The 135604-nt window shown below is 43.7% G+C and overlaps 1 protein-coding gene and 1 long non-coding RNA gene across 3 annotated transcripts; both read right to left on the bottom strand.

The window, feature by feature from the left end:
* Positions 1-30977: 30977 nt before the first annotated feature.
* LOC134738940 (uncharacterized) lies at positions 30978-100756 on the bottom strand. Its single transcript, XR_010125229.1, has 3 exons — positions 100615-100756; positions 31340-31454; positions 30978-30998 (listed from the first exon to the last, which is right to left on the bottom strand). It is a non-coding gene; the product is annotated as an uncharacterized LOC134738940 (long non-coding RNA).
* Positions 83965-134780, bottom strand: B3GALT5 (beta-1,3-galactosyltransferase 5). 2 transcript variants are annotated; one of them, XM_054468685.2, is made up of 3 exons: positions 134669-134780; positions 86982-87139; positions 83965-86334 (listed from the first exon to the last, which is right to left on the bottom strand). In XM_054468685.2, exon 3 carries the CDS (start codon positions 86332-86334, stop codon positions 85399-85401), a length of 936 nt encoding a protein of 311 aa, XP_054324660.2. In that variant the 5' UTR covers positions 86982-87139; positions 134669-134780; the 3' UTR covers positions 83965-85398. The 2 variants fall into 2 exon arrangements, 1 of the variants encoding a protein (XP_054324660.2); XR_010125228.1 differs by lacking the exons at positions 83965-86334; positions 86982-87139 and adding exons at positions 108289-108593; positions 109434-109615 and having other exon boundaries at positions 134669-134779.
* Between the last annotated feature and the right edge of the window lie 824 nt (positions 134781-135604).

The following is a 135604-nucleotide window of genomic DNA, read 5'->3' as shown; positions in this document are numbered from 1 at the left end:
TGCTAAAAGTAGAAAAGTAAATTTTAGAGGAAACCTCGTTGTTAGCACACCTCACCAGTTCAGAATTAGTCTAAGTCAAAAAAGCAAAAAGGTAGCTTACTAACTCAAAAATCTTAAAGTATGGGGCCATTATGTTAGAAAAAGGTAATGTAACTCCAACCACTGATAATTCCCTTAACCCAGCAGATTTTCTAACAGGGGATTTAAATCTTAATTACCATACAAAGGTCCGACCAGACCTAGGAGGAACTTCCTTCAGGGCAAGAGGATAGATGGTTCCTCCCAGGTGATTGAGGAAAAAAACACAATGGATATTCAGTAATTGATACGGAGACTCTTGTGGAAGCAGAGTTAGAAAAATTGCCTAATAATTGGTCTCCTCAAACATGCGAGCTGTTTGCACTCAGCCAAGCCTTAAAGTACTTACAGAATCAAAAGACTATCTCAATCCTGACTCAAAAGGTTTGCTACACCCTCTCTGAAATAAATTTGCATAAGAACTGTTGTTTATGGGAATGCATCTTGATGGGGCAGCTGGGTTGTTATGAAACACTCAGGAACCCAGCCCAGCTCTAGGACTCACCCCTGAGCACAAAGGCAATGTTGGGCATACTGGTAAAGGACCACTAGAATCCAGCAGCCCGGACCCCTTTCTTTGTGGTCAAGAAAGGCAGGAAAACAGGTGCAGGACTGCTACATCAGTGAGCGTAACTAATCCGATAAGCAGAGGCCCATGGGTGGTTATGTACCCTGGAAAGGAATAAGCATTAGGACCATAGAGGATGCTCTAGGACTAATGCTCATCAGAAAATGACTAGGGGTGCTGGCATCCCTATGTTCCTTTTTCAGATGGGAAACACTCTCCCCAAGGCAAAAACGCCCCTAAGATGTATTCTGGAGAATGAGGACCAATTTGACCCTCAGACGCTAAGAAAGAAATGACTTATATTCTTCTGCAGTACCACCTGGCCGTGATATCCTCTTCAAGGGGGGAGAAAGCTGACCTCCTGAGGGAAGTATAAATTATAACACCATCTTACAGCTAGACCTCTTTTGTAGAAAAGAAGGCAAATGGAGTGAAGTGCCATATGCACAAACTTTCTTTTCATTAAGAGACAACTTGCAATTATGTAAAAAGTGTGATTTATGCCCTACAGGAAACCCTCAGAATCTACCTCTCTACCCCAGCATCCCCCAACTCCTTCCCCAACTGATAAGGACCCCCCCCCCCCACTTCAGCCCAAACAGTCCAAAAGGAGATAGACAAAGGGGTAAACAATGAACAAAAGAGTGCCAATATTCCCCGATTACACCCCCTCCAAGCAGTGGGAGGAGGAGAATTCAGCCCAGCCAGAGTGCATGTAACTTTTTCTCTCTCAGACTTCAAGCAAATTAAGAGACCTAGGTAAATTCTCAGATAACCCTGATGGCTATATTGATGTTTTACAAGGGTTAGGACAATCCTTTGATCTGACATGGAGAGATATAATGTTACTGCTAAATCAGACACTAACCCCAAATGAAAAAAGTGCCACCATAACTGCAGCCTGAGAGTTTGGCGATCTCTGGCATCTCAGTCAGGTCAATGACAGGATGACAACAGAAGAAAGAGAATGATTCCCCACAGGCCAGCAGGCAGTTCCCAGTGTAGACCCTCACTGGGACACAGAATCAGAACATGGAGATTGGTGCCGCAGACATTTGCTAACTTGTGTGCTAGAAGGACTAAGGAAAACTAGGAAGAAGCCTATGAATTATTCAATGATGTACACTATAGTACAGGGAAAGGAAAAAAATCCTACTGCCTTTCTGGAGAGACTAAGGGAGGCATTGAGGAGGCATACCTCCCTGTCACCTGACTCTAGTGAAGGCCAACTAATCTTAAAGGATAAGTTTATCACTCCGTCAGCTGCAGACATTAGGAAAAAACTTCAAAAGTCTGCCTTAGGCCTGGAGCAAAACTTAGAAACCCTATTGAACTTGGCAACCTCAGTTTTTTATAATAAAGATCAGGAGAAGCAGGCAGAACAGGACAAACAGGATTAAAAAAAAAAAGGCCACCACTTTATTTATGGCCCTCAGGCAAGTGGACTTTGGAGGCTCTGGAAAAGGGAAAAGCTGGGCAAATCGAATGCCTAATAGGGCTTACTTCCAGTGTGGTCTACAAGGACACTTTAAAAAAGATTGTCCGAGTAGAAGTAAGCCGCCCTCTTGTCCATGCCCCTTATGTCAAGGGAATCACTGGAAGGCCCACTGCCCCAGGGGATGAAGGTCCTCTGAGTCAGAAGCCACTAACCAGATGATCCAGCAGCAGGGCTGAGGGTGCCCAGGGCAAGCGCCAGCCCATGCCATCACCCTCACAGAGCCCCAGGTATGCTTGACCATTGAGGGCCAGGAGGTTAACTGTCTCCTGGACACTGGTGTGGCCTTCTCAGTCTTACTCTCCTGTCCTGGACAACTGTCCTCCAGATGTGTCACTATCCGAGGGGTCCTAGGACAGCCAGTCACTAGATACTTCTCCCAGCCACTGAGTTGTGACTGGGGAGCTTTACCATTTTCACATGCTTTTCTAATTACGCCTGAAAGCCCCACTCCCTTGTTAGAGAGAGACATTCTAGCAAAAGCAGGGGCCATTATACACCTGAACATAGGAGAAGGAACACCCATTTATTGTCTCCTACTTGAGGAAGGAATTAATCCTGAAGTCTGGGCAACAGAAGGACAATAAGGATAAGCAAAGAATGCCCATCCTGTCCAAGTTAAACTAAAGGATTCTATCTCCTTTCCCTATCAAAGGCAGTACCCCCTCAGACCCGAGGCCCAACAAAGACTCCAAAAGATTGTTAAGGGCCTAAAAGCCCAAGGCCTAGTAAAACCATGCAGTAGCCCTGGCAATACTCCAATTTTAGGAGTACAGAAACCCAACAGACAGTGGAGGTTAGTGCAAGATCTCAGGATTGTCAATGAGGCTGTTGTTCCTCTATACCCAGCTATACCTAGCCCTTATACTCTGCTTTCCCAAATACCAGAGGAAGCAGAGTGGTTTACAGTCCTGGACCTTAAGGATGCCTTTTTCTGCATCCCTGTACATCCTGACTCTCAATTCTTGTTTGCATTTGAAGATCCTTCAAAGCCAACTTCTCAACTCACTTGGACTGTTTTACCCCAAGGGTTCAGGGATAGTCCCCATCTATGTGGCCAGGCATTAGCCCAAGACTTGAGCCAGTTCTCATACCTGGACACTCCTGTCCTTCGGTACATGGATGATTTACTTTTAGCTGCCTGTTCAGAAACCTTGTGCCATCAAGCCACCCAAGCGCTCTTAAATTTCCTCACTACCTGTGGCTACAAGGTTTCCAAACCAAAGGCTCAGCTCTGCTCACAGCAGGTTAAATACTTAGGGCTAAAATTATCCAAAGGCACCAGGGCCCTTAGTGAGGAATGTATCCAGCCTATACTGGTTTATCCTCATCCCAAAACCCTAAAGCAACTAAGAGGGTTCCTTGGCATAACAGGTTTCTGCCGAATATGGATTCCCAGGTACAGCGAAATAGCCAGACCATTATATACACTAATTAAGGAAACTCAGAAAGCCAATACCCATTTAGTAAGATGGACACCTGAAGCAGAATCAGCTTTCCAGGCCCTAAAGAAGGCCCTAACACAAGCCCCAGTGTTAAGCTTGCTAACGGGGCAAGACTTTTCTGTATATGTCACAAAAAAAAAAAAAAAAAAAAAAACAGGAATAGTTCTAAGAGTCCTTACACAGGTCCAAGGGATGAGTTTGCAACCTGTGGCATACCTGAGTAAGGAAATTGATGTAGTGGCAAAGGGTTGGCCTCGTTGTTTACGGGTAGTGGCGGCAGTAGCAGTCTTAGTACCTGAGGCAGTTAAAATAATACAGGGAAGAGATCTTACTGTGTGGACATCTCATTATGTAAATGGCATACTCACTGCTAAAGGAGACTTTTGGCTGTCAGACAACCATTTACTTAAATATCAGCCTCTATTACTTGAAGGGCCAGTGCTGCAACTGTGCATTTGTACAACTCTTAACCCAGCCACATTTCTTCCACACAATTAAGAAAAGATAGAACACAACTGTCAACAAGTAATTGCTCAAACCTACGCCACTCAAGGGGACCTTTTAGAGGTTCCCTTGACTGATCCTGACCTCAACTTGTATACTGATGGAAGATCCTTTGTAGAAAAAGGACTTCAAAAAGCAGGGTATGCAGTAGTCAGTGATAATGGAATACTTGAAAGTAATCCCCTCACTCCAGGAACTACTGCTCAGCTGGCAAAACTCACTCGGGCACTAGAATTAGGAGAAGGAAAAAGAGTAAATATATATACAGACTCTAAGTATGCTTACCTAGTCCTCCATCCCCATGCAGTAATATGGAGAGAAAGGGAATTCCTAACTTCCGAGAGAACACCTATCAAACATCAGGAAGCCATTAGGGAATTATTATTGGCTGTACAGAAACCTAAAGAGGTGGCAGTCTTACACTGCCAGGGTCATCAGAAAGGAAAGGAAAGGGAAATAGAAAGGAACAGCCAAGTGGATATTGAAGCCAAAAGAGCTGCAAGGCAGGACCCTCCATTAGAAATGCTTATAGAAGGACCCCTAGTATGGGGTAATCCCCTCCGGGAAACGAAGCCCCAGTGCTCAGAAGAAGAAATAGAATGGGGAACCTCACGAGGACATAGTTTTCTCCCCTCAGGATGGCAAGCCACCGAAGAAGGAAAAATACTTTTGCCTGCAGCCAACCAATGGAAATTACTTAAAACCCTTCACCAAAACTTTCACTTAGGCATTGATAGGACCCATCAGATGGCCAAATTGTTATTTACTGGACCAGGCCTTTTCAAAACTCTCAAGCAGATAGTTGGGGCCTGTAAAGTGTGCCAAAGAAGTAATCCCCTGCACTGCAGGCCATACATTTCAATCCCTGTATCTTGAACCTCCTTGTTAAGTTTGTCTCTTCCAGAATTGAAGCTGTAAAACTACAAATCATTCTTCAAATGGATCCCCAGATGCAGTCCATGACTAAGATCTACCGCGGACCCCTGGACTGGCCTGCCAGCCCATGCTCCAATGTTAATGACATTGAAGCCACCCCTCCTGAGGAAATCTCAACTGCATGACCTCTACTACACCCCAATTCAGCAGGAAGCAGTTAGAGCAGTTGTCGGCCAACCTCCCCAACAGCACTTGGGTTTTCCTGTTGAGGTGGGTACTGAGAGATAGGACTAGCTGGATTTCCTAGGCCAACAAAGAATCCCTAAGCCTAGTTGGGAAGGTGACCACGTCCACCTTTAAACACGGGGCTTGCAACTTAGCTCACGCCCGACCAATCAGATAGTAAGGAGATCTCACTTAAATACTAATTAGGCAAAAACAGGAGGTAAAGAAATAGCCAATCATCTGTTGCCTGAGAGCACAGCAGGAGGGACAATGATTGGGCTATAAACCCAGGCATTCAAGCCAGCAATGGCAACCCCCTTTGGGTCCCCTCCCTTTGTATGGGAGCTCTATTTTCACTCTATTTCACTCTATTAAATCTTGTAACTGCAAAAAAAAAAGAAAAGAAAAAGAAAAAGAGGGCCGGACTCGATGGCTCATGACTGTAATCCCAGCACTTTGGGAGGCCGAAGTGGGTGGATCACTTGAGGTCAGGAGTTCAAGATCAGCCTGGCCAATATGGCAAAACCCCGTCTCTATCAAAAATACAAAAATTAGCCAGGCGTGGTGGTGGTCTCCACCAAAAATACAAAAAATTAGCTGGGTGTGGTGGCGGGCTCCTGTAATCCCAGCTACTCAGGAGGCTGAGGCAGGAGAATTGCTTGAACCCAGGAGGTAGAGGTTGCAGTGAGCCAACATTGCACTCCAGCCTAGGTGACAAGAGTGAGACTCCGTCTCAAAAAAAAAAAAAAAAAAAAAAAAAGGTTCTGCCCTCCTCCTATCTGCTAGAGAGGAGGGCATAAATTTCCCTTGTGAAGATGTACCCTCATCCCTCCTATGAGGGAGATAAGAATGACCTCTATCACCAGAGAGGGAGACAGCACCGAGATGAGTCTGCATGGATTAAACCTTGCTAAATGACCCAGTCTTTCACAACTTTCACCTGTGTGTTTACTTGCCCACAGTGACTACCCCTAGAAGCCCAAACCCCTTTTCCTTTGTCACCTCTCCACAATGTATTGCCCTTTGCTAAAATGGTATCTAAGCTCCCAAATCTAACCACTCGTCTGGGTCTCCACTTTCTTTGAAGGCCTCCATGCACATAAAAATTAAAATATTATTATCAAGTAAAATGTATATGCCTTTTCTCCTGTGACTCTATGTTTTGTCACTTTAATTCACAGTTGCCAGCTGATATGGTTTGGCTCTGTGTCCCCACCTAAATCTCATATTGAATTGTAGCTCCGTTAATTCCTGCGTATTGTGGGAGGGACCCAGAGGGAGATAATTGAATCAAGCGGCAGTTGGGGGGGTTCCCCCATACTGTTATCATGGTAGTGAATAAGTCTCATGAGATCTGATGGTTTTAAAAAGGGTTTCCGCTTTCACTTCTCTCATTCTTTCTTGCTACTGCCATGAAAGAGGTGCCTTTTGCCTTCCGTCATGATTATGAGGCCTCCCTAGCCACCTGGAACTGTGAGTCCATTAAACCTCTTTTTCTTCCCAGCCTTGGGTATGTCCTTATCAGCAGCATGAAAACAGACTAATGCATCAGCTGCTGAATGTAAGAGAGTAGAAGTGTGATATATAGATAGAAATAGATATAGATGATATAGATATATACACACAATAGGTTTCCACCCACGGTTCCTGGCTCATAACTCCCATCACCCTTCTGTGTACTCTCTTGAGTAAACAGAATCTCTCTCTCTGACCTACTCCCACTCTCCTTTCACCTTTCCATAGCCGAACTCTAGCCTGTTTGTGGGTCATAAGACCCTCATTCCAGAAAGGGTCCTGCTGCATCCCTTGGAGGAAGGAATGCTGCAGAGAGAGGCCAAAAGAATCTGAACAGACAGGCCCTGCTGGGTTGAGACCAAACGCTTTTTGCCCAATCTCATTTCAACACACCCGTCCATGCTGCAACGATACATATCCAATGACGTCTCCAGAACACATGGAGGTTCCTGGAGGGCCACGCACCCAGGGAGGGCATGGAAGCTCCGCCCCGCTTCCCACATCCCTCACCCTGCGCATCTTCATCTGTATGATTTGCAATATCCTTTATAATAAGCCGGTAAACGTAAACAAGTGTTTTCCTGAGTTCTGTGAGTCATTCTAGCAAATGGATCAAACCGAAAGAAGGGATTGTGGGAACTCCAGCTTGAAGCCGGTCGGTCAGAAGTTCTGGAGGCCCGGACACGCAGATTGGTGGGAAAGTACGGGGGGTCTGTCTTGTGTAACAGAGCCCTCGCCCTGTGGGATCTGAGCTGTCTCCAAGTAGAAAATGTCAGAATGGAATTGCAGGACACCCACCCAGCGTCCAGTGCAGAGCTGAGTGCTTGCTTGGTGGTGGGGAGAACCCCACCCCTGCCAATTTGTGTTGGAGAACCCCAACCCCAGCCAGAAGTCTGTGCTGGTTGTTACAGTGTTGAATGAGAGAACAGGAAAAAGCACATTGAGTGGTGAGGGGGTTTTTTTTCACACGAACAAGAGGAAATATTTTTTTCCCTTCTACTAGCAGCTGGTAAGAAAAATGGTGAACAAAGCAGACAGATCAGGGAGACAACATATTAGTTGAATCATCTCACAAATATACACAGGGTTGTAGCATCTTATCCATGGGCCACGTCTCTGCAGGCCTAGTATAAGTCATAATTCAAATAACTCCAGAACAATGTGCCACAGGGATAGAAATCTGAGGTCAGGATAGTGCATTTTTGCCCTGTGTGCTTTGTATTCTCTTAGCCTCTGTCGTCATGCGTCAGTCGGCACCAGGAGTTGTGAGGGCTGGCCAGCAAAGTACTGATCCCATCTCACTCCCCTCACCAAGATGCCCGGCCTCAGCCTCGGCCTCAGCCTCAGCCTCAGCACCACCACTGGAGAATATTGTTAGAGCTTCTGGAAGATTTTAAGTTATCATAACAATGAGTGCTACAACAACAATGCACATGCCTTAGTAATAGCCACTCTCGGAAGTTCCATAGCAAGTACAGGGTCCCCCACCTGGTGACCCCGGGCCCGGACTGTTTCTGTTGACCAGTTACAGAGAGGCCACACTGGGGCAAGAGTGGAAGCCCTATTTACCACTCTTTGGAAATGCAGCTTTTTTTTTTCAATTATACTTTAAGTTCTAGGGTACATGTGCACAACGTGCAGGTTTTGAAATGCAGCTTTAAAAATGTACAGTTCTGGGAGAGACTTTTGCTTTGAGGTGTGGTTTTTTTGTGTTTTTTTTTTTTTTGGTAATTTGGGAGATTTGCATTATTTCAAAGTTTAAGCATAAAGAGAGACTTTACTAATATTTTTAGCCTATCCTATTTTAAAATCACAAAGTTCAGATTTGCATAAAACATATTCATGTTTTAATTCAAATTGCAGTCAAGGCCCTGAAGGAACTGTTGATGGAGGGAGAGAGGCCCTGGGAATCCCTGAGGAAAGGGGGTGGTTTGTACTCAGGTGAGGGGCAGATGTTAGGCATTAAGAGAGTAGGATTATGGGGCGTGGGGAGGACCACCTCTTGGGGCAGAGAGAATGATGGGTATTGAGGCAGCAGGGTGGGTGCCAGGGGGCCTGGGACACCTTAGGAAGTTAAAGAGGCTGGTACGTACTGAATGCAAAGAAGTGGGAGTGAGAGGTGGCCTTAGATGAGCCCACAGAGGGGCCAGGCCCAAGCACACAGTCAAGAGTTTGCCTTTTATCTTCAGGTGTAAAAAGGAACATCAGGAAAATTGTGAAAAAGAAGTTGAAATGGGCAAAGATTGTGGAGTGGATCTGATTTAATGGGGCCTGAGCTGCTCTTAAGGGATTTACCACTCTAAGCTGTAGGAAGATGAGAGCAATGCAGATAGTTTTTATACCTGGAAATGCAAGTGAACTTTGGGGGAGAAGTCATCGATTTTTGCCCTGCAGATATCGACCAATTTTGCTTCTATTTGTAAATCAGTGTCCATGATGCCATATATATGCGTGTTCTTTGAGTTCTCCATCGAATCTCTTGTAACATCTTGCCCATTCCTTCATTCATGACTTAAATCCTTGGAAGGAATTTATTTAGATTTGTATGAGAACCATGATGTTATCTTTTTAAAAATCCTTTAACAAAAGGCTTTTGAGGAATTTCAAAAATTTAGGTATATGAGGAATTTAGGCATATGATTTCTGTAGAATATTTAGAAAATATTTTTAAAAGTAGGTTAAATTAAAGGGCCAATATTTAACTTTTTGTAATCTATAGAAATAGCAGTTTTCTGTTAGACTCAACATAAAGAAGAAAATAACAACCATTTGTAATTTCAGTAGCACCCATAGTTAAGTGTTATGAATTTTTAATGACTAACTTTTATGATTTCTTTATTACAAAAGTGATACATAGTCATTATAGAAAAATTAGGAAAAGAAAGCAAAAAGGAGGAAAATTTTAAGACAGATTACTCATAAGACCATCATACAGACACAAGCACTGTTACCAGCATGGCATATACTTGTTTTTTAAAAATGATTATCCTTTGGCCAGGTACAGTGGCTCATATCTGTAATCTCAGCACTTTGGGAGGCCAAGGTAAGTGGATCACTGCTTGAGGCCAGGAGTTCAAGACCAGCCTGGCCAACATAGTGAAACCCCATCTCTATTAAAAATACAAAAATTATCCAGGTGTGGTGGCACACACCTGGAATCTCAGCTACTAGGGAGGCTGAAGCAGGAGAATCGCTTGAACCCAGGAGGCAGAGGTTACAGTGAGTTAAGATCATGCCGCTGCACTCCAGCCTGGGTGACAGAGCAAGACTATGTCTCAAAAAAAAAAAAAAAAGATTATATTTTACCTGCTGTTTGACAACCAGATGTTATTGACTTAATGTATTAGAAACCTTTGCTTCTTATCAGTAAATACATTATGTTTAGTGAATAAGTGTAATCCCATCAATTTGATAACATCACTTATAAGTAGCTTCCCACAGACGAAATTCAGTTGCTTTCAATTTCTACCATTACAATTGGTGGCGAACACCAGCATCACTGAATCAAAAAGGATACACCTAATGAATCCCTTAGAATTAGTTCTGAAAAATGCAATTGCTACCATGCAGTCAGTTAAAAAAAAAATCAGTGGTTATCAGGAGCTAGAGGAGAGAGAGATAAATAGGTGAAGTGCAGAGGATTTTTTAGGGCAGCAAAACTATTCTATATGATATTATAATGAGTAATGAGTGTGTGTGGGGGGGGGGGGTGGGTGGTTTTTTTTTTTGTTTTTTTTTTGAGACAGAGTCTTGCTCTGTCACCCAGGCTGGAGTGCAGTGGCATGATCTCGGCTCACTGCAACCTCCGCCTCCCAGGTTCAAGCGATTCTCCTGCCTCAGCCTCCCGAGCAGCTGGGACTACAGGTATGTGCCACCATGCCTAGCTAATTTTTGTATTTTCAGTAGAGATGGGGTTTCACCATATTGGCCAGGCTGGTCTCGAACTCCTGACCTCGTGATCTACCTGCCTCGGCCTCCCACAGTGCTGGGATTACAGGCGTGAGCCACTGCACCAAGTCATCATTTTTAACTTTGTATTGAAGTAGTATAAGTAATTTTACATATTGAAAATCTGTTTTTTCACTTCATCCACTAGGTTGAATAGTATTCACCCAAAATTCTTGTCTACCCAGAACCTCAGCATGTGACTTGATTTGGAAACAGGGTCATTGCAGATGTAATTCATTAAAGGAAGGTGAGATCACACTGGAGGATGGTGGGTCCGAATTTGATATGACTGGTATCCTTATAAGAAGAGAGAAATTTGGTCATAGAGACACTCACGGAAGGCAGACATTGTGAAGACACACAGAGAGAAGGCTGTGTAACAAAAGAGGCAGAGATTAGAACGATGGCCAGGGAAGGCCGGGAATTGCCAGCCACCACCAAAAACCAGGAAGAGGCAAGGAAGATTCATCCCTAGAGCCGTCAAAGGGAACATGGCTCTGCCAATACTTAGATATCAGACTTCTGAAATCAAGACTTCTGACCCCCAGAACTGTGGCAGAGTGCATTTCTGTTGTTTTAAGTTTTCTAATTGTGGAGCTCTTCGCAGGCAGCCTTGGGAAGCTAATATGCCCACTTAACCAAGTAGCCTAAATGTTTTTCCATAAGTTTCTGTATTATTATGAAATAATTTTAAGTCACTAAACAATATTATGTTTTATGGATGTACCGCCAGTTATTTAAAGAACTATTATTAAACACTAAGTTGCACCACTTTCGCTATTAGAAGCATTTTACTTGGACACCCATATATACTTTCATGTATTATATAGTAGAATATAATTTGTATATACAATTTTATATCCTTTTTAATTTAACACTACATTATAAACATTGTTACATATCCATTAAAAACCATTCATGAACATTGCTTTAATGGCTTCATAATAATATGCTACATTTATGATACAAAACATAATATTTTAAATATATCATAAGAATACCCATGTGGTTAAGCATTATGGCGTTTGCCACTTTTCAATATTGCAAATAATACTGAGATGAATTTATTTATGCATCAAGGGTTATTGTTTTCTTTTATTTTGTCTTTGGTATTATATCTTTTTTTCTTTTTTCAAATACTGCATTTTAATTTTTTTATTTTTTTAATTTTATTATTATTATTTTGAGACAGGGTCTCACTCTGTCACCTAGGCTAGAGTGCAGTGGTGTGATCATGGTTTACTGCAGCCTTGACCTCCCAGGCTCAAGTGATCCTCCCACCTCACCCTCCCAAGTAGCTGGGACTACAGGCACGTGCCACCACACCCAGTTAATTTTTGTATTTTTAGTAGAGACAGGGTTTCACCATGTCACCCAGGCTGGTCTTACACTCCTGAGCTCAAGCAATCCACCTGCCTCAGCCTCCCAAAATGCTGGGATTACAGGTATGAGCCACCACTCCCAGCTTGGAATTATATCTTAACTATATTCTTTAACTCTTTTACTTAGAATTATATGTCAAAACATTGCTCACTTTAAAATTATTGATAGAGTTAAATTAGTTTCCAGAACTATGCCAATTTACAATCCGACGTTTTGTGTCAGAGATGGCTTATTTCATCACACCTTCAACAGCAGTGCTTATTGTCATTTTCATGTGGGTGGTATATTTGGGTACAAAGTTGATAAATCTCCCTATATCTAAGAATTTGCAAAACATTCTCTGTCCATTGTAGTCCTTGATTCACAAAATCCTATGAAGAAAGCAGGTTAGAACAATGTGTACTTACGGTTGCAAGAGCTGTTTTTCCCCTTGGGTAGGAATATCACATTGTCACTTAATGGTCTCATTTAAGTTATCCTGGACATCAACCATATTACTAGAAACATAATTAGCAATTTTGGTATGAGGACTAGCCGCAGAAAATTTGCCCTCTATTTAAACCACCCCGAAAATTAGTGATTTCAAATAAGAACAACCATTTATTTTGTAATCTGGGCAGGGCTCAGTGGTAATGGCCTGCCCTGATTTACATGGGTCAGCTGGAAAAGATCAGCTGGGGCTATAGGATTCACTTTCAGAGTGGCTCTTTCACAAAGCTGGAAAGTCAGTCCTGGCCATTGACTAGGAGCTTGGTTCTGGCTGGGCTGAGGGTCTTACTGTCTTTGACATGGACCTCTCTGTGGGGCTGCTTGGGCTTCCTCACAGCATGGCTGCTGGATTCCAGGAGCAAATGCCCCAAGAAAGAAATAAAAGCTACAAGTCTTTTGCAGCCTGAACATAGAATTGGGCACAGTGTCACTCTATTAGTTTTCCATTGGCAAATAACAAACTATTACAAATTCCATGCCTTAAAACTGTACCTATTTATTATCTCTCAGTTCCATAAAAGCCTGGGAAGGTTTGACTGGGTTCTCTTCTTAGGTAGGGTCTCATATAGGCCAACATCAAGGTGTTAGCCAGATGAGTCCTTTTCTGGAAGCTCTGAGAACGATTCCACTTCCAAGGTCATTCAGTTTGTGAGCTGAATTCACTTAGGGGCTGTTCTCAGCTTCTAAAAGCTACTTGCACTGGTTGGCATGTGGCCCCTCCATTTTCAAAGGCAGCAACAATGCACCCTATTCTCCTCCTGCTTCAAATCTCAGACTTCCTTGTTTGCTGCTAGCCAGAGAAAAACTCTGCTTTTAAAAAGTCCATGTGATTAGACTAGGCTCTCTCAAATCATATCCCTTTTGCTCTAAATCACAAGAGTAATAGTGCAGCATTCCCAGACTCTCCCACACTCAAAGAGAAGGGGATATGGACGGACATGCATCCTCAGGACTTATACCACAGCCACACCCAAGGTACTCTACCAGCCACGCAGTCATAGAGTTCAGATTCAGGGAGAGGGGACTTAGACCTCTTAATAGACCTAAAAACAAACTGATAAACCGACCTCTCAACAGAGAAGTGTGCAAGAATTGGGGGATTATCCTAGATTATCTTATAACACCACCACATCTTCAAATTACTTTGGCTGTGAGGGGAGGCTATGGGGGAGTGGGAGAGGATAGCCCATGCATCCAAAGACATTCCAGATAAGCAAGCTCCCAGCCTGATGGGCCTCGGGTGTCAGCTGTCTGCCAGGGGACAGGAGACCTTGTCAGGACACTCTGGTTTGTCCATGGAGAAACAGTGGTATTTGCTGATGGGCGAGAGGGCTTTAAAACATGCACAGTCTTTTAAAGCATTCATTTTGGGGGCTTCTGTTGGTTTCTTGGCTCTAAGCCAGGAGTTCCCATTAGTGACTATCGCATGCCTGAATAGCTGGACAAAAAGCAAACTCAAAGGGGCCTTGAACGTGAACTTGGATTTTCAAAGACAAATGAAACATGTTTTGAAAATGAATCCCAAAGCACAGAAAAAGTATAAATTGCCTTCGGAACATTATTATCTAATTTACTCTATTTTATTTTTACTGGAGAATTCTCATTTTTGGCACGTCAACATGGCTTGCCACATCACAGGTGTGCATGGCCGAGAAATGACCATGCTGGCCTTTTTTGGCAATTTGTGCTGTGCAAAGAGCTGGTCGTTGCTCAAGAAACGAACTCCCTGGATGTTATTGTTGGCCTTAGTTGTGGAATCTTTCTTGCTTCTGAGGATGAGAATTAAATTTACTTTGACGTCAGCTATGAATATCCATCAAGCAAGCTGGTATGGGTTGAGTTGTGACCCCCAAAAAAGACATGTTGAAGTCCGAACCCACAGTTCCTCAGAATGTGGCCTTATTTGGAGATTCTCAGGGTCTTGATAGAGGAATCAAGTTAAAACAAGGTCTGTATAGTGGGCCCTAATCCAATGTGACTGATGTCCTTATAAAAAGGGGCAATTTGGACTCAGAGGTAGAGGCACAGAGAGAAAAGGCACTATGAAGAGACACAGGAAAAAACACCATGTTAAGACAGAGGCAGAGGCCAGAATTATGCTGCCACTAATCCAGGAACATCAGGGGATAGCAGAAGCAGGAAGAAGCAGGGAAGCATCCTTCCCTCCTAGGTTTCAGAGGGGCCATGACCCTGCCACACTTAGTTTCTAACCTACAGCTTCTGGAACCATGAGCAAACGCCTTTCCGTTGTTCTAAGCCACCAGGTTGTGGTGCTTTGTTACGGCAGCCTAGGAAACTGATCCACACTGCTGGCTGAACTCGCACCTCCTCCAGTTGCTCTGCCCAAGTCGTTGAAAGGCTGGGGTCCCATTCACCTTTGCCGCCCTCCTTTCTCTCATGTCACACTGCTTTATTCACCTGGTGTGTCTCCTCCAAAAATTGAAACCAGGCTCAGTGGTTGTTGGGATCTTTCTGTAATATCCCAAGACTTCAAAGGACTGCTTTTTAGGAGAGCTGTACTCCAAGTCTTGGACAGTCCTAATATTACTTTCCCTTCCCCTCTTTATTTATTCATTTGTTTATTCTGTGTATGCTCCTGGCCAAGACCCACTGACCGATCACACTTGGATATCTGTGCTACTCCTTTCACAGTATTCTCACCATTCCATAGACCAATTGGCAATTTCCACCTGGAAGGAAACTTCACCTTTGCTATCTGCTTCTTCTGAATTCAGAGACTACAATGTGCTCCTCTTCGTGCTCTGCATAATGCCCGATCCACTGTCAAAGGCAAAGGGTGCCCCGTGAGCACCAGCTGCCATGCCCCCATATCCACTTTCCCCAATTCTATGGCAACCGCATCCCTACATTTTAGCTGGGCAAAGAATGCAGACTGCATTACCCAGCCCCTCCCCTCACCTCACCCCTTGAATCTAGGCATGGTCATGGCGGAAATTCTGATCAATGGGATGTAAGGAGATCCTGCAGTGAAGAGAATTCTGTTCTTCTTTTTCGCTTTTCTCACCTTTCTACTGGCTAGAGAGTGGAAGTGGCATTAAGCCACCAAAAACAACACCTGGCAGAGCAGGTAGACAAGAGGAATCTGAGCTTCCATGGGCCCTGAGGAGCAGGACTGCCTCATATGTAGCTTTCTGTAAAGAGAAATAAACTTCCATCTTGTTTAAGTCTCTCCTATTTTGGTCTTTGTCACAGCATCCAAACCTACACATCAACTAATCCAGGTGGATACATAGAGAAAAGTTGGAACTTATAGAGAAAGTAAATTATTGGGCAAAAATTGGGTCCTAGGTATTTAGAAAGAATGTAGATTTGGGGTCACAAATAGTGCAAGTCTCCCAACCTCCATCAGACTCAGTTTCCCTTCTATAAAATAGGATAATAGCAGCTACCACATGGGATGATACTGGATTAGACTTTATATGTTTGTAAAGTGCCAGGCACATAATAGGCAGTCAGAAAATGGTAAATGGAATTATGATTAACTGTATCACCAAAAAAAGAGTTCATTCAAAAACTAAAGTCTCATTTAGGCAGCAGTGTCTCCCTCTTTGCACAGCGTAGAGGTTATCCTAGTTTGGGTTCCTAATAAAGAAAACTCTGGAAAAATGGATTGTGACCAGGCAGTTTATTGGAGTGGTCACCCCGGGAGCACGAGAGAGGAAGCAGAAAGAGTGAGTGCATCATCTCCTGAGGCTGCCATGACCACCACTGGGCAGCTCAAACAACAGAAACTTGTTCTCTCACATTTCTGGAAGCTGGGAGTCCAAGATCAAGATGTGGGAAGGCCAGGCTCCCTCTGAAAAACGTAGAAGGGAATCCTTCCTGGCCTCTTACTGGCTCAGGTATTTGTTGTCAACCTTGGCGCTCCTTGGCTTGAAGCTGCATCACTCCAATCTCTGTCTCTGTCTGACCATCACACAGTCTTTTCCCAACATATCTTCACATTGTCTTTTTATAAGGACACCAGTCATACTGGATTAAGGGCCCACCCTAATCTAGCCTAACCTCAGCTTAAGTTGATTACATCTGCAGAGACCCTATTTGCAAATAAGGTCATATTCCCAGATACCAAGGGTTGGGACTTGAACGTATCTTTTCGGGGACACAGTTCAACCTGTAACAGTGAGACTGGGGAGGAAAAAGCAACAATATTGCCAAGGAAACTGCTGTGAATAACGGGTGCTCCATTCTGCTTAGACATACTGAGAAGGGCACAGAAGGCTCTAGAACAGTCCCCCCAAAAAAACAGGAGGTATGAGCCTTTACTCACCAGCATTTTTCTCTAGGAATATCAACTCCTACAATTGTGAACTTCCCGCATTCATGGCATGAGAGGAATCCTGATGAAGAAAGTAAAACCTTGCAGCCCGTGCTTGAAGTAAGCCGCTGTGAGCATGCAGCGACTTAGCCATGGAACAGAAACACACCCCAATCTCTGCTGAAATTAGAGGTTAGGCTGAGAGGGCATGAGTCAGAGCACCACATGGGTCTGCAGCAGCCCACCCCTTGTTCTTCTCAGATTGTTCTGTCACTAAGCCTGCAAGATCGTGGCCAGCCACCATCTCCAAACGACTCCATAGAGAAGGCGTGGTGGACACGCCGCCTGCAGCTAACCAGGGACCATGGTTGGGACGTGTCATCTCCCTCCTCCACCGCACGTCCTAGATTTCTATCAGCGCTTATGATGGTCTGGGTGACCTGCCTGAGCACTGGCTGGCCTTTCACCACTCAGGGTCTGAGTTCTTGGTTGCCTTGTGTTTATCAGGCCCTGATGGCTGCAATTGCCCAGTCATCATTATCCCCAGACTTGGAAGCACCAGAAGAAGCCACCGACAATCTCCTCAGTCTCAGCCATGTTTCAGTCCCCTGGTAGCAACCATAGCCCCATTGAGAGCTGGAATTATCTGTCCCTTGATGGTGGAGTAACTTCTTTCTTTGCCTGCTCATCCACTAGTGGGCCCAAAGGGACCCAGTGATAGTCATATTCGGGTTCAACAGAACCTTTACTGTGAACCTCAGCACAAGCTGCCCTGCTTCGTCCCAGGAACCAGGATCTCTAGTCCTGTGGAATATAAGTTATCAGGGATAGGAAGCAAAATTCTACTAGTGGGTCACTAGGAGTTACACGGAAAGCAACCAATCCTACTTCCAAGATTTGGTTTCCAGACCCGTGTGTCCTGACAATTGGTGTCAAAGCACCATAGGTAGGCTGTAGGTTCAGCACCATATTGGCTATTGTTACAGCACTGTGGCCACCCTTGAGGCCAACGCTGGGGAGCGTTGGCCCTGAGCTGGCAACTGTGCTGAGCCATCAATGGCCTTTTCATTGTTCATGTAGGCTGGCAGCTTCCAAGTCATCCATATGTGGTCAAAGCAGTGGATCCCAGAGTCATGCATTCATGGCACACCTTTTTGATGATAAAATGGGTCCTTGGTTTGGGCTGATGTTATGCAGGTTTCTGTTTGAGACGTCATTGCTCCTGGAGGCCCTCAGGTAGGAGTGCTGGCAGGAGAACAGGCAGAAAAGGCAAATCTATATTAGGAACAGGTGTCAATTCCAGTAAGAGAAAATTACCTCCAGCTGCAACTGAAGGGGCCAGATGTAATCAACCTGCTATCAAGTGTTTGCTGGTCCCCCAGGGCTGGAAGCATAGGACAGACACAGTGGAGGCAGCAGCTACATCAGCCTTGGTGAGGGGCATGCACTGCCTCCACCCTGTCCTGCCATCTTGGCTCCTCCATCCACAGCCACTGCCTGAGCACTGGTGACTGAGGAGAGAGGCCAGTTACCACCACCAGATGCGGCACCCAGAGGCCCTGGTGGACCCCGACATGAGACAGAGGCCTGCGTGTCTTCTGCGCACTCCAAGCAGCCCATCCACTTGCCACTATCCCAGTCTTTGTAGACTCCAATCTCCCAATCTTTCTTCTCCCAGGCCTCCACTAGAGGTCTCCATCTAATTTCTGAATTTCTGGTTAATTTTTCAAAATGCTGAAATCCACAGGCTAAATCATGGAGAAAACTCTCTCAAAGTCCACACTTAGGAATCAAGGTCTGACTTCGTGGTCTCTCCTTCTATCCTAGCGAGTTCTGCCACCCCGCCCATGAGAGTTGAACACACATAGATACACGCACAGTTAAAACTGACAGTAATGAGGGGGGTTAGGAACCAGACAACATACAGTGGAGGAAAATCACAAGCCCCACTTCTTGTTATTCAGATGGACAGACAGAGACTTCACACATCAACCACTCCCTGAGACGCTCCTTGACTTCGCCTCCATTGGGACCCGCAGGTTGCCGGAGCTCAGGTTCCTGAGGCCATGCTGTGTAACATCTTGCCCCAGTTTCATCTTCCAGTCCAGCCTCTGAAACTTCCATCAGTCACCTGCAGCCATGATTTACCAAGGATTATTCTTTAACTTGATCTCTAAAACACAATTAACAGCTGTTAGTTGCACACATTAATTAGGCCTCCTCCTAAACAGTAAGATCCGTATAATTATGAGCATGATGTGCTAGTTTTTTTTCCAGATCCACATTAAAATAAAATCCTAATAAATAAGATCAAAATTAGGTGTTTGTGTTTCCTAGAAGTACTTGTGCACCAGCTGTGGGAAAAGTTGTCATCTGCGTCAAAGTCAGGTTTTATAGACTGAGCCCTGTTTTGTCTCTGAAGGAGGAAACTTGTCTTCATTCGGATTTGCTGAGGTGTTTAAAAACATGGGGTTTTGGTTCACATTTCAAGACGGTCCATAGCCCTTTTGTTTTAACCAAATCCAAGAAGAAGAAAGAGGCCCTGCTGCTTTCAAATGCTGATAACCTCTCTGGGGTGTCTATAATGTTAGAGGAAAAAATGGGCTTGACTTCACACAGAAAAAAGAAAAATATCTCGGTTTCATTTACATAAGTCTAGTGACATCCGAAGTGATGAACAATAAGTAGTGTTTATGAACTGCTACCATTTCCTACATTAGCCACGTTTTACAACTTTCCAAAAAATATCTAAAATATGTTTAAACATCTTGGCACTCCTACAAACAGCAGAGTTTTACATTTCAGGGTTTTACATGCCAGATGGCGGACTCTGTAGCAGAGCCATGGGGCAAGGGAATCCTGATCTCTTTATCTGGAATGGCAGGACATCACAATGGATAAATCGGACACATTTAGCAGAGAACAGAATAGCATCTGCTTGAGTTTTACTGAACGTTGTGTGTTATTTGCCAGCATGATGAGATGGCAAATAGATTCTTTAGCACAGCTCTCTAGGGTGAAAATACTTCCTATTGTATCAGGATTCGTTTCAGCCACAGACAATCCAAATGCATATAAAAGAAACCACCAATAACAGATTCATGCATGTAAGGCATTACTCTCCTGCAGAAGGAAGTCGGGAGGTACAGGCCTAGACTCCTTTCGTCTTTCTCCTCTGCCATCCTCAGCATGAAAATTTGTTCTCAATATCCTCTCCCTGCCCAGCTGGTGGCTGCAGCAAGAAGAAGGAAATCTACAAAGAATGTGATGACCAACTGATCACCCAGTGTATTAGTCCATGTTCATGCTGCTGATAAAAGACATACCTGAGACTGGGCAATTTACAAAAGCAAGAGGTTTGTTAGACTTACAGTTTCACGTGGCTGGGGAAGCCTCACAATCATGGCGGAAGGCAAGGAGAAGCAAGTCACATCTTACACGGATGGCAGCAGGCAAAAACAGAGAGCTTGTGCAGGGGAACTCCTCATTTAAAAACCATCAGATCTCATAAGACTTATTCACTATCACAAGAACAGCACAGGAAAGACCTCCCCCATGATTCAGTTACCTCCCACAGGGTCCCTCCCACAACACATAGGAATTCAAGATGAGATTTGTGTGGGGACACAGCCAAACCATATCACCCAGCTATAAGGAGTCTTCCAAGAAGCCCACATAACACAGTAGCTAGAATTTAGTCAAATGTCTACACCTCCTGCAAAAGAAGATGAGAAATGTATTCTTTCAGCTGAGTACATTGTTGCACCAAATAAAAGTACCCATATAAAGAAGAATAAGTGAAAATATTTCCACTTAATTCTATTATTAATACAGAGATAAGAATTTTATTGTATTACTTGAAGAAACAAAAGGCATTTTATTTTATTTTATTTTATTTTATTTTATTTTATTTTATTTTATTTTATTTTATTTTATTTTTTGAGACAGGGTCTCACTCTGTCGCCCAGACTGGAGTGCAGTGGCGCAATCCTGGCTCACCGCAACCTTTGCCTCCCAGGCTCAAGTGAGATGTGGCTTCACCATGTTAGCCAGGCTTGTCTTGAACTCCTGACCTCAAATGATCCACTTGCCTCAGCCTCTCAAAGTCCTGGGATTACAGGCATGAGCCACCATGCCAGGCCCAAAGGTTTTTTAGATCCAAGCAATTTGTTTAATAGTTTCATGTAATCAACAGCAATTTCTTAAAGATTCATTTCTGATTTCATATTTTTTTACAAAGAAGATGTGTGTCACTCACGATCCTGATTCTGGCCCTAATTGAAACAAAATTAATACTTGTGCCTTGCTTTAGGGAATACATTCTACCTTTTGACCCATAACCTTTATAGTTCTGTCAGGTCTCAGTGAGGTCAGGGTGACACGATCTTTACCATGACCCACTCTGTGGGCTGTCTGAATTCCAAGTTCCTTGTTGAAGGCAAACTCTCAGATGGCCTCAGTAATCCCTGCCTCCAGTAACCACACTCTGTGTAATTTCCTCCCTTTGAGTGGGGCTGGGACTTCTCACTTGCTTCTCTAACTCACAGATTGCAGCAAAAGTCACTTCTATGATTCCATGGGATTGCAGCTTCCATCTTGCTAGCAGAATCTCTCTATTCCCTTCTGAGCAGGTGCACTTGGATGGTGCAGGTAGTCATGTTGGAGAGGCCCACATGGCAAGGAATCAAGACTGAGGGCAGACTCTCCTGAACAGCCAGCTAGAAACTTCAGCCCTCAGTCCAACAGCCTGCAAGAAATAAAGGCTTGCCGATAGCCATGTGAGTTTCAAAGTCCTATCCTTCCCCAGTGGAGCCTTCAGATGAGGCCCTAGCCCTCACCAGTGCCTTGATTGAAGTCTCTCAAGAAACCCTGAACAAAGGACCAACAAGTTGTGCCCAGACACCTGACTCACACATAATAAATGTGTGATGTTTTAAGCTGCTTTTGTGGCAATTTGTTACATAGCAATAGATAACTAATGCATTTTTATAAGTAAAATGAGAATAAGTCACCTATAAGGAAAAACAAGGTTAATAATACTATCTACCTCACATAGCTTTGTGAAGACTACACACACGCTTACTTGTGTTGTTGATGCTTTTGGTGATGTTGATTATGTCACAGAGTAAATACATTCCAAGCTTTAAGAGCAATAATCAGAAGTCCCTGCTTTGGGGAAGCTTGTATTCTAGCAGAGAAAACAGACAAGTAAATGAACAGATAAATATATGTAAGGTGGTAGAAAGTGTTATGAAGACAAATAAGGTAGCACACAAAAGATAGAGGGTAACAAGGGATGCAATTTTAGTTAAATATTGTTGGTGTCGTTAGGTATATCAGACAGGATAGGCCAGGTTCTGTTTGGTAACAATCCCAAAATACTGGGGGCTTAACACAACCAAAGTTTATGTCTTACTCACATAGCATTGGTGGGTGAGGGAATTCTGCTCATCTTACTCAGACACTCAGGTTGGTAGAAGCTTCATCCTAAAACTGCTGCCATAGGGACAGAAATGTGACAAACATGGGCTGCTCTTAAAGTTTCCCCCATAATATTTCTGCTCATGTTTCACTGTCCAAATCAAATCACACGGCAACACCTTACTTCAACGGGGCAGAGAAGGTCATGTGCCTGGAAGGAGGAAAACCCGACAATTGGTGACAGTATGACTGAGGCTGCATTGAGTATAGCGCTTGTCATGGTCTCACACTCCTGCCTTGCTCTGAGCCCTAATAAAGTGCTCTTCCCTTTGTCTCTTTTTTGTAGACCTACCATAGGCAAGCTTCTTTCACTAGCTTCCCTTTCCACTCAGTCAGTGCTTTCTAAAAACGTCCCTTTACAACTGGTCTATATCAGAAGTCAGCTAGCCACAGCCCATGGGCAAAGTCCCACCTGGCATCCGTTTTGTGTAAAGTTTCATCAGACAGAGCCATGCCCACTCACTCACATATTGTCTGTGGCTGCTTTTGTACTCAACAACAGAACTGAGGAGTTGTGACAGAGACAAAGGGACCACAAAGCTGAAAATATTTACTACCTGGCACTTTACAAAGTAAGTGTGCTCACCTTGACCCATATAACTCAGAATTTTTTTAATGGGTATGATCTTTCATTCAGTTATAGTACAGTAGAACAGTGTTCATGATAAATAGGTAGGTAGATGGATGGATGGGTGGATGGGTGGAATGGAAGAATGGATGGAAAGAAGAAAGGATAAATGGAAAAATGAATGGATGGGTGGGTGGAAGGAAGGAAGGAAGAAAGGAAGGAAGGAAGGGACAGATGGCCAGTTTTTGGTGTCATCATGGCCAGGCTCTAGTCCCCAGTTATTCAATCAAACACTAATAAGGGTGTTTCTGGGAAGACATTCTGTAGATGTGATTAACATTAATTTGATTTGAAGTAAAAGAGATTATCTAGATAGTCTGAGTGGGCTTCATCCAATCAGTTGAATGGCTTTAAGAGCAGAAGGGAGGCTTCCCAGAAAAAGCAGGACTTCCACCTGAACTTGCACTGGTGCCGAGTTCCAGCACCCCTTCTTGGTTTTCTGTTTTACAGATTTCAGAACTGTCTGGGTGGAACGATTGCTTTCCTGTGCCAGGTACTTTGTAGGGGGCTGTACCTACAGTCTCATTCAATCAGCCTTACAATGGTAAGAGGTGGGTATTATGACACTCACTTAACCGGGACTAAACGGAGGCTCTAAAGATCTCATGATATTGCCAAGAGTCGTGCTATTGGGAGGCCACGAGTTTTGTCTTTAACATTGACTTCACAGTCTCCCTGAATTCTTCTCACTCTACTGTGTCATCTTTTAATTCAGATGTTCATGATAAAGTTTATAAGATGTTTCACTAATCTAATCTCCCATTTGGAAAACTTTTCTTTCAGTAAAAGATATGGTTTAAAATGTCTCTTTCTACAGGTTAAGTTACTTCCACCTGCAGTTCAATCCACAAGCCACGTGATATAAGGCTCTGTTCTCTTTGGGTGGCTGTGGTTGGTTTTGTTTGTTTTGTTTTGAAGTATCTGATTTTTTGTTGTTGTTAAATAAAATTATTTTAGAGTAGTTTTAGATTCACAAAAAAAGTAATACGATCATACAGAGAATTCCCATGTACCCCCACTCACAGTTCCCCTGTTATTAACATCTTACCTTAGTATGGTAAACACGTCACAATTAATGAGAACCAATATTGACACACAAATATTAACCAAAGTCCATACTTTATTCAGATTTCCTTCCTCAGTTTTTCTCTAATGCCCTTTTCCTCTCTTGAGTTCCATCCAGGATACCACATTAGACTAGTCTTCATGTCTTCTTATGCTCTACTTGGCTGTAACAGCTTCTCTGGCCTTTCTTGTTTCTGGCCACTAGGACAGTTATGAGCAGTACTGGTCAAGTATCCTCTTGAATGTTTCTCAATTGAGATTTGTCTGATGTTTTTCACTTACCATACTTATGTAAGATGTTAATTATAGGGGAAATTGGGTATGGAGTATATGGGAACCTTCTATTCCAGGGGTTCCCAACCCCTGGGTCATGAACTGGTCCTGGTCTGTGGCCTGTTAGGAACTGCTCTTCACAGCAGGAGGTGAGTGGCTAGTGAACAAGCAAAGCTTCATCTGTATTTATAGCCACTCCACCTTGCTCACATTACTGCCTGAGCTCAGCCTCCTGTCAGATCAGTGGTGGCATCAGACTCTCATAGAAGTGTGAACCCTATTGTGAACTGTGCATGAGAGGCATCTAGGTTGTGTGCTTCTTATGAGAATCTAATGCCTGATGATCTGAGGTGGAACAGTTTTATCCTGAAACCGTCTCCCTCACCTCAGGTCTGTGGAAAAATTGTCTTCCATGAAAATGGTCCCTGGTGTCAAAAAGGTTGGGGACTGCTGATCTATACTATGTTCACAATGTTTCTGTATGTATAAAACTATTCTAAAGCAAAAAGGTTATTTTTAAAAAGTCTAAGACAAAAAAAGTTTAGTCAAAAGCTAAATCATGAAGATGTTTCCACATGTTGAATTGCCAAGGATTGCTTTGTGACTATGAGAATAACGCTTGGCCCGGGGTGTTGCCAGTGGAAATGACTCCCTATCAGCCTCACTAACCTCAGTGGCTGGAGCACACAGCAGGCCCTATGGCATGGTGGGAAGAACACAGGAACACCAAGCCAAATGGATTGTTTTATATGGTCTACATGTAATACTTGTAGGAAAATATTTTAGGGACCAGTGACCCTTAGTGAGAGTGGTGTGATGTGCAGCAGTGTTAAGTCGTATTGGTGTATATTACATGCACAAGAATCTATGGATTCTAGTTCCTGCCTGTTTCTTCTGTCTCTCCTCACATCAATTACTGCTGATCAATTATCAGCCTGAACACAATGTGGAAGAGAACCTGCCACCACGCTGGCAAAGAGAGCCTAGGGATTCATCATATGCCTGACCTGACCCAGGGGAAGCCTCCAAGGAAACGAGGTCACCTCCAGAACATGATTTACAACACAGGCACCCCCTACACCCATTCACTCTTTCAACACACAGAGAACACGTATCACGTATCAGATACTGGTTTTGGTGCCTTGAGGATGTGAAACGACATGGCTTCTGCCCTCATGGAGCTTACAGTCAAGTGGAAGAAAAGTGCAATAAAAATAGGCACACACCTGTAGTCCCAGCTACACGAGAGGCTGAGGCAGGAGGATCGCTTGAGCCCAGGAGTGCAAGACCAGCCTGGGCAACATAGCAAGAGCTTCTTTCAACACAAAAAGAAGGAAAGAAAGAAATACAGAAATTTTCATTTGACCTCTATGCACACAAAGTAGAAAACCTAGAAGAGATGGTTAAATTCACCCTCCCAAGATTGGGCCAGGAAGAAACGGATTCCGGGAACAGATCAACAAGGAGCTGCAAAACTGAATCAGTAATAAATAGTCTGCTAATCAAAAAAAGCCCGGGATGTGATGAATTCAGAGCCCAATTCTACCAGATGTACAAAGAAGAGCTGGTACCACTCCTACAGAAACTATTCCAAAAAATCGAGGAACAAGATTTCTCCCCAACTCATTCTATGAGGCCATCATCATAATGATACCAAAATCTGACACAGACACAACAAAAAAAGAAAACTTCCGGCCAATATCCTTGATAAACATCAATGCAAAAATCTTCAACAAAGTACTTGCAAACCGAATCCAGCAGCACATCAAAAAGTTAATCCACCACAAACAAGTAGGCTTCATCCCCAGGATGCAAGTTTGGTTCAACATACGAAAATCAATAAATGTGATTCATCACATATATAGAACTAAAGACAAAATCCATATGATTATCTCAATAAATGCAAAAAAGGCTTTTGATAAAATTCAACATCCATTCATGTTAAAAACTCTCAATAAACTAGGTATTGAAGGAATATACCTCAAAATAATAAGAACCATCTATGACAAACCCACAGCCAACATTATACCAAATAGGCAAAAGCTGGAACCATTCCCCTTGAAAATCAGCACAAGACAAGAATGCCCTCTCTCACCGCTTCTATTCAGCACAGTATTGGAAGTCCTAACCAGAGCAATCAGTCAAGAGAAAGAAAGAAAGGGTATCCAAATAGGAAGAGAGGAAGTCAGACTTATCTCTTTTTGCAGATGACATGGTTCTATATATAGAAAACGCTATAGTTTCAGCCCCAAAGCTTCTTCAGCTGATAAACAACTTCAGCAAAGTTGCAGGATATAAAATCAATGTACAAAAATCACTAGCATTCCTATACACCAGGAACAACCAAACTGACAGCCAAATCAGAAGGGCAATCCCACTCTCAACTGTGACACATAAAAAATAAAATACCCAGGAATACAGCTAACAAGAGAGGTGAAAGATCTCTACAATGAGAATTATAAAAGAATTACTGCTCAAAGAAATCAACAGACACAAACAAATGGGAAAACACCACACGCTCATGGATAAGACGAATCAATATCATTAAAATGGCTATACCACCCAAAGCAATTTACAGATTCAATGTTATTCCTATAAAAGTACCAATGACATTCTTCACAGAACTAGAAAAAAATATTTTAAAACTTATATGGAACCAAAAAAGAGCCCAAATAGTCAAGGCAATCTAAGCAAAAAGAACAAATCTGGAGGAATTATGTTACCTGATATCAAACTATACTACAAGGCTACAGTGTCCAAAATAGCATGGTACTGGTACAAAAACAGGCATATAGACCAATGGAACAGAATAGAGAGCCCAGAAATAAGGCTGCACATCTATGACCATCTGATCTTTGACAAAGTTGATAAAAGCAAGCAATGAGGAAAAGAGTCCCTACTCCATAAGTGGTGCTGGGACAACTGGCTAGCCATATGCAGAAGATTGAAGCTGGACCCCTTCCTTACACCATATACACAAATCAGCTCAAGATGGATTGAAGACTTAAATGTAAAACCCAAAACTATAAGAACCCTGGAAGACAACCTAGGCAATACCATCCTGGACCTAGGAACAGGCAGATTTCATGACAAAGACACCAAAAGCAATCACAACAAATGCAAAAATTGACAAATCATATCTAATTAAACTTAAGACCTTCGGCACAGCAAAAGAAACTATCAACAGAGTAAACATACAGCCTGCAAAATGGGAAAAACTATTTGCAAACTATGCATCTGACAAAGGTCTAATATCCAGCATCTGTAAGGAACTTAAACAAATTTACAAGAGAAAAACAATCCTATTAAAAAGTGGGCATAGGACATAAACAGACACTTCTCAACGGGAGACGTACATGTGGCCAAGAAGCATATGAAAAAAAGCTCAATATCACTGTTCATGAGAGAAATACAAATCAAAACCACAGTGAGATACCATCTCACACAAGTCAGAATGGCTATTACTGAAAAGTCAAAAAATAACAGATAATGGCTTGGTTGCAGAGAAAAGGGAATTCTTATACACTGTTGGTGGGAGTGTAAATTAGTTCAACCATTGTGAAAAGCAGTGTGGTGATTCCTCAAAAAGCTAAAAGCAGAACTACCATTCGACCAAGCAATCCCATTAATGGGTAAATACCCAGAAGAATATAAATAATTCTGCCATAAAGACACATGCATATAAATGTTCACTGCAGCACTGTTCACGATAGCAAAGACATAGAATCAACCTAAATGCCCATCAATGACAGACTGGATGAAGAAAATGTGGTACATATACACCATGGAATATTATGCAACCATAAAGAAGAACAAGATCATGTCTTTCACTGGAACATGGATGGAGCTGGAGGCTATCATCCTTAGCAAACTAATGCAGGAACAGAAAACCAAATACCGCATTTTCTGACTTACAAGTGGGAGCTAAATGATAAGAACTTATGAACACAAAGAAGGAAACAGCAGACACTGGGGTCTACTTGAGGGGGGAGGGTGGGAGGAGAGAGAGGAGTAGAAAAGATAACTATTGGGTACTGGGCTTAATATCTGGGTGATGTAAAAATAGGTACAACAAGCCCCCATGACACGTGTTTATCTATGTAAAAAACCTTCACATGTACCCCCAAACCTAAAATAAAAATTTTAAAAAAAGAAAAAAAAATTCTGGTTTTTAGAGTGGCTAAGTAACAAAATGAAAATAAAATAAATCACACAAACAAATGAGTCTAAGCTGTGGTAAGGGGTGGGGGACTTATGGTTGGACCCCACCTGTGCGGTGTTTGTATTAGGGGAGGGACGAGTCATGAGGGAGGGCACTTTCAGGCTGGATGATGCCTCCCCAGTGGTGCAACTAAGCACTGAGACAGGTACTCACTGGCGGCTCTAGTGCACGACCCTCCTGACACCCTGTTGGGAAATGAGCGCACGGGAGCCCCCACAGTTTCCAGGTTCCTACAATTATCAGTGTGGATTGAAATGTTTTCCTGCATTGTAACCACCAGATGGCACTGCAGGGTGATATACTGAATGAGAAAGACTTGCATATAAAATTTTACTTTAATAACATGCCTGGGTTGGTTCCCTCCCCAGCCACCCCCCAACACACACCCATATTTCAACCATGAGGTTGGGTGACTCAGTAATCCAGTGAATTCTCATCCTAAAGTTGGAAGAAGACTGTAAATTATGCTAATTATAAAGCCCATGAATTATCATCTTCCAGCCATATTTTCTTCTTGCATAAAATGAAATTGTATTTATACTTTCATAATCCAAGCTAAAATTAGCCATAACACTCTGTGTACTATACAAGAGCAAGGATCTATTTTCTTATTTGTTTACAACGTATCCTTAGAATCTAGTATACTACCTGTCACGGATAAGCACTCAATGGAAAATAAATGGATGCATGAATTAATGAGTGCTAAAGATGATTATTAAGAAAATAAATACGTGGACCTCCATAACTTGGACTAAAACTAAGTTGGAATGATATGGCCCAGATGAAAACAAAAGCATGTATTTACATTTAGAAAGAGGCCTTTAGAGCATTAGAAATTATTAACTGGGCTGGTTTTGGTGGCTGACACCCACAATCGCATCACTTTGGGAGCTTGAGGCAGGAGGATCACTTGAGCTCAGGAGTCGAAGACCAGCCTGAGCAACATGGTGAAACCCCATCTCTACTAAAAATACAAAAAATTAGCTAGGCATGGTGGCACACACCTGTAGTCACAGCTACTTGCAAGGCTGAGGCAGGAGGATCACCTGAGCCAGGGAGGTGGAGTTTGCAGTTAGCTGAGATGATGCCACTGCATTGCAGCCTGGGTAACAGAGTGAGACTTCATAGCAAAAGAAAGAAAAGAAAAGAAAAGTAAGAAAGGAAGAGAAGGGAAGGGAGATGAGAAAGAAATAAGGAAAGAAAGAAAGAAAGAAAGAAAGAAAGAAAGAAAGAAAGAAAGAAAGAAAGAAAGAAAGAAAGAAAGAAAGAAAGAAAGAAAGAAAGGAAAGAAAGAAAGAAGGAAGGAAGGAAGGAAGGAAAGAAATAAAGAAAGAAGGAAGGAAGGAAAGAAAGAAAGAAAGAAAGAAAAAGAAAGAAAGAAAGAGAAAGAAAAGAAAGAAAGAAGAAAGAAAGAAAGAAAGAAAGAAAGAAAGAAAGAAAGAAAGAAAGAAAGAAAGAGAAAGAAAGAAAGAAAGAAAAAGGAAAGGAAAGGAGAAAAAAGGAAGGAAGGAAGAGTCCTGGCCCAGGCCCATCAGGCCCATAGACTCACCCAATGGGTGCTTCCCCATCCACCATGTGTAATTGGGGTGGGCACACTTGACAGTTGGTAGAACCCACAAGTTATGGGCTGAATTGTGTCTTCCCCCCAAAAAAATTATCTATCGGAGTCCTGATGTTCAGTACCTCAGAATGTGAACTTATTTGAAAAAAGGGTCATTGCAGATGTAATGAGTTAAGATAAGGTCACTAGGGTGAGCCCTAACCCATGCGCCTGGTGTCCTTATAAAACAGAAATTTACACACAGAGACACACACACAAGAAGGATACCACGTGAAGATGAAGGCAGAGACCCCAGTGATACTTCTATAAGCCAAAGCTCACCAGCAGCTGCAGCAACCAGCAGAAGCTGTGGGAGAGCCTGGAGTGGATCTCCTCTTGTGACCTCAGAGGAGCCAGCCCTCAGACTTCTGGCCTCCAGGACTGAGATGATACATTTCTTATGTTTAAGCCACCCAGTGTGTGATACTTATTATGTCAGCCCTAGTAAACAAATATACCATGTGTAGATTCCTTGTTCTGCAGAGTAAGAGCTATCACAGTGGGGTAAGCCAAGCAAAAACTTATGTTAACCTTCAGGCCGAGACAGTAAATCAAAAACAATGTTGTATCCCAAGGGAAACAGTAGATGCAGGGGAAGCAAAGCCAATGGATTCCATCATATCCCTTTTTCATTCACTAATCAGGCTCCTTCCAAGCCACAGACATCTTAGAAGGTGAAAGTGAAGTACTGCAAACTCACCCAAGTGTAGTCCCAAGCACAGCTGCTGAGCCCATGTGGAACTTTTTCTAGAGCCAGTGACCATACACATGGCACACAGCCAAGGATCCGATGAATGCAGTTTCTCCTCTTTATCAGCAGGGAGGAGTAGGAGCAGCTTGCGCTCACGTGGGATGGATAGCAGTACTCATTCACGGCTCTTCCCAGGGCAATGTTAATTCTCCGGCTCTCTGTCAGGATACAGGCTGAAAAGACCAGGACCTTGTGGACATTCCACAGAGCATCATGTTGGTCCACTATGTGGACACATTAAGGCTGAATGAACAAAATGTAGCAAGTATGTTGCCAGGAGGTGGGAAGAAAGATAAGAGAGAAAGCCTATTAAGATCAGGAACCCCATAGATCAGTATGTTTGTAAGGATCCAGTGGTCTGGGGCTTACTGGGACATTCCTTCTAAAGTAAAATATAAAATTATTGCACCTTACACCTCCCACCTTTAAGAAGGAAGCACAAGGCCCGGCAGACTTCTCTGGATTCTGGAGGCAGCATTTCCCACCCTTGGGAACATTGCTCAAACACACTTACCTGCGACATGAAAGATGCCAGTTTTGCATGAGACCCAGAGAAGGAAGAGCAGGGCAGCAGGTCCAGGATGAGGTGCAAGTGTCCCTGCTGCTGGGCCCTTACAGCCCGGCAGGCCCTAGTGGGAAAAGACACAGGTGGCATTTAAGACAAGGCTCAACAGGAGAATCACAGCACAGACCCTTAGGTCTAGAGCAAGCTCACATCATTAGCAGCAGAAAAATATGCTCTGTTTGAAAAAAGCTTTGTCCTGCTACCTCACCATGGCAAGAAGCGACCATGCGGCCAGCCCACCATGACCTGGGTTCAGGTCAGGACCCCCTAACTCATAAGGTCAGACAAGCAATCTGCAAATAATTCTCATGATGGAGCACCAGTAGGGCCAGTAGGCACTTGTAAGTTGCACTGGCAGGTGTCTGAGACACTCTCCCACACCCAGCCCTGCCTGTCACCCACCACTTCTAAGCAGTGTTTTCCCTTCAGTTAACTCCTGTGACCACACGGTGGCAGGGAAAGGGGCTTGTCCCTTTTTACCTGCTGAGCAGGGAGGGAAATGCTTGGTTCACAGATGGCAGATGGGTAAACTTGCTACATGGTACTAGCTGAAAATAGACTATTCCTGCACTACAGCCACTGATAACTCAGGGTGCCCCCCGAAAGACGTAATGAGGGACTTCCTCCCAATGTCATCTACTTAGAGTGGAAACAAAAGTGGCCTGAGGTTAAAACACATATAGATTCATTGGCAGTGGTGAATGGCTTGGCTGGTTGTTTAGTGACTTAGAAGAAGAAAGATTCAAAGTTTGGGACAAGGAGGCCTGTGAATGGTCCTGTCAGGATGAGCTTTAAACATAGAGAAGGTCATGTTCTACGTTAGTTTCCCCAAGACAGCATTCACCGTGGAAGAAACATCAAACAACCAAGGAGGCTGAATGACTCAGCCAACCGAGGTTCAGCCCTCCTCACTCACTGCTCACTCCAGTAGTGGCACAATGAACCCATGAACGAAGCAGCTGTGGTGACAGGGAAGGAGGCTATGCATGGACCCAACAGCATGGTCTCCAACTCACCAAGGCTGATCTAGCTGCTAAATACCCAACCTGCAAGCCACAGAGAACAACCCTGAGCCCCCAGTATGGCACAATCACTCAGAGACCAACCAGCCACTCTGGAAGGGAATGATTCTGCTTTACAGGAATTAACTCATATCCTGGTGGGAGTTTGGCTTTCCTTTCCACAGAACTTCAGGCACCATCACTATCCGAGAGTTTACAAAACATCTGGTCCGCCCACGTGAATCCTGCACGACGTGCCTTTGGACCCAGGGACCCACTTCACAGCAAAAGAAGTTTGACAGCGTGCAAGTGAGCATGGGTTCACCAGTCCTATCACATCCCGCACTGCCCTGGAGCTTCTGTCCTGATAGCTCAATGAAGCTACCCTTTGAGGATACAGCTTGGAGATAATCTCCTGCAAGGATGGGGCACTACACTCCAAGATGCAATATTCTCTCGAAATCAATAACAAAGACATGGTACTGTGTCCCCAGGAGGTCTACCGTGAGTATGGTATTCAGTGGCTGGAAGGAGTGCTGCCCTACTTATGACTGCTCCCAGTGGCTCACTTAGAGAACTGTGCTTCCCATCCTTGCAACTCCCCAGAGGGGGACTTTTTCCACTAAGGGACACAGCAAGAGTCTCATTACACATTAAGCTGGGACTGCCTCCCTGACACTTCAGGCTTCTTTTGCCATACAACCAGCAGCAAGAAAAGGTGTCACCATCTGGCAAGACTAATTGGCTCTAATCATTAAAAAAGAGGCTTCTGGTGGGGCGCAGTGGCTCACGCCTGTAATCTCAGCACTTTGGGAGACTGAGGTGGGCAGATCACAAGGTCAAGAGATCGAGACCATCTTGGCCAACATGGTGAAACTCTGTCTCTACTAAAAATACAAAAATCAGCTGGGCGTGGTGGTACACACCTAAAGTTCCAGCTACTCGGGAGACTGAGACAGGAGAATCGCTTGAACCCGGGAGGTGGAAGTTCCACTGAGCTGAGAGATCGCACCACTGCACTCCAGCCTGGCGACAGAGTGAGACCCGTCTCAAAAAAAAAAAAAAAAAAAAAGAGCCTGCTGTTGCACATGGAAGGAAGGAAGAACACCTTCAGCACCCACATGATCCACAGGGGTGTCTATTAGTCCTCGCTGACTGAATATTGATAACAAATGGAGGGCACTTCAGTCATGAACCAAGGAAGGTATGGTGAGCAGAGGACAGAGACCCCGAGGGATGAGAGTCTGGGCAGCCCCCACCCCGGACCATCAAAGTCTAAGTCTAGCAGTGCCAGCTGGGGGTGAGGAGAATCAAGACTGGGTAGTAGATGGGGGAGGTCATGAGTATCTGTCATTGTCCCAAGATCACTTCAGCATAGAGACATCAGTTTGTCTCAATAACCTTTCCATTGTAGGTTTCTCCAGGAAAAGAGACCAACCAAGTCCCAGAGGAGCTCTGCCCACATCAAGCGAGCTTCTGGAACGTGGCAGAATGCTGCAGGTGGACTGCAGTGGTTCTGTGGTATGTTGGCCAACTCCTACCCTCAGTTCAGGGCGCGCATTCCTCAGACGCCAGGGGTAGCCTGCATCTAGTGACTCATTGATGCTAGGATACAAAGACCCAGCTCCCGAAACTTTAATTCAAGGCATCTCTGAAATGCCACCCAAGCTTCAAAGCTCTCTGTGACATCAGCTGAGGCCTCAGTTGCATCCCTATTGCACTTCAATTTCTCCTGTGGCATCCTGCTCCCTCCCTCACTCACAGGGGCTGTTCCTCAGAGCCATTCCCAGCCACCACCTGCATGCACATCTCCATCTCAGAGTCTGTTTCCTGGGAATCCTGACCCAGGGCAATGTCTGAAGCCTAGACTCTGGAAACATGGGGCTATGAAGGAGCATGAGGGTTAAAGTTCAGGCTCAGACCTGAGATACATTCTCTCTACCATAGGACCCAATGCATAAAGCTGATAGCTGGATGTCTAACTGACTCTACTTTTCAGTTTTCAGCCATTCAGAAGGGAAAGGCACCTTAAAAATCCCAGCATGCCCGATTCCCTCATTTACTAGTTGTGTAATCTTAACGAAGCTACTTGACTTTTCTGAGCTTCTCATCTAAAACAATGAAATAACAATCATTAACCACCCATTCAGTTGTAATTATTAAATGGTCTAATCAGTGTCAGTTACTTAGCACAGTGCCTGGCATATTGCTAAAGTTCCTGAAGTGTCAATCCATTATCCTCGGGTGGGCAACAGATGGAACATCCCTTATTTTTACATGCTTAGTATGTCTGAATTTAATTTCTATCTCAAGCTCTCCTCACGTCTTCTTAGAAGAATGTTCAACATTGATAATTTAAGGTCAATTCAGTTCTCTGGGTCAATTCAGCCAACCAGGGGTTAATTGCCTCCTACCTCATGCTCAGGGTGGCGTCCGGTTGCCATCGGCCTTAGATAGCATCTGGGTGTGAGAGGGACTGTCTGTGGCTCAGGTGTCATCATGAGCCAGTCTCCACTGGGACACACGATGCCTGTCTGGGTCTTGGCCAGCGTCACCTTGAGGTGTCTGCCTTCTCTCTGGTTTCTGATGCTTTCGTCAGAGGAGTTTAAAGCAGAGCACCTCCATCTTGAATAGAAGCTGGGTAAAATAAGGCTGAGACCTACTGGGCTGCATTCCCAGGAGGTTAAGCCATTCTCAGTCACAGGATGAGATAGGAGGTCAGCAGAAGATATAGGCCATAACAACCTTGCTGATAAAACAGGTTGCAGTAAAGAAGCTGCCAAACCCACCAAAACCAAGATGGCAACGGAAGAGACCTCTGGTCGTCCTCACTGCTACACTCCCATCAGCACCATGACAGTTTACAAATGTCATGGCAACGTCAAAAAGTTACCCTATATGGTCTAAAAGGGGGAGGCATGAATAATCCACCCCTTGTTTAGCATATCATCAAGAAATAACCATAAACATGGGCAACAAGCAGCCCCTTTCACTTTACTGTATGGACTTGCCCTGAATTCCTTCTTGCACGAGATCCAAGAACCTTCTCTTGGGGTCTGGATTGGGACTCCTTTCCAGTAACATCTTGGACTGTTGCTTCCCCAGAGTGGATTCCCTGGTAAAGAAATGAGGTTTTCAAGCTGACGAGCTCTGCCATAGTAAACGTGATAAACATCGTAAACTGTGAGATTTGAACCACACTTTTAGGCTTCCTAGTTTTAGATTTTTCATTTGGTCAAGTGACTTCCTCCTCACAGGTTGTGTGGATGGAAGAGACAAGGAAGGAAGTCAGCCACCCTGTGGAGTAGCCAGGGCTCACCATGTCTAAGCCATGACCCCATGCTGAGCTTCTGGCCCAAGGCAAGTGCTCCCAACATTTAGGGCCTGGCAACGCTCATTGCATTGTTTTGTATTAATAGATAAGCTTAGAAAAGTCAAGTTGTTTCCTTTACATTATTCAACTAGTAAATGGGGAAACTGGGTATGTTGGAATTGCTTAGATGCATTTCCCTTCCGAATTTTTAAAGACTGAAAACCGAAGAGGAGAGTCAGCTACTAGGTTTTGTTGACGTGGTTTATTTCGATTGATATTATTTCTTTATGAATATTTTGAGATATATTGCTTTCCTAAGACCCTACACCTCCATCTGGCCACAGACACCAGATGGGAAGTGGACCTTTTCTACGTTAGAATGAAGGAGTGAATACACCTCAATTCTAAATGTGCACTTATGGTGACACTGGGCTATGATGACACTGGTGTCTTAAAGTGATGCAAATTTCAGCGTTAGCTACTAACCCCACCTGCCACCCAGCATCTTTTGTTGGCACCGCAGGTGGATGTGTGGTAGGGGCTTAGATATATCTCTTGGTGTCATAGAAGCGTAGCCAGCCAGCAATTAATTTAGTGTCCACCAGAGTTTTCTCTGGTCTTGCCATCTAGCTTGCCCATGTATTCTGAACCTGGGAACTGTGCAAATCATGCTTTATTTTTTCCATAGGGAACTTTAGTTCTTGGCTTCAACTGCTTTCTAGTTATGTTGATAAATTTCTCTTAAGACATGGACATCAATTTGTGATTTTTAAAGTAAACTTCTGCTCCTATTTTATGTCTCTCCAGGTCATTTGCATTATCAGTAAAGCAGTGAGTTTTAAGGGTTGTTGTTACTCAACTAGCTGGTATTGAGCTTAGAACTTAAACCTAGAGTGCAGACTTGTGAACAAGTGTGAAGCACATTGAGTATGTTTAAATGGAGATGTTTCACTTCTTTTCCCTGAGCTGCCTTTCTTCCCCTTCTTTTCTTTAAACTTCTTGACAGAGTCATCTGCATTTCTACTTCTGTTACTTTATCTATTTATTTTTAAATTATTATTATTAATTACACTTACAATACATTGAAAATACAGTCTCATGGTTTAAAATTCAGACACTTTACATAAAATTGAAGTCGTTTTTCCTCACCACTCACAATATAATAGCTAACATTTGTGGAGTTTTCAGTCTATGCAAGCCTCCTAGAAGCATTTCTGATTATTTTTTTTTACTTTGCTCAATGGTTTTATAACACATAGGTAATGTTATTTTATCCTTATGTTAGAGATGAGGAATTTAAGGCCCAAATAAATGAAATAACTTGCACGAAGTCACACAGTAGAAGGCAAAGCTTGGATTTGAGCCCCAGGAAGTTTATGACAAAGACTGTGTCCTTTTTAAAAAAAAAATTTCAACTTTTATTTTAGGTGCAGGGGGTACATGTGCAGGTTTGTTATATGGGTATATTGTGTGATGCTGACACTTGGGGCACAAATCCTATCACCCAGGTAGTGAGCATAGCAGCCGATTGTTTTTCACCCCTTGCTCCCCTCTATCCCCCCTAAGTAGTGCTGAAACTGCCTTTGCAAAAATTATATCAGGAGAGCAATTGTAACAGTGAGCTGAGCTAACACACCACCCATCTTGCCTTTCCTTTAATTATTCCTGGGCTACTGGGCTGAGCTAACTTTGAAAGACATTTAGGCTATCATTTAAATGATAAGAAGCCTTGCCCAGAACTCAACCACTTTTGTAAAGCTAATAGGAGGCGATTAGGCTGCGGGGAGGAAAGGAGCCTGAGACCTGCTAAGGTACAGACAGAAACGATTACCAGCCATTATTCCAGAGGTTATAAACTATGCAACTTCCTCAATTGCTCCTGCAAATAACACCACTATTGTAGCTTGGCCTTTTGAGATATCTTTTCAGATTTTTTGCAAGTCTGACACCCATGGTACCACCTAGACCCACCAACCCCACTCCTGTGGCCCCACACATAAGTGATTCAGCATGCAGGAGGACAGCTAGCAAGAGGCCAAGACCTACAGAACAAACACCACCAGTCCTCTGTCAGCAGGAAGCAGTTATAGAAGACTAACCATCTTTCCCCCAAAGAACTGGGATCTTGGACTCTTAAGGGTGGGATGTTTTATGGTAGGTAGTTAGTCATACATGAGCAGGGCAGGAGAGGGCCCCCACAACCAGGAATGTCAGGTGACCATCAGGTGATGGTTAGGCGGTTGTTAAAGTGTCTCTCTAAAATAATATAATAATTAGTCACAACTGGCGCCAGGGAAAGGCAGTTTCCCAATAGAAACACCTGAAACTGGTGATCAGCAGCTCCCCAGTAAGATCTCAGGAGTCGGACAAGTGGGCTCAAGTATGCACAATAAGAGGAAAAATGGCAGAGCTTAATTAGTATATGAGCTTCCTCTAAGAACATTCAACTGGCAAGGGAAAAATGCCTCCAGTGAACATGTGTACAACTTCAGGAAACACACTGCAAATACAGCCCCTCCCAAGGGCTGACAGGCCACTGCTCATGTGGACAGCCCACTCCAAGTGAAGAACTAGGGTAGAAGGGACACAATACCCTGGAAGCATGCCAAGGTATAAAACCCCAAGTCAAAAGTCAAACAGTGCACTTGACCTCTCAAGTGACCTGTTTGCCTGTCTTCCAAGTGTACTTGACTTCCTTTCATTCCTGCTCTAAAACTGCTTAATGAGCTTTCATTCCTGCTCTAAAAAACTTGCCTTGGTCTCTCCCTCTGCCTTATGCCCCTCAGTCAAATTCTTTCTTCTGAGGAGTCAAGAATTGAAGTGGCTGCAGACCCATACAGATTCACTGCTGCTAACATTTCTTTATGCAGCAGGCAGGAAGATCCCATCAGGTGGTTACAGTCCTCAGTATCAAACGTTGCCATCTTTATGTCCATCTGTACCCAATGGGAAAATAAATCCTTATACCAAAAAGACACATGCATTTGTATTTTCAACACAGCAGTATTCACAAAAGCTGTGTCTTAACAAAAGAAGACATTTGACCCCCTGACTCCTGCCCCAAGTCGTGTCGCTTCCTTACAGGGTCACTTAAAATAATCACATGGTATGATTCTCTTCAGACCATTCCCTCCACATTTAGATAAATTTATAAAATATAGAGCTTTATTACAACTTACATTTTTTTCTCCCAAGGGCATTCCATCTAATTCTTTGTAAGTACTGCAGAGGGCTCCACAACACAGATGTACAATATCTGGGGTATTTAGTCTTCCCCTACTGATGGACATTTAAAACCTGTTTTTATCATTAAAAATAATGCTTTAGAACATCACTGCTCACACCTCCGTGCACATGCACAGCATTTCATGTGATATCAGGGTAGGCACCAAGGTCTGGAACTGCACATCAAAATGTGTCTAGTTTAATAGAGCCTTTTTTTTTTTTTTTTTTGCTTCCTGGGCATCTGCTTGGGACCCTGTCCTCTTCCCACTACACTGTTCTAGGATTCTTATTAATGAAATTATATAGCATGGATACTTTTATATCTGGCTTCTTTTGGTTAGCATAATATTTTTGAGATTTATCCATGTTGCTTGTATCATTAGTTTGTTCCTTTTGTATTAGTAAGTAGCATTTCATTGGGTGAACATAATAAACTTTATTTTTCTGTTGATGGACATTTAAATTGTTTCTGATTTGGATAACTGTAAATACAAACTGCTATGAACATTTATGGTCAAGTCTTTATGTGGGCAGATAAATGCTATTTTTAAATTTAAGAAAACTAAACAACAGAAGTGAATTGATTAGCAAGTTACCCATATTTAAGTTGGAATCATCTGAAAAGATTATATATCTTGTTTAAGACTTAAAAACTAACATAATCTTTATAAAATATAATTCTGCATCTGAAAAAGCCTTTGAAGTATACTCAAAGTTCTCATTCACACAATTTAGGGTGAAGTCACACCAATCTGGATTATAGAATAATCCAAAAAGAAGTCTAGCTTTGTTAGAATTGATTTTCTGCTGCTCTAACAGAATACCTGAGACAGGGTAATTTTTGATGAACAGAAATTTATCTACCTTTGGTCTTTGATGTTGGTGACCTTCTGGTGGGGTTTTTGCCTGGGCACCCTTTTTGCTGATGTTGATCCTATTGCTTTCTGTTTCCTTCTAATAGTCAGGCCCCTCTTCTGCAGGTCTGCTGGAGTTTGCTGGAGGTCCACTCCAGACCCTGTTTGCCTGGGTATCATCAGAGGAGGTTGCAGAACAGCAAAGATTGCTGCCTGCTCCTTCCTCTGGAAGCTTTGTCCCAGAGGGGCACTCGCCAGACACCAGCCAGAGATCTCCTGTATGTGTCTGTCAATGACTGCTGGGAGGTGTCAGGAGGCACAGGGCTCTGAGACCCACTTGACGAGGCAGTCTGTCCCTTGGCAGAACTCAAGCGCTGTGCTGGGAGATCTGCTGCTCTCTTCAGAGCCAGCAGGCAGGAACATTTAAGTCTGCTGAAGCTGCACCCACAGCTGCCCCTTCCCCGGGTAGGGACTGCTGCCTTTCTTTCAGAGATGCCATGCCCAGAGACGAGGAATCTAGACAGGCAGTCTGGCTACAGTGGCTTTGCTGCACTGTGGTAGGTTCAGCACCCAGTTAGAATGGCAATAATTAAAAAGTCAGGAACAAAAGATGCTGGAGAGGATGTGGAGAAATAGGAACAATTTTACACTGTTGGTGGGAGTGTAAATTAGTTCAACCATTGTGGAAGACAGTGTGGCGATTCCTCAAGGATCTAGAACCAGAAATACCATTTGACCCAGCAATCCCATTACTGGGTATATACCCAAAGGATTATAAATCATTCTACTATAAAGACACATGCACACATATGTTTATTGCAGCACTACTCACAATAGCAAAGACAGAACCGATCCAAATGCCCAGCAATGATAGACTGCATAAAGAAAATGTGTCACATATTCACCATGGAATACTATGCAGCTATAAGAAAGAATGAGTTCACGTCCTTTGCAGGGACATGGATGAAGCTGGAAACCATCATTCTCAGCAAACAAACACAGGAACAGAAAACCAAACACCACATGTTCTCACTCATAAGCGGGAGTTGAACAATGAGAACATATGGGCACAGGGAGGGGAACATCACACACTGGGGCCTGTCGGGTGATGGAGGGCAAGGGGAGGGAGAGCATTAGGAGAAACACCTAATGGAGATGACGGGTTGATGGGTGCGGCAAACCACCATGGCACATGTATACCTATGTAACAAACCTGCATGTTCTGCACATGTATCTCAGAACTTAAAGTATAATAAAAAAGAAAAAAAAGAAAATTGATACAAAAAATATTGAATAAAGATAATAATTCCTGGAAAATAATGTATTTGGCTTATGGTTCTGGAGGCTGGGAAGTCCAAAAACATGGCAACATCATCTGGTATGGGCCTTTGTGCTGTGTCATCCCATGGTGGGACACAGAAAGGCAAGAGAGGGTGAGAGCAAGAGAGCAAGAGGGGGAAGGGGGCCAAACTTGCTTTTATAACAACCCACTTTCACAATAACTAACCACTCTCATGATAACAACATTAATCCACTCATGAGGGCAGATCCCTCAGGACCTAATCACCTCTTATTAGGCTCCATCTCCCAACACTTTGCAGTTGGGGGTTAAGTTTCTAACACACAAACTTTGGGGGAGCACATTTGTATTAGTCTGTTCTCACAATACTATAAAGAAATACTTGAAACTGGGTAATTTATAAAGAAAAGAGGTTTGATTGGCTCACGGTTCCACTTAGGCTTAGGAGGAAGCATGGCTTAGGAGGCCTCGGGAAACTTGCAACCATGGCAGAAGGCAAAGGGTAAGCAGGCACATCTTACATGGCAGGAGGAAGAGAGCAAACGGGGAGGTGCTACATACTTTTAAACAGCCAGATTTTGTGAGAACACACTCACTATCAATGAGAACAGCAAAGGGGAACTCTGCCCCCATGATGCAATCACCTCCCACCAGGCTCCTCCTCCGACACTGGGGATTACGATTCGACATGAGATTTGGGCAGGGACACAAATCCAACCCATATCAAAACTCAAACCAAAGAAGGTCTTTATGATTTCTAGGGTGTATCAAATATCTGAGATTATTTGCCTAAAAAGATGTTTCTCAGGAAAGATCCTATGCTATTTATCTAAATGATCAATTATATTCTATTGTATGTTGCCTTTCGCTCTTAAGCATTCTCCCTGGGATCTTGATTACACTATTAATTTGCTTAACAAACACTTCCCTCAGAGTATAACAAAAAGCATGAGCTAAACACATTGAGGTATAACAAATCCCTAGTTAATGGGGCCTAATTAGTGAAGTTGTGACTTTATGTGAGCATAATCAGGCTCTCACCAGGTCAACCCATGAGGATAGGCAAGTTCTTATAAGTACCGCGCGCTAACCGATTGCGCCACTGGAGCCACAAGGATAGGCAAGTTCTAAGATATCAAGCAGGTGGGTGGGATTGGGGAAGGTGAGGACCCACAGAGGGGAGGCACCCTAGTTAATATCACTAAAAGTCTGCCTTTGGCAACACTGAGTGGCAGGCTTCTTATGGCTCAGATGCTCCCTGGTAAGAGAATTCTTTATACAAACTTCAGCAAAAGGAAATGTTATATTATTAATAGCTGATTAATGGTAGAAATAATTCATCTTAATTCTGAACACACCAGATCAGCCCAGGATTGATGATCCTGGATTGATGATCAAACATAACTCTATGAAAAAGAAAATGGATCTATTAAATTCCCCCAAAAAAATAAATTAGAGTGAGGATGGTGTGTCTCATAACCTGCATTACACACACACACAAAAAGAAAATGGGAAGGCTATGGAGCTCTTGCCAAGACTTTTGGGGAATTCAAAGGAAAGAAAAGTCACTGACCTATGACCAAACCTGCTCAGCTTCCTAGCTATTTGCCCTGGAGATTCATGTAGCCATCAGAAGACTTTTATCTCAGAGTATATTTTGTTATACTCCGAGGGAAGTGTTTGCTAAGCAAATTAATAGTGTAATCAAGATCCCAGGGAGAATGCTTAAGAGCCAAAGGCAACATACAATAGATAAGCTATACCCTGAGGCTTATCCTTAAGAAAATAATTTTAGCAAGGGCCCTGGTCTGCTCTCTTGGGGCACTGTCTTCAGAGGGTAATGCAGCCGGCTCCCAGGACTCCCAAGAACCAATTGAGAACATCTCTTCCTAAATCTCCCTTCAGCGAGGTCTCTGTTGGAGGCTCAACCATGGTGGGAGTGTTTACATCACAGAAATTGACAAATGCTCAAACCAGGTCTCCTTACCCTCAAGCATTTATCAGCATACCACTGCCAGTGATGCTGTGTGGCCAGCTCACTATGCTTTGTCCAGAGCTCAGCTGATAATAAGTTCTCAGCAGGTTCTTTTAATGAGTGCAAGAGATTTATAAGAGGTAAAAGGAAAATGAACTGCAGGAAACAAAAGACTTGTTAATTATCTTATTGCTGTTAAGAGTGCACCTTTGTTTCTAATGCATGAACTTAAAGCAGGCTAGTTTAAGAACACTCTCCCAAGTGTGTGAGAGAGCATGGAGATACAAGGCTTTTTTCTTTTCTTTTCTTTTCTTTTTTTTTTTTTTTTTTTTTTTGCAAAAACAGAAAACTTGACAAAGGATAGCTTCAACAAGTAACAAGGTTAATTTTCTCACATAACATCGAGTTTAAGGGTAAAAGTCCAAAGCCAACAAATCTGCTCATAAGGTGTTTACTGTCTTCAGCTTCATCATCATCATCATGTGACTCTAAAGGTGAAAAGATGACTGCTGCTCCTCCAGCTATTACATCTACATTTCAGGAAGACAGAAGAGGAAAAGCACAGGAGAGTCCTCCCCCAGGGACTTCTGCCTACATCTCATCAGCCAGAATTGTGTAAAGAGCCCTTTAGCTGCAAAGGAGCTGGTGAAATGGAATATTTTTACCTGGTAGCCTGTAGAGTGGAGTAACAAAAGGGGGAAAAGGTGTGGAAAGAATGTTCCAACATTGATTCAAATCCCATTGCCTCTAGAATTCAGGTTCAGAATAGACTATTTCATTTATTTCAAAGTCACAGGACATCCACATTAAAGAAAGCCTTCCATCTCTTCTAAAAATACAAAAATTATCCCTGCGTGGTGGCATGCACCTGTAATCCCAGCTACATGGGAGGCTTAAGTAGGAGAATTGCTTGAACCCAGGAGGCGGAGGTTGCAGTGAGCCTAGATGGCGCCAGTGCACTCCAGCCAGGGTGACAGAGGGAGACTCCACAAAAAAAAAAAAAAAAGTTCTTCATCTGAACTACAGAATAAAGAAATTATTTGAGCAGCTACTTCTCAATTCTCCCATGAGTGGAATTTCATTGCCATTCTAGATTCAGAGGAGGCAAGGTCGTTTATCATATACAGTGGATGGGGCCCAAATCCATAAATATACGGAACACAGGGCAGACTGTATTTCCTGGACGTTAGCAATGTGCTGTGTTTGGCCAGGTGTGATGGCTCATGCTTGTAATCCCAGCACTTTGGGAGGCAGGAGGACCACTTGACCCCAGGAGTTTGAGACCAGCCAAGGCAACTTAGTGACACCCTGCTCTATTTTTTAAATATTAAAAAAAAAAAAATTTTTAATACATGCTGTAAGGAAGTGGCGAGGGAAGAGATTTGTTACATAACTGAATGATCCAGGAAGCTTTCCCAGAGGTATGGAGATCCAGCTGGGTGTCAACAGAAGAGGGCTTCAACAGGAAGGTGCAGCAGGTTGATGAAAGGGGATCAGACCTGTGTACCTACAGGTGTGGGTGCATGGGGTGAGCAGAGCAAGGCGAGGTTGAGAAGATGGGCAGAAACTGACCTTTGGAAAGTTCTGAACGTCAGGGTTAGGGTTTAAATTAGGATATCAACAGGTCAGGACAAGCGAACAAGAATAGGGAGACTGGACATAAGCAGACCAGTTAGGAAACTGTAGTGTGGAGGAGAGAGAATGAGGGAGGCAATGAGGACCATCAGCCCAGCAGTGCAGAGAAAGAGGCTGATTGCAGAGTGGAGGTTCTCAGCCTGGGCTGCACATCAGAATCACCTGGAGGACTTCTAAGGTATGAAGGCCCATGCTACACCCCCCAGAACAACTCGATCAGAGTCTCTGGCGTCTGTGACTCCAAAGCTCTCCAGGGGCTTGAGCATGGGCTGAGGATGAGAACCACTATTCCTGAGATGAGGCGAGGGGTGAGTCTGGTGACTAATTGGGTGGAGGATGGGGAGATAGGAGCTGACAATGCAACCCAGTGGTCAATTCCATGAATCTTGAGGATCCCCTGATTTGAGGGGGGTCTGAGGAAGAAGAGGAGCAGCTGCTGGAGGGAAGGAGTGCGCTATTTTGTACAAGTGACGTTGGATAACCAGACAGGGTGCCCAGCTGCAGATGGATGCTAGCAGGGGGGCCAAGAGGCTTGCCTCCTGTTGAGGTGTGAATGTTTGTGTGCTCTCCCCGGTAATTCAGATGCTAAAACCTAGTCCCCAAGTTGATGGTATTAGGAGGTGGGGCCTATGGGAGGTAACTAGGATATGAGGGTCAAACCCTCATGCATGGGATTAGCGCCCATATAAAGGGGACCCCCAGAAAGCTGCCTTGCCCCTTCCGCCATGAGAAGCTACAGCAAGAAGGTGATAGTCTGCAACCTGGAAGAAATCCCTCATCAGAACCTGACCATGCCAGCATCCTGATCTCGGACTTCCATCCTCCAGAACTGTGAGAAACACGTTTCTCTTGTTTCTAAGCTCCCCAGTATACGCTAACTTTGTAATAACAACCCCAGCTGACATCTCCCTCAGGGATTAGCAGAGGCCCCTTCCACCCCTGTGGGACTTGCTGGCTTAGCAGTTTGCATAGGGAGAAGAAGACCCTTCTGAAATATTTTTTGTTTGTTTGTTTGACACTGGGTCTTGCTCTGTTACCCAGGCCGGAGTACAGTAGCACAATCACAGCTCACTGCAGCCTCGACCTCCTGGGCTCAAGTGACCCTCCCACCTCAGCCCTCCAAGTAGCTGAGACTACAGGTGCGTGCCAACCTGCCTGGCTAATTTTTGTATTTTTTTGTAGAGATGGGGTTTTGCCATGTGACCCATTGCTGGTCTCAAACTCCTGGGCTCAAGCAATCCACCCATCTCAGCCTCCCAAAGTTCTAGATTACAGGCATGAGCCACTGTGCCCAGCCCTGAAATGTTTTCTTTGTGCCTCAGGTCTAAATAGAGACCACCATTTTGCATTAGGACTAGAAAAGAGCATTTGGTGGGCAGAACAATGGCAAACCTTGCTCTGTATTCCTGGCCTGATGTCAGGGCCAACTTGAGTAGTGAACAGGTTTCTCATATGACATAACTGTCTCCTCTGCTCTGATTTTCCTGCTTTATCTAAATCATTTTGGCTTTTACAATCTCTCAGAGTTGATGAACTGATTAAATGTTCATTTTTTAGAAGTTTAGCAAAAGGCTGAGTTATTTGGAGATCCTTTGAAGAACTTCAGTCTTTATCATAAAGCAGGCTTGCCACCCAAATTCTAATGACAGGCCAATATCAAAGCTCCGAGGGAGTCCAGAGAAAGAACTCATCCTCTCAATGCCAATAATTTCTCCCCTATGAGTTCCGTTTAGCCACTATCCCATCCAACTTGCATTTGCTTTCTCCTTAGCGAATGTCTGAGTAGTTCACAGTGAGCTTTTCCCAGGCACTCCTCATTCCTTATGGTATTTTTCCCTCCAGAATATTGGTTTTATTTCAGACTTTTTTATTCATAAGTCACATGCAGAAAAGTTCACAAGTTGCAAGCACACAAACTGATATATTCTTACTAAGTAATCACACGTGGGTAACTGCCCAGATCACATCATGGAACATGGTCAGCAGCCCAGAAGCCCTGCTGCCCACCTCGTTCCTGCAAGTTCCTCCAACTCACTTCCTCTTACAGGTTAGGGACAATGACCATAGTCAAGGCTTCCAACACCATTGATTAGTTTTGCCTGTTTGGGGACTTTATGTAAACACATTTTATTCTCTCTGTTTGGTTTTCACTCTAAACCACGTTTGTGGGATTCACCCATGTTGGTGTATGTGGCGCCGGTTCATTCCTTTTCTTTGCCGTGTGGTATCCCACTGAACAAATGACAATATATCCATTATATCATTTGGATTGTTTCCCATTTGGGGCTAGTATGAAAGGTGCTGCCATGAACTTTTGGTGAACATGTCAATATACTGAGTTCTAATCATGTTTCTTGTATTTAGGTTAAAAAGACAATGTTTCACTTGCAGACAGAGGGACTGAGGGGAGGAACAGAACAGTATGTCTTGGGCAAATGAAAACAACAACTAGGCCAGGTGTGGTGGCTCACGCCTGTAATTGTAACACTTTGGGAGGCAGAGGTGGGTGGATCACTTGAAGCCAGGACTTCGAGACCAGCCTGGCCAACATGGTGAAATCCCATCTCTACTAAAAATACAAATATTAGCCAGTTGTGGTGGCCCATGCCTGTAGTCCCAGCTACTCAGGAGGCTGAGGCAGGGGAATTGCTTGAACTCGGGAGGCAGAGTGCGTTGCAGTGAGCCAAGATCGTGCCACTGCACTCTAGCCTGGGCAACAGAGCGAGACACCATCTCAAAAAAAAAAAAAACAAAAACAAAAACACTGATTATCCCTCGATGACAGTGTGGCCCTAAATTTGGACAGGGTGGTGTTCTTTTCTGTACCCTGAAAGTTCTGTTTAAAAAAAATATCACAGTGCTGATGCTCTTCTTGTTCATTGGTGACACAGCTCATCTTGGATGAGAAATGCATTTGGTATTTGAATTTTAGGATAATGTCCACTAAAAACTATTGAAGAAACAGAGGGACAAAAGAATCGCGCTGGAAGAACATGGGGAAGAATATACTTACCCACTTCAGCTGATTCCAAAGCTGGTGGGAATTTTCTTTCCCCTGAAAATGTGCCCCCAACACACACACTTTTCATTTTAACAATTTAGGATAAAAGATATTTGTTGCAAGTGGCAGAAACCCCATTAAGGATCATTTATAACAGAAAATTAACTTGTTGAAAGGATACTAGCAGAGTTCAAAGAACTGGAAGAACTAGAGAACCTGGCCTGTTCCGGGGGCCTCAGCAACGAGGACTGGGGACCAGACACCAGTGGGACCCCCTCTGCCATCACCCGCGCCTCTCGCCTCCCTGCTTGGCGTCCTTCTCTCCTCCTACTGAGAGGCCTTCTCCAAATGGCAAGGACTACGGGGTAAAGCAGCTGGCCCCCACTCTTGTGGCTCCCCGAGAGACATATGTAGGGCCTCCTGAGATTCTGGTAAGAACAGCCTCAAAAAAGGACTCTGATCTGGGCTTGCTGCCATCCACGAACAATTCCAGGGTCAGGGAGTGGGGAGTGAGGCACTCTGATTGGCCAGCCCTGGATCACCCTGTCAACAGAGGTGAGCATTTGTTACCAGAGAAACAAGAAGGGAGGAGGCTGTAGCCAAGACAAAGCCAGCTGCTGTGCTGCAAAGTGTAGGATCCTCCAGAATACTGGAGGAAATAATAATTCTGTGCTGTTTTTGATTTCCTAATAATTACAAGGCAGTGGCACCAAAATGGTTTCACCCAGAAAATCTTTTCTGTGCACCCGTAGTGCATGAAGTACAGTTCAAAGCTTGGTTCTGCAGAGTGGAACAAACATATGAGACAAAAACCCTGTCCTCAAGCTGTTTTCATCTTCCAGCAAGAAGCAACAGAGTTTTGTGAGACTATTAGGGGGAGACACTCTTGCTGCGGGACACGTCATCGCCCTCCTCCACACACCTACTGCTGCCTGCACCGGGTGAGAGGTGTGGAAGCAGCCAGCCAGGTGGAAAATTACTCCATTCACGTTTTTGTTGCTTTGCTTTTTTTATTTATCTAGATAAATATTTCTCTAAGACTAAGTACAGGGCTTATGTTGTTGAGGTTGGCCTTGGAATGACAAGCAAACTGTAGTTTATTGTATTAAAGTTTGCGACCAAAAAAATCCATAAAGTATGTATCTCTCCTATGCTTAATATGACTCATCTTAAGAAATGGCATTCTACCTACTCATTATGGTGATACTTAAAACGATGTTTTTCCCCCAGTGCTTTGGGAGGCTGAGGTGGGAGGATCATTTGATCCCAGAAGTTCAAGGGTACAGTGAGCTATGACCATGCCACTGCACTCCAGCCTGGATGACAGAGCAAGACCATGTCTCTAAATAAATTAATTAATTTTTTAATAAAACAAGAATTTTATGTTTTATATAAAGTATACAGCCTTCCTATATGAATAGGAAATTTAAGTAAACCCGAAAATACCACTATGTTTCACCAAGATTCTGGGATCTGGGCTAGATGCATTGCAGACAGTTATCTGCTCAACCAAAGGAAATCTAAAGAATAAAGAATAAAAGCATTCTTGTGTCTGGTAACTGTTTATGGACTAGAGCTGCACTGTCCAATATGGTAGCCACAACCACATGTAGCTATGTAAATTTTAAATCAAGTAAAATAAAAAATTTAATTCATCAGGTGTGCTATCTACATTTTTGGTGCTCAATAGCCACAGAAGGCAGTGGCTACCATATTGGAAAGCTCAAATACAGAACATTTCCATCCCCACAGAACATACTCTTGAACAATACTGGGCTAAATTGTTGAGATCAATAATTTTCTGGAAATAATTTAAAATGCTGTCTAAATGTCTTTTACATTTTCTTATACGCATGAAGAGTTGACAACATAGTGATGAATGACCAAGCCTAGACCTAAAGGAAAGCAAGACCCCAGAGAAGTCAATGAAATGCTCGATCCCCTTTACCTTCAGCCAGTCCAGATTGCAAGATTAAGCTGTTTTAATAGATTCACAGAGTTGGGAGGGACAGAAATTAAAACTCAGGACCCACCAAAGTTTGTGAGTCTATTAGGATCCTAGCACATTCATTGCAACCATACACAGCTCCACAATTAGGGTTGGAGTGAGCCTGCTTCTTTCCTCTCACCCACAAACAGCTGTGAAGAATGCTGCCTTTGGTGCTTAGTGCAATATGAAAAAACAAGAAAGGAGAAAATATGTCCGAAAGTGGGCAGGTGCTTGGCAGATTTGAAGCCCAGATCCACCACACTGGAGCATTCCAAGAAACCTCAAGCTGCGAAGTTGAAGCGTACCAAAAGGTAGTGCACCTACATGCCTAGGGAGTGGACCTCAGAGCTGAAGGCAGGCACTTTCATCCTAGGCCTCAGGGAATCCCACAAATAATTTTAAGAGCAATGATCAGAGCCCAATCAAAGGAAGTCAACCACACAAGGACACAAGGCACTGTTGAGAAGAATAACAAATGGCAAAACAGACTCGCAAGACTTCAGATACAGATTTCAAGACGCCCACGCTCCCTAAGTTCAAATTATAAAAGACAGCCTTGGAAGTATCAGCAATTCAAGAAGTCCAATGATTCCCACAAAGAGTAGATAAAAATAAATCCATATCTATAGTGAAAATGCAGAATACCAGACAAGGAAAAAAAAAAATCTTAAAGCAAAGAAATGATAGTTAGACCAGTAGCTGGTTTCTCAGCAGCAACAATGGAAGCCAAAGGGTGGCTGGAATGAAATCTTCAATGTCCTAAAAGAAAACAACTGCTAACTCCCAATTCTATATTAATTTTCAAGGAGGTACTTTCTGCAGAAGGAAAACAATTCCAGATGGAAGGTCTGAGATGGGCAAAGATAAGTAAACATTACCTATAAAATAATAATAATAACAATTAATGGTGTTAAAATGAGAGTTATAATATATGACAACATTAACTCGTGTCAGGAGGCAAATAACTATAATTAACATGTTTAATCTCTTTGTATTATCCAAGAAGAGGATAAAGGCATTGATTAATTCTAGATTCTTATCAAAGAAGTATGGTTGTGTGGTTTCAGAGTGACCACTAAAGCAATAGAATCAGAGTTCACAATTTCCAAACTATTACAGGGAAAAAAATAATTAAATCCAAAATAAATCAAGATGGGAGGAAAAAAGGAAACAGAACAGGTAATACAAATACAAAGCTCAAAGTAATGGAAAATCCAAATATGTCAATAATTATATTAAATGTAAACAAATTAAATACTCCAGTTAAAAGGCATAAAAACTGTTGGATTAGAAAAAAAATCTCACTGTAAGCTATTTACAAAAGATACATGTAAAATATAGGGATATACTAAGGTTGAACATTGAAGGATGAGAAAAAGACAGCGTGCAAAAAGTAAGAAAGATAAAGCTGATATATTAAAATCAACAACAGTGGAAGGCACAAAACATTACTTGAGTTAAAATGGGTCACTCACAATGATGCAACGCTCACATGACCAAGGTGATATAACTCTTTTTAATTACTATATATCCAATAACTTGGCTTCAAACTATATGAAGCAAAACCCACAATACTTATGGGACAATTTTAACATTTTTCTGTCAGTAATTGATAGAACAGGCAGACCAAAAGATAGTAAAAATAAATATCATGAATAAACAAATGTGTTCTAATGCACGTGCCTGAGAAATCCTCATCTGTTAGATAATAAACATTGCCTAACTGAAAATGTATGGAAATACTACATGTCAAAACTTGTGGGCTGCAGTTAAAGCTGTGTGTAAGAAGAAACACATAGCCCTGAATACACAGATAGAAAGGAAGAAGGGCTGAAATGAATGGGCTGAGAATCCACCTCAAGGAGTAAGAAAAGGAACAGCAAATAAAATCCAAGAAAGAGATGATGAGCCAAGGGGATGTAACACAGTGCAACAGAAGCATTCACTGCATATTCTGAGTCTCTTTATTAATTGAGGAAACTCAAATGAAAACTTCAAGGAAACACTGTTACCCACGCACCATACTGGTAAACACCACAGAACTGGGAATACCAGTGCTATGGGGTATTTAAAGCAACGAGACCTCTCATATACTGTTTGTGGGGCTAAGTTAGTATAATCAATCTGGAAATCCATTTATATTTTGTATTAAAGTCGAAAATATGCATCATCCAGCAATGCCACACTAGGAACATATGCTCCAAGGAAATGAGTGCATTTGGGCACTGGGGACATCACCGAGACTGTTCAAAGCACATCGTTCGTAATAGCCAATAGATGCAAACAACGAAAATGTCCATCAACAATAGAGAGGGTCAATTATGTTATATTCAAGCAATGGAACATCCTACAGTAATGTGTAAACTATAGCTACAAAGCTAAACAATTTTTAAATACAAGGAAACAACTGGATTGTTTAGGAATACATGCATAGGCAGAACTCTAAAGGCAAGAAATGGATTATCAAAAGAATCAGGAGTTATTTTTCAGGCGAGGCATGAAAGGAGCTTCTAAGTGCTGGTTGACCAGGTTATGGTTTCCTGCGTTCGTCTTATAGTGATTCATTAAACGGTACGGTTGTTTCAAGCTTCATGTATATTTCATTTTTTAATGTGAAAACATAGATGAAAGACAAATAATACCAAAAACACAACACTACCTAAGTCTGGAGAGCATTTAGCATGTATTCTTTTTAAGTAGGAATTAAATCCAACAATGATTAAACATTGCTGGTGGGAATGTAAATTAGCTCAGCCATTGTGTAAAGCAATGTGGTGACCCCTGAAAGAACTTAAAACAGAATTACCATTCGGCCCAGCAATGCCATTACTGGCTATCTACCCAAAGGAATGTAAACCATTCTACCATAAAGACACACGCACACATACGATCATTGAAGCGCTATGCACAATAGCAAAGACATGGAATCAAATCAGTGTAAATGCCCATGAATGGTAGACTGAATAAATAAAATGTGGTACATATAATATACACCATGGAATACTTTGTAGCCTTAAAAAGAAGGGAATCACGTCCTTTGCAGTGATGTGGATGGAGCTGGAGGTCATTATTCTCAGCAAACTAACACAGGAACAGAAGACCAAATACCACGTGTTCTCACTTATAAGTGTGAGCTGAACTCTGAGTACACACGGACACAAAGGAGGGAACAACAGACAATGGGCCTTACTTGAGGGTGGAGGGTGGGAGGAGAGTAAGAATCAAAAAACTACCTATCAGGTACCATGCTTATTACCTAGGTGGTGAAATAATCTTTTTTTTTTTTTTTAATCGAGATGGAGTCTCGCTCTGTCACTCAGGCTTGAGTGCAGTGGCGCGATCTCAGCTCACTGCAACCTCCACCTCCCAGGTTCAAGCAATTCTCCTGCCACAGCCTCCTGAGTAGCTGGGATTACAGGCGTCCGCCACCACGCCCAGCTAATTTTTTTTGTATTTTTAGTAGAGACGGGGTGTCACCACGTTGGTCAGGCTGGTCTCGAACCCCTGACCTCGTGATCCACCTGCGTCGGCCTCCGAAAGTGCTGGGATTACAGGCGTGAGCCACCGCGCCCAGCCAAAATAATCTTTACAGCAACCCCCTACAACAAACAATTTACCTCTATAACAAACCTGCACATGTACCCCTGAATAAAATAAAAGTTTAAAAAATCCAACGAATAGTAAATAAATAGTTAATAATACTACACACTTATTAGAAAGGTCAAAATCCAGAACACTGACAACACCAAATGCTGGTGGGAAAGTGGAGCAACGGGAACTTTTACTCATTGCTGGTGGGAATGCAAAATGGTGCAGCTACTTTGGAAGACAGTTTGGCAGTTTTGCACAAAACTAAACACACTTTTACCGTATGATCCAGCAATCACACTCCTTGGTATCTTTCCAAAGGAACTGAAAAGTTAGGTCCGCACAACAACTGCACATAGATGTTTATAGCAGCTTTTTTCATAATTGTCAAGACTTAGAAGCAATAGGTGAATGGATAAACTGTGGTACCTCAAAACAAGAAAATATTATTCAGCACTGAAAAGACAAGAAATGAGATAACAAGCTACAAAAATGTGGGAAGGAAACTTAAATGGACATTTCTAAGTGAAAAAAGCCAATCTGAAGAGGCTGCATACAGTATGATTTCAACCATATGACATTCTGGAAAAGGCAAACTATGGAGACTATTAAAAAAATCAGTTGTTACCAGGGGCCAGAAGACAGAGAGAGATAAATAGGCAGAGCACAGAAGATTTTTAAGGCAGTGAAACTATTCTGCATGATGTGATAAGGTGTATGCATATCATTATACATTTGTCCAAACCCATAGAATTTACAAAGCACCAAGAGTGAACCCTAATGTAAACTATGGACTCTGGGTGATAGCGACGTGTCAGTGTAGGTTCACTGATTGTAACAAATGCACCACCACTCTGCTGGGGACCATCGATAGTAGGGGAGGCTATCCACGGATGGGGAGAGGGGTGTATGGGAAACCTCTGTACCTTCTCCATTTTGCTGTGAACTAAAACTGCTTTAAAAAATAAAGTCTATTAAATGGAAAAAAAACTGATGGAAAATCTGTATTGCTGAACAAATAAACATATGAAGACAAGAGTGTCTATGATCCGTCGGAGATAAATAATGACCTCTTTCACTTCCGTCTCTAGAGGTCAGTATCCTCCCTAGGGCAGTGCTTCTCAGGCCTGGCCGCATTAGAATCACCTGGATAGCTTTTAAAACTCCTGATGCTCAGCATGTAACCAGACCAATTAAATCAAAATCTCTCAGGAAAGACCCAAGCATCAGTATTTTTCAAGGTCCTTGGGTCATTACAATGTTCAGCCTGAGCTGAGAACCACTCTCTAGATTAAGAACCACTCTGTCTCTAGATCATGGGAATTTACCTTTTGTCAACATTTTAAATTATTTTATGTATGTATCCACTGAAGGCTCCTCCTTGGCCGTTTTCCCCTACAATTATCAGGAAAAGCAGGAAGGTTTAGCAAAGATTATCCGTATAATTTAAAATGCTCTTGGGCTGACCATGGCAGGGAGTAGGATAGACAGATAGATAGATAGATAGATAGATAGACAGATTACAGATAGATGATAGATAGATGATAGATTAGGTAGATGGATAGATAGATGATAGATGACAGATAGAGATAGACGATAGATAGATGATAGATAGATAGATAGATAGATAGATGATAGATAGATAGATGATAGGTAGATAGATTATAGATAGATGATAGATAGATGATAGATTAGGTAGATAGATAGATGATAGATGACAGATAGAGATAGATGATAGATAGATAGATAGATAGATAGACAGATTACAGATAGATGATAGATAGATGATAGATTAGGTAGATGGATAGATAGATGATAGATGACAGATAGAGATAGACGATAGATAGATGATAGATAGATAGATAGATAGATAGATAGATAGATAGATGATAGATAGATGATAGGTAGATAGATTATAGATAGATGATAGATTAGGTAGATAGATGATAGATGACAGATAGAGATAGATGATAGATAGATAGATAGATAGATAGACAGATTACAGATAGATGATAGATAGATGATAGATTAGGTAGATGGATAGATAGATGATAGATGACAGATATAGACGATAGATAGATGATAGATAGATAGATAGATAGATAGATAGATAGATAGATAGATGATAGATAGATAGATGATAGGTAGATAGATTATAGATAGATGATAGATTAGGTAGATAGATAGATGATAGATGACAGATAGAGATAGATGATAGATAGATAGATAGATAGATAGACAGATTACAGATAGATGATAGATAGATGATAGATTAGGTAGATGGATAGAAAGATGATAGATGACAGATAGAGATAGACGATAGATAGATGACAGATAGATAGATAGATAGATAGATAGATAGATGATAGATAGATAGATGATAGGTAGATAGATTATAGATAGATGATAGATAGATGATAGATTAGGTAGATAGATAGATGATAGATGACAGATAGAGATAGATGATAGATAGATAGACAGATTACAGATAGATGATAGATAGATGATAGATTAGGTAGATGGATAGATAGATGATAGATGACAGATAGAGATAGACGATAGATAGATGATAGATAGATAGATAGATGATAGATAGATAGATGATAGGTAGATAGATTATAGATAGATGATAGATAGATGATAGATTAGGTAGATAGATAGATGATAGATGACAGATATAGACGATAGATAGATGATAGATAGATAGATAGATAGATGATAGATAGATGATAGGTAGATAGATTATAGATAGATGATAGATAGATGATAGATTAGGTAGATAGATGATAGATGACAGATAGAGATAGATGATAGATAGATAGATAGATAGATAGATAGATGGATAGATAGATGATAGATTAGGTAGACAGATGATAGATAAGATAGATAGATGTTTGTAAATGTTCTAATGCCTAAGGACAAGCCTGAGAGCTTTTTATAATAGGAAACACACCACATTAAAAACATGGTGTACATATACACAGTGAAATACTATGTGGCCATAAAAGAGAATGACACTGTCATTTGCAGTAACATGGAGGGAACCAAAAGTCATTACGTTAAGTGAAATAAGCCAGGCACAGAAAGACAAATATTAGCTGTTCTCACTCATATGTGGGAGATAAGAAAGTTGATCTCATGGAGGTAGACAGTGGAATGATAGACGCCAGAGGCTGGGAGAGGTTGTATGGGTGGGGGGGGATGAAGAGAGGTTGGTTGGTGGATAAAAACATACAGTTACATAGAAGGAATAAGTTCTAATGTTCAACAGGAGAATAGGAAGACTATAATTAGCAACAGTGTACTGTATATTTCAAAGTAGCTGGAACAGAGGCCTTGAAATGTTTCCAACGCATAGAAATGAGAAATGCTTAAGGTGACAGATATGCCAAATACCCTGACTTGATCATTACACAGTCTGTGCATGCAACGCAATATCACAGGTACCCCATAAACATGTAAAATATTATGTAACAGCAAGAAGAGCATTTCACAGAAGATACAGGTTGAACCATGTTCCTCTCATATGCTCATTTAACTCTGAGTTTTGTGTAACATGATGTAACTGTTGCAGGTAAGCCCTTAGCCAAATGTCAGCTTTCTTGTTTTGCATTGCCCATGGAGATGCCTACCTTTCTGCAGTGCTGCTATTTAGCTGAACCGGGAAAGTCCAAGAAAGCCCACTTAAAGCAACCTGGTTTCTGTGGAAATAGTTTGGGGTGGCATTGTTAGGAAGAGCAATGGTAATGGTAATAGCAATAGTAATGGTAATGGTAATGGTAATGGTAATGGCAGTAAGAATTTCAGGATACAGGACGACTGTTGGAGACCAATCTACTTCCATCTTTGATGCCCAAAATTTGGTTTACATGTGCTCCTTTTCCCTAAAATTTCCAAATCTTCATAAATTTTCTAAAAGCTCTGAGATAACAAGGTTATGAATTTCCATTATAACATGCAATTATGATCATGTTTGGGCTTACACCATTTCTGGTCTATAGGAAACCCTTTCAATGCTAAAATTCTTGTATTGCACTAAATGCATTGCTCATAGGACTAAATGTTAAATATAATGCAGCACATGGTAAACTGGGGGCAGTATATTCTCCATATTGCTCATGATTTCTGTTTACTAATGTCTACTTAAGTTTCCTAAAGCAGTGTCTACAAATGGTTTCTAAAAGTTGAATAGTACAAAAAGTTATATAGCGAAGTTAAGTCTCGCTCCATCCCTAACCTGTTTTCCTCCTCAAGGGCAACCACTCCCAGTGTGTGCTTCCAGAGATGGACTGGGAAGGAAATTATTTTCAACTGCATTTCCAAATCCAAACTGTCAAACTATCCACAGCAATATCAGCAAACATTTTCACATAAGCAAGATACCAAAAGTTTCACCTTTCATGCACCTTTTCTCTGGAAACTCCAAAAGGGTGTGCTTCATTCACAAAAGAATCTAAACCAAAAGAAGGTAGACATGGACTCCCAGAAATGAGATCTGGGATGGCAGCTGAGGAGCAACCCAGCCAGATCCAACTGTGGGAGGAAGAGCAAGTGCCATGAGTACAGGCTCCAATCAGAAAATGATCCATGACCTTCAGCCACGTGGAAACTAGAACTGACAGTGCTTGAATGAGGGGAGAAGCATTACTGATGGCTACATACACAAACTAAGCAAATAAAAAATAAAGAGGAACTTTCACAGCAAAGAAAATATATGTAATCGAAGCACACTACTTGTCCTAGCAGTCAGCAATATTTATATGGTTATAAATAATAAATAGTAAATTCAGATTTAGCCAAAAATTGTAGTATAATGAGAAGATGGGGGAGGCACAGTGGTGGTGAGGGGGAAAAGGTGGCTGAATCCTCATCTGCAGTAGTAGAAAGTCAATAGAAAATGTCTGAAACCACTTCTCAAAAGAAGACATTTATACAGCCAAAAAATGCATGAAAAAATGCTCACCATCACTGGCCATCAGAGAAATGCAAATCAAAACCACAATGAGATACCATCTCACACCAGTTAGAATGGCAATCATTAAAAAGTCAGGAAACAACAGGTGCTGGAGAGGATGTGGAGAAATAGGAACATTTTTACACTGTTGGTGGGACTGTAAACTAGTTCAACCATTGTGGAAGTCAGTGTGGCAATTCCTCAGGGATCTAGAACTAGAAATACCATTTGACCAGCCATCCCATTACTGGGTATACACCCAAAGGACTATAAATCATGCTGCTATAAAGACACATGCACACGTATGTTTACTGCGGCACTATTCACAATAGCAAAGACTTGGAACCAATCCAAATGTCCAACAATGATAGACTGGATTAAGAAAATGTGGCACATATACACCATGGAATACTATGCAGCCATAAAAAATGATGAGTTCATGTCCTTTGTAGGGACATGGATGAAATTGGAAATCATCATTCTCAGTAAACTATTGCAAGGACAAAAAACCAAACACCACATGTTCTCACTCATAGGCGGGAATTGAACAATGAGAACACATGGACACAGGAAGGGGAACATCACACTCTGGGGACTGTTGTGGGGGGGGGGGAGGGGGGAGGGATAGCATTAGGAGGGATAGCATTAGGAGATATACCTAATGCTAAATGACAAGTTAATGGGTGCAGCGCACCAGCATGGCACATGTATACATATGTAACTAACCTGCGCATTGTGCACATGTACCCTAAAACTTAAAGTATAATAATAATAAAATTAAAAAAAAAGAAAATGTCTGAAACAATAGAACATGACACAGCAGAATAAGCGTATTATTTACAAATACAGACACAAATGCCAGGGGAAACCACAGAAAGGAATCAGACCTGGGAGAGAAGGACTGGGGCAGAGAGCTGCTGCTGCCAGTACTCATAAGCCTGATAGCACTAGTAACATTTTACACTATGTAAATGTATGATTTTGATAAAAAAATAAATAAAATTCTGCCTATGAGAAAACTCATGTAAAGTTAAAAGTGGAAATGATACTGATCGTGTTCTGGAGCGTTTCCGCATTCCAATTTCAGAGCCCCAATTTCTAGGGATTCTTAGAAACATCTCTTAATGATACACTTAGAAGGGCTGGAGAGTAAGTAATTTTATTAATCAGGATAGGATGTGTTATGATGAAACCACAAAATAAACCCTGAAATGTCAGTGTCTTCACACAGGAAAGGCTAATTTTTGATTCCTAAGGCTGATGGAGGTCGTGGGCTACACTGTCAACTGGAATACACAGCCTCCAAGGTCAGCTTAGCGGTGAAAAGGTTGGACAGGGCACAGTGGCTCTTAATTGCCTTCTATCTTAAGTCAACGGCCAGTAGGAGTTGGTCCCAAACTAATTGCAAGGGCAGCTGGGGAATCTACAGGAGTTCCTGAGTTATGAACTGAGCTTAACACACTCTGCGTGGAGAACAATTTGCCAACGCGTTATCTGTAAATGGACAAACAAGGAAAAGAGTGTGGAGTGCTAAGTAAAGCTAGGAAGGGACATGAAGGTGAATCCTACGCACCCTCCCAGGAAATAGGGGTTTAATCGCTCTGCCCACCTCTCAGAGTAATCCTGAGGCACAAAAAGAAAAAATGCTTTGTAAATCATTAACAGTACACAAACATAAGATGTTAGATTATCTACTTTAATTTCAGTTTATTGCATTGTTGCTGGGAGAAAACTTCCTTACCATTTATCTTGCTTTCAAAGGTCTTAATCTAAGGGTCCTTAATTGAACGGCTGACTGAGCAGAGGTTCCCTAGAGTGACACAGTCAAAGGGCTGTAGGTCACCTGTCCCACCTTGTGCCCTCTGTCTCTGGCTGGGGTGGAAAGGCATGCTGCCGTCCACAGCCAGAATGGGCCTACATCTCACCAATCTCACTGCAACAAGCACAATTTGCTTTCTTTAGGCATAATTGCCCATGACAGGGCAAATCTCTAACACACACTCTTATCTTTCTAATCCAGTTATATTATTATTTTGTCCTGTCTTTATAATTCTCACAAGCTACAAATATTGCTTAGTCTCTATTTATTTTCATCTTTGCCATGCAATTTTTTTCTTTAATGGCAATAAGAATCCTTAAAAAGAAAATAAGATACATTGATGTCAGACTGTAGAACAAAGAAATATTAACTTGAATACACACCCCTGCCCGCTATGAGAGTCTCAGATTTTGTAGCGGAAACACAGGCTGTTTCATAATTGGTTAACTCTTAATTATGGTGTTAACATCTCTGATACTGGCGTTAAATAGTACCTCAGTGGTTCACTGAGACCTAAGCCACTTCCAACCTGGGGCTCCACCATGTCAACAAGTGGCCTCAAAAATCACCACTAAGGGAGAAAACAGAAAGTATGGAGAATTCACACTTGCTCTTCCATGTTTCAATCCAGAAGCCATGCCTGACTCTCTGCTTGCAACCTATTGGTTAGAACCAGTCACATGGTCTCAGCCTAATTGCAGGCATCGGGGGGAAACGCCATCTTCTGTTGTACACGGAAAAGGAAGCTTACGGGATTTAGTGATGCTGTTTCTATTAATTGGGAAATAAAAAAGCTGCACTGGGAGTTCACAGTCAGAGTTCATAGGTTGATGGGAGAGCTGAGCAGGAAAGGCTGCTGGGGAGAAATCCCAATGTCAGTGACCATTAAACGGATATCTTAAATTTTATACCTGGTGTATCTAGTGTTTATGGAAAATTTAATATGGAGTTACACTCATCTTTTTCTTAATAAACAGAGTATTCTGAACACATCCCAGCGTTTCTCTGGTGGTTACCAAGGCAATTTGGTGCAGTGGAATCAAAAGAGCTGGGTCCCACTCCTCATCTTGCCAGCTAACCGAGAAAAGTTGAAACAAGTCATTACTTCCAGAGTCTCGATTAACTTCTTCAACTGCAAAGGGAAAAAAGTGCACATATCCTGCCCAACAGAAAGATTGTTGTGAAGTTGAATGAGAATGAGTACAAATGTTTTATAATGGTAAAGTGCTATTTTTAATTGATTTTTTCCCTACCAATTAGCTTCTTTTTATATAACTCACCACCACGTTACAATTTTTCTTTGAAAACAAGATAATAAATTAGGCAAACTAAATTTTACCTGTAGCATCATCCTATAATGGTTCCTCTTTCTATCCAATGCTTTAGATGCAATCTACATAGTGATGAGATTACAACATCTGCATTTTCCTCCTGGTGTCATAAATAGGGCAAAGTTAATATCCTTATTACCATGGACCATGTTCAACTTTTGCCCTAAGCTTAATTGGTTGTGCAGACAATAAACACAGTCTAAAGAAAAAAATGAAGGGTGTGCTTTTCCTCAGGTAACTTTTCTTTATTGTTTTCTACATTCTATTGTGGAAAATGTCTAACACATAATGTAGTAGGCAGAATAATTCCATCCGCCAAAGATATCTACACCCTAATTCCTAGACTTTGTGTATATGTTAGATTACATGGCAAAGGGAAATTAAGGTTGCTAATCATCTGACCTTAAGATGGGGAGATTATCCTGGACTAACCGGTGAGCCCAGTGTAACCACAGGAGGTTTTTAAAGCAGAGGATATTTCATGGCTGATAAGAACCCAAAGAGATGGCAGCATAAGAAGGACTCAACCTGCCCTTGAGGTTTTGAAGGTGAAGGAAAGGGTCACAAGTTTAGGAATATGCAGCCTCTAAAGCTGGAAAAGGCAGGGAAACATTCTCCCCAGAGCTTCCAGAAAGGAATGCAGCCCTGCCCACTGCTATCGCTAGACTATGTCCCCCAAAAGGCATGTGCTGGAAACTTAATCCCCAGTGCAACAGTGTTAAGAGGTAGGCCTTAAGCGTTTAGGTAATGAGGGCTCCACCCTCATGAATGGATTAATGTTTATTATAAAAGGGTTTGAGGCTTTGAGTTTGATCTCTTGCTCTCTCTTACCCTTCCTTGCTCTTCTAACTTCTGCTATGGGATGACACAGCAAGAAGACCCTCACCAGATGCCAGCCCCCTTGATCTCGGACTTTACAGTCTCTAAAACTATTAGAAATAAGTTTCTGTTCATTATACATTACGCAGCCTCAGGTATTGTTACAGCAGCACAGAACAGATGAAGACACTTACTGACACCATGATTTTAGCACCATGAGACTCATGTTGGACTTCTGGTCTATAGAACTGTAAGATAAATTTAACCTTGTTTTAAGTCACTAAGTTTGTGGTTATTTCTTACAACACCCACAGAAAACTAATACATATATAAAAGCAGAGAAAATAGCATGACAACCCTACATGTAACTATTAGCCAACTTCAGTATTATCAACTTATCTGCTTCATTGACACACCCACCCACTTCCTTCCAATTATGTCAAATTATTTGGAAGCAAATACCAGATATTTTATTGTTCATAAATATTCCAGTATGCATCTGTAAAAGACAAGAACTCTTTTAAACACAACCATAATACAACTATCACATCTAAAATTTAACAATAATTCTGTGATGTTATCAAATATCTAGAATGTGTTTAATTTCCCCATTTACAAATGTTTTATCAGAGTATTTGTGTTGTAATCAGAAGATAAGAAACAGCCATAAATTGCAATTGCTCACAATGTTGCTTTCTTTCTGTCTTAATCCATAAGCTCCTCCCTATCCCACCACTGCATTCTCTTTTCCTTACAATATATTTGTGGAAGAAACCCAGTTGTTTGTCCCATAGTTTCCCACCATCCGAGACTTTGCTGATTGCCTGTGTTGCTAGTCAATAGATTCTTCTGTCCCCTGGATTTCCTGTAGATTGGTAGTTAAATATGAAAGTCTGACCTGATTTAGATTTGATTTTTTTTGTTTTGTTTTTGTTTTTGCAAGAATATTTCATAAGTGGTGATATGGTTTGGCTGTGTCCCCACCCAAATCTCATCTTGAATTCCCATGTGCTGTGGGAAGGATCTGGTGGTAGGTCATTGAATCATGGGGGCAGGTCTTTCCTGTGCTGTTCTCGTGATAGTGAATAAGTCTCATGAGATTTGATGGTTTTATAAGGGGGAGTTTCCCTGCACAAGGCTTCTCTTTGCCTGCTGCCATCCATGTAAGACATGACTTGCTCCTCCTTGCCTTCCACCATGATTCTGAGGCTTCCCCAGCCACGTGGAACTGTAAGCCCAATTAAACCTCTTTCTTTTATAAATTTCCAGTTTCAGGTATGTCTTTATCAGCAGCATGAAAACGGACTAATACAGGTGGTATCGTGCAATTCTATCGGAAAGCCTTTAGTATCTGGTTGTCTCTCTTCAATAATATTAGCAACCATTTATAATTATTAATTTGTTCCCCTATTTGTATTAAGAGTTGCAAGTTGGTGATAGTCTATCACTCCTTTTTTATTATCTTCAATACAGCTATTAAAAGATAGCTCCCTTTATATCAAAATATCTCATGTGCCCAATAAATATATATACCTACTATGTGCCCACAAAAATTAAAAATAAAAATTATTTTTTAAAAAGGTTAGCTCCCCTCATCAAATATATAGATACCCTAAGGCAGGGTTCAACCTCCATTAGGGCCCAGTGATAAATATGTTTGGCTCTCTGGGCCATATGGTCTTTTTGGCAACTACCTAGCTCTGCTGCCATAGTGTGAGAGAGGCCACAGACAAACCCACTGTGTTCCAATAAAACTTTATTCACAAAAACAGAGCAGCAGGCCCAATTTGACTCTCCAGCTCTGGTTCGCCAACCCCTGATATGCAGTATATTTTATATAGAAAAATCAGGATACATGTTATACCCTTTCTCTTTGTTTATACTTCCAAAAATAGTGAATTGGTCCCCTGATATTTTCTAAAGATGACTGATGTGTGTGTGTGTTTTAGTATCATAAGACAACTAATGGGATTCCAATGCAGTGATGTTTGTTTGTTTGTTTGTTTTTGAGACAGGGTCTTACTCTGCTGCCCAGCATAGAGTACAGTGGCTCGATCATGGCTCACTGCAGCCTTGACCTCTCAGGCTCAAGTGAGCCTCCTGCCTCAGCCTTTCAAGTAGCTGGGATCACAGGTGCGTGCCACCATCCTGGGCTAATTTTTTTTTATTTTTGTAGAATTGGGGTCTCACTACATTGCCTAGGCTGGTCTTGAACCCCCAGACTCAAGTGATCCTCCTGCCTTGGGCTCCCAAAGTGTTGGGATTACAGGCATGAGCCACCGCACCTAATTATTCTTATTACAACTAATTGTAATGAGACTACAGGCTTGTTATATAGACTACAGGCTCCTGAGTCTTTGTGACATGATCCCATAGTGCTTGCTGGCTTGCCTGCTTTCTGGTAGGATAACATATTTCAAGCTTATCTTCTACAATTTCTACCTCAATTCTGAAATCAGCCATTTCTTCAAGGATCTCTAGATTGCGTGTTTTGTTTGTGGGTTTTTTTTTTTTTTTAGCACAATATGGACAGTGAGAGTCTTCATTGCTGAAGGATTATTCATTGTCTCTAGTCCTGTGGCCTAAACAAAAATAAGAAAACGTTTTTAAGACAGAAAGAAATTACATCATGAGTGTAGCTTGATATTGCCAAATCAAGTTCGGAGCAACAGAGTGTTTATTTAACCTCACAGATCTTACATTCGCATCTCCTCTCAGCAACACTGAACATTCTGGTTCTCAATGTAATTACTCACTTGCTTCATTTCACATTACAGATATAATAGTCTAGGAATGACCACATCAACTCTACCACCACAGACAAGATCCCCGAAAGGAGTTTAAAATATTTTTTTTTTTTGCCATTCTTTTTGTTTTTAGGGTTTATCCTACTAAGGGTAGGCAAGGTACCATGTTTTAAAGTCACTTGAAATACTGTGAAACCGTATGTTACCATACTACAAAGTCAATACACAGTGAAGTTCATTTGTTTTATTTTGTTTTTTTCAATAAACTTCGGAAATTACTTTTTTATTTTGGTGTATAATCATAAAAATATTCATATTTTTACAAAGTCAAATTTACAAAACAAGATGTTCTCAGAGAGGTTTAGATTCTAACTCATCTCTCCAACTCGTTCCTTTGTACCATCTACGGGTAGTCATTTTTGAATTACACAATCACCACTATTATCTCACAGGCAGTATGCTACAAATTTAGAACAAATTCATTTCTCAAGGTACAGACAAAACATTTCTAAAGCACTGGCCTTATGTTGCATTGTAAATAGAGTCATGTTGCATAACAACAGGGACATAGTCTAAGAAATGTGTTCTTAGGCAATTTTGTCATGAGAACATCATAGAGTGTACTTACACTTAGCCTACCCTAAACTTATAAAAATATTTTTCTTTCTTCAATAATAAATTCACCCCTGCTTGCTGTAACATTTTTACTATATAAGCTTTTTAATTTTTTAACTTTTTGAATCATTCGTAATAACACTTAGCTTAAAACATAAAACATATACAGAAATGCAAAAATATATTCTTTCTTTATATCTTTATCCTCTAAGCCTTTTATATTTTTTTTTTTTTTTTTTTTTTTTTTGAGACAGAGTCTCACTCTGTCACCCAGGCTGGAGTGCAGTGGCGCGATCTCGGCTCACTGCAACCTCCAACTCCCGGGTTCAAGCAATTCTCCTGCCTCAGCCTCCCGAGTAGCTGGGACTACAGGTGCATGCCACCACACCCGGCTAATTTTTTGTATTTTTAGTAGAGACAGGGTTTCACCGTGTTAGCCAGAATGGTCTCAATCTCCTGACCTCGTGATCTACCTGCCTCGGCCTCCCAAATTTTTTATTTTTAATTTTGCTTTTTTACTTTTTAAATTTTTTGTTAAAAACTGAGACACAAACATACACATCAGCCTAGGCCTACACAAGGTCAGAATCATCCATATCACTGTCTTACACCTGCACATCTTGTCCCACTGGCATGGAGCTGCCATCTCCGATGATAACAATACCTTCTTCTGGATACCTCCTGAAGGAACCTGCCTGAGGCTGTTTTATCATTACCTTTCTTAATATAAGTAAAAGAGTACACTCTAAGAGATAAAAAGTATAGTGTAGTAAATATATAAACCAGTAATATAGCTGTTTATTATCATTATCAAGTATTATATATTGTACATAATTGTGTGTGCTAGACTTTTATACAACCAGCAGCCCAGTAGGTTACACCGGCATCACCACAAACTCACTGAGCTACAATGTTACAATGGCTATGACATCACTAGGCCATGGGAATTTTTCAGCTACATTATAATCTTATGGAACCACCATCATATAGGCAGTTCGTCTTGATCAAAACATTGTTACATGGTGCATGACTGTAGGCTCAAATAAAGCCTAGCATCTGACCAGTACAAAATGCATAATAGATTAATACATAGATGGTAGATGACAAGACAGATTAGATAGATAGGTAGGCAGATAGATAAATGACACATAGATGATGATGATGAAGATAGATAGATAACACATGGATGATGATGATGAAGATAGATAACACATAGATGATGATGATGATGAAGACAGATGATAGACAGATGATAGATAGATGATAGATAGATAGATGATAGATAGATTATAAATAGATAGATGATAGATTGATCGATGATAGAGAGATAGATGATAGATAGATGACAGATGATAGATGATAGATAGGTGATAGATAGATGATCGGTAGATAGATGATAGATAGATAGATAGATAGATAGACGATAAACAATATATAGAAAGAAAAGTAAGCCCAATGTAAACCTACTACGATCGGCAGCACCTCCTTTTCTCTCTCTCTCTCTCTCTCTCTCTCTCTGTCTCTCTCCCCTGTTTACCCCCAGGTTCTGTCTGTTTTAGTTGCCATTTAGCCAAGATTTCATTCTTGCCTGGTCCCCCCCAATATTATAAAGTCGTTTTATGCCCTCTCAGTCCCCTATTTTACTATAATCATTTACATTAGGTGAGCCATTTTTGTAGGTGAAAAATAAACAATTTCCTGTGGTTCTAGCTAATATTTACATACAGGCTCACACAATTATTTCACACATATCATCTCAGATACTTTCCCCAGAAATGACTGAGTAGGGCCACTGTGATTGCAGACTTCTACTCACGGCCCTGAAGCAATCCTCTCCCCCTGAGTAGGGGTGGGACCAGGAGATTTACTTCTAATGGATAGAATCCAACAAGAGAAACAAGAGATCATTGCATCTTACATGGTCAGGCTACAGAAGATTGTGACGTGGGCCTTGCATGGATTTACCACCTGCCGTGTTGTGAGCTGAGTGTGGGGAGCTACCTGACAGGGAACTGAGGGTGGACTCTGTCGACAGCCAGTAAGGAACTGAGACCCTCAGTCTCACACCCACAAAGGAACGAACTTGTAATGATCAGGCTGGTGTGTCCTTATGGCCAGGCTACAGTCCCCATGATTTGATATGACCCTAGCTTAGGTGTTGCTGTGAAGCTATTTTGTAGATGTGGTTAACATCTACAATCAGTTGACTTTATACAAGAGAGGTTATCCTGGATAATGTGGGTGGGCCTAAGCCAATCAACCAGAAGTTCTTAAAAAACAAAATTGTGGCTCCTTTGAGAAATAAGAAATTCTACCTGTGGACTGTAGCATCAAAAGGATTCCAGCCTGCCCTTCCTGATGGCCTGCCCTGTGGGTTTCAGACCTGTCAGGCCAATAACTATAATTGCACAAGCCAATTCCTTGCAATAAAGACATCGAGGTAGAGCTACAAATACAGATATGGATAGAAATACATCTCCTGCTGGTGCTGTCTGTCTCTGGTAGAGTCCCAACTAATACAGAACTAAGTCCTGCCAACAACACTGAGTGTGCTGGGAAGAGGACCCATCCCCAGTCAAGCCTTCAGATGAGACACCAGCCAACACTTTGTCTGCAGCCTTGTGAAAAACCCCGTGCCAAAGACACCCAACTAACCATGCCTAGAGTCTCAAAGAAATTCTGCAATGATAAATGTTGGTTTAAGCTACTGGAGTGCTAATTCATTACATAGCATTAGCTAACTCATGCAGCCATCACTGAAGCTCATGCAGGAGGTCCTCTGCCCAAGTACACCCAGCTGAAGAGCCAGAAGAAAGGGATGATTTTCTTTTTTATGCACAGGTGGTCTTATGGGACAACAGTGTCCCTGGGTGGAAGGTAAGGAAAGGATAGTTATCTTTATTTTGCTGATTAAAAAAAAAAAAACTGTAGACACCCAGTCTCAGAGAGACTAAGTCTCTTGCTTAAAGTTCGAGGTCCAGAGCTAAGACTAAAACCAACAGTCAGTTTGCAGCCTGGATTTCTGCCACCAGATTTTTTGCCCTGTGTCCTTAGTATTCTCTATAGCATGCCATGGTCCCCACTCTTCCTGGTTTGCAGATAGTCACCTTCTTGCCCTGTCCTCATATGGCAGGGAGAGAGGTCATTTCTCTTGTGTTTCTTCTTGTAAAGGCACTTATTGCATTTATGAGGGCTCCACCCCCATAACTGAATTACCTCCCAAAGGCCCCATCTCCTAATACCACTACACTACTGATTAGGGCTTCAACATATGAATCTGAGAGGGGCACATTCAGTCCATAACAGGCCTCATCTCTGCGTCCTACCACTTTGGACTCAGTGCTCCTGCTGTGTTGAACCTCATGCCTTCCCAGCCCCCTGCTTCAGCTCCCCACCCCCTTGCTTCTTTTCACACACTGGCCTCTCTCCATGGAGACCCTTCTCCTCCCATGTGACTAGGTCTTACTTAGGTTTCAGGTTAGACTTCACTTTCTCTGGAAAGCTTTCCTGGCCTCTCAAGAACACTGTTGGAGGCCGGGGTGGTGACTCATTTCTTTAATCCCAGCACTTTGGGAGGCCGAGGTGGGTGGATCATCTGAGGTCAGGAGTTCGAGACTAGCCTGGCCAACATGGCGAAACCCCGTCTCCACTAAAAGTACAAAAATTAGCCAGGCACAGTGGCACGTGCCTGTAGTCCCAGCTACTCGGGAGGCTGAGGCAGGAGAATCCCTTGAACCTGGGAGGCGGAGACTGAAGTGAGCCGAGATCGCACCATTGCACTCCAGCCTGGGGGATAGAGCAAGATTCTGTCTCAAAAACAAACAAACAAACAAACAAACAAAAAACATTGTCGGTGCCCTCTCTGTGTGCACCCACTTGCACCCGGCAATATCACGTGGCATTGTAAAGGCCTGTTTACAAACCACTTTCTTAAACAGAAAAGAAGTTCATGACACCAGGAACTGTGGTACATGATAAGCATCCAACTAAAATGCGTTGATGAATGCTTAGCAAGGGCCAGACAGTATGCGACTGGAAGTCTGAGCATAGAATGACAGCATGCCTCCTTTAAGAGGTACATCTTTGGGTCTATTTTTGAATTCTAGGCTTTAATGAAGTAAAGTTGAAGTTAAAACTCCAGGGTCAATTTCTAGCTGTATGACTTGGGCAAAAAAGTAAACTTTCTGAGCCTCTGAAAGTTTTCTCTACTCTTATATACAGTCTTAACTATGGTCTTCTCTGACATATGGCAGGATCAGCAAATAACACAGAAAGGATTTTGTTGTTGTTGTTTGTTTTTTAGAGACGGAGTCTCACTCTGTTGCCCAGGCTGGAGTGCAGTGGTGCGATCTCAGCTGACTGTAACCTCCGCCTCCCAGGTTCAAGTGATTCTCCTGCCTCAGCCTCCCGAGTAGCTGGGATTACAGGCATACACCATCATACCTGGCTAATTTTTGTATTTTTAGTAGAGACTGAGTTTCACCATGTTGGCCAGGCTGGTCTCGAACTTCTGACCTCAGGTGATCTGCCCGCCTCGGCCTCCCAAGTGCTGGGATTACAGGCGTAAGCCACCACGCCTGGCCAATGTTTTGTTTTTCAATGTAACATCTTACGTGCTATTGTGGCATTCAATATCCAGAAACAGCTAAAATTACAGAGACATGAGTAGGAAGGCTTTGTTTCTGATGCCGTTTCCTGTGGACAAGGCAGCTGTGGGTGCTTTTCATCCTCTGTACAATAGACAGGTTGGGCCAGGGGATCTCCAGGGCCCCTCCCCTGTCTGACGCTCTTGTTTCTTTCCTGAGATGAGCAAACATTACCCAAAGCATCGCTGCTAAAAGCACTGATAGAAATATTCTCTTAACTGAAGTGCAGCCAGGTTCTCATCACTGAAGGGAATCTAATTGTTGAGCTCCAGTCTCCATCTGCACTGACAAAGGACAGTGCCCCAAAAAAGCCTGCAGGGCCGCAGCACTGTTCAAACAATCAGAGAATAAACAGACGCATCTGTCATCCGAGAGCTGGGAGAGGCCTGCCAGAGACAATGTTCCTGGCCACGGATGCCTGACGAAAAGAATGTTTCGTCGTGTTTCAGAGGCACTGTAAGTCTGAACACGCAAACCGCAATTACCTAGAATCCTAAGGACAGTCATAAGTGCGTTGTTCTTGTGGTTTTCTGCCAAAGTGAATCCTTCCTGTACCTACCTGATGGTTCTTCACAGGGTAGCACAATTGAACAAGGACCTCATGGCAATGACAGGGCATTTCTTTGTTCGATCATTATGCTGTGTGGCTAGAGAAAGTCATCAGGCCACGTAGAGGGAATGGCTGATGTCACGGTTTATTTCTCCTTTGGCGTTCTTAATAATCTAATGCAGGCCACTTGTGTCTGTTGTAAAGTGGGGATAATTCTAGTAGCTATTCAAATGGCATGAAATGAAATATGTCCCCACATTCATTCTTCCAAGACACTGTGTGACGGAAGGCAGGTACCACTGCTTTCTTTCCTTACACCCTCTCCTGGCTGGGGCCCACTCAGCAGCCCCTCCACCAGGTAGTCCTTGCCGGTGCAGTCACAGACCCACCCTCCAGCTCCTAAAGTCAAACACTCTCAGACTCAAGTCCTTCAAACCACAGGCTCATCCATTTGTTCAGAAAAACGGATTGCTGGGTGGGAGGCACCGCTGTAAATGCCGTGTAAATGCCGTGGAGTGTGAGCAGGAAGGCAGTGTTTGCACTCATGGAGCTTACAGTCCATAGGGAGAGACAAGAGATGCATAAGTGTCCAGTAAAATGTGGGCAGGGATGAGTGACATGAAGAAAATAGAGCACACTGAAGGAACAAGGGGAGGGCACAAGAAGTACTCACAGAGGAGGGGGGCTGTTAGGAGTGGAAATGAATTCCCCCAAGATCCATATGTTGAAGTCCTGATCCCCAGCACCTCAGAATGTGACTGCATTTGGACATAGGGCATTTAAAGAAGTAATCAAGGTAAAATGAGGTCGTCAGGTTGGGCCCTGACCCTATCAGACAGGTGTCCTTGTAAGGAGAGGAGATGAGGACACAGACAAAGAAGGATGGCCCCATGAGGACACAAGGGGAAGATGCCATCTGCAAGCCCAGGAGAGGGGTCTCAGGAGGAACCAGCCCTTTGACAGCTTGATCTGGGACTCCAGCCTCCAGGACTGTGAGAGAACCGAGGTCTGTCGTTGAAGCCAACTCGTCTGTGGTGCCCTGTTATGGCATGAGAGGCACCCACGGGAAGATCCTGGGGAAACACGTGACAGTGACAGGGCCAAAGGGGCTGGGCTGGCTGGAGGAAAGTGCAAGGACCGTGTGCTGGCCCAGGGGTGAAAGGCAAGGTGTGGTGGAGAGTTGCAGGGGCATTCAGGAGCCAGAGGTAATCTTGTGAGTCACGGTAAGGACTTCACAGTCACACTGAAGGTAAATAAAAACTTCTAGAACAATGAGCAGCAGTGGTCCACGATCTTATTCATGCATTTCAGAGACCACTCTGTGCAGATGAGGCCAACACACGAGTCAAAGAACGCACAGGGAGGCTCACTGGGAGACCCCCACGGAAGTGTAGGTGACAGATGATGGCCGCCTGGGTGGAGGGCTGGGGGCAGTGAAAATGGCCCGATTTAGGCTCTTCTCCCCGGAGGAGGCTCGGGACCTGCTGCTGCAGGATGTTCAGGAAAGACAGGAGCCAAAGCAAACTCCTGAGCGTGAGGCATTGGCAGCAGAAATACTGAGATAGCAGAGAGGCCGGTCTGAAGGGGAAAAGTGAGAGTTCAGCTTTGCCCATTTTACATCGAAGTGATGCTGCTGAACAGGAAGTGGGATATCTGGGTTTGGGGTTCAGTGAAAGGTCAGAGGTCATGACCCATATTTGGGAATCAACATAGAGATGGAATTGAAACCCATGATGTTACAGGTTGAATCGTGACCCCTGTCAAAAAAATTCATCTGCTGAAGTTCCAACCTTCAGTAGCCAGAGACGGGGTCTCTAAAGAGGTAATCAAGTTAAAATGAGGTCAAGAGGGTGGGCCCAGATCCAATGTGACCGGTGTCCTTATAAAATATAAAAGGAAATGGAGACAGACACACACAAAGGAGAGGCCCTGTGCAGAGACAGGAGGAAGGCACCATCCACACCCCAAGGAGAGAGGCCTCAGGAGGAGCCAGCCCTGACGACACCTTGATCTTGGACATCTGGCCTCCAAGACTATGGGAAGAGAAACACCTGTTGCGTTTCTTTCCAGGTGGATGGCTTGTGTTCTGTTTCCACGGCCCTAAGACAAACAAACACATGGGGAGACAGGTGCTCTGACTGGGAGGCAGTGCTGATGGTGAGCGGGAGGCCTGGGGTCTCAGCCAGGGCCCTCCACCATGAGAGGGCGGGACAAGGAGGTGGAGTGAGCCAAAAAGAGTGGAGGGAGCTGCTGGGAGGGGAGGAAAGGCAACAGGTTGAGATGTCCTGGAGCCAGGAGGGTGCGGGAGGCAGCAGGGCAGGCTCCAGTGCCAGGCGCTGCCAAGTCCTGGCCAGGCAAGCACCCAGAGTGACATGGTGCTGACCCAACCCAACTGCTGGTGTGGCCCCAACAGCTATTTCAGGGCCGTGGTGGGGGAACGGAGAGGGGAGCTGAGGTGGCAGCAGAGGGGAAGGCCACTCTTGGGAGGAGCTTTAGCCTTAAGGGAAAAAAGAGAGAGAGGCACTACTAGAAAAGGGGAAAGTCCAGCAAGTCATCTTTGAATGGGCAGTGGGAGCAGGCTTGTGTGCTGAGGAAGGTTCTAGAAGGGAGGAGTGGCCATTGTGGGAGAGGAGATGATGGTGGGCATGGAGTCCCGGAGGAGGGAGCAGCCAGCAAGAAAGGACCAGCCTTCCAGGGGCCAGGGACAGCCCCCACCTTGCCACAGGGGGATGGCAAGGCTGGCTGGTGGGGAGGGAGCAGGAAGGACCCTCATCCTCTGAAGCTGCACCACCCCCTGCCCACCTTCTGGATCCACCACTTCCCCACACACAGCGCTGCACCCCTCCCTCCCTGCCGCCTCCAACTCCAGATTAGTTTCTGAGCGGGCCCTGGATGCAGCCTGCCAGGAGCATCGGTGGACAGACATTTCCAGGCCTGCAGTACTGCAGGAACGGTGACCCATGCATGATTAAGTCAGAAACACACATCTGTTTCAGACATTTATTTCCATTTAAATGACACTTTGAAAGATCGACGAGCCAATCTGTACTGCAAAGACAACTTATCATCAAAGACTCTAGAAGTACAATCGTATCAATTCACAAGACTTGATTTCTTCAACTTAAATGATAGCTTTTAGTTAAAATATACCTGAGAGAAGAAGAACTCCAAAGGATGCCTGCCTCATAATCTGCCCTGGACTTGTCATTCCCGACAGGACACCTCAATGGACACTGCCCCACCCCATTAAGACTCTGAAGCGTAGGGTCCCATTGCTTTGCTTCCGAAATCCAAGGGGAACAAGAAGTACCCATCTCTTACAAAAATAAGCATGTCAACATCGTTCAGTACATTTTTGTACACATATAAAATCAAAATAAATTTTAAAAATATTTTTCCAGGTACAAAATAAATATAGAAAACATCAATGTAAAAACAAAAGGATTGTCCGATTCAGACCATTACCTTGCCAAATTTTCGGGAAGAGTGAATTATCACATCAATCGACAACCTAAAACTCACCCAGTTAAGTGCATTATTTTCATAATTTAATTTTCGTTAAAAATAAATATGATTATTAACCAATAATAATGACATATACCCATTTCCAAAATACGATGACATAAGAGTCTAGCAGATCCCCCTAAAATACAAGGAAATGACAGTTTCAGATATCATTCAGTGACATGTAAATTTAATTTCGTGTCTTTTAGGAAAAGCAAAATTTGACCGCAAAGTCTCCTCTGGTTGCATTAAGTAATTTCCAGTCATGGTAGATTTTATTGATGTCTTATATGCCCAGGCAAAACAAGTCACCTATTTCCCATCTCATACTTTCTGGAGCCGAATTGAACCGAGTATCACTATGTCTTTGGCTTACCTCTTTGGGGACCCAGAGACTGGACCCGTGAGCCAACAGACCTCATGCTGGCTTCGCTGGCAGGAGGGTCTGAGACTGGCTGTGTCCACGCCACACTGGCCAACTTAACTCTGCGCTTCTCTGACCAGTGAATGGAGGTAGAAGAGATGATGTGAAACAGTATGACACAAAATGTTGCATTTGGCTATGGAGTTCGTTTTTCTGCTCATATTTAAAAGTGATTGTGTCTGATAAGTAGGAAGATCATTTTTTAAATTAATTAAAACCTAATTTTTTGTTTGTCAGTCTTCCAATTGGCAGGTGCCAGGATGCACTCCAACTTCCTCCTGTTGGCGTGACTCTTTGCCCTGTGCAGAGGGTGGACAGGTTCCCTTCAGCTTCAAGGCCAATCTGAGAGCAAGAGGTCCGTTCCTAGCACTCAGATTTCAACAGCAGGAAAACAGACAGAAATTCATGCCTCTACATTCCCAGGGACCACACATTGCAAATCCTTCTCTCTACATTCCCAACAGAGAATGTAAGCACCTTTCATATCCCAGAGACATAGTTAAGAGTTTACTTCAAATACACCTCAGCCCATGATAAAGTTCCTAGTGTTCACATATAGATTTTGGGGTCACGTAGAACGAAACAGAAATAAAAACAAGTCCCAACAATAATGAATAAAAGAGGCTTCAGGAACTGATGTTTGAAGGAACCTTACAGCTCACTCCCAGGCCACCATTCTTTCTTGTGATAGGATTTGCCTTGTGAGTGCCTGAATACCACCTTTGAGAGATCCCGTGAGAACCCAATAGATAATTATTGGGTTCTACTCTCCAGCAGGCACCATGCCAGAGACCCAAACAGACAGAGGAATCAGGCTGGAAGAACTTTAAAATCTGCCAGGAGAGACACAGCCATGAAAATTGCTATAATGTCCGTTCTGATATAGCAAACGCTGAAAATTAATTATTGAAAAAAAATGTTATGAGAAAGCAAATACTTCCTGCTACAGTTTGAATGTGTCCCCCAAAGTGCATGTGTAAGGAAACTTAATCCCCAGTGCAACAGCGTTGAGAGGTGGGACCTTTTAAGAGGTGACTTGGTCGGGCGGGTTCTGCTGTCATGAATGAATTAATGTTACTATCAGAGGAGGGTCAGTTATTGCAAGAACGATTTTATCAAAGCAAGTTTTGCTTTTTTGCCCACCATGACACGGCATGAAGGCCCTCACCAGAGGCCAGTGCCAAGCTCTTGGACTTCCTAGCCTCTAGAACCATGAGCCAGATTAATTTCTATTGTCTATAAATTGCCCAGTCTGTGGTATTCTGTTACAGCAACACAAAACAAACTAAGACGCTTCCAAATGGAGAACATGGAGAAAATGTAAACATTGCCTCATCTGTTTTTAAAATGAGGGTGCATGGCAGCTGTTAGATTAAATAATTAACAAGCCTGATTTAATATATCACAGAGCCATAGACTCTTGGCATGGAGGGCCCATGAGAGTCACCAAAGCCTGGTTTTTTTTCTTTTGGAACTGTTTATCAAGGTTTCTAAATAGTATTGCCTCCCCAGTTCTTGCTTGTAAAAAAACACGTAGATACTCAATAGGCTGGTTGATCTGTTTCACTTTATTTCACTCTTTCTAAATGTTCTGCCTGAAAGTTGGCATCACATCCTTCAGAGATGTCTGGAACTGTGGCCCACGCCTGCAGCTGGCTTCCACCTTACTGAACATGGGTGTGTGGCACATAGCTGTCATGTAACAAATGTGTGACTGATTGTGCAAAGGTGAAAACGAGTGAGGCCCTCAACTCCACCCTGCCACCCCAACAGCAGAGGAGGGCAGTGGGGGTGCCTGCTGTTTTACATCCCAGGTAATTAAACCGCCCCTTGCTCTTTCACTGCCCTTCATGGACACAGGTGGGGCAGTTAACTGTTCAGAACCAGCTTCCACTGAGCATGGTATCTCTAATTAGAGCCTCGGATCTGTCTGTCTGTCTCTCTCTCTCTCATAGACACACACACACAGAGTTTGAGTGTGGGGCCCCCGGGCTTGTTTTGCAAGGGCATTAGACAGGGAGACAGGGAAAGTGGGCTGGACTGAAGAGTTTATTTTCTGAAGCCAGATACTTGTTTGGGCTGCCACCTGGAAACTTGAGTGACCTCAAGAGAGGGCTGGCCAGGACAGGACAGGTCAGGGGATCCAGCTAAACAGGAGGTTCTTGGGAATGACACAGATAACTAAGCGCCAAATCCCAGGAGGTCAAACAGGCCCAGGAAGGGGCAGACTCAGACTCATGTCAACACTTGGAAAAAAAAAAAGGGGGGGGCAGCAGACAGGAAAAGGGGTCAAATGGCACACTCCTTGGGCAGGGCTGGTCCCAAGCTTCCTGTGAAAGCGGATACATCGGAGGACTCGCCACTGTGCCAAGTGGAGAAAGGCAAGGCTGCTCGTGGGAGGCAGCATTTGGAGGCCGAGGGGCTGTGTCTCCACCACGTCTGAGCCCCCGGGGAAGTCACTGAGTCACCTGCCCCTCAGTTTCCTCCTCTGAAATCCAGGGGCATAATTATAAGAATGGTGCCCTCCAAAGGCTGCTGTGGGGTTTCAGTGAAACAGCAGGTATGGATGGACATGGCTTACAATGCCCACAGAGAAGGCACTGGAACGCTTCTTTATTCAGCTGTCAAGGGATCAAGTGCCCCTGATGATCTTCTCAGCATTGTGTATTTACCCAGTGAAAGCTCTGTATGCAAAACCCACAGCCTCGAACCTCAGCTTGACCCTCATTCAGGATGCCCGGTCAAAGCACTGCGCACTCAACAGATGAATAAATAAAAGAGTGAATGTCTGACATGGGATTTCTGATGCCAGCTTTTAATCCTGGATGTGCCACTCGCTGAAGGACTTAGCAAAGTCACTCCATTTTTCTGAGCTTTGGCTTTCCTAACTGTAAAAGGAAGGTTTTATCTTTAAAAAAAAAAAAAAAAATACCGTAGATAATTTCTAAGGCATCTTCCAGCTCCAACTTCTTTTACCTCGTTCAGATTTTCACATATTCTGAATTAAGAGGGTCAAGAACACAGCGCTCTGATTGTGAAGAATGTCATGAACAGAAGAACTTCTCCAAGAGTTCCAGGAAAAATTCAAATGAAGAAAAAGAACAAGAGCTGAAACAAAGCCCTACAGACTCAATTTGAAGAGTTTTTGATTTGCACAGAGATCACCAGACACTGACAGGTACACTGATAGATAGTGCTGTATACACCACCATAGAATCCACCAAAATTCACAGCCCAAACACTGACTATAATCATAAGCACCTGCATTTATTGAGCACCTACCATGGGATGTTGAGTAATTTATACTCATCCTCTCATTTAACTCACATGATCATCCCATGAGGCGGGAACTACTATGGTCCCATTCTTCAGATTACAAAACTGAGGCAGTGAGAAGATAAGCAACTTGCCTCTCACGGGACTTGGCGAGGAAGGTAAAATTCAAACCCAGGCCACCTGACTTCAGAGCACAGACTCTGCCCCAGCGAACAGCGCCCCGGGGGTTAAGGGTATGCCCAAGGTCACGCTGGAGGGCTGAGGCTGAGCTCTAAATGCACCACAGCTGGGTGCCATGCAAGCTTGTCCCTCCCGCATGCATATCTCACTCGCATTGATTGAGAGCAGGAGGGGGAAAATGCCTAACACTGAGCACGTGTGAGGATGATGTCATGGGAGGAGGAGCCTACAACTTCCATTGAGACAACCGTTTCACACCTGGGCACTCCACACCACGCCGTCTTAACAAGACCTCCTTCTTCATATCATTACTCTGCAAATCACACACAGACCCTTCCCCCCAAATCAGGGATATTTGGAATATATATCCTGAATTTGCAGAGGCTAGCTTAGAGCCTGGGTCTGCAATGGTGGTCTTGGAGTCTCAGGTCACAGAGGCTGGCCTGGTACCAAGATCTACTAGGATAAGCCTAGACCCTGGGTCTACTTGAGCAAGTTGTAACCTGGGTCCTCTGCAGCCTGGGGCCATGGAGACCTCTCTGGTACTTGGGGTCAGCCCGGTGCTGGGGATAACATGGAGCCTTGGTCTCTGGATCTATTTACCCCAAATCAGGAAATAACCAAGCAAACCCATGGCTGCTAAGCAACCACTGCAGGCCATTAGATACAATATCGCGATAGCAGCCCACGCATTCAGCCTGCACCCAGTGCTAAGCCTGCACCCAGTGCACAGCCGTGCCAAGAACTCAATGTGAATTATCTTAATTTCCACACCTCTGACAACCTTCTGAGGTGAACACTATTATCATCCCATTTTATAGAGATGCAGAGACTGAGGTGAAGAGAGAATGACCACCTGGGGCCACAGCTAGCAAGTTGCAGAGCCAGGGCTGGAACCCGGAGGCGGAGGCTTGACAAGAGATGTAAATGGAATGGGGCCTCCGTAAGTGGGTCGCCCAGCCCTGGAAGCAAGGTCTCCTCTTCCCCAATTAGTATCCTCCCATGGGCCCTTTTCCCCAGCTTCCCCACCCGGTAGGCAGTAACCGGGTGTCCCAGTTACCGCCTTACCTGGTGGGTCTCTATTTTCCATGGCTCCTGCCACCATGGAAGCTGGACGCTCTGCAAGGCTGTACGTCAGTACAGTTTCTACAGGTGCAGAGCGCTAGCTGTGCCCTAAAGAGAGCGGACAGAATCCACATTCTGCACTTCTAGCTATTCTAGCTGTACAACCTTGGGGTGTGCACACACACACATCATGCTTCCTTGTTCCTACCATTCCCAGGGGCCCTTCTCATATTTGTTAGCTGAAATTTAAAGCTTAGGAAGGAATTTTAATAAATTACTTATGAAACCAAAGTAAACATCGGGATAATTTTTTGCACAAAAATAACCACACTCAAGGGGATCAAAAACTTGCATGAAAATCAATTAATTTCACTTTCCAAGTCTATTTCAGCCCTCTGTGCCAGCCTTTTGGGATAACCGGTGCAGCACCCGGTGCCCAGCGGGAGTTGGAAATCACCAGTCAGACCTCTCATGGACGGCGTGGCCAAAGTTAACTTAGCAAACTGAGGGCACTGCGAAGCTCATTAAATAGGCAATGACACTTGAAGCAATGATAATTGCTGCTCTTGACCACGCTCACCCTCCTGCAGCCTGCAGGGAGGTGGCCTCGGGGCTCACTGACCCTGTGCCAGGAAGCTCTACCCTCAGGACAGGGTGCCAGAGGGCAAGTCACTGGCTTCCCTGGGCCTCTGAGTTTCCTAATCAGATTTGTTTTAAAAAATTACTCCAAATGTCAAGTGGAGGACAGATTGGAAAGTGGCAGGGACAGGCCCGTGGGACCAGTTTGGAGGAGGTGGCTCGAGTCGGGATGAATCCAGACAGGTGTGGGCAGCAAGCCAGAGGTTAGCGCGGCGGGCGTGGGATATGAGGCTCAAGGAAAGAAGGCCTGGCAAGTTATTGTTGACTTGGATTTTTCTTTCCTCCCTTTTCACACAGTGTATTATGTGGTTACAATGGTGTGTTTGAAGAGGAGCAGGAATTAAATACATTTAGGGTTTTGTTTTTTTTTTAAAGGCATGGTGGATGCCAGCAGGCTGAAAGGTCAGGAGGTCTGGTCTTCCCACTGCCACTAAGTGCTGAGCTGAAGCACAAATTCTTGAAACATGGCTGGGTGTGGTGGCTCACACCTATAATCCCAGCACTCTGGGAGGCTGAGGCAGGTAGATTACCCGAGGTCAGGAGTTCAAGACCAGCCTGGCCAACATGGTGAAACCCCATCTCTACTAACAATACAAAAATTAGCTGGTTGGTGGTGCATGCCTATAATCCTAGCTACTCGGGAGGCTGAGGCACAAGAACCCAGGAGGTGGAGGTTGCAGTGAGCCAAGATTGCACCACTGCACTCCAGCCTAGGTGACAGAGTGAGACTCTGTCTCAAAAACAAAAAAAGGGTTTGCATGACAGTGTAGATGAGACAGGACTGGCCAGGTGTCGGGCTGGAGGACAGGCACACAGACTGCACTGTGTGATTCTGTCCACCCTGCATTGTGTGAGGTTTTCCGTTTGGGAAGAAAAGGGGTGAAGAGCATGGCTGTGAGCATTTCTAGGTTTTCAGGTCACAGAGTCGCACCCATTTCCTACTTACTGACTCATGTGAAACCACAGTGTTGGCTCGCTTTGAAAAATATTTCTTTTTTTTTCAGTCCCGGTTCACCCATTCCCTTCTAAAACCCACCTACCATACCGATATATTCAATTCCACTCAACAAATGTTTATTGAGCATCTACTATGTGCTGGGACCATGCTAAGAATCCAAGGTGCGTCAGTGAAGGAAACGGAGAAAGACCCACGGCCCACACAAAGGTTATGTTCAAGACGGGTGAAACATAAACCATAAAATATAGATATGTTATAATAAACAGATATTACATGCTTTGTTAGAAATTGGTAAGTGCAAGGAAAATAATATAAGGTATGGGGCATGGGAGTGAGGTGAGCTGCATTTTCCTACAGGGAAGTCAGGGTAGGCCTCACTGAGAAGGTGACATTGACCAAATGTCAACGAGGCAAAGGAGCGAGGCATGAGAGCACCTGAAGAAAGGGCACTCCCAGCAGAGAGGACACCCAGCGCCAAGGCCGACGGGGATGGGCACATAAGGGCAAAGGGGCTGCTGTGGCTGGAACAGACTGCTGTTCAGGGAACAGCAAGAGGCCAGAGGCAGTGAGCAAAGGGACGCGATTAGGGAATCACAGGTAGACAATGGTATGAAGGATGTGGTTTTTATCCTTAATATCCTTGGTGATGGGAAACCACAGGAGGGTTTTGAGCAGAGAAGTGAGATTTTCAAAGGATCACTCTGGATGCTGCTGGGAAGAGACCAAAGGGTGCAATAATGGAAGCTGAGGGAGGGTCTGGAGGCAGCTGCATGAATGCAGGTGAGAGGCAATGCAGGCTTGAACAAGGGTGGTCGCAGTGGAGAGGCAGGAGGTGGTTGGCTCCTGGAGAGAATTTGAAGGTAGTTCCCACAGTCTTTCCTGATGCACCAGATGGGAGAGGAGTCGGAATGGCTCCAGGGCTTCCCACTTGAGCTGCAGGAAGATGGAGTGGCCATTACCTGAGACGGGAATGGCTGCAGATGGGCTGGATGTGGGGCAGTTAATCAGAAGGTCAGTGTTGGACTGTTCACTATGGGAAATCAGGTAGGCAGTGGATTGAAGAGCAAGAAAGAGTTCTAGGCTGGAGATCAATGGAAACATCATCAACATATTTAAAGCCATGAGACAAGGTGGGCCCCTCGGAGGACTGGGTATAACCAGGGAAGAAAGGGGGCCCCAGGCAGAGCCCAGAATCCTCCAGCATGACACGGTCAGAGCAAAGAGAAGGAGCAAGCAGAGGAGATGGAAAAGGCGAGCAGCAAGGAGGAGGGAGACCAAGAGCACCCGGTGTCCTGGAAGCGGGTGATGAGGACTCGCCACATCAAGCAGGAGGAGGACGAGGACTGCCCACAGGACCCAGCCATAGGGGGTCGTGGGTGCCCTGAGAAGGGCCATGCGGGTGGAGTAGGGGTGCAGAAGTCTGGTAAGACGCCATTTGGGAAAGAAGGGAAGGATTAGGACGAGGCAACAGACAAGTAAAACTCCCATGCGGGGTTCCGCCAGAAACGCAACAGGACGGGGCACCGGGACGGGGAAGATGGTCAGGGAAGGTGGTGGTCGTTTCTGGTCAGGTGGAAAATGGCAGCGTGTCTGTGTGCTTATGGGGTGATCCAGCAGAGGGGACAGCAGGTGGCAGGACGAGAGTGAGGCCACATCAGGAGTTGTGGAAGAACAGCTGGAGTCAGTCCAATACCAGGGGTTCTGGCACCATGGGGTCCAAGTGGCTTCTGCCACAGTCACAGTAGAAGGCAGAGTACAGAGGTTTGGGGGCTGGGGGTAGGCGTGCGTGGTTGGGGGAGTCTGAGGAGGCACCCCAGAGAGGCAGTGGGAGCAGCCAATGCAATGTGCTCCCGCAGCTCCGTCAGCAGGTGGCTGGGGAGGCCACAGGGCAGCTTAGGGTCACCCCGTTTCCACCACTTTTCACCTATGTAACCTTGAACGAGTTGTTCGCCCTCTCTCTCTCTGCCTCAGTTTCCTAATCTGTAAACCTGAGCAACTGGGGGTCTCTGCCCCCGGAAAACTCATTGAGAGCATGTAGATGAGGCAATACCTACACAGCACCTAGCTCAGCACCTGCCCATCAGAATCCTTCCTCTCTGGGTGCCTGCGGTGAAGCCCCGGCCCGGCCAACCTGGACCTCTCCAGTCCCACTCTGGAGCTAGCGCTGGGTGTTCCTGGGGAAGCACTGCTTGGCCTCCTCACTCATGCTTTCACATCGTTTCTCACTCTCACGTCCAGACAAGACAGCACCAGGAAACCCACGCTGAGCTGGAACCCTCCTTCTGCAACAAACAAGCTGGGAAGGTCCTGGGCAAGTTGTTAGGTCTCTCTGGGCCTCGTTTGCATCCCACATAAAAGAGGAGGCAGGACTGAATGAGCTCTAAGGTTCCTTCAAGTTCTAGATTCATGAAATAATGTTTTCCTCAAGAAAAAGAATTATTCATTGTATAAAGAAATACACACCTGTAATCCCAACTACCCACTAGCTGAGGCAGGAGGCTCGTTTGAGGCTCGTTGAGTTCAAGGCTGCAGCGAGATCAGGCCACTACACTCCAGCTTGGGTGACAGGGTGAGACCCTGTCAGAAAAAAAGAAAAGAAAAGAAGAGGGGAGGCGACGGGAGGGGAGGGGAGGGGAAACAATGGGGAAAACAATGGGTCTCAAAGAAAATCCTTTAAGAACACACAGAAGTGGTAGGGAGAGCCCACGCCTGTCCTCATTTGTCCCTGGAGCTGTGGGCTGTAAGCTGATGCCGTGAAGGCCAGACCCAAAGCCAGTCACACAGAGGCAGCAGCTGGACCAGCCTCGCCAACTGAGACCAGTGGCCACACAGACACACACCTGACAAGGTAGACCACGAAACACAGACACAGGCCTACTGCCCAACAGACAACTTCTCCCTCAAAGCACAGTCATCTTCAGAATCAGAGGCAGCCCATCCTATGGAACCGAGGGGCGTGGCTCTTAAATTTGGGCTTCAAAAGATAAGCTCAGTCCCTGATTTTTTCCACCTGAGAAGGAGGCTTTTCTGAACATGACCCAGTGCGTTCAGAGCAGCCAGGATGAGGAAACACATCTACAAAGAAGCAGCTTAATCCAAACACAAGAAATGGTATGCAAAATAGGATATCAGACATACTTTTGCAATTGAACATGGTCAAAACCATTTTGCAGCAAGTAACTTTTTTTCCTGAGTTCAAGTAAGAGTTTAGTCCAACATTTATATGTGACACAGCCACGTGAGGCCTCTTCTCTGAGTACAAAGTAAAGACTGGTAAAGTAAAAAATAAAAAAAAAAATCATTTCTATAATTAGGAGCAAGAGTACTTTGCATGTCACGTGACCGTGGCTGAATGGGCAAAACCAAAGAAGTGCCTTGGTTTTTACCCAACCCTGCAAAACAGGCTCACACAAACCTCTGGGTAGGAGGCAGCGGAGTAAACTGAAGGCTAAACACCAAACCACAAAGTTCAGTTGTTCCTCGGCCAACTGAGACATTCAATGAAGATGAGCTTGGCTCAGGCTTGGGAAGTGGATGCAGGACCACCCTGCTTCACCAGGGCCCACTTTGGGGCTCTGAGCTCAAGGGGTCCTTGAGAGCAGCCTGACTTGACTCCAGCTGAATTCCCAGAAAGCTCCCAGAATCCCGCATGAACCACGTCTCAGTTCAGCTGTCCTTCAGTTTGAACTGAGAGCCCTGAAGTGCTCCTAGGGCAGTGGCTGGTCCCCATTGATCAAAAACAAGGGACAATTGGGGTGATGAAATGAGAGAGCAGCAGATGGCTCAGAAGTGATGTCCTGCTCGCTAGGCAGGTCAGCAGTGTGGGCAGTCTGTACAGCAGGTCAGAATGCAGTGGTTTCTGAGCCTAATTTATACATTTATAAGAACTCTGTCCAGAGCTGGGTGTTCCTCGGCATGTGAGCAGCATCCACTGCGGGGACATTTCCTGGGATGAAACTTGGGTTGTGTTGAGTACCGAGCCAATAACACGGACTCGATCCCAGCTACATCCAGTCCTGTGAATGAAGGAGCTGGGGTGAATTTGGTCATCCCAGGCTTAGCTCTAAAAAGCACAAGGATTGGGAGCTGAGGTGGAGGGGACTCGACAGGGACGGAAGGATGCCGGCTCGGAGACCTCATCATCAGTGTCCCCTCCTAAGGGAGGCAGCACGTGGGAGTGGTTCAAGTCAGGGGCTGTCCACCAGATTCTGACAGTGCTCGATTTTCATTCCTGCTCCTATGTCTACTGGCTGTGAGCCTTGGGACAAGTTTCTGTACCTCTCGCAGCTGCTGTTTCCTTGCCTGTAAAATTGGGATGGTAACACCCATCATGTCATAGGATACTGACTCCTGAAATGCGAAAATCCAAGTGTATGTCAAACACTTAGTATAGAGAGTGTGCGTGCCCAAGAGACGGGGCCTATTATTGCCGGGGGCACCAAGTGGGAACTAATCAGTGGCTTCATGAACACCGACATTCTGGCGTGGATTTCAGCACTAGAGAACAGCATCCTCTGTCCCGCCCCCTCTTCCAAAATCTTGCAAAAACCATCCCCACGGGTTATCTGAAACTTGTCCGGATGTGCCACTGGGCTCCCCTCAGACAGGCAGACAATCTTCCTCCCCGGAATTCTCTAGAGCCTGCCAGTAGTCCAAGAGAGTCCGAGGCTTGATGAAGTGGCAGGCCACGATCCTCCTGAAGAGGCACACGGAGAAGCGTAAGCCCTCTGGAAAAAAGGTCGGCTGGGAGTGGAGCTCCTCCAATCTGATGTTCAGCCTTTCGAGGCAGAGCCCCACAAACACGTCTTCCAGTTTAATGTATGGGACGCTCTCAGAGACATTGTACACCTGACTTGCCACGTCGCCGGAAAACACGTAGGCAGTGCCAGAGCAGAAGGGCGGGTACCTGTCCCACGGATATTCAGATTTACTGACAAACCACTTACTGAATGGCTGCCTGATGGGAAGCTCATTGAGTTTCAAGAAGCCAGTGAAAAACCTGGTTGTTCTGTTTTTCTTCAGAAGCAGTTCAGTCAGATAGTCAACATTGATGAACATGTCTGAGTCTGTTTTCATCACAAACGCCGCCTGAGGACAAAAGCGATGGACCCATTCCATACCCATCATGGTCTTTAGGGTCAGATTGTAATAGACGTCTAGGAAATCCTTCTGGATAATGTCCCCGTGTCGCTGGCTCTCCTGGTCCACCTCTTTCATTTCTGCCGCACTGCTGGTAGTCCCCAGGAGGAAGAATGTCTTCAGCTGCTTTCCCTTCACCGTCCTCTCTTTCCCCCACGTCTGCCGGATGGCCATGCGCTCAGCCAACTGTTTGTGGGATGAGGTCACCAGCAGGACGAGGAAGGGAGGTGTTTGTCTGCAGTCTGTATCTGGGAGCTTAAGGAAGTTCCCGTCCTCTTTCTTGTAAACAAAGGACTGTTCTTTGAAAGGATTCAGATTGTACATGCTAAAATACAAACAAAGAGCCCCCAGAACCAGAAGGCAAATATAAATCAATCTCATCTTCGGGAAAGCCATCTGAAAGGAACAAAATCCAATGATTAGACCTCAAAAGCATGAGGATGTGTCTAGTTTTATGCTAGGAGGCTGAGGTGGGAGAGGAGACCCGTGTTTTGGAAACTCTAGAATCTCGCTGAATACAGAAGTCGGGTGCTGTGTGGTTAAACAGTTAAGCACAGAGGTCTGACATCTGCCAGCATCTGTCACTTCATGGTGTAAGATAAAAAGCTCAGAGATTCTGGGCATTGGTCCAGGCTCTGCAGCCCTTAACCTATGGGAGTCTCCGATTGCCTGTCTGTAGGGATATGGGACCAGGTCCCTCACTCGGTCCTCCAGCTCTGCCCTTCTATGACTCCGTGATGAAGTGCAGCAAAACAAGCTGCAGGTCTGGAAACCACGCATTGTAGATCTAAATGTATGGACCACTTGCATTCTTCTCTGATCTAATTAAGCGGCATTCCTGCTCCCAAAAAAAAAGCAAGTCCAGTGTTCTGATGTGCATAAGTACCTTCAAATTCTGTCTCTGCCAGAATTATTTTTTTTACGTTACTTTTTACAGTCTCTGATCTGATTCTTTCCTCTTCTGCCCACCCGTCTCTGCTATCCTCGGCAAGTTCAGGATCATCCATGGTAACATTATAACATTAAGAAAGCGTATAACTCACTTTTTGCTGGGTAAGAGACCTCTGGTTTGAAAGCTAAAGCCACAGTGTAAATGCCAAGAGGAAATTTGTCTCAAAGAACTGTCAGTGTAGAATGCTCCACAGTTATCAGGTTCTGGGCTTGGTTTGTTTACCAAAAATGGTGATTCTGACAGGAATCACTAGGAAAAAAAAAAAAAGAGTATCATTCAAATCACTCGTGCCTTACCAGCAGGCCTTCACAATTTACCGTGTCTGTGGTGTCACCTTCCAACCTACTTACGTGACTCTGAGCATGCATTTGAGCCCCAATCCCAGCCTCACTTTTCTCATCTGTAAAATGGGTATCATTAAGGCAAACAAAGTCCACAACAGTAACAATATGCCAATCCCCTAGAATCCTTCAAGCCTAATAAGTTAGGATAGCACCTAGCAGCTTTTTAAAGAGACATGATAAACTCATAAATTAGAGTCTAACTTCTCATCCTGATAATTTACCTTATTTACATAACAGAGTCTGTAGTTAATGCTGAGAGAATTTAACACAGAGAATAAATCCAATTCTTGACACAATAGCGGCACTTTAAAAATGTTATCCTGGGTGAGAGAACAGAGAGGACAGCAGAAATGAAACTGAAAGAGTGAAAAGCAGAGTTGGTTTGGGCTTTTTAGTTTTAATTTTATTTCAGAGACCAGATGTCACTCTGTCTCCCAGGCTGGAGCACAGTAGCACAATCATAGCTCACTACAGCCCTGAACCCCTGGGCTCAAGTGATCCTCCTGCCTCAGCCTCCCAAGTAGCTGTGACCACAGGCGCATGCCACCACACTCTTCTAATTTTGTATTTTTTGTACAGATGGGGTTTCACTATGTTGCCCAGGCTAGTCTCAAACTCCTGGGCTCACGCAGTCCCCTGCCTTGGCCTCCCAAAACACTGGGATTACAAGGGCAAGCCACCGTACCCAGCCAAGAGCTGGTTATTTTGATGGCCAAAAAAGCACCTGAAAATTTCATTGTCATAATTCTGTTCTACATATATTCGCCAAAAGCAACATGAAATAATAATGGAGCTTTCTAGAACCAGCTCGCTCTCCAGAGACTTTTTTCCTGGAGGCAAACTTAGCCAACTACCTGCTCTGCTTGGCACCCCTGGGGAGTTCCTGCCCAGCTCCTGCCCCCAGCAACTTCAGAGAAATCACAGCAGAAGGCAAGCAGGAGACCAGAACTTGTCTGAACTGGTGCTCCAGGATACTACAAAGTTTCTTTCTTTCTTTTCTTTCTTTCTTTCCTTCCTTCTCTCCTTCCTTCCTTCCTTTCTTTTCTTTACTTTTCTTTCTCTCCTTTCTCTTTCTTTCTTTCATTATTTATTTGCATGGTTAGGATGTGCAGCTGATTAGGGGCGTTGGGGGGCTGCTTTCTCCCCCACAATACATTTTAGAGAGAAGCATAAAAACCAAGTGCAAGGGAAAGAAGATATTTTTCTACTTTGTTTCCTTGCTTGAATAATTCTGCTCTTTTTCTATGGGTTGCTTTAACAGTAAAGCTTAAATTCTCATTCTCTCTGATGTGCCTTTTCTCAGGACCCTTCACAGGGATCTAAATTCCCAGGGATGGACGCTCACCTCATGCAGTGCATTGGCCAAACTGTTTCGCAGGAGACAGAGCAGGTGCCAAACCCAACTGGCCAAAGCCCCCGGGGTCGTTTGTTTTCATGGGCAATTGAACATTTTTCCTGCCTAAAGTGGAGTTACCACCAGAAGTCACAGCTCAGAATCCTCATATATGAGGCATCTGCATCTTTGGCTGAGTCTGTATTGTGCCTAAAGAGGACCTGGGGGCCAGCCTTCCACTGAAGGAGGAGGCAGGGGCACCTGCAGCACCAGCAGACAGAGCCTGGAAAGGGCAGCCTGTGCCCCCAGATCCTAGCCACCCCAGGCCAGCTGCAAAGCAGAAGCCCTCAGCACAAGCTAGCTCTGCCTTACCTGGGACAGAGCCATGAACAGGCACTATTTGTGCCACAGAAGCCCTACCTCCAAACACATCTAGACCACCAGGCTGTATGGCCTGACCAGCCGGTCAATAACGGAATGGCAGTTTCTCCAGCAGATTCTGCACTCCAGGTGTATTAGTCAGGGTTCTCTAGAGAGATCGAACCAACAGGTTATGGATAGATAGACAGATTGATAGGTAGATCAATCAAAAGATAGATAGGCGGGTAAGTAGGTAGGTAGACAGATAGATAGATAGACAGACAGATAGATGAGAAGAAATTTCTTAGGAGAATTAGCTAGCATGATTACGGAGGTTGGGAAATACCGTGACAGGCCATGCAAGCTGGAGACGCTGGGATGCCAAGAGTGTGGCTCAGTCCAAGTCCAAGAGCCTCAGAACCAGATATGCCAATGGTGTAACTATCAGTCCAAGGCCAAAGGCCTGAGAACCCAGAAACCTGCTTGGTATAAATCCTCAGGTCCAAAGGCCAGAGAGCCTGCAGCTCTGATGTCCAAGGCAGGAGAAGAAGAATGTCCCAGCTCTAGCAGAGAGAGAGGAATTCACATTTCTTCTGCCTTCTTGTTCTTCTTGGGCCCAGTCAATGGATGGTGCCCGCCCACATTGAGGGCAGATCCTCCCCACTCAGCCCACTGACTCACAGCCAATCTCCTCTGGAAACACCTTCACCAACACACCCAAAAATAATGCTTTACCAGTTCTCTAGGTATTTATTAATCCAACCAAGTTGACACCTAAAAGGAACCATCACACCAGGCTTTGCTCTGTAACTCGTGAGCAATATAGATACCAGGAGAGAACCTTGGAACTGAAGGAGATAAATACAGGGAAGAACGTGTAGACCTCCCTTCTCCTCTGCCTCTGCCTGCTGCAGGCTCCTCTGAGTGTATCCTATCTGCCGGCTCCCGCCCCCTGCCTAGGTCACTGCCCCCCTTCTGGCCATAGTGCCTGAAGGGCAAGGGGTATGTCTTACATCCCTCCTGAAACCCCAGAGAACTGTGCATAAGCTGGTTGCTGGGTACATTTTGAATTAAAGTGGAACAAGTAAGTAACACACAAAGCTAGGGCCGTCAGGATAGGGAAAGGCTCTCTAAGGGGAAATCTGGGCATCAGCATCCTACCCGCACAGGCATGTGCAGCGCCCTGGGACTCTCCCCAGGCCAGGTGAGGAGACCTTGCCTTAAGCCTGACCTGAGGCTACAGGGCACAGAGACAAAGGAATCAGAAGTCCACCTCTCTAAGGACTGGAAAACTGAAGGGAGGGTCTGGAAAGTTAAGTTCAAGATGCACTTCCTGGATCTGAAAGGAGAGACCTGGAGTGAAGGGACAATGGCCAAGCCCCACTATGAGGCCACAAAGAGTATGCAAGGACAAAGCACTCAGCTCACGGGGTCTCCAGGGGCTGTGGCGCTCGGTGGAGAGGAAGCTGGTGAGCATTCTGAGCCCCGTGAAGGACGTGGCATCTGCACTGGTCCTTGAAGAGGAGGTGTGATGTAACAGGTGGAACCAGCGGATGGGAATTCCAGACCAAGGAAACCCAGGGAGGGTGTTGGCAGTCCTGAGTGCTAGGGTCTGCTTTCAGGACACTCGCTCCAGATCACTGTCTTGTATCCTTGGAGATTCTCACCACCGCATAGGCCTTGGGAGAACAGAACGGCATCACCAGGAATGAAGAAGGAACAACATCAACGTCCCTGCTGTCTGAACAACCCCACGGTTCTCAAATCCAGTGAGTGTCAGAATCACCCAGGAGACTTGTTTAAAATCCAGGTTGAAAGGTTCCATCTCACAGAGATTCTGGCAGGTCTGGGGCCCAGGAATCTATATGTTAACACGTGGTCATTCCACTCTAGGCTGGCGTGGTGAAAAACGCCAGTGGAAACCGCCTGTACAGACCCGACCAGTAATAGGCACCATGCTATAAACAAGGTCGAAGACCCCAGACCACCGTGCCCACCTTAACATTTCAGTGGATTCGTTGTACAGACTGAAAATATCCCTTCCCCTGGGGAAGGTGGGAAAGAGCATGACAGAGGTGGACAAGGACGATGCTTCTCCACTGGAAACTGGGATGGGGTAAACTCTTGCGTCACACATGGCCTGGAGCCTCCCCGCAGCTGACCCCAGACTAACGCCAGCCTGGCCGGGCCTTTGGAGGCCTGGGCTTTCTCAGAGGAAAGACATTTTAGGAGGCAAATTTTCCATGAGACTAGTGAAGCTAAGCTGCAGGATGACTCACCTCTACTGTTTTCTTTTTCTTAAAGAGGAATGCCCCCCACCCCAATTGTATAAGCTTCAGACCCCATAAGACCTGGACCTACCCCTGGCCTCAAGCAGAGAGATCTCCCAAGTGAGCTGAAGTGAGCAACCAGGGTGACCCTCTAAGTAATTAAGAAGTCACAAGGTGGAGGGAGATTCTCAGCAACTGCCCAGGCCCACACTGGGCTGGCAACCCAAGTCCTCCCGGCATCCAGCTCCCTGCCCACTGGAGGAGGGCTGAGCGTCAGTGTTAGAAGCAGAGAGGGTTTTGCAGCTCTTGCAGTGTGATGGTGAATGTTATGTGCCAGCTTTTCTGGGTCACTCAGTTGACAGCCTGAACAGAACAAAATGCTGACCCTCTCGTGAGTAAAAGGGAAGTTCTCCTGCCTGACTGCCTGGAGCTGGGCCTTCAGTCTTTTCCTGCCTTCAGACTTGAACTGAAACATCAGCTCTTCCTGGTCCGGAGCTTGCCAGCTTTTGGCTCTCCTGGTTCTCAGGCCTTCAAACACAGACTAGGGCCACACCATCGACTCTCCTGGGTCTCCAACTTGCTGACCACAGATCTTGGGACTTTCCAGGCTCCATCATTGCATGAGCATTTCCCCATAATAAATTTCTTTCTGTATACAGGCATACCCAAGAGATAATGTAGTTTCCATTCCAGACTACTGCAATAAAGCAAATATCATAATAGAGCAAATACTTTTATCTCCCAGTGCATTTAAAGTTATGTTTACAATATACTGGAGTCTAATAAATGTGTAATAGCATTATGCCTAAAAAATAACATACATATCTTACGTAAAAATACTTTATTGCTTAAAAAAAATGCTAATGTTCATCTGATCCTTTAGAGAATCATAATCTTTTTGCTGGTGGAGGGTCTTGCCTCAATGTGGATGGCTCCTGACTGATCAGGGTCATGGTTGTTGAAGGTTGCGGTGGTCGTGACAATTTCTTAAAATACGACAACAATGAAGTTTGCCACATCAATTGACTCTTCCTTTCATGAAAGATTTCTCTGCAGCATGCGACGCCATTTGATAGCATTTTACCCACAGCAGAATTTATTTTGAAATTTGAATCGATCCTCTCGAATCCTGCTACTACTTCATCAACTAACTCTATGTAACACTGTAAATTCTTTCTTGTCATTTCAACAATGTTCACAGCATCTTCACCAGGAGTAGATTCCATTTCAAGAAACCACCTTCTTTGTTCATCGTAAGAGGCAGCTCCTCATCCATTGAAGTTTTATCATGAAGCCGAGCACAGTGGCTCTTGTCTGTAATCCCAGCACTTTGGGAGCCCAAGGCAGGCAGATCACTTGAGGCCCGCAGTTCAAGACTAGCCTGGACAACATGGCAAAACCCTGTCTCTACAAAAAATTAGCCAGGAGTGGTGGCACACACCTGTAATCCCAGCTACTTGGGAGGCAACTGTATTTCTCCTACCTTGCTAGCAGGCATGTAAATTAACACACTTTGGAAAGCTGTATATACCTTGGCAGTTTCTGCTATAGCTAAACATATGTGCTATGATCTAGCAAATCATTCCTGCACACAGACCCAGCAGCAATTATCTCTTATGTCTGCTAAGACATGGTCAAGAATGTTCACAGCAGCATTGCTCAGAATTGCAAAAAATTGTTGTATCAATCTAGATCCAAACAGGAGAGAAAAACCACATACTACTTTGACCAGGGAAAGTCAAATACAAAGAATCACTTACGATAATAAGGGAGTGGAGTAATGGGAGACTAACAGTAATAAAATCAAGACAGCCCCAAAGAATATACAAACAACCATATATAAGGAATGGTCACTGCCCCTAGGGCTGAGATTGAGCAACTGAGAAAATGCCCCCAATCCCAGGGCTGAGATCTAGACTCCACTGAAAGGGCACAGCTATGCCCACTGAATGGCAGAGACATCACTGCAGATCCACATTAGAGGAACATGTTTGGAATCCACCCTCTGGAACTTGCCAGAAATCTGCCCTGTAGGTTGCAAGGAAAGCAGTTCACCAGTTGTCTCACACATGCACTCTGCTACAAAACACCTAGCGGGTGTACCCGGGGAAACTGCTATCTTGCCAAGTACTCCTGTAACACCACAGGGGCTACCAAGCCAGTGTCCCTGAACCAGGAAGGAAAAACTGTTTCCCCTGCAATGCCCCTCCAGGACCCTCCACTGATAAGCTTCAAGAGCCAGATTGCAAAGGGAAAATATTTAGAGGGCCCAGACCCATTTCTAGAGACCAGGCAAAAAGGGTGAATTTGGAGCCAAGAGGCAATAAATTGATAACACAGCTCTAGTCAAGAAATTTCCATCAACAGCAGAATGGATGAATGAAATGCTACACGGCCATAAAAACTACAAACTATTGACGTGCGATGTATTAACCTGACAGATGTTATGTTGAGTGAAAAGAGTTAGACATGAAATGATTCCATTTATATGAAGTTCAAAACCAGGAAAAACTTATCAATGATGAAGGAAGTCAGCAGAATGTTTATCTTTGGTGGAGAATTATTGACTGCAAGGGAACAGAGGAATCTCTGGAAAGATGAATACATTCTATTCTAGATCTGGGTGGTGATTACATGGGTGGAAATATATGTAAAATCTCATTGAGCCATGCAGCTAAGATTTGTGCACTTCACTATATGCAAATTGTACCATGTTAATATTTTTAAATAAGTTTAATTAAAAATAAATCTCTGAAAAAGACACATCTTCTGCAGAATTGCCCAAATTTATTTGACCACAAATCCGACTATTTTTGGGACAGCATTTCATGGGCCAGTGTCTCACAAAACAGATTCCAGGAAATAAAGTCTAGAGTTTGCTTTTTTTGTCAGCTCTGAAGTTCTCGCAGCTGCTTTTACACATCAGTTGGCCAGATATGGAAGGCAGGATCCTTGATCAACCTGTGAAGTTTGCTATGATGATTCTCATAATATTTCATTAATTGCCAAATCAATATCTACTCTGTTTTCCATTATAAATCAGCTGAAGAAGCTGCAGAGCAGATACAGGAGTCCCCTTTTGCTAACCGCAGGCAGCCTGCTGGGATGAAAGGAATGAGGAATTTGGAATCAGAAGGCCCTGGTTCACATCTCAGCTCACAGTGGTGGTGTAGCACAGCCCAGGGCACTTACATGTTCTACACCTGTGTCCTTGTGCCAAACTGGCGATAACACTGCCTGCCTCACAGAACGGTTGGGAAGTGCTGCATGCCCAGCAGTAATTATTTCTGTCCTAACTTCTAACAAACCTCAACTCAGTTTTGCCTTCAAGGTCTACCTTGCCAGAGGCGTTCTGCCCACCACCCGTCCAGTTATATGACAAACAGGGTGTACACTTTCCATGGCCTGACTTGAACCCCAGGGAGAGTGGGAAGTGTGGTCCAGAAGGTGCTGAGCGCCTCACTCCTGGCTCACCACTCACATCCAGGTCACACCTACTGAGAGCCCGCTGGCACCTGCAGTGAGAACCCAGCCTGGGGGGCACCTGCTGCTACAAGGACAATGACCTTCTCTTGGAGCTCCAGGGGGAGGAACAGAATTAGACCTCACAGGGTTCACTATGGGAAGTAGGCTCTTTCCAGAGCCAGTTAAGGAGCCACAAGCCCCCCAACAAACATCCTTACATCATGGGTCCTTTCAACACAGTCGGGTGAAGCCTGTGAACTCCTCTGAATAATGTTTTTACATGCATAATACAAAACATACAGAATTACAGGGGAAATCAATTATGTTGAAATAAATGGATCAAAATATTTTTTAAAGTGAGCCAGAATAATATACACACTTCTTCATTGCCTCATTTAATAATGATTTCCAGTCTAGATCTGATTTAAAAAAACTACCTTAACTTTGCAGGCAGGACTAGCTTCGCCGGTATTTGGAGATGTCCACTGCTACTGTGGTGTGATGTGAAAATAAGTGATTTCTTTCGGTGACAAAGTCACAAGTTCTACTACTGTGGGTGAGGGCCTCCTCCCAAAAAACTCCCATGTTAAAGTCCTCACCACCAATACCTCAGAATGTGACCTTATTTGGAGACAGGCTCCACACTAAGTTTCAATGAGGTCATTGGGGGATCCCTAACCCGTATGACGGGTATTCCTTCAGGGAAATGTGGACACAGACTCACAAACAGATAAAACACAGTGTGAAGAGGAAGGCAGGGCTCAAGGCTTTGTGTCTCCCAGCCAAGGAATGCCAAAGGCGGCCAGCCACTCCCAGAGCCTGCGGGAGGGCCTGGAGTAGATTCTCCCTGACAGCCTCAGAAGAACCAACCCCAGTGACACTCTGGTCTCAGACTTCCAGCCTCCAGATCCCTAAGACAGCAAATGTCTATGTTTTAAGCCACCCAGTTTGAGGTACTTTGTTACCACAGCCGCAGGGAACTAAGACAGTGCCTATATTCATAAAGAAAGGAAGGGCTCAATTTCAGTTAGAGGTTCCTGAAAATAAGGATGTCATGTTTTGGGGTGCTCAGGGTCTTCTTCCACCAAGGGTGAACAGTGGTGGACAAGCTCACATAGCGGGGACTCCTGGGCTGAGTGACCGTCGCACTTCAAAACCATGATGGCACCGATTCAGGGGAAGACATCACGGTGGCCTCATTCCCAGCCACTCTAGAAGGTTGTTTTTTTTTTTTCTTTATGATTGTTTTATCTGACCTTGTCTTCTGGCTGGACCACGGCTGAGGGAGGGCATTGGCACTGGTGTGGAAGAAGTGGGACATGGTGAGCTGCTCATTTTTACCTTTTTTTTTTTGTAAAATACATTTTTTAATCTTATTTTTTAAATGGTGATAGTAGCTGACAATTTTTTAATTTTTTTCTACTAAGCAAAATAAACTGTCAAGTCTATTTCAACGGCTCCCCCATCTAAATGACGTTTGAATCATCTGTCCGGCATCCTGTGGCCGCTCCACCAGAGCCACAGGAGAGCACCCCGGCTCAGCTGGGACCCTTGCTGGTCACCAACGAGCCAGGCGCTGGCATCTGCACGCAGGTATGAACAGGGTGCTTGTGGCCTCCCCTTGGTTGAAAGGGAATTTCAAGCGTCCTCACCCAGGGAGGAATGGTTTCTTTCTCAGCCTTTCCCATCTGCTCGTGGCAGCTCAACCAAGAACTGTGGACAAAAGTCTCACTCATCGTCCCCTTTCAAGCTCGCAGATGCTGCTGCTGCTGTGGCCACAGGAAGCTCCGTGAGGTACTGCCCTGGCCACACAGCCTCAGGAGCAGCCTGTGCCCACTTTTTGCAGCTGACCGGTGAAGGCAGGAACATGCCCTGTTGGAAGGGCTCTCGTGTCACCTGCAGCTGTCACCTACAAATAAGGTCACATTCTGAGGTACTGCGTGTCAGGACTTTAACACAGGAATTTTTGAGGAGGGGGCCCTGACCCACAGGAGTAGAACTTGTGACTTGGCTACCAAGAGAAATCACCTGTCTTTATTTTATTTTGTCTCTCAGTGGAGGAGCAGAGCCCTGCACCTTCATCCCAGGCCCTTCCACTGCCTCAGGAAGCCTCTTCTGATCACCTCCCCTGGGGGAGGCAGGGGTCCAAGTGCTGGGGGTTCCACGACGAAGACAACAAATCTTTGTGGGGTTCAGGATTCACAGCATGAGCCAAGCAGTAACTGAGATCTGACACAGCAGGGTGGTGCGTGAGGTCTGGCAGAGACTCCAGTTGGGTGCCTCTGGATCCTCATCCCAACCACGCCTCCACCTTTACATTTCCATGTCTGTCTCTGCACTGCCCAGTTTTAGCAAGAATCCTGCAAAGTTGGTTTTGCCAGGATCCCCCACCATCGCTATCTGATCAGTTCCTTGTCTTCTACCCTCAGTGTCTGGCCACCTTGGACTCTGCCTCCAGATCCCCAATGTCACTATCTGATCGGTTCCTTGTCCCCCACCCTTGATGTCTGGTCACCCTGGTCTGCCTCCAGCAAGGTGGGTTTAGCCAGAATCCCCCTCCCCCCTGGGGTCTCCTCTTAGTAACTTTCCACCTACTGAGACTTCCACCCTGTTTCTGGACTGCACCTCCCAACTTGTCCATGCTGTATTCAGAATTAAGCCCCACTCTATACTGAGGTCTCTTTCCCCTACTGCAATAGTTCCTGAATAGAAACTGTCTTTACCTTCTACCTCCAGCTCTGGCTTTTCTTTAACGGGGCAGGGGAGAGAACAGAGGTCCTGCCTGTGGATATTCAGGGAGACCTGCTCCAGGGAGGCTGGCAGGCAGAGGCAGGGAATCCGGAAGGGCCTGTGGGTTCCAGAAACAGCACGGTGTGCAGAGGGAAAGCTGAGAAAAAAGGCTGGAGACAGGCAGGGCGGCTCAGAACGGCCTAGAGGAGCAAATGAGCAGTCTGGACTCTGGCCAAGGACATCAGGGGGCCCATGGTCCTTCTCAGGGTTTTATGGGCCCATGAGTCTAGAGTCCAACAGGGCCGCTCTGTCCCATTCATCAATACAACAGAGAAGCCTCTAATCAACCAAGTGACTGGGGAGAAAAGCCATAGGGATTTGTACACATTATCACTGGTCTCAGGACTGATGAATTTAGAGCTGGAAGGCATTTTAAGGATTGTCTTAGTCACCTCGGGCAGCCATGACAAAATACCACACACTGGGTGGCTTAAATATCAGAAATGTCTTTTCTCATGGTACTGGAGACTGGAGTCTAAGATCAGGGTACCAGCACAGCCGGGTTCTGGTGAGGGCCTCCTCCTGGCTTGCAGATGGTCGGCTTCCTGTTGTGTCCCCACAATGGCGGAGAGACAGCCCTGGTGCCTCTTCCTACAGGGACGCTCATCCCATCACAAGCGCTCCACCCTCAGGACCTCACTGAACCTACTCAGCTCCCAATGTCCTCATCTCCAATCACCATCCCTTTGGGGGTTAGGCCTTCAAAATAGGAATTGTAAGGAGACACAATTCAGTCCATAGCAAAGATCATCTCCCAGCATTTATTGAGCACCTGCTGTGTACAGTATGGCACTGGTCATGGGGACTGGCCACGGGGGGTCTCCTCGGATTTCCCTCAACTGCATGGAGGGCCAAACTTGCCCCCAAGAATGCACCACCAGAGGGAAGTGCTGCTCTCTTCCAATCTATCTGCTGTGCTTCATGCTAGGAAGCATCACTTAACCCCCTAGACTCTTATTCTCTCCTAAACATAGAGAAGACAACCTCACCTGGCCTCAGGATAGTGAGAAAGAGAAGGTGCACATGCTAGGAGGGTCTGGCCCCCATTCAGGCTCTGTCCTGTCCCCTCCGCTCACTCTACAATCTACCCCCTGCTGAAGCTCTCTCTATTTTTTTTTTAACTTAAGTACCTTTACTTGCAGCTCCCAATCTCTAAGCAGCCAAAAGCACAGTCAATATTTTTATAACCCGATTCTTTTAAATCTCTGATGCATTCTTTTCTGATTAATAACCCAAATAACACTGAATGATTTTATTTGAACAATTTTGTCCACAGTGTCAAATATGGTGTCTATAGATTCAGGAAGGCCAATCTATAATGGACTTTTTTTTAAAAAGTAAGACTTGATTACCCAATAAGCTAAGAATCAAAGTATTGAGGTCTTTCTTCTGACGCAAAACTAAACTAAACAAATTAATACCATAGCAAAAGAGGATCACCAGAACATCATTAATAGGGCTGCCAATTATTCGGTGCAACCAACCACATTAGAAAACTCTGAAAATTTTGTAAAAGCTTTTTAACTGTCTACATCTAGTGAGATAACAGGAGGATGGTATCTTTAACCCCATATAAAACACCTTGAAAACAAAGACAAGTGCTTTCTCCCAAAGAACATCTTCTCCCAGATTATTCTGGAAGCTTGTTGCCCTAATGGTAAAGCCATAGACTCTAGGCTGCTTGAGTAAGGTCTCCATGAAGAATTTGACAGTGATAGGAATTCAGCACGCAAACCACAGACAAAGGGTTGGGGAAGAAAGAGGAAGATTTTAAACAAGGGGCCAGGCATGGTGACTCACGCCCATAATCCCAGCACTTGGGAGGCTGAAGTCAGTGGATCACTTGAGCTCAGGAGTTAAAGACCAGCCTGGCCAACAAGGTGAAACCCTGTCTCTACAAAAAATACAAAAAAATTACCCGGGCATGGTGGCACACACCTGTAATCCCAGCCACTCAGGAGACTGAGGCCGGAGAACCAAAAATTTAATTAATTAATTAAAACAAGGGAGTATGATCATTCCAGAAACTGGCCTGCTGGATTTCAATTTATATGAGGCACCCTAAACCAGAGGCAATGGAAGCAATTTCCAGCCCTCAGATTTAATTGTGCTATATGAAGCCATCTTAACTCTACAAGGCTTGAGAATTTGTTCTTGACAAACAAGTTTGGCAATCCTCAAGGTGAGAACCAAAGACTCCTTCAGTTGGCTGGCAATGTCCTGTTGTTCCAAGGGACTTCCTCTGCCTCTTGGCCATCAGGACATCCTTGTTCCCTTTCAGCTGTGTAGAGTTTTTGGTTTTTTTTGTTTTGCTTTTTTGAGACAGGGTCTCACTCTGTCACCCAGGCTGGAGTGCGGAGGCGCCATCTTGGTTCACTGCAACCTCCACCTCCCAGGGTTAAGCGATCCTCCTGTCTCAGCCTCCCAAGTAGCTGAGACTACAGGCATGCACCACCACACCCGGGGAATTTTTGTATTTTTTCTAGAGATGGGGTTTTGCTACATTACCCAGGCTGGTCTCGAACTTCTGAGTTCAAGGGATCCACCTACCTCCATCTCCCAAAGTGCTGAAAATAGAGCCATGAGCCACTGCACCCAACCAACCCCCTTTCAGTTCTTGACCCTCCTGCTCTTTCCCAGTTTTGCTTTCTTCTTTCTCTCTCTGCTCAGCTAACTCTTCCTTACCTTTAATCCTCATTTCTTTATTCACTACTCACAGCACCCCATATTGTACTGTATCACTTTAATTATTGGGATTGTATTTTATTAATTCTTGGTACAAACCTTGGAATACCACCCACTTTTCTTACTAGTCAATAACTCCAGAAGGTCAGCAGGCACGATTTTCTGTATTTTTCATCATTCTGGACAGGATGTGGCACTTAGAAGCCCAGTGGAGACTTTGGAATGAACAAATGAGAAATGAAGCTGCCCATGTCTCCAGAAGCCAAATTATGTTTCTTTGTGACTTGGATACATTTTCTTACTTGAACACAAATGCTTGGTTTCAATAGCCTCTCTTCCAGATGAAACCGTTGTATGAAAAATTTAACAGCATTAGGTCATTTTGCTTACGTACACTGCAAAAGACTTCAATTGTTCCTCAGAAGAAAGAGAATCTGGCTTATTCAACGGAGGAAGAAGTAACATCAAGAGTTTTACCCGTGCTGTTCACACAGAGGAGGCCAGTGGGTGATCACAGCCAAAGGGAGCTCCTCAGGAGTGTGAGAAGCAGTAGTCCAGGGCACCAGCTTCCGGGCAAAGCTGCAGAGGCAGCCTGCCACCTTTTCACACCAGCAGGAGACCTTCGGTCACACCACGCATTCTCTGTTCTCGATCTTGAAAATGGAATTTTAAAAAGCATGTAGAATCAATACAAGAGATGTTTTTGTAAGCACTTTACTCCAACCGTGCAAGGGGCGAGAATAAATGCATCCACGATCATCCCACCTGTGCTGGGAGGCAGAGGGTGGCTGTGGGATTGGTGTCCAAGCCTAAGATTTCACTGAGAACATGTTTTAATGTGGGGACCTTTGCTTAACAGAGTAAAAACTATTATACTAACAACGTGGTCTGCCCCGGGTCGGGACAGTTTGGCTAACAGGGATGATGACAGTGAATTATTCTCCCCTTTTTGACCACTGCCTGCCCTTGGGGTGTGGTGTTTCTCAAAGATTGTCCCAACTGGAACAGGGACAATAGGTCTCTATTCCAAGTCCAGTATGACTCCCCCCAGTTTGCCTCTTAGCCAGCAGAGACTCTGGCAGGAGCTAGTCCAGGAGGTGCTGCTGGCCTCCAGCACCTCGGTGTGTCCAAGCCACCTCGCACAGAGGTGAAATGGGGAGACACCACATGGTGTCAGCCACAGAGAGGCTCCACACACACCAAACCACTGCTGGGGCCGTCCCCACTGGTTATTTTCCAAATGTGAGGAAACCAACGCATCCATCATGAACCACTACCTCCTGCTGGGAAAATTCTGATAAGGAAGAACTTAAGAAAAAGAAGCCATCTCTGGCTGAGCCCACCAGGATAGGAGAATTTCCTGCCTCCCTCCAAAGGCAAAGAAAAGCTTGCACACTCAGTGCGAGACCTGAGGGTCAGATTCCCAGAAAAGGAGAAAAGAAAACAAAAACAGCTGAGAAAGTTGTCTCTGTTCCTGGACCAAACCTCATGGTAGGAAGAGGGCAACTGCGCCTTTATCTGCCCACTGCCTGTGGTTACCAAATAAGACTCCAGGAACGGTCAGGAAAGTGTGATTTTGGACACAATAGAGATATCAGCAGCAGGTTGAGTAGATACAGGCCAGCAGAGAAATACATGGTGTCTTCCAGCCATGACTTAGGGAGCACGTTGCTAACCAGGTCATGCCTGACACCTCCATTCCCTAGGGCTCATGCTCTTGATTACGACTGCACCATAATTTGGGCCAACCATCTGACAACACAACCCACCCCTGGCAGTATAAGAAGAGTGAGAAGAAAGGGGGTGAGCCAGTCAACACACATCCATCCCCCCAAGACAGTCAGTGCAGCATGGTGGGTAGGTAGAAGCCTCTGACCCTGGGGAGGCCAGTGCTGGCATCTCCCAATCACTCCTGGATAATCTCAGCAAATCATTTTTTCTCTCCCAACCCAAGCTCTCATTTTTAAAAGGTCACAATGCCCAATCTGAAGGTTGATGTGAGAATTAAATGAAAGCGTTCATGGCACACAGTAGGAGTTTAATAAATACCAGCTCCCTTTCCCTCCTTGTGCATTACAAGAACACAAGACATTCCTTCACTCTAGGGATACATGCCATCGTTTCGAAGGTCAGACAATGGTTCTGTAAGCCGCTGAAGCTGTACCTTCTCTATGTTTCCCATCACCGTGAACTTCGCACTTTTTGCAATGGAACTGTGAGAGGAAAATAAATCTTGGGACCCTAGACTCACTAAGCCAAAGGGAAGAGTCAAGCTGGCAGCTGGGTCATGCAAGCCTGCCTCCCATTTGGGTTCCTAAATAAAATGGCAACAAAGATGAAAAGCTACATACCTCCCTCATATTTTGCCCACAAGGAAACTCCTTATGAGTCCCAAGCTCTTTACCCTACAGCATTTCTGTTAAAGTTCAACATGGTAATGTAAATAAATAGCTTATCTTCACAGGTGTGGGGGACATAGGACAGAACTCAAAGTCATTTCTTTGCCTACCTGAAACAAATGCATATCTGATTGTTTCCTCTGCCCTACTGTCTACGTTACCTTATGTAAAAATGCAGATTCACCAAGCCAGACAAAGGCATGAATGACTATTTACCCACCTCTCACATGAAAATTGCCCATTTCCTAATATCCTGCCCTTTCCCCTGTAAATACTAAAGACCTCAAAATCATCTTAGGAGAAAGGCATAGACCTGTCTCCCCGGCACCCATCCTTAACTTTAGCAAATAAACCTCCTGAAATGATTGAGACTTGCCTTGGTCATTTTCCTTGATTGGCAGAACTATTGGTGTCAATCACTTCCACAAGAACACAAGATTTTACTACAAAATAAGCCACAGAGGGGAGCAGGCAAAACTCATACACCCCCTGCACACCAGCCTCAAGGAGCTGTGGGAAGGTCGGGGGAGCAGGCATGATGTTCTCTTGCCAAATGCGAAGCACCTTTCCTTCAACAAGGAGCATCTCTCCCCCCTCTTTAAGCACACATAATAAAAAGCTTTAAAAATTTCAGATGTCTCCTAGCAATCTGTGGCACGCTTCAAAACTCGGGAAGGAAGATGCTGACAGAGCAGAGAATGTGGGTACACTTCTTTTCAAACAATAACCCACAAATGAAAGAGGAAACGCAAATTCAACCAGAAGAAAAAAGCTCAATTGTTCTCCTGTCCGCCTGTCACCTACATAAAACAGCTGCGAAAGCAGAGGCAGGCAAGGCAGCTGTTGCTGCCAGGAGAGCTAATGCTAAGGCTTTTCACACAGGCTTTGCTTTTCTTTTCTTTTTTCTTTTTTTTTTTTTTTTTTTTGAGCTACAGTCTCGCTCTGTTGCCCAGGCTGGAGTGCAGTGGTGCAATCTTGGCTCACTGCAGCCTCCACCTCCCGGGTCCAAGTGATTCTCCTGCCTCAGCCTCCCAAGTAGCTGGGATTACAGGCGTGAGCCACTGTGCCCGGCCCAGGCTTTTATTTTCATCAACATGAAACTGCACTGACAGGCTTTTCAATCCTGCGATGCTGTCCATCTCCATCAGCATCTCCAAAAGGCCTTCGCCAACGGCCCCATTGAGTCCAGTTTAGTACTCATTCCATTTCATTCATGTAGCGGACTCAAGCTATGCCTCCCCACTATGTCTATCCCATTAGTAAAGAACATTTACAAAATCCTTTTTTTTTTTTTTTTGTGACAAATTCTCACTCTTTCGCCCAGGCTGGAGTGCAGTGCCACGATCTTGGCTCACTGCAGCCTTGACCTCTCGGGCTCAAGCAATCCTCCTGCCTCAGCCTCCCAAGTAGCTGGGATCAAAGGCACACACCACCATGCCCAGCTTTCTTTCTTTTTTTTTTTTTTTTTTTTTTTTTTTGTGGTGATGGGAGTCTCGTTATGTTGCCCAGTCTGTTCTCTAACTCTTGGCTTCAAGCCATGATCCTGCCTCAGCTTCCCAATGTGCTGGGATTACAGGCGTGAGCCACCATGCCCAGCCAACAAAATATTTAAAATAGGCTATTTTGACTAAGACAAAATCAAAATTATCCCACTTCCTCCATATGTTAATCCATTTTAAAAAGTGAGGAAAATGTTCTTGTCTGTATTTTCTAACGTCTTCAAAAACAGCTGATCCTGCAAGTACTTTCCAAAGAAAGAGACATAGCAAACAGAAATATCCAAAAACAAACAAACAAAAAAAGAAACCTGAAAATCCAAATAGGAGGTATATAAGAAGAGGAACCTCAATGTGTGTAACTCCTTAAGTTACCGTACCTCAATTGCTTTGTCTATGCAGGTCCCTAGGTCTCGAATGCCCTTCCATGCCTTCTCAGCTCGGCCATTCCTACATTCTTCACACGAAATGTCCCATCCTCTCGGTTTCCCCAGAGCAGAGATCAATAATTTATTACCACTTATTACTAACTTTATATATGCTTCTTTATAGCAGTCATTATATTGTAATATAAAGGACACTATTTTATGAACATCTCTGAAGCTGACCTTTGCTTTCTTCATTTGATAATTCTCGTGCCTGGCTCAGAGCCCGTGAATCCAAGTGCAATGTACACTTGATGAATGAATGGATGTGATGAAAAACTAGCCAAAGGAGAAATTAATTATTTAAGCTTGAAGCACGTAGCCTGGTACAGGGAAGATTTTCCTATGGAAAGTAACAGTTACGGAGCAAGCTACTACAGAACACAGACAAGTCAAATTGGTATTCTGTCGTAAAGAACTGGCGCCTCTCTACTTTTCATATGTAAAATGGGGATCATTAATTCTACTTGAAGCTGTGGGATTTGCTACCAAAACAGCAAAAGTCCTCTAAGTCTGGCTATCAAAGCATAGCATTTAGAACATGAATCAAAAAAACTCCTGGACAGTTAGTTTTACGTGTCTCACTTTCACCAGGGATTTATAAAGCCTGAATGACATTCAGAAGAGACAGACCAGGAGAAAGAGAGCATATGTTATATGATAGACTATATGAAGAACTACATGATGGAATATGAAGAATTTTCAATGTCACTTATAATGCTTAACATTCAGAAAACATGTCTCAGAGAAAGAAAAGACTGGAACAAGAACCATGGGTAGAAAACACTGAGATCAAATTCAATCAAAGACTTAACAATGGTTATGCAAACAATTATTAAAATCTAAAGGAGGAATGAGCTATTCCAGAAAATAGTTAATTATTTACCATGAAGATATTTTAAAACATGGTAAAGGGAATTCAAGCATTACATGGACTATAAGACTAGCTTAATTTTAAGAACTTTTGTTTCATCTAAATTCCATAATGCTAATATTCTAGTAAACAAAGTTAGAGTAAGAATTTAGGGCATCAATTTCATATCACATTTCAGCTTTTAAAATATTTTTATTTATTTTAATGCTTTAAAGAGACATCACTGACACTTATTTTCATAAAATCAGTTTAACTGTGGAAATCACAGGCATAAACACAGTTCTGTAGTGTCAGATGCTAAAATACAACTGCTATGGATTTTAACTTCATGTTTTTAATAATGTGAGATTTATCATGTTTGTAGTAGTGCATAACTCTGGCTAATATCCCAAACTTTCTTTACAAATGGCAAACTACTTTTTGGCATCTTCCAACCTTGAAATATCGTTCTCACCACTATATTATACTGGAAGTCTTCACCATTCAACACCGCAAGAAAAGGAAATAAGAATGCAGCTGGGTGCAGTGGTTCACACCTGTAATCCCAGCACTCTGGGAGCCTGAGGCAGGTAGATCGCTTGAGCCCAGGAGTTTGAGACGAGACCAGCCTGGGCAACATAGTGAGACTCCATCTCTACAAAAAATAGAGAAAATAGCCAGGCATGGTGGCATGCGCCCATTGTTCCAGCTACTCAGGGGGCTGAGGCAGGAGGATCGCTTGATCCCAGGAGGCCAAGGCTACAGTGAGCCATGATCATAGCACTGTACTCCAACCAGAGCAAGACTCTGTCTTGAAAAACAAACAAAAAAAGCATCCAGATTGGAAATTAAAACTGTCTTCATTCTCAAAAAAAAAAAAAAAAAAAAGAATGGATTTCATCTTTCTTGATAGAATCCACTTTATCATCAAATAATTCATTTTTACAAGACCTCACAGTTTTGAAGTTCAGTACAGGCTGGGCAAATAATTGTTTAATTCCTTCAAAATGTGTCTGAGAACTTTTAAGGATAGGCCCAAATACTGACCGCCTTACAGGTACTCTTAAGGCGTTTTCCTATGTTGAGACACACAGATCCTGAAAAGAGCTGGACTTCTCACCCATGGGGCGAGAGCAACTGTTGACCTGGGGAAGAGGGTCTGAACCAGGGAGCATGAGGGAGAAGGGGACCTCAGGAGCAGGGATGGATGCAACTAGGCTCCTACGCAGCCACTCTCTAGGGTGGCAAGCCAACCAAGACAGGAGGCGCAGGGCTGGTGGGACCCTGCTTATCAACCACAAGACACCGCCCACCACCTAGAGTCATGGTCGGTGGTTTAAAGCACGTGCTCCACAGTGGGTTTGAATCAAACACAGGCAGCCTGGTTGCAAGGCTGTTTCTGCCTGTCACTAACAGTGAGAGCTCAGGCGAGTTATTTACCTTCTCAGACCTCTGCTTTCCTCATGTGTCAAATGGGAATAACACCGTTTTAAAGCCCACCCCCACCCTCTACCATGGCAGCAACTAGAGGAGCTTCAGGTATCCTTGTCCATGCCAGAGGCTTGCTAATGAGCCCTCCAGGTACATTTTACAGTTATTTATTTACATTTTACAGTTACATCATTTACATTTTATAGTTATTAATTGACAGCTTGCTATTTAGCCCTTTACAGACATTCTCTTCACGTGCATGAAGAGAGGAGGCTCTAACAAGCCCTGCATCCCATAGTTTCAGATTAGCCGCTAGGAGAGCTACAGGATGCAGGGGCCAGTGACTTAGAAAATGCCAGATGCGTGCTGGGCTGGGCGCAGTGGCTCACGCCTGTAATCCCAGCACTTTGGGAGGCCGAGGCAGATGGATCATGAGGTCAGGAGTTCAACACCAGCCTGACCAATACGGTGAAACCCCATCTCTACTAAAAATACAAAAATTAGCCAGGCGTAGTGGCACCCGCCTGTAATCCCAGCTACTCAGGAGGCTGAGGCAGGAGAATTGCTTGAACCCGGGAGCTGGAGGTTGCAGTGAGCAGAGATCGCGCCACTGCACTCCAGCCTGGGTGACAGAGGGAGTCTTTGTCAAAAAGAAAAAGAAAGAGAGAAAGAAAGAAAGATAGAAAGAGGAGAGAGAGAAAGGAAGGAAGGAAGGAAGGAAGGAAGGAAGGAAGGAAGGAAGGAAGGAAGGAAGGAAGGAAGGAAAAGAAAGAAAGAAAGGAAGGAAGAAAATGCCAGATGCCTGAAGCTGCTTGCAAGGGAAACAGAATCACAATTCTGGAACATGTTACAACTTATCTTTCATGCTAGGCAAAGTCAGGCCACCTAAAGGAAGAGAGGTGGCACCTCACCTACAAACTCCATGGAATATGACCTGTGCTGTTAGTTTAATAAGTGGCTTCTGTCTACACGGCAGAAATTTGCGTGGACCTTCCTTTCGTGGTAATATGGGAGCGAGGCTGTGGGAAAGAGGTCCACCCAGCCCAATGTCCCATTAGCAGTTTTGTCATCTACTGTTAAGATTGAAGAGCTGTACACGGGAAACTGGCTTCAGTCAGCACACAAGCCACCCATCGCTCACTTCTCGCAAACACAATCCCCCTCCTAGTCACACACCCCACCTCTGTGTTAACATGAAATAGGAGAAGTTCCCTTGTCCCCCTCTCAGGGCGTGTGATGGGGGAGTGACTCGCTTCCTCCATGCCCCGCTGCTCAAACCTCTAGGGGAGCATAAAGACGGGCAGGCTGTGGGGCTCTGACCCCACGGTAGTGTCTAGGGGTGAATGTTTACTGCTGCGGCCCCAGTGGGCGTGTGTTCCAGGGTGTTCTTTTAGTTTAGCCGTCCGTAGGCGGCTTGTGTTAGCTCAATTAGACCCCTGCCTTATCTTAAGGACAGAGGGCTTTCTGTATCCCGGGGTTCTTGCCTTGCTGTACTCAAAGAATCAGATCACATGTGGGCTTGGAGAATGAGTGCAAGGTTTTATTGAATGGAAGAAGCTCTCAGCAGATGGGGGAGTCAGGAGGGAGATGGTTTTCCCCTGGAGTCAGGCCGCTGAACGGCCTGGGCTCTCCCCCGACTGCCCTAGGCCACCTCCGCATCCTTCTGCCAGTCGGTGGCCTGCAGCCTGCCGGTGCCTGTCGGTGCCTGTCTGTGCTTTCCTCTTGACGTCCAGCCGCCCATGTGTTCCTCCGCTGATGTGCTCCTCTCGACGTCCAGCCACCTGCGTGTCTGCCTGCTAGGGTCTTGGGGTTTTCACAGGCACAGGATGGGGGTGTGGCAGGCCAGGGTGGTCTTGGGAAATGCAACATTTGGGCAAGAAAACAAAAATGCTTGTCCTCACCTAGGTTCTGGGCACAGGCCTGGGGATGGAGCCCTAACCAGGGACCACGCCCTTCCCCCTTCAGTATCATTTAAAGGGACCGCGCCCTTCCCTTGCCAGCACTTCTCTTCCCCTCTTCCGTATCAAACAGACATAAAAGTGAGAAATGGCCCGGTGTGGCAAGGACATTATGACAGGTGGACCCAAAAGGCAACACCCTGACCCTGACTTGCTCCAGAAAACATCCAGCCACAGAAAGCTTCCTGCTCCCCGCCCCTAACAGTAAATAATCTTTCTTCTTTCAAAATGTCCCCAAAGGGCTCACTTGCTCCCTTGCAGCCACACCATGGACTGCCCAGTGTACCCTAAGACCAATTAAGTCTCCTTGCTTCTAAAACTGACACCTTAAGAGAAAACTTGTCAAGTATTCCCTTTTGACTCTAGAAAAACCATTGTCCTCTCTAGCACCTCTGAATCCTGCTGCAAGAAAAGCCAGAGCAGGTGGGTTCCCTGGTGGCAAGTTAATGAATCAATGGCCTTTGTTCCTTTTGTCTGGGATTTCCTTTTGTCTTTGCAACCACAGCTGGGAGCAGTGCTGCTCGGTGTTCCCAGGAAAGAAGCCCCGGGTGGGGCAGCCGTCAAGGAGACGGGGACACACAGAACACGGCAGGACTGACAAATACCCAGGCAGCTGTCTCCTGCATACAACAGGAAAGCAGTGAAGATTTTTCTAAGCCTCAGCTGACTGACATGACAAGAGTTTACACAGTGGTTTCATGCCAGCAAGGGTTGGACTGGGTGTTACCTCGTACCTGATGGGCTTTGGCATGCAATGCCTGGTCTCTACCCTCCAGAGAGGGAACGCACACAGATCCGCCATCTTTAGGATTCCCTGTAATGCCCATCAGAGTGGCAATGGCTCTGCTGGGAGGAAGGGGGCTTTTCTCCTCTCATGGAGCTGCAAGTGCAGGAACAGACATCTGCCACAATGACCCTAGAAAGGAAAAGGGAGGAACCAACAGTGCTCCTCAGTTTTAGGACTCGGAAAAAGTCACAGCTTTCCAGGTAATCCTTGTGAAATTTAATTCAGAAAGTATGTGCTGGCCCCGTGTGCTCGGCCCTAATAATAAATGTCCCAGAGGATCAAGAGGAGCACAGCACAGGTCCCCTGTTCTCGAGGGCAGGGTCCCTCCAAAAACACAGACACTAAGAGGAAGACACTTGCAAGAAACAGTCCCATGAATGAGAAAGACAACACGTGGCTCAGTGTAAAAACGTGGTGCCGCTGTAAAGGCTAAAAATCATGAGAAACAGCGGATCCCTTCCACCACCACGTTCTGAGCATGCTCTGTGTGCTCTGCTCCCCAGCAGACTCTGGCAACACCAATAAAAAGAACCCCATTTGACCGCCACCAAGGCCACACAGGAGACAACCTTGGTCTTCCCTCCGTATGAAGAGACTGGGTGAGGAGAGTGATCACAGGGTCCTTTCCAGTCCCGGGATCCTGCAATCCTACACAGAAGGAAGGACTGGTCAGGCCAAGGACTCTGGTGGAAAACAGGGAATTCGTGGGCAACAATAAGGTGTGTGCACAGCCCCTCAAGAAGATGTGCCAGTCCTTATCTAAGCCACAGGAGCCTGTCTCCTGTGAATGCCATCATCTGGGGCTGCCTTGTTGGCCAGTGTCCTCCGGATTTGGTCATTGGGAAGCAACAACAAGGAAAGGGGTCGGGGTTTCTCTTCCCAGGATCCCTCCCTGGCTTCTCCTGGCTAAAGCCACATTTCTCTGCTCAGCTCCTTCCTCACAGCCCCTCCCAGCACAGCTGCAGTTCCACGCCTTCTGTCCAGGCCACAGCATGGTCTCACTGTTGTTATCCTGGTTCATTCTGTTAATTTCTTGAGGAAGTTAGTATATCAATAATGGAGTGATGTCTCTACGTGTCAAGCACTGCATTAAATTCTTTACATGCATTTTCTCAATTAACTTCACAATGATTCCATGTGATATTACCATCCCTGCTCTAAAGATGAGAAACTGAGGCTTAGAGATAATGAGCAAATTGCCCGATAGTAAACATTCCAGTACTTAACTTCTGTGGTTTATGGTGGATCATGTCCACGGATGGAAATTTCAGAAACTTGTCAGTTCCACAACATAAAATGTCCTATCTTAGTTGTTGCGACAAGAGAACGCAAAAGATACAGTCCCGGCCCTAGCAAAGTTTCTAATCTTGGAGTATCAAAGGGAATAAAAAAACTATGCAGAGAAGAGGGAAAAGGAAACTAAGAGCACATGCACAGAACTGACAATTGGAGGTGAATAAACACAGATCCCAGCATTTAGCCAGTTGGTCCAGGAGATAGGTATGTGAGGATTAAGAGCACGGAAAAGGCCAGGTGCGGTGGCTCACACCTGTAATCCCAACAGTTTGGGAGGCCAAGGTGGGTGGATCACTTGAGGTCAGGAGTTCGAGACCAGCCTGACCAATATGGTGAAACCCTGTCTCTACTAAAAAACACAAAATTAGCTGGGCATGGTGGCGCATGCCTGTAATCCCAGCTACTTGGGAGGCTGAGGCAGGAGAATTGCTTCAATCCAGGAGGCGGAGGTTGCAGTGAGCTGAGATATCACACCATTGCACTCCAGCCTGGGAAATAAGAGCAAAACTCCATCTCAAAAAAACAAAAAAAGAGCATGGAAGATAATCCCTATTCAGAAAGTAGTACAGACACAATAACAAACCATGGATGTCCAGACAGAAAACTCAAATGCATCTGTGATTTGTTAATATGGCAGAAGAGACTCTCAGAAGCAGGTATCCCTCTATAGGATCATCTCTTGACTCACACACCTTCATTCTCCATGGCACATCTTGCCCTCAACCTCCTATTTCCTCTAGCTGTGGGAAAAATCCACGGATTTCATCACACACAGCTACCTCCCAACGCTAACAAAAGATGACCCTCAAAATCTACAAACAAGCAAAAATCCAAATCCAAATATCAACACGGGTCCCGCAGGCATGCCCACTCTTGAGAGACTGCCATTGTTAATTGCAATCATTGCCATTTATCTTACGCTACCATGTCTTTTGGACTGTGGGCTTTGCGGGGGCCCTCAATTTCGTTGCAGATGGCATGGTAGAACATTCTGATTTCACAGTGGGACATTCTCGTAAAAAGTGGGTGATTTCTGCCTTGAGATGATGAATGCTTTCTTACGCCTGCTGTTTTCCTCTCTAGGGTGATCACAGAGCTTCCTCTGGCCTGCCATTACACATTGTCTCTGGGAAAATGGGAAGGTTCTACTGCCCCAACATGAATAGGGAAAGTGCTTTGAGTTGTTTTTCTGATAGACACGGAGCAAACATCATGACTTCTGTTCCTCGGGTTCAAGATCACCTGACCTGGCCTGAAGCAGATTCCCACATCCAGACTCCAGGCAACACTTTGAGACCAATATGCTTGGCCAGGATCAGAGAACCAGGCACTGACAGGGGAGGGTTAAGGCCCCCTGCAGCCCCTGCAGGGATACAAACGCTGGCCTGCACAGCTGCCAAAAGACTCCACTTGAACCTCCAAGACTGTACAACCTAGACCGTCATTTATAGATGTGAGCGACCCGCAGTAAAAGAGTAGACATATGAAGTAGACATACGAAGAGAACTGGCAACCAGAAGGAAGAATTGGGCAGAGTGAGCCAACCAGCACAACAAACAATGGCCACAAAAGTGGACTGAACGCAAGAAACGAGAGGTGTGGCAGACAGTGATTTTCCCCACCCACCTCACCAGCTCCCAACATTTTCCCACCTCTAAAGTCGGATCGGGACGTGGGAGCAGTTCTGACAAGTGGGCTGTGAGAGGCCATTTCCCTCCCACCCTACCCTGGAAAAACACACACCCCATTCCTTCCCCACCATCCTCCATTTCTGACCTTCCTCTACTTCTTAGGGAAGGAAGTGAGTGTAATTTTTTCAAATTCTGCATCATGACTCATTAGTGCATCACCAAGTCAATTTAATAAGACCAGACATTGAAAAGAAAACAGAACTGGGTAGAATAAAATATTAGAAGGCATGGGGAATGGTCAAGGCAAGTACTGTTTGGTGGGTCATATGTGTGTACTGAGTCATCAGGTAAAAGGAATTCACTGTGGTTCCAAAGAGCTTAAAAGCCACTGACTCAGAAGGAGAGCTGTGTAGTCAGTCATGCACAAATATTACAGACGCCGACACCCAATGCTTAGAGCTCCATCACTTACCCCATCCTTGCCATTTGACTTTAATCAGCTTTCTTAAACCACTAAGCCGCCGTTTCTTCAAACAGAAAATAAGTTACTCAATAATGAAGCCCAGGACTGTCCAGAGGGCAAAATAAACCAAATATATATGAAAGCAATTTGCACAACAGAAAGAACCTTGCCAATGTTAATAGCTGTCACCTTAAATCCATGCCTTTGCACAATCTGAACATTGGTTCTAGAATTAAAAGCTTCACTCTCTGTGGAAGGAATTTCAAGCGCTGTTAGGAGAAACGTGAGCCACTGAAAAGCTCTGGCTTCATCCATGGGGATACAAGGGTTTCTGGTAAGTTTACACAGAAAGAGTTTAGGAGATGTCTTCGTAGTCAGTGCTCTTAATAAAGCAAATTATAACATCGCCCCTTAGAAACCCATTTCACAGTGGCCATTCATGTATAAGTATTGTGCCAGTTACAAATATTGTCACCCAGATGGTGGTTCAGGACTTGTCAAAGGGCCTCCATAGCAATATTCTGTTAACCATCTTGTACATCCAGGTGTCACATAAGCAAAGAACCAAGGAAATGAATGTCATTACAAAAAATAACCATTTCACTGAGTTAAACTGACTCTTCCCTTTGAACTCAGAAACACCTTATCACAGTGGTGATGAGTCACCCCTAGTTTTATGATTTCCTTGTTACCAAGGGATTGCAGTATGAGACCAGAGGTCAACAGAAACCTTTGTGGCCCTTATGCATTGGATGAAACTACCTGTCTACATCCTCTTCCCCCTCTAGAGGAACCACAGCCACCATTTCCCTGCTCCCAGATCTAAATCACTTAGCCTTCTATCAGAAGAGTGCAATCATCATTTTCCAATGGAAATCTTCAGGTCAGGAAAAAATTAGCATGAGAATGATGAGATATTGCAACTGCCTGACTACAGCCCCAGGACTCACAGGAACCCCAGAACCTACCTAGCTCAGTGGGAAAGAAGTAGGAAGAGATACACAAAGGTTTGTTGAATAAATTATCTGAAACACATAAACTGGATAGAGTGCATAACCATAAAACAAAGGCCACTTTCTCCCTGCATCCCTGGGCTCCATCCCTCTTGGCTCATTCCTTCCTCTCAAGGAGCACCCACATTCATACCCCCATCCCTACCACCAGAATGGTCCAAGGGGATTTTCAAGCCACTCTAGTAGGAAATGTCCACATTCCAACATCCAGGCTTCCAGCCTGGTGAGACAGTGACTGCCTTCTTCACCAGGTCCAATGGATGAAGTTCCAATGCATATTAATAATGAGGGATGCAAATGGTATTGATTTTTCTGTTAAAATGGGGGCCATTTCCTTTGTAAATTTCTACTCTGTTAACACAAAATAAAATTTCACCCCCAAAAAACATTCAACAGACCCTACCTCAATTACCTGGCATCTCCTTGTCAGCCTCTTATTTGCTTTCCCTTCCAAATCAAGCTTCTGCAACAGACAGCCTGTACTCACCACTCACACCACTTCATCTACCACGTAATTAATCCTCAACCCACTGTACTCCAGCCACCACTCCCACTGCTTATCTGAACATACCAAAGGTCACCAATAGCCTACTTGGGGCCAGAAAATAGTTAACATAGGAATATCCTTTCCCCAGTCTCCCAAAAGTGCTTTTACCAGCTTGTTCCTTCTGCAGAATCACCGTAAAGGGTAAGGGAAGACTTGGGAAATGCTGGAAAAGACAGACAATTACTAGCAGAATAGAACAGAATGGACATGGAAAATAAGAGGTACCTGACAGCCCAGCTTCATGCCAGCCACCAGGCTGTCAGGCAGAACTTCTCAAAACCACAAGTCCAATAGTTCCGCCCCAACACTTGAAACTTCACAGTGGCAATCCATCACCTCCCAGTGGACACTACACTCCCGTATGAGATGGCTTAAAGTCCTGCGAACACACACTTTCATGTCAGATCTCCACGCTGTGCTTTCTGTCCAGACTGCCCTGGAGCTCCTCTTAATGCTTTCACATGCAGCCCAAATGTAGCCCCCTCAGTGACATTTCCCTGACATCTCCCCTAAAAAATGAGGCTTCACCAGCCATCCCCTTTCTTGGTACCAGCACTATTCCTCGTGCATACCTTCATATAGCTCTGCCGTATTCTAGTTATTAATTTATGTCTCTCTACTTCTTTACTGAAAGTGACTTGGATACAAGAAAATATTTAAGCATATCTGTTTAAATCTCAATACCTCATGCATGTCACATCATAGCTGCTCAATAAACATTTACTTCCTAAATAAATATCAGCTTCCTAAAATGAGTTAATAGATCTTTACTGTTATGGGTTGATTTATGTTCCCCTAAAATTCATGTGCTGAAGTCCTAACCCCAATTACCTCAGAATGTGACCTTATTTGGAAATAGGATCTTTGCAGATATAATTCATTAAGAGGAGGTCAAACTGAAGTAGGGTGGGCCCCTAATACAATATCCCTGCTGTCCTTATAATTAGGGGAAATTTGGACACAGACAGGCACACACAGAGAACACCAAGTAAAGATGAAGGCGGAGATGAGGGAGATGCTCCACAAGCCACAGAACATCAAATATTGCCATTAACCAGCAGAAGCCTGGAGAGACGCACCTAACAGATTCTCCTTCAGCGCCCTCAGAAGAACCCACCCTGCTGAGACCTTCATTTCAGACTTCAGCCTCCAGAATTGTGAGATCATAAGTTTTTGTTATTTAAGGCTTTCAGTTTGTGCTACTTTGCTATGCCAGCCCCAGCAAACTAATACATTTACTAAATGAAAACAATTACTTAACACAGCTAATACCTGAATATTTGCAATGTGCCTTCTATGTACTTTGCTAAGCAGCAAATGCAATAATAGCAACATTAGATGGCATTGTGCACCAAGAACATCTCATTCATTCTGTCCATGCGTGCCTCCTCTCTTCTCTAGGAATATTTTGAAAGGAAAATTTTTTTTCCATATAATTCTTCCCCCAATCGATTTTTATTTCTGTCTGGCAAACACTCTTAAAGCAGAGACACTTATCAGAGGAGAGAAATGATGGGATGAAAGGCCTGAAGGCTGCTGGGGAAACATCACCACTGAGCGGAGCCCTACCCCACCCTCTAGTATTCCTGCCTCACCTTACCTCCCCATGGCCTTCTCTCTTGTGGTCACCACTCTCAGCAATCCCAGCTTTTCAGTGAATGCACGGAAACTACCTTCACTGAAACCAAATGACTTTAGCTCCACTCAATTTAATGTGAAAGAAAATGCTGACATGCAAACACCATCCCGGAGTCAAGTGCAAGCCATCCCCTTGTGTATTTCACTGTTTCTCACTTGAAAGCGTAAACCCAGCACGGATGCTATGGGTTGATGGAGGAAGCCGGCAATATGTGAAAGAGATATTGCACTCACCCAAGTCACTGATTCCCAAGCAGTTCCGAGTGAGTCACTGTAATGGGCATGGCAGAAGAGTGTGGCCACGAGTGTCAAAGGGGGTACTGAGAGACCTAAGACTGACGCTCGGAAAACCCCCCTGCAACATTTGGGTTTCTTGCAGAATCTGCTTCCAGCTTCACTCACATTCACTTCACTCCAAATCTGGCTGCCAATTCATAGCGTTTACTAAAGATAACTTTGGCAGGAAAACCACAGATTTTAACGTGAAGTGATTCACAGCTAAAATATGACACTTTTTTAAAGCTCATTAAGATTGTTAAACATTGATGGGTTTGTTGGAGAGGTCTCCTGCTCCATTTAAAACACGTCAGTGTTTTCACAGGTATCTGGCTTTGAGTGTTGGTTGTTAGAGAATACGCTAGGACCGTTTTCCCACAAAAACCAAAACTAGTCATTTACTCTAAAAATTTTATTGAGAATATATATTATATTTAAATTGTCAAAATCAGTTGGAAAAAATTCAAGCTTATACTAAAATAAGTGACTTATAAGCATCATTTTCAAATACTAAACATTTTCATTTTAAACCAGCATTACTGGTATTATAACTATATGTGCTTCTGCACATTAGTGTAACTGTACACAGATTTAAGAGAGAAATGATAGCCCACTTATACTAGTCACAAAACAATAAAACCAGGAAGTAACAGTAAGTTTGATAAAGATCGTTTTCAAATTCCAACCACTTAAAGAAAATTAACTATGAGGTCAAAGGAGAAATTACATGTGTAATAACAGATTATTTATAAAACAAAACTAATAAGAACACTAGATATGATTCCTTTAACGCATTCAAAGTTGCTTTCAGAGGCAGCTTTAGCCTTAAGCATGTTCATTATGAAAGAAAGAAAAAGACTAAGCTCTCAAAGAATTTAGAAAACAAATTCTAAAAAGTTACAGAAAGTTATAAAAAGTTTTATAGAAAATAGCAGAAATAAAATTAAAAGCAGGACTGAATTAATTCAAATATTAAAACATAATATTACTGATAAATATGCACTGTGCACTCACACTGTAAAATGGATTCAGCTCCAGTGTATCTAATCAGTATAGAAAAGAAAAAAGAACAAGAAAAATGAGAAATAGACCATGTGAAATGGCACGTATAGAATACAATCAAGATGTTAAGGCTCGGCGCGGTGGCTCACACCTATAATCCCAGCACTTTGGAGGCCGAGGCAGGCAGATCACTTAAGATCAGGAGTTCGAGACCAGCCTGGCCAACATGGTGAAACCTCGTCTCTACTAAAAATATGAAAATTAGCCGGGTGCGGTGGCACGGGCCTGTAGACCCAGCTACTCAGGAGGCTGAGGTAGGGAGAACTGCTTGAACCCAGGAGGTGGAGGTTGCAATGAGCCAAGATCAGGCACCACTGCACTCCAACCTGGGCGGCAGAGCGAGACTCCGTCTCAAAAAAAAAATAAAAAAAGAAAAGAGATGTTAAGAGGATGTTAAGAGTTCTGCATGTGGAATCCAAGGGAACTGGGTGGAATCTCAAGTCAACCACTTTTTAGTTACAAGACTCTGGGCACAGTTAACCTCTTAAGACTTGATTTTCTCTAAAAATAAGAATGGAAAAGTAAAATGAGAGAATAGTACTAACTACTTCCTAAAGATCTTGTGAAAATCAAACAAGTACTTCATAGAATCCAGAGACCAGTAAGCACTCAGGTCATAATCTAGACCATTCTAAAGACTTACATCTGCTCAAGATATAATCGCTTGACATGGTCCCATTAGGTCCCCTGTACAGGATGACATTTGTGATTTCATCTTCAAAGCAATGTATTTCACAGAAACTGGTGAAAGGTCAAATTCTTTCATCTCTGACACAGCGCTGACACGGTTGTGTATGAGCCAGTGGCAGCTGATGTGGAGTGATGTGACAAGGGTCAAAACATCCTCCAGGAAATATGTCCTTAGGCACCGTTTTGTGCTACAAGAAGCCTCCCACTAAAATGTTGAGAGAGCATCCCTAAGTGGGTGCTAAAACGTGTGCACACGGATGTAGAGAGTGGAATGACAGACAACAAAGACTCGGAAGGGTGAGGGGATGGATGAGAAATTACTTAACGGGTATGATACACGTTACTCGGGTGATGGATACCCACCCTAAGAGCCCTGACTAGACCACTACACAATCTATGCATGTAACCAAATTGCAGGTGTACCCTATAAGTTTGTATAAACTTTAAAAAGAGATTACATTTTTATGTTGATTTCTCCATATTTTCACCCAGTTGTTTCATCATTTCCCCTAATTTACTTACCGTATTTATAATAACAATTTTAAAGTCTTTGTCTGCTTAACATATTTATAATAACGATTTTAAAGTTTTCATCTATCATGTCTAGTGTTCTCATTAGTTTTGTTTTTATAAATAGTCTGTTATTGCACATGTAATTTCTCCTTTGACCTCATAGTTAATTTTCTTATTTCTAAGTGGTTAGAATTATAAATGATCTTTATTAAACTTAGTGTAAATCCCTGGTTTTATTGTTTTGTGACTAGTATAAATGCCTATCATTTCCTCTTAAATCTATGTACAGTTACACTGATGTGCAGAAGCACATATAGTTATAATACCAGTAATGCTGGTTTAAAATGAAATGTTGGTTTAAAATGCTGGTTTAAAATGAAAATGTTTAGTATTTTAAAGTGGTGCTTGTAAGTCACTTTAAAGTGTGTTTAAAGTCCAAAAGACTACCTGTCAAGTAGCTAGGAAGATGTGTCATCTTCTAGCATTTAGACATCCTAGCACCTCTCCACCCTATGCTTCCGTACATCTTAAATAAACAAACATACATAAGTAATAAGTGAATAAATAAAAGGTAAAGAGAGGACTTGGTTGGAATCTCCTGTGTAAAGAGGAATATTGAAATGGCAAGAATGGGAAAATGTCCAGGAGCAGAAAAATGAACAGCAAAGAACAAAATTTAGAAAACAAAAGGTTGGGGGGAAATGGAGGTAAAAGGGGATCTACTGAATACATGAGCAAAACCAGCTTAATGCCCCAACAGTGGCTACCTTGTTAACACTTCCTCTCTGCCAGCAACTGTTCTAAGTACTTTTCATGTGATTTCCCAATGAATCCTCACCACCAGCTGCAAGGTAGGTGTTAATGTGCTCTTTCACTAAGGAGAAACCCCACAGGGTGACTTTACCAAGAGTGAGTTCATGGGCAAAGATAGCACCTGAAGCCAGGTGATGCACCCCAAAGTCTGCACCCTAAACTCTCCTGCTCGTTCCCCTTCATGGCATCACAGGGAAGTGTCCCAGAGACCAAAGAAGCCTCAAGAACAAAGGGTAGTCACCAGTGTCAATTCTACAGGAAATCTGGAAGCCAGAATCCTCGAACTTCCAAAATGCAACTTCAGCCAAGCTACTGTGGCTAAAATCAGAAAGCAGATGACAATCCTTTAGGAAGGAAAAGGAAGGTGATCATGGCAGTTGGCTTCAATAAAACCCCCTCCTCCACAGTACCAACAGCTGAAAAGAAGCAAGTCCATGATACGGAACGTTGGAAGAGATGGCAGGGAATGAGCTCTTAGGTCCCGCCTGAGAACAGGACAAGCGAGGAACATAAGAAATGATGACTGCTGGAGAATTATGATTGGCCTAGGAAAGTAGAAGAGAAAGGAATGCAGCCAGTATCTTCCCAGAAGTCAAGTTCATCACAGTGACAGCATCATATCTGTTAAGAATTAGGAGTCTGTCAACAACAAAAAGCAAAAACGCCAGTTTAAAAAGGGGCAAAGGACTTGAATAGACATCTCTCCAAAGAAGATATACAGATGGCCAATAAGCTCATGAAAAAACCACTGGCAAATGCAAATCTCAGTCACAATGAGACAGCACTTCGCACCTACCAGGATAGCAATTGATGGAAAAAAAAAAAAAAAAAAAAAACAGAAAATAGCGAATGTTGGCGAAGAAATCTGGAAAATCTGGAACCCCTGTGCTCTGCTGGTGGGAATATAAAATGGTGCAGCCAGTGTGGAAAATGATATCACAGTTCCTCAAAAAACTTAAAACAGAATTACTATATAATACAGCAATTCCACTCCCATGCGCATGCCCAAAAGAAGTGAAAGCAGAGACTCAAACAAATATTTGTACAACCATATTCATAGTGGCATTATTCACAATAGCCAAAAGGTGAAAACAACCCGAGTGTTCACTGGTAGAGGAATAGACAAACAAAATGCTATATATACACACAGTGAAATACTATTCTGCCCTAAAAAGCAAGGAAATTCTGTCACATGCTCCAACATGGGTGAAGCTTGAAGGCATGCTACATGAAATAAACCAGACACAATAGGACAAATACTGTATGGTTTCACTTACATGGGCTTCCTAGAGTAGCAAAATTCATGGAAACGGGAAAGAGAATGGGGGTTCCCAGGGGCTGGGGGTAGGGAGGAGAAATGACTGATAATGGGTACAAGATTTCCTCTGGAGTAATGAAAATGTCCCGGGGCTAGACAGTAGTGAAGGTCGCACAATACTGTGTATGGACAAAATGCCACAAAACTGTCGTTAAAATGGTACATTTAAATTACGTCTACTTTACCACAATTTAAAAAGAGTTAGGGGTTCACTGAATTGTAAACTTTACAGATGACATGTATAATATTGATTATACCCCCCAAAAAAACTATGAATAAAAGAAAGAAAAAAATCAAGGGCTTGAAGGGAAGCCAAGACTAGGGCTAGAGGGAACATGGAGTTCTCTCTGTAGGTGGAGGCAGAGTTTCCCTAACCGTGCCCCTTCAGACATCAGGAGTCCCTGTGTGCGCCCCTGCGGGGGTGAGAGGAAGGTAGGATTGCAAACTGGGAAACCACTGGGTTAAACCAAATGAAAACAGGTTTCTTTACTGAGGACTTTATGGAAACCTTCCAAAATTAATATGCAGAATGAATCTCAAAAAGGAGACTCACAGGCAAGCTTACCCAAATTTATTTGAAACTAATAAATTGCTGCAAATGCCTGCACATAGTTGGGAGGGGGGAAAGGAAAAACAAAGCAAGCAACCCCTAGTGCAGCTAGGTTAGGCGAAAAGAATTCAAGCTTGTGAGGAACACACCCCATGGACTAATGAGGAAATCAGATAAATAAAAAATGGACCGAGTGGGGTTGCAGCCGGGTCAACTGCGGTGGTCAGCAGGCGGGGTAGAGCCATCAGGCTCAGAACGACTGATCACACACGAAAACTGCTTTCCAACTCCATCACTCTTCACTAACCATTTGGCATCATCATGTTTCATTAGCCTGGAAAGACTCCTCCCTCTACCTGATGGAATAACATGCACAAACCACCTGGCTTTTTGTGCCATAGGCGGCTACAGACATCAATGAAAGAGCTTCCTTTAGACATGTGTAAGTGGCATGTATTAAAAGTCACCAAAACAGGAAACTGAAAAAGTGTGTGTGTAATATTGGACGTAAGTGTTACACCATAGTCTACAATGTGGAGTTGAGAGCCAGCCGTCAAAGAAGAACCCAGAGAAAAATCCTCATTTTCCATGTAGTTTAGTTATCCTTCATGCAAATGATTTTCTCCCTGGGAGGGAGTCAGATGGTAAACTGAGTCTCAGAGTAGAAGCACAAACAGGATTTTCAAGAGAGTGAGGATGGAGAGAAAAAAAAAAAAACTATCGCCTTGGAAGAGGTGATTTTATTTTTGCACATTTGTTTTTTAGGTAAACTGATTAGCTAACAACTAGCAAAGAGGTAATTTGCACATTTTTATCCTTGAAGAAGCCAAATTCTGAAAAATCCAAATTCGGTTATTTATGGATTCTCCAGAAAACCTTTGAGAGTTCACTGTGCAGCATTCACAACAGGCTGTGTCTATGGAATGTCCACCACCATCCTTCCATCAGCACCTCCACCTCAGTAAAACCAGCACTCCACCATTTGCCTCATTCAATTTCCTCAATTCCTTCATTTATGTCCAATTATAATAGGCACCTGTTTCTCTTCAAAGCTTCCAGACACCTGGGCACTGTGCCAGACTCCCTACAAAACCAAGCCATTGAACACCCACTCCGAGCAACTGCTGATGAGTTGAATAATATTCACAACTATCACTGCTCAAATGTGTAGTAGGGCTTGGAGGCATTTGTTTCTCTACTTTGCCCACACTGAAATGAAAAAAGTAAGTTCAAATTGGCCAAAAATATACAAGCAGCACCCAAACAAAGGGACACAACTTTTGGAATACTCCTTGAAAGTGGTGGCCAGGGAAAAACACTGAAGACAACAGAATTTTACATGTATGTTTTATGGGGGGAGTGAATGCAGAAAAGGGGTGAGGAACTGAAATTCATCAAAGTTTCATTAATAGTTTTGCTTCCCAGATTGGAGAAGGGTAAACAGAGGTGGTGAAGAGGAGACTTAAGAGAAATGATTCTCTGGAGATAAATGAGAAAAAAACCTTCAGACTTGCCATTCCACTTTTCACAGAGAGAAGGAAGGCTGTGACTGAAAGGAGAATCATTCTCCTTCCCCAGAGATAACTGTCTCCAGTAACAACCAGGACTTATTGGACAGACAAAGGAGATGTAGCAGGATACATGAAGAGGGTTGGCTTACTCTGATAAGGGTTCCTGAAGAAAGGAATGGAAGAAAAGCAGAGGAAAAAATATGTGAAGACATATCAGCTGAGAATTTTCCAGAAATGAAAATATGAGACCTCAAATCAAAACTGGACTCTAGGTACTCACCATGATAAATAAAGATAAACTTGTATCTTCCACATCATAGTGAGTCTACAGAACATCGAAAATGAGAAAGTCCTAAAAGCTAATGTGGAGAAAGGCAAATTATCAACAAAACAGTCACAATTAAGCTGATAGCCATTTCCCATGACCAATAACATATATAGAAGATACCAAAATGCTGGAAGGAAGTAACTGCCCATCTAAAATTTTATACCCAATTAAACTAATACACAAAAGCAAAGCCATAATTAAAATATTTTCAAACACAGAAATAGTAAGAAAACTTATCACCCATGTAGCCTTAACAATAGGATTATTAATGAGTGTAGTTCAGCAAGAAGTTGCATAAACTCGGGTGTATGTCAAGGGATACAGGACACAAAAATGAGCATAGAAATTGATCAAATATATCATTAAATTTAACTAATTTATGCCCATAAAAATAACTACATTTTCATGTTTAAAACATCCAAAAATATAGGAAATTACCCAAGAAAAGAGAAACAGAGGAAGGAAGGAAGGAAGGAAGGAAGGAAGGAAAGGAGGAAGGAGGGAGGGATGGATGGAAAAGAGAGAGAGAGAAAGAAAAAGAGAAAGGGAGGGAGGGAGGAAGGAAGGAAAGAAGGAAGGAGGGAGGGAGGGAGGGAAGAAAAAAAAAAATTTACAAGTTCGAACTAAGGAATAGTTACAAAATAAGGGAACAAGGTTGTTACTTAAATTGTGCTGAGGTCCTTGTCATGATAGAGAAAATAACAGGAATACCAAAAATGTTTATATATGGTTAAAATACATGATTCCAGATTAAATATAATCATTAAAAATATATATACAGTCTACAGTCTGAAAACCAGCAAAAGAAGTAAAATGGGAATACAGAAAACTGTATCAATCCAACAGGAGACTAAAAAATGAAGAAAAGAGAACTAAAGAAAAAAGGTATGAAAGAGAAAACACAATGAGATAAAAGAATTAAATCCAAAGGCCTCAGAAATTATGTATATTATAAATGGATTAAGTTCACTTGCTTAGAAACACAATCATCAGGTTGGAAAAAATCCAGCTATATGCGAGTTCAAATGATACACCCAAAGTAAAGGTGAAACGACAGGCAGGAAAGATACTTGCTATTAGTTAGGGGGAGAAAAGAAAAAGAAACCAACCCCCTAGTGCAGCTATGTCAGGCAAAAAGAATTCAAGCCAAAAGTATCAACACTACATAGCAATTCACCATATATTATTATAATATAGATAGTATAATATAGATCTTTAGAACTTGTAAGATTCAACAACATAGCATCAAAACATATAACAAAAAATTGATAGCATTCTAAGAATAAATTGTATTTTTATGCATTTCTCTTAGAAACGTGTAACCAAATAGAACAAAAATTAGTAATAATGATTTGACAATGAAAATTAATAAACTTCATTTATTAAACCATACAGAAACAGAAAGTAAACATTCTTTTCAATTGCACACATACCACTTATGGGGATTAAAAATCAACAATAAAAACATACTGGAGAAAAATGTATGCTTTGAAACTTTCAAAAGTAGGCCTCAAAAAAACTTATGGCTTAAAGAGGAAATCATAATAGATATTTTAAACCAAATAACAATGAAAGACCAACATATCAAAACCTGTGGACAGCAATTAAAAATTATTTAGAAATAAAGTTATAGGTCAAAAAAATAAATATGTAGAATACATTAAGCACATACTTCAAGAAGCTAGGAAAAAAGAGCAATAAATATTTGAAAGGTAAGAAAAAGAAAAAGACGAGGATATAACTATCAAGTCATTGATACACAGAATAAAACAACCAAAGAAATTATCTACATACTCAAAAACTGTTTCTTTCAGAAAAACTAATAAAGCAAATAAAACTTTACCAAGATTTAACAAGAAAAAAAGAGACAGAAATAAATCATGTTTAAAGTCAAAAAGGTCTGCAACAGAGAAATTTTTAAAATGTTAAATCATAAGAAAATACTATGAACAATTTTATGCCAATAAATTTCAAAACTTTGAAATAATTTTCCAGCAAATCATGAATTAACATAGTTCACTGAAAAGGAATAGAACCTGAATAAACAAAAGGAAATAGAACCTAAATAAACAATGAATCTGTCATCAGAAGTCCACTGCCTCCACTCTACGATGCAACAACCCAGAAAGATTTAGAGGTGAGCTTTACCAAATTTTAAAGGAACAACAAAAAAAAAACCTTTTTGTACAAGCCATTTCCAAGAGACAGAGAAAAAATCACAATTTCAGACAAGGATAGTAAAAGAAAAGAAAATTATGAAAAATATCTCTTTTGAATACAAATGGAAAGGTCCTAAATAAAACACAAGAAATGCATTAATAAATTACACCAGTAAATTAAAGGAAGAAAAAGTATATGATTATTTCAAAAGCTATATCAAAAAAGAATCAATAAAATTCAGCACCAATTCATAATAAAAAAGAGATCTTTCTTAATTTGACAAAGGGTATCCATCAAATATCTAAAATAAACACACTTGATAGTGAAACTTAAAAGCATTCCCATTAAGGTGAAGGTGAAGACAAAGATGTCCATTATCACTTTTTTTTCTTAGAGAAAGGGTCTCACTATGTTGCCCAGGCTAGTGTTGAACTCCTGGCCTCAAGCAGTCCTCCTGCTTTGGTCTCCCAAAATGGTGGGACTACAGGCATGAGCCATTGTACCTAACCTGTCACTGCTTTTATTAAACATTGACCTTGAGGTCCCAGCCAGTGGAATAAGACCAGAAAAGATGTATATAAGAAATGAAAGAGAAGAAACTAAGCTATTCTTGTTTACAGACAATTTGATTATTATGTCAGACCACATAGGCTAGGTTATGCCACAAACAACCCCAAAATCTCGGGGTCTTAACACTGCAAGTTTATCTTCTCATAAGCAAAATCAATTGCTGATTCAGGCTACTCTTGAAGGCAAGCATACAAAGGTCGGTTTATTATCGTATGCTATTTTGATCTAATGGTATGCTCATATCAACATGTGCTTAAACAAGCAGAGCAAAGAAAGCTGGGAAATCATGCACCTGCAATTCAATGTCTCAGCACGCATCCCTTTAGCTCCCTTTTGATTGGCCAGGAAAAGCCACATGCTGTGTGTAACTTCAAGAGGTGGGAGAAGCAAAATCCTCCCATGTGCTAGAAAGACACAAATAACCAAAATATCTAATACAATTATCTATATAAAACATCCAAGAGACTCTACATGTAAACTATCAGAACCAATAGAAAATGTATCACATTTATCAAATTTCCGTGGTATTATTACCAAAAATGCGTAACTTCAATCTGCATATAAGAAAATACCAGGCAACTCCAAATTGAGGAATACTCTACAAATAACTACGCTGAACTCTTCTGAAATGTCAAGTTTACAAAAGAGAAGACTGAGGAACTATTACAGATAGAACATGAATAAAGCAACGTGAAAACCCAATGCAATATGGGATTCTGGCTGGGATCCGGGACCAGAAAAAGGACATTACAGGATAATTGGAAAAATTCAAACAAGGTCTGAAGATTAGGAATATTATGGTCGGGCAGGTGGCTCACGCCTGTAATCCCAGCACTCTGGGAGGCTGAAGCAGGAGGATCACTTGAGGTCAGGGGTTCGAGACCAGCCTGGCCAACATAGTGAATACTGTCTCTACCAAAAATACCATCTCTACCAAAAAATACAAAAATTGGCCACGCATGGTGGCACACGCCTATAATCCCAGCTACTTGGGAGGCTGAGGCACGAGAATTGCTTGAACCCGGGAGGCAGAGGTTGCAGTGAGCCGAAATCACACCGCTGCACTCCAGCCTGGGTGACAGAGCAAGACTCTGCCTAAAAAAAAAAAGAAAGAAAAGGGAGGGATAGCATTAGGAGATATACCTAATGCTAAATGGCAAGTTAATGGGTGCAGCACACCAGCATGGCACATGTATACATATGTAACTAACCTGCACATTGTGCACATGTACCCTAAAACTTAAAGTATAATAATAATAAATAAAAAAGAAAAAAAGAAAGAAAGAAAAGAAAAAGAATGGCTGAAAAGAACAAAGTGGTAACTTACCTTCCCAGACCAAGACATATTATAAAGTCAGAGCAATTAAAACTTGTGGTGTTTGGGCAGAAACAAACAAAATACATCATGACAAAACAGAACAGAGATCTCAAAAATAAACCTACAAATTTTGGAAATGAACTTGACAACTGAACCTGAGATTTGTACGTAAACTAAAAGGCAAAAAATAGCTAAATACATTATAAAGCAAAACAAGATGGGAAAACTTGACCTAACTTGATCTAGTATATATAAAAACTTATTACATCAATAAGATACTTGTGATTTATAAACCAATGCTATGGACTGAATTGTGTCCACCCAAAGTTCATGTGTTGAAGCTCTAACCCCAATGTGACTGTATTTGGAGACAAAGCTTTTAGGAAGTAATTAAGGTTAAAAGAGGTCATAGGGTGGGATCCTAATTCAATAGGGTTGGTGGCCTCATAAGAAGAAGAAAGGAATCTCATTCTGCATGTAAGGACACACACAGAATCTTTAGGATTTAACTGCATCCCTGAAGAGGGTCCTCATCAGAACCTGATCAGGCTGGCACCTTTGATCTCAGATTTCCAGCCTCCAGAACCGTGAGAAAATAATTTTATGTTGTTTAGCCATCCAGTCTATGGTATCTCATTATGGCAGCCCAAGCAGACCATAAAATAGAATAAATAGCCTCAAAACAGATCTACACAAGTATGACAAAAATAGTATTACAAATCGCCAGAAAAAGGAGTATTGAATTAACAACCTAGGACTACTGACTATTCATTTGAAAAAATCAAATTTGAATCTCTAACTCACAACATATCAAAAATAAATCCAAGGAGGATTAAAAACCTAAATGTGAAAAGCAAAACTTGAAGGCTTTTAGCAAAAAATACAGTATATGAGACAATCTTTATAGCCTTAGAGTGGGGAAGAATTTCATAAGACGAAAAGCTTCTTCTTAAGAGAAAGCACAAACCATAAAAAAAAAGTGGTAAATTTCACCAAATTAAAAATGAAAACCTATTGTTCAATAAAACGTAAAAATACAAGCCACAGACGGAGTAGATATTTGCAATGTATATTACTAAAATGAAGGATCTAGAATTTCTAAATGAGCTTCCATGGATCTATAATAAAAAGACATTCCAAAAGAAAAATGATCAAAATACATGAACAGGCCATTCACAGAAGAGGAAATCCAAATGGCTGAGATACATGATATACAAACAGATTATTAGTTTTACTAGAATCAGGAAAATGCACCTTAAAACACTGAGATTCTATTTCATACTCATGACAATAACAAAAACTTAAAAATCCAATAATTCTAAGGGTTGGGGAAGCTGTGGAAAAACAGGAACTGAGTTAGAGTTATAGTATGTAGGAGCATAAATTGGCACAAATCCCTTGGAAAACATTCTTCAGTATCTAGGAAAGATGCTTTTTCACCCAATGCATCTTTTCTAGGTGTGTACTCTAAAGCACACTCTAACATGTATGCAAAGGAGACATGTATAAGAATGTTTATTATAGCATTTTTATATGAAAAATGAAAATCATCTAAACATCCATTAACAAAACAATAGCTGAGCCAATTGTAGCACAATCCTACAATATAATTTTTTGTAAGAGACAAGGTCTTGCTCTGTTGCCCATGCTGGAGTGCATTGGAGTGATCATGGCTCACTGCATCCCCAAACTCCTGGGCCCAAGCAATCCTCCCATCTCAGCCTCCCAAGTATCTAGGACTACAGGTGCATGCCACCATGCTTGGCTAATTTTTTATTTTTTATTTATTTATTTTTTTGATAGAGATGAAGATTCGCTATGTTGCCCAGGCTGGTATCAAACTCTTGGGCTCAAGAGATCCTCCCGTGAGGAGCACCTCTGCCCGGCCACCCTGTCTGGGAAGTGAGGAGCGCCTCTGCCCGGCTGCCCTGTCTGGGAGGTGAGGAGCGCCTCTGCCTGGACGCCACCCCATATGGGTGAAAGTGAGGAGCGCCTCTGCCCGGCCGCCCCGTCTGGGAGGTGAGGAGCGTCTCTGCCCGGCCGCCCCATCTGGGAAGTGAGGAGCGCCTCTGCCCGGCCGCCCCGTCTGGGAAGTGAGGAGTGCCTCTGCCTGGCCACCCTGTCTGGGAGGTGAGGAGAGCCTCTGCCTGGCCGCCACCCCGTCTGGGAGGAAGTGAGGAGTGCCTCTGCCCGGCCGCCCCGTCTGGGAAGTGATGAGCGCCTCTGCCCGGCCGCCCCGTCTGGGAGGAGAAATTCTTCTGCCTTGGGATGCTGTTGATCTATGGCCTTGCCCCCAGCCCCGTGCCCTCTGAAACATGTGCTGTGTCAACTCAGGGTTAAATGGATTAAGGGCAGTGCAAGATGTGCTTTGTTAAACAGATGCTTGAAGGCAGCATGCTCGTTAAGAGTCATCACCACTCCCTAATCTCAAGTACCCAGGGACACAAACACTGTGGAAGGCAGCAGGGACCTCTGCCTAGGAAAACCAGAGACCTTTGTTCATGTGTTTATCTGCTGACCTTCTCTCCACTACTATCCTATGACCCTGCCATATCCCCCTCTCCGAGAAACACCCAAGAATGATCAATAAATACTTTAAAAAAAAAAAAAAAAAGAGATCCTCCCACCTCAGCCTACCATTTTATACAGCAATGAAAATGAATGAACTACACCCACAGAGGTGTCCAATCTTCTGGCTTCCCTGGGCCACATTAGAAGAATTGTCTTAGGCCACACATAAACTACGCTAACACTAACGATAGCTGATGAGCTTTTAAAAAAATCTCATAATGTTTTTAAAAAGTTTATGAATTTGTTTTGGGCCACATTCAAAGCCGTCCTGGGCTGCAGGTTGGACAAGCTTGAACCACAGCTATGATATGGTTTAGCTCTGTGTTCCCACCCAAATCTCATCTCCGGTTGTAATCCTCAAGTGTCGAGGGAGGGAAGTGATTGGATTAAAAAGCAGTTCCCCCATGCTGTTCTCCTGATAGTGAGTGAATTCTCATAAGATCTGATGGTTTTATAAACGGTAGTTTTTCCCACACGCTCACATCCTCTCTCACTTGCTTTCTCAGGCCATGTAAGATGTGCCTGCCTCCCCTTCCGCCATGATGCTAAGTGTCCTGAGGCCTCCCCAGCCATGCAGAACTGTGAATCAATTAAACCTCTTTCCTTTATAAATTACCCAGTCTCTGGAAGTTCTTTATAGCCGTGTGAAAATGGACTAATACCAGCTACGTCTCAACATGGATAAATATTGAAAACAATGAATCAAAAAGAGCTGCAGTAGGACCACACAAAACCATTTTAGAGAGCTTGAAATATTGAACTCAATACCATAATTAATCACAGATTTATACGTAGAAGTGATGTGGAAACACACATGGAAAAGACAGTAATAATTCAGGATAGTGAGAAGGGATGAAAGGAGATGGGGAGAACTAGGGAGGGGACAGAGGGAGCTTCAATGATGCTTTCATATTGTCTTCTAAATCTAAGCAAGTATGGCCAAGTGTTAGGACAAAATAGAGCTGAGATGTGGACTCACACATGCTTTTTCTATTATTATTTCACTTCTGCATGTTTGAAATACTTCAAAATTTGAAAAATAAAAAATGTGATGCCTCCAAGTTACATCCTGAATTTGGGGGCAATCCAAAACCTGAGTGTATCCTGAGAGCAACTTTTAATAAAACTATAAATTTTAATAAATTTAATCAAAATGAATAGAGACTAAATCCACCACCATGATTATCCATCATTCCCACTGCTTCTGCTCCTTCATATCCTCAGGCCACAGAAAAGCTGATAAACCGTATCTCCAGGACACCAAAGGAAGCTCTGGGAAGGAAACGATGTTCACATAGGAGAGAAGCAATCGAGGACAATTCAAAAAATTGTTATCTAAAGGTTCAGCTGAACCTGCCCTTGTTAAATATGCTTGGCAAATAAAGAAATGGCAGAGAAAATATGCATAAATACCACAGAAAGGAAGGAGGAAATGAAACAGAAGGAAATGTGCAAAAGACAAGTGAAGAAGCCACAGTCTGAAAGAAAATATACCCCCAGCAGTGGATTAAAAGTTTTCACAGCAAATGATTTGTTGCTACAAGAAACTAAGAACAGGAAATCAACAAAACAGAGCCACAAACGATGACAAGGAGACAGAATGAGATTAAAAAGGGAACTTGCAGAGTTTAGGAAGCACAGTGATCACCAAAACACCTCTGTGGAAAAATGAATAAATTAGAAACAGTAAGAAAAAGAGAGAGAGCATTGCAAACATGTATAGGAACACTGAGGAATGGTTTCCAATAATTATAAAGAATCAGAGCTCTTTCATTTTCAGAGACAGGGTCTTGCTATGTTGTCCAGGCTGGTCTCAAACTTCTGGACTCAAGCAATGCTCCCACCTGTGTCTACAGCTTAAAGAAAAAAAGACAGGGACCAAAATTTAAATAACAAACTAAATATTGTTCCCCTGATGTTAGTCATCTTATAAAAATAATTCTGCTGTTGCTCACAATATTCTTCTCACAACTTTTTGGGAATTACTTTTCAAATCATATTATTTTTTAAAATTCAATAAGAAACAACTAGTTTTGTTTCCTTCTTTCCGTACCTCATTCTTGATCCAAAACAATTATTACTCAGCATGGTAAAGTGCTTGGCACACAACAAGAAGTCATAATAACAACAATAGCTATAACTTAAGTAGCATGTATATACCTGGCACAGTTCTATTGTTCTTTATTATATACAGAACCATGTAATCCTCACAACCACCCCTATGAAATAAGTACTATTATTCTCTTCAATTTCAATTAATAAAACTGAGGCATAGGGAAATTAAGTAACTTGCCCAAGGTCATATAACAAATACCTGTCAAAGCTGGGATTTGAACCCAGTCATCTGGCTGCAGAGCCTGAGCTATTTATCTCCGCAAGAATATTTATTCAATGCGTGAATGAATGATCAGCCACTTTATTTACCCAACTTGGTCCCAAACAACTTCTGGCTCCGATGTCTTCTATTGAGGATGTGGGGATGATGTTCAAAATTAGATATAAAAATTCCGGTTGTTTTGTTTTTCACATTTATCTCAGTGCACCTGCACGATACTCAGAGCTCCTAATTCTGGTTTTCAACTGAAGGCCACGTTAGTTCTCAAAATCTCTGGAAATCATCTTACCCACCCCTTCACCTTTCACCTTCAGACACAGGGTCAGTTAACTCCCTCCTTCCACGGGCAAAGAAGTGTTGTCAAAACCCGGAAGAGGTCAGCCACAAAGCTTGATGGAACCCCATCCTCAAGCCAAGGCAAAAAAGAAGAAACTGGAATTAACAAGGAATACGGGAGCCCTCACCAAGTCCAAGGACTTACCTGGGAGCAGGAAGGGGCAGCAGAGGAAAGTAAGGAGTAGAAGGAGAAAGGTCAACAGAAAAGCAATGAACACAGGCTGCAAACCTGGGTTTATCCAGGGCCACGAAGCTTGGGTGCGGCCCAGGAACAAGGCCGTTATAGTCAGGGAGATAGACGTCTGTCAGGTCCAAGAAGGGACTCCATCCTCATCAGTATCCCGGTCACCAGGGGAGAGAGGCTGATAAAGCTCAGGCAGCTTTTCAAAGTCACTGTAACCAGGATTCAGGATCAGGCTCTAGGCCTGGCAGAAAACCAAGCAGAAATCTGATCAGGGGCCCAGCTAAATGGACAAGCATGCATGGGGGGCATCCCCTAGGATGCCAGTACTGGGCTCAGTTCCATGCCCAGGAAGGACAAGATGGAGACCCTGAAACTCTTCTTGGACCGGTCTGAACTGGCCTGAATCTGTAGCTGTCCAGGGACAGAGGAAGGAGGGCTACATCCTCGTGTTCTCTGCTGCATGGATGAAGGTTACCATCCGTGTGGAGAAGTTTGGCCATGGTGAGGTATGCAGAATCTCATAAAACCAACTATTAAAGGTGGCCCTTGTTTATTCAAAGTACCTACTTAGAAATCCTACAAAAGAAGGGATGCCCTTGTCTGGAAGAACCTTTGCAAAGACAACCTTGTCCTTGTCAATCTTCGGAGGCGACAACAGAGTGAAACGTCTCTTTCCGATTTGCATTTCCAGGAGGTAATGTCCATGGGCCTCACACTGAGCTCCTTCCTGAACACGTCAGATTTTTATTATTCTTAAATTTACCTAACAAAGAAACTACTTAAGACGAACTGACTTTAAAAGAGAAGGAAAAAATGAAAGGAGATAGGAAACGAGATTTAATACACACGCAATCATTCCTTAAAAGATATAAAATTCTCCCTTTGAAACCAAATTTGCATATTACACGCACCTGTTTTAAAGAGGAAACACCACAAAAGGTACATGTAAAGATGGGCAGAATCAGCATGCATTTACCTAGAAATGCCCCTCTAAGGACTTCCTACATCTGTAAAATACTCTCAACAGCAGCCACTGCCCACCCCAGGGACCCAACGAAACATGACACTTCCCCAGATCTGTATCTTCATTAAATTCTACTCCTCCTCCATCTCCATCTCTTTGAAAAAAACAAAAATAGTAAATGAGGAAGATGTGGAGATGAGAAGTAATGTTAATATTTACAATAGGTGGCCACACATAACAAAGACTGAAGTTTGCTATGCTAACATAAAGGACCAGTGAAAAATAATTTTCCAACATCTGATTACTGCAGATTCAGTTGCTATTTGGAAGCTGTATTTATCCCTCAAGAGTCAGAAACCTAAACAAAACATGAAACAAAACCACGAAGGAAAACGACGGTGCGGTGTTTGTGAGAACACACGTGCACATGCACACACATACACACACATACGCACACGCACACTTGCACTCACACACACACGCACTCACACACACACACACCTGGTACAGATATTGTTTTTAAAATAATGTTCATTACTGAGTCTTAAGGTACCTCACCGTATTTAGCAATGACCTACAGACTCCCTTCTGGTCCTCCCAAAGTCAAAACCCCTGGTGTCATCCCTTAATGAAAAGCTGTCTTTCTCATGATCCTGCCTATCAGCCCCTTCCACAACCCCCACGATGCAGAAGCTGCCTGCCGCAGGGTGCTTCTGAGTTTGTTTTGTTGTTGTTGCTTAAGATTAGGCCATTCTTTTTAATTGTGTGATGTTTCCATCCAGTGCTGATTCCGTAAGTCTTGTGTCCGCACCGTGCCCACCCAGGAACACAACTTCCTCGGTGCGTGGCGTGAGTAGCAATAAGACTTTATAAATGAATATGTTTTCACACCAAGTTTGATGACATTTGGTCTGTAACAATTTTCTTTCCCTTCATTTAAAAGGAACGAAGGAAAACAGAAGAGCACGCCTGCAGTGCGCGGCCGCGCCGCGGTCCTCTGCGCCGGGCACCCACGCCCCCGCGCGCCGCAGGACCCGGACCCCCGCTCCCCAGGCCAGAGCTCCCCGCGCCCCGCGCCCCAGCCCCGGGCCTTACCGTGCGCGGGGCAGCCCCGGCAGGCCCAGTCGGGCTGGAAGCCGCCGCGGGCTCAGAGCCGCATCCCGGCCCGCGGACGCAGGGGGCGCGCGACCGGTCCCCGGAGGTGCTGGGTCCAGGCCGAGGATGGTTTTCCGCCCCGCTCCGCTCCGCGTTTAGGAGGTGGGAGGAGCGCGCGGCGATGCGCACAGGAAATCTGATAGGTGAGGAGGCCGGCGGGCCGCGCGGGGCGGCGCGGGCTGGGGAACGCGGGGGTCGGCTCCGGGAGGCGGCGGGACCCCCAGGCCGGCAGCCGGGGGAAGAGGCAGGAACTGTCTACAAATGCTCCGGCTCCGAAGCCCCGAGGGAAAGAGCATCTTTCAGGGAGCACCAGGAATTGACGACGGTGGAATTTGCTCAGATCCCCTGAGGCCGGTTCTTTGAGTTTCTGTCCGGCCCTCCGGGAGAACCGTCCCAAAGTTAACTTTGAAAACACTCACAGGAGAGGGAAGGCTGCGGGGTCCTGCGCTTCTCAAACCCCAGATGCCCCGAGAAAGAACACCGCCCCCCCCCCACCACCACCACAACCAGATCTTTTTAAAAAGAGATGCTACCTTCACAGCAAAAGGCCTAATTATGAGGAATGAGCCAAAGTCCTGCAAGGCGTGGGGCGCTATGGGGCTGCGCAGTGCCTTAACGATTCCCGTTTCACGGATGAGACGACTCCGGCACAGAGAGGTCAGAGGGCCTGTCCTGGGTCACACAGCCACAGGCGGCCCCAGGTAAATGAATACTGATGTGCTACAGCCATAGTGCGGGGGTGGGGGAGGGGTCGCAAGAGCTGAAGCCAGTGGGACCCCACCTTTCTCTGGCAGGAAAAATAGACATATATTTATGTAGACAAATATACATTTTTTAAGGGGTTGAGAACATACCATTCTATTCAGTGATCTTCAA

Source organism: Pongo pygmaeus, chromosome 22, assembly GCF_028885625.2.
Source record: "Pongo pygmaeus isolate AG05252 chromosome 22, NHGRI_mPonPyg2-v2.0_pri, whole genome shotgun sequence".
Classification (NCBI taxonomy): domain Eukaryota; kingdom Metazoa; phylum Chordata; class Mammalia; order Primates; family Hominidae; genus Pongo; species Pongo pygmaeus.
The sequence above is the reverse complement of the archived record's forward strand: the minus strand, read 5'-3'. Positions and strand labels throughout refer to the sequence as shown.

Excerpts from the sequence above, each read along its gene's own strand:
- B3GALT5 (XM_054468685.2), bottom strand. The coding sequence starts at position 86,334 with ATGGCTTTCCCGAAGATGAGATTGATTTATATTTGCCTTCTGGTTCTG.